Source organism: Myotis nattereri (assembly GCF_964212035.1).
Source record: "Myotis nattereri genome assembly, chromosome: 18".
Taxonomy (NCBI): Eukaryota; Metazoa; Chordata; class Mammalia; order Chiroptera; family Vespertilionidae; genus Myotis; species Myotis nattereri.
In genome coordinates, this window is record NC_138093.1 from 42,682,807 (window position 1) to 42,820,174 (window position 137,368).

The following is a 137,368-nucleotide window of genomic DNA, read 5'->3' on the forward strand; positions in this document are numbered from 1 at the left end:
TTGAGAGTCTGAGAGCTGGAGACAACAGAGAGAATGTTTTAGATGAATATCAAAGGCAATGCCTGCTGCCATTTGCTAACTAGAGATGGACTTTCCATGTTAACCAGGATGTGGGTCCACAGGCATCATCTGGCTGAGGCTGGGGAAGAAACAGCTCCTGGTAAACCTGATAGACTCGATTCAGTGCTGACTGCGTCTGCAGAGTGAGAGGACAAAGCAGAAACACACTCCCCTCCCTCTCCCCCATCCTGCCTTGTAGGGCTGGGCCCTCAGCCCAAGCCCCCTCCTTTTCTGAGTGACCACTAGAATGCCGGTATTGACCTAACTCCCCCAACCACCACCTGAGTGGACCAATGAAGCTCCAGGAATGCAGCTAAGGTCCTGATAAGGCTACAGTGGGGGACGGCCCACGCCTCAGAATGTGCTGGTCACTTCCTGACCTTTGTGCTGTAAGACCCTGATGAAAAACCCTGACCTAAATGACCAATCTCTGTAACCCACGTCACCCCCTAAGCCCACCCAAGTAACTAGCCCAAGGCCAAAAGTATGCTAGCCACCCGCCCTGTCTTTGTGTAACCAGACCCTAGCTGCACCCTGCCCCCCCACCCCCACCCCAAGCCCTATAAATTCTTTGTTCTCTTGGGACTCGGGGCTCTCTCTTGCATCCAGTAATGGAGGGGGGGGCGGGGGCCGGGGCAAGCGAGCTTGTATTAAAGACTCTGCTTTGGCATCGGACTGGCTGGCTCCCTGGTGTGGTCTTTTGGGGATCTTGAAATCTGGGCATAACACAGAGCAACGCTCTCCGACTGGAATGCAATATGAGCCACACACAAAGACTCCAATTCCCTAGTAGCCACATTTTAGAAAGTAGAAATAAATAAATAAAAGCAGCAAATCATCCCATACCTAAAGGGGTGGTTTCTCTGGCATTTATGAAATTACAAGTGTATCATGTTTACATTAATGCTTGTTATACATCCAGACACACTCGCCACATTATAAGGAGACAGTCGCCCCGCCGGCTTGGGCTGTCAATCCTGGCAGCACCGCCCGCTGAGGGCTGGAGCCCCCTCATCACAGGCCCCACCGCCCGCCCGGGCCCCGCGCGGCCCCGGAGGAGGGTTCGAGTGACAAAGGGAATCAGGTGCAGGCTTTTGTTAGACGGTCACAGCATCAGACCTCGTGAGGGCCGCGGGAGAGGGCCGGCAGAGGGGAGGCGCGGAGGGAAAGCAGGGGGGGCGGATGCCTGAAACCGGAGAGGAGCGCGGAGAAAAGCAGCCTGCCTCCGGCTGCGGCCCCCAAACCGCTGTGGGTTTCACTTCCGGCCCCCAGCTGCTGCCTGCCTGTGGCTGTCTGCGTGTCCCCCATGCTGAAGTCTGCTGTCTGCACTCAGTCTGGTTTGAGTGGGTTTTGTTTTCCTGCAGTCAACGTTTCCTCTTGGTGGGGAGTCGTTACCAGGCCAGGAACCAGCTCCTCCCGCCGGCGTGGCGTCAGCGGCAGCCGGCTGTCGAAGGCAATGCCTGCTGCCATTTGCTAACTCGAGATGGACTTTCCATGTTAACCTCAGCGGAGGGATGGGAGGCCAAAGGCATCTGACCTACAGTCTCACCGAGGGCTCGTCTCCTCGGTGCTTATCGCCCGGACAAAGCAGGACTGCATAAGCCATTCTTCAAACAAGAACACTCCAGAGACAAAGTCCAATAAGTGATGCGCTCTCCCAGATCCCGCCATTGTCCACCTCCACTGTAACTCTTTTTTTTAAATATATTTTATTGATTTTTCACAGAGAGGGAGAGCGATAGAGAGAGTTAGAAACATCGATGAGAGAGAAACATCGATCAGCTGCCTCTTGCACATCCTGTGCCCGTAACCCAGGTACATGCCCTTGACCGGAATCGAACCCGGGACCTCTCAGTCCGCAGGCTGACGCTCTATCCACTGAGCCAAACCGGTTTCGGCTGTAACTCTTTTTAAAAAAAATATATATATATATATATTTTATCGATATCAGAGAGGAAGGGAGAGGGAGAGATAGATAAAAACATCAATGATAAGAATCATTGATAGCTGCCACCTGCACGCCCCCTACTGGGGATAGAGCACACAGCCTGGGACCCTTTAGTCCAAGCATGTCAAACTCAAAGGCTAACACAGGCCAAATAAAGAAGGTTTAGGTGTATGTGGCCACAAAAAAACAAGCTTCCATTTTCATAGAAACGTAGGTTTATTTCAATAGAGACATGCTAAACACAAAGGGCTGAAATAAATGAGTGATTGTTAACATAAAATAATAGAACATTTTAATTAAAATTATTATTTTTTCTTGAACATTAACTTACCAGACACTGAATAACTACAGATTAATAAGCATAACGCAAATAAACCTATTTTTCTTGTTCTCCGAAAGAGAAATATTTCCTGTTGTGCACACCAAACAAGTCGGTACAACACTAATGACATGGCCATCGGCTGCTAAATTATTCGCCACTAGTATTAGTGGAGAGAAATGGTGCGCTGTGCACAAGGGGTGTAAGAGAAATGAATACAACACGACTGTAGTAATCAGTCTATAGCGAACGTTGTAGTTTGTTATTAATAACTAGAGGCCCGGTGCACGAAATTCATGCAAGGGGCTTGGCCCTCACAGCCCCGGCTTCGTCGGGAAGGTCATCTGAAAGGATGTCCGGAAGATCATTTGGCTGTCTTGTCTAATTAGCATATTACGCTTTTATTATTGCAGATTATGTATAACGGCAGGAGGATCCTGTAGGTCCACACCTTACCCCCCACATTGTGTGGTAAAAAATGGGCTTGTTGTGTTTAAAATGGGTTTGCACAATTTTTTGGAAACCCATGCGCCTGTCTATAGGGCATTGAAGAGGGGAGAGTCAGGGCCTCTTCAAGAGGGGATATTAAAAAAAGGATAAAATTAATTTAATAATATATTTAACTCAGCATACAGGGTGTTCCAAAAAATGTAGCCACACTTGAACAGCTGAGAGCTCAGTTGTGAAAATGAAATGTATTTTAATAAACATGCCTTTATCATTATTCAAAGTGCGTGCACACATTCTGGGGACAGCCTGTAGAGGTGTTCTAGGTCTGCCCTCACAAAGTACCACAAACTCCGGGGCTGAAACAACAGAAGTGTATTGTTTCAGTTTCAGAGGCCAGACCTCAGACCAAAGCATCAGCTCACTTCTTCACAGACCCCCTCCCTGCAGACCATCTGGTCACTTTAGGGGGGGGTGGGATGGGAGGGGGACAGTCAGAAGGGCCTGGGGCAGAGGTTCTGAGAAGAACCCTCCCTTGCCTTGGGGCAGCTTGGGGCCGCCCTTGATCCCTTGGCTTGTCGCAAAGTAACTTCAGGCTCTGCCTCCATCTCCGCCTTACATGGCCTCCCTGGGTGTCTATGTGTCTGACCCTCTTTTTACAGGGAGACCAGTTATTAGATTTAGGGGCCACCCTAAGTCCAGAATGATTTTATCTTGAGGTCCTCAGCTAATTACACCTGCGAAGACCCTATTCCAAACAAGGTCACATTCTGGGTTCAGAGGAGATTGGAATCTTAGGGACACTGCGAAGCCACTGCCAGGACTGGGAGTAAAATCCGTTCACTTTTGCTCTCAGTGTGGAAGTGCTCCTGTTAGAGAGGAAGGTAGCGCGTTCGTCAGCCCGCCGCTACCGCCCGGAGGGCACAGGCTTGTCTGTCTGAACTCCACCTGTGAACGCCCGCATGGACGCTACATATTTGTCAGCCGTCCTGGTCCCCTTTCTTACTGATTTCTGAGAAAACATGATGGAGAATGTAACTGACTTCCCTTGTCCAAATATTGCAAATGTTTTTGTTGTTCTATTTTTGCCATTTAACCCTGCATATGGGGATTTTGAGCAGTTGAATGTTTTTCATTAAAAAAACACGTGACTTGCCTGGCTGGTGTGGCTCAGTGGTTGAACCAGGAGGTCATGGTTCCATTCCCTGTCAGGGCGCATGCCCAGATTGCGGGCTCCACCACCAATGTGGGGCCTGCAGGAGGCAGCTGATCAATGATTCTCTCTCATCACTGAGGTTTATTTTTCTTTTTAAAAAATCTTTACTAGTATTGTTGAAAGTATTACATAGGTCCTCCTTTCCCCCCATTACCCTCTTCCAGCCACTCCCATCCCCCACCAGGCCCTCACCACCCCATTGTCTGTGTCCACAGGTTATGCATATGTGCATACAAGTTCATTGGTTGATCTCTTCCCACCCACCCTCCCTCCCCTGCCTTCCCTCTGAGGTTCAACAGTCTGTTCATGCTTCTATATGTCTCTGTGTCTATTTTTGATCATCAGTTTATTTGGTTCATTAGATTCCACATGAGTGAGATCATGTGGTACTTATCTTTCTCCAACCGGCTTATCTCGCTCAGCATAATGCTCTCCAGGTCCCTCCATGCTGTTGCAAATGGTAAGAGTGCTTTCATTTATATTGCCCCGTAGTATTCCATTGTGTAAACACACCACAGCTTTTTTATCCAGTCGCCTGCTAATGGGCACTTAGCCTGTTTCCAAGTCTTAGTTATTGTAAATTGCACTGCTATGAACATACGGGTGCATATAACCATTGATGTTTCTCTCTCCCTCTCCCTTCCTGTCTCTAAAAATCATTAAAAAACAAAAAACATGTGACTTTGTCATACAAAGAAATAATCTACCCACACCAATATTATAATTGCTCTGGTACCATGGTTTGAAATATGTAAGTTTGAATATTTGACCCATCACAACTGTATCGAGATGTACAGAGGCACTAAAGAAACAGTGAGCCTAAGACTCCCATAAGCCACATCCCAGGGACCCAAACCATTTTCCCACAATGTGTCAGAAAGAAGCATGCCAGCAACAAACATCAGAACCATACATAGCTAACATGACACCAGCTGCTCCAAAAGACAGATCTATGAAACCAGGAAATAGACTATAACTATGATTATTTTGATACTAGAGACCCAGTACATGATATTGTGCACTGGAGGCGGGGGGATCCTTCAGCCCAGCCTATGCCCTCTCCCAGTCCAGGACCCCCTTGAGGGATATCTGGGACCCCTCGCTCCTTACCGCCTGCTCGCTGCTCCTTACAGCTAGGCTCACTGCTCTTTAGCTGAGGTGGGAGAGGCTCCCGCCACCGCCGCTGTGCTCACCAGCTGTGAGCCTGGCTTCTGGCTGAGCAGCGCTCCCCTTGTGGGAGCACACTGACCACCAGGGGACAGCTTGAGTTGAGCATCTGCCCCCTGGTGTCAGTGCATATCATAGCGACCGGTTGTTCTGGTTGTTCCACCGTAAGGGTCCCTTAGGCTTTTATTATATAGACTAGAGGCCCAGTGCACAAAATTCATGCACAGAGGGGAGGGTCCCCTCAGCCCAGCCTGCATCCTCTCCAATACGGGACCCTTCGGGAGATGTCTGACTGCCCCCTCACAATCTGGACTGCTGGCTCCTAATCGCTCACCTGCCTGCCTGCCTGGTTGCCCCTAACTCCCCCCCCCCCACCCCCTGGCATGCCTGATTGCCCCTAACTGCCTCCTGCTGCTGGCCAGGTCGCCCCCAACTGCCTCCTCCCTGCTGGCCTGGCCACCTCTTACTGCCCCCCTGCCAGCCTGGTCGCCCCATGCTAGCCTGCTGTTCAGTCATTTGGTTGCCCCTCACTAACCCCCCTGCCGGCCTGGTTGTAGGCAGCCATCTTGTGAGAGTGTGAGGGTTAATTTGCTTATTACCTCTTTATTATATAGGACTAGTGGCCCAGTGCACGAAATTCGTGCACGGGGGAGAAGGTGTTCCTCAGCCTGGCCAGTACGCTCTCCAATCTGGGACCCCTTGAAGGATGTCCTACTGCCAGTTTACAGGGATCTGGCCTAAACTGGCAGTCAGACATCCCTCTCTCAATCTGGGACTGCTGGCTCCTAACTGCTCACCTGCCTGCCTCCCTGCCTGATTGCCCCTAACCACTCTGCCTGCCAGCCTGCTCACCCCCAAATGGCGCCCCCACCAGCCTGATCACCCCCAACTGCCCCCTGTGCCAGTGTGCTCGCTCCCAACTGCCTCCCCTGCCATCCTGCTCACCCCAACTGCCCCCCCTGCTGGCCTGCTTGCCCCCACTTTCCCTCCCCACTGGTCTGCTTGCCCCCAACTCCCCCCCCCCCGCCCCCCCCAGCCTGATCACCTCCAACTAACCCCCACTGACAGCCTGCTTGCCCCCAACTGGCCCTCCTGCTCGTCTGCTTACCCCAATAGCCCCGCCCCCCACCAGCCTGATCACCCACAACTGCCCTCCCCTCTTGGCCTCTAACCGCCTCTACGTGGGCCCCACCACCATGGCTTTGTCCAAAAGAACAATCCAGAAGGTCTCCCAGTCTAATTAGCATATTACCCTGGTGCATGGGTGGGGGCCGGCTGGTTTGCCCTGAAAGGTGTCCTGGATCAGGGTGGGGGTTTCCTCGGGGCATGGGGCGGCCTGGGAGAGAGGTCTGTGGTGGTTTGCAGGTCAGCCACGCCCCCATGGAGTGAGGGTCCCTGCTGGGGGAGGTATGGCCAGTCTGGGTGAGGGGCTGATGGCTGTTTGCAGGCTGGCCAAGCCCCTGGTGACCCAAGCTCCCAGCCCCTCCTGGCAGTGACAGGCGCTGGCGAGCAGGGTGTGGTCAGCAGCAGGATGGAGCGGGACCCCAGGGGGCACTGCCAGTTCTGTTCAAATAAACGGTCCTGTGAAGAGAAGCCCCTGTGACGGGCAAGAACTCCAGGTCCGGAGACCAGAGGCCCAACTAAAAGATTTGTCAAAATGCAGGGACACGAATGCCTATTCCTGGACGTATCTCTGAGGTTCCAATCCCACTGGCTGAGAAGACCCCCCATGACTGACTGTTAGAAGGGCTGGAGAGCGCAGCCTTGTGTAAAACAGCAGTGGTGTGAGGTAGCTCACTGCACCACCATACACCCGCCGGAGAAAATACAGAAAAGCAATCAACTCGGAAAGCACGCCGCCGGCGGGGTGACCCACGGGAAGGTACAGATGCCGTTTCTACCGGGAACCCTGCCCCGGACCCCTCTGGGGCGGCGGGGGCTGTCGATGGCGAGGTTTGTCCCTGATGCTGGGGAGTCCGAGTCCTGCAGCGGCCGGCTACCTGCTCGGGGCCACGGCTGGCGGACGGGCCGCCCTGGGCCCGCCTCGGGAACCAGGCGCGCTACCCCGCTGGAGGGGCAACACCGCAGGCCTCCAGCAGGCGAGGCGGGCAGAGGGCTGGGATGGGAGGCGTGGCCGGGAAGGTTGGGCCCAGAGGTGCAGGGAGCAGGTGGCCAGGAGGAGGAGGAGGAGGACGGCCTGCGTCGGCTAAAAGGTGGGTGGGATGCGGTCTCGAGGACTAAGAAGAAAAGCTTCCCTGACCGGGAATCGAACCCGGGCCGCGGCGGTGAGAGCGCCGAATCCTAACCACTAGACCACCAGGGAGCGGCGGACTGGTCCGCGGGCCGGCGCCTCCTGCTCCCGCGCCGCCGTACCCCGCGGGCGCCAGCGCCGCCGCCTTGCCCGTGCAGCTGCCCGGCGCCCTGCCCATCGTGCCCGCGCTCTCCCCGCCGGCCGCGCCCTGCACCAGGCCCACGACCCAGGGGCAGCCCCGGGCCCCGCACTCAGCAGCGGGGCCGGGAACGGCGCCGGGTCACGACCGGCCGCGGTGCTCACCCCTGCCCACCGACCTCCCTGTGGGTAACGGCTCGCGCCTCGCCCTGCCCTCGACGCCCTCCCTGCCGCAGCCGCTCCGCGGCGAATCCCAGCCTTTTCCGAGAGCGGGGCCCGATGCTCAGCCACGGAGTCGCCCCGCCGCCTCCGCGCAGCGCTCCCCTTGCAGGCCCCGCCGCCTCCGGGGCCTCTCGCTGCCCGGCTGCTCCTGGCCTCGGGTTCCTCGCCGCAGCGTCTCCAGCGCCCTGGTCCCCAAAGCCCTTCTCCACCGGGTGACACTGCCCGCACCGACGGGGCTCCCCCGACCACCTGCGGCCCAGCTGTGCTCCGTCGCCAGTCCTTCCCCCGCACTGCTGGCGGCCGTGGGCAGGAGCGGCGGCGGCGGGAGGCCTGGCTGGGGTTCGGCCACCGAGCGCCTGTCGGAGTGACCGGGAGCGGGGTGCTGGGGCCCAACCGGAAACAGTGGGGGTCTGGGCCCCCGAGCAGGGCAGAGGGCGAGAAGGGCCCACGTCTTCAACCTGCGCCAGTGACCAAAAAAGCTGCACGGCCTCCCCGTCGGGGAATCGAACCCCGGCCTCCCGAGTGACAGGCGGGGATACTCACCACTATACTAACCAGGACGGCGCGGGGCGGGTTCATAGACCGCCCTGTGCGCGGGGCTCCCGCCTACCTGCCCGGGACACCCTCCCGGTCCCTGCAGCTCCACCCTGAGTCCCCGCGGCCCCCGATGAAGCAGCCGGTGAGTGAGCCCGACCCCGACACGGAGTGCGCGCTGCCCGTGGCCTCCAACCGGGGCTGCGCGGGAGGAGGCCCCAGAGGGCGAATGAGGCCCCGAAGCGGAGCAGGTGGGCGCGCCTCGTGCCCGGCCCAGGAAGGGGAGAGGCCGGTCGGCTGTTCTTGCTCCCCGGCGCCCGCTAACGCCCGTCCATTGGGCACCTGGACCGGACACACGGGGTGGAGGCCACAGGAGTTCACAGCTGAGTCCCAGCCACGTGAGCGTCGGCACTCCAGAGCCTACCGTCAGGATGGCCGAGCGGTCTAAGGCGCTGCGTTCAGGTCGCAGTCTCCCCTGGAGGCGTGGGTTCGAATCCCACTCCTGACAGCTGTCTAAACTTTTGCACGAGCTTCCCCCGGCTGGATTTCGTCCATCGCAGCCTTTTCCCGCCTTACAGTCGGTCCCTGACTGGCACCCTTGGGGCCGCTGCAAACTCTGGCCTCCGCCTTACACCCTCGGTTCACCGCCACTCCCAACCCGACCACAAATAGGCGGAAAACCCAGACGCTGGAGGGACCGTGGGCGCTCAGCTGTTCCCTCCACACGTCACCTGCCGGGGTTGGGATCCCAGCGCGGGCCAGGCTTGGTCCAGCTCCTGGTCTCTTCTGGTGACACTGACAGTCTCGCGGCGGCCGTGGACCGCCACGAACACGCAGCATCGGCCGCAGAGTCTGCCTGGGTCTCTGGGTCCTTCGGTTGGCTCTGCGCCGCGCAAGGGTCATAGACGTGCCTGCAGCCTCGGTTTTGGGTCCCGCGCTGCCGCCTGCTCAAAAGAAATAGGTGTTGGTGTGCGACCTAGGGCTGCCCCTGTCGGAGCATGGGTGGTTCAGTGGTAGAATTCTCGCCTGCCACGCGGGAGGCCCGGGTTCGATTCCCGGCCCATGCAGTCAGTTTCCTTTTTTTTTTGGTCCCACCGCTCTGTTCGCGTGCACCTCGGACTCCTTCCGCCATACCCCTTACAACACGACTACGGAGCCAAGCCTCCACGCCCAACACCTCCCTGGTCCCTCTTCATCAACCAGATCCCGTTTGAGTCACGCCACTCACTACAAGGAACACCAATGGCGGCGCACATAGCTGGCACCTGCGCACTCCCCTGGGCTACCTTTCATCAGCTCTAGCTCTCTCCCACCCTACGCTCTCAAAATTACGCAACCAGGAGGTGGGATGGAGCTACTCAGGAGATGGAGACATCGTGTCTTCCTGTAAGATCACAAGTCAACATGGCGCACAAGTAGGTGGAAAATAATTCGTCTCATCTCACAGCATTCCCCACGTTCCCTTTTCAAACGCTGGGCCGCTGCTCCACCATTAACATCGACCGGCATCAACTGGCGAGGGGCGGGGGGGGGGGGGGGTCAGAGTGCTTTGCCTAAAATGTGAGCGTGGCCGTGCTGGAGAGACACAAGAAAACTTTCCCTGACCGGGAATCGAACCCGGGCCGCGGCGGTGAGAGCGCCGAATCCTAACCACTAGACCACCAGGGAACAGGCACGCCACAGGCTGAGCCCGTGTCTCATGTATAAGGCATTTCTGGGCCACCCACTTGGAGCTTCCACAGTTCGTTTTTCTTGCTTTTCCAAGTACAGCCGCCCTGTCTCCCCTACCCACACGTGCCTTGCCCCCTTCCTGCCTGCGCACCTTCAAAACACTACACGCCTCCTGCTGGCGCTAACATGGCCCAGGTCGCAAGTCCCAGAGTCCACAGTCCTCGCAGGCGCAAAACTACTATCTCGCTGCGTTGGCCGGGAATCGAACCCGGGTCAACTGCTTGGAAGGCAGCTATGCTCACCACTATACCACCAACGCGCACCGGACAGGCCCTTTAGACATTCTAGTCCTACCTGGCACCAGCGCGGGGAACTGCCGCTACCAACCGAGCCAGCCTCAGTAGCTGCGCTAGGTTGTCGATCCAACTGCCTCTCCGGGGCGCTGTCGCTGGCCGACTGCTCCTGGTCCCTCCGATTCCACGCCGCTGCCCCCAGGTCGTGTCTCCAGCCCCGGGGTCGCCAAACCCACCTCCACTGAGCGACACCGCCCGCACCGACGGGGCGCGCACCCTCCGCCCACCGGCTGCGCTTCCCCTCCACCAGCCGCTTTGGGAGGGCCGCTCACAGACGCTGTGCTGGCGGGAGGATGCCCTGCGTGCCTGCGGGAGGAAAGGTGGGGAGAGGGATTGCTGGGGAACACCCGGCACCACCAGTTGAGGCCCTGGGCCTCGACGCAGGGCGAAGGAGCGAAAAGGGGCTCTTATCGGCAAGCTACAGGACAGAGGTTGTACCAACGACCAAACGGGACATACCTCCCCGTCGGGATTCCCCCGGTCTCCCGCGTGGCCGGCGGGGATGCTCACCACTATACTGAGGAGGACAGGCACAGTAGTTCCTACCCTCCCGCCACCGCCCCCGTTACCTTCCCCAATGCGGCCCTGTGGGTCCCCGACCGGACACCCAACCAACAGCGCCCTCCCACAGAGCCCGACACGGCGGCACTGAAACCTCCGAGCGCGCCTCGTGCCCGGCCCAGGAAGGGGAGAGGCCGGTCGGCTGTTCTTGCTCCCCGGCGCCCGCTAACGCCCGTCCATTGGGCACCTGGACCGGACACACGGGGTGGAGGCCACAGGAGTTCACAGCTGAGTCCCAGCCACGTGAGCGTCGGCACTCCAGAGCCTGCCGTCAGGATGGCCGAGCGGTCTAAGGCGCTGCGTTCAGGTCGCAGTCTCCCCTGGAGGCGTGGGTTCGAATCCCACTCCTGACAGCTGTCTAAACTTTTGCACGAGCTTCCCCCGGCTGGATTTCGTCCATCGCAGCCTTTTCCCGCCTTACAGTCGGTCCCTGACTGGCACCCTTGGGGCCGCTGCAAACTCTGGCCTCCGCCTTACACCCTCGGTTCACCGCCACTCCCAACCCGACCACAAATAGGCGGAAAACCCAGACGCTGGAGGGACTTTGGGTTTCGCCTGGGGGGTTGCTAAAGGGACTGTGGGAACTTAGCTGCTCCCACCATACGTGGCCTGCCGGGCTTTTGATCCGGGAGCCAGCTAAGCTTGGTCCATGGCCTCCTCTGGTGGCACTGACAGTTTTTCTTTCTTTCTTTCTTTCTTTCTTTCTTTCTTTCTTTCTTTCTTTCTTTCTTTCTTTATTTTAATGCTTCACGAATTTGCGTGTCATCCTTGTCACAGGGGCCATGCTAATCTTCCCTGTGTCTCCAATTTTAGTATATGTGCTGCGGAAGCGAGCAAATACTGACAGTCCTGCAGCGGCCCTGGACGATGGAGGAAATGGAGGATGGGCTGGCGAGTTCGCCTGAGTCCTTCTGTCCCCATTGGCTCTGTGCTGTGCCCTAGAACCTTTGACTGCCTGGCATCTCTGTCTCAGGTCTTGCCTCTGTCTCCGCACAAATGGAACAGGTGCCACAGCGGGGGGTGAGCAGTGGCCGGCCCATCACAGTCTCTGTTAGTGCATGAGTGGCTCATTGGTAGGACTGGCCTGCCTGCCACACGGGAGGCCCAGATTCAGTTCCCGGCCCCTGCAACCCACGGGTCCATTTTGGTTCTGCAAGCCGAGACATCCAGGTTCCGAGCTCAGGCTTCCCCTTAAGACACCGGTCCTGCACCTGCACCACCCCCACACACCTCTCCTTTTGCTACAACATGGGACCCACTGGACTTGGGAGCTGAACCGCAGCCCCACATCTTGATTGCTCAGCCCCTCCCTTGTCCCTTTTCACAAGCACACGGCTTGAGTCACGCCCTTCACTGCAGAGAACACCTTCTGCTCCTCAAGTGACTGGCACCCGCACAACCGCCTTTCCCTTTCACCACCTTTCCTAGCGCTCTGGCTCCATCCAGCATCGCACTCCCCCCATTACATCGGGTTGGCACAACCAGGAGCAGGAATGCGGCCACTCTTAGGAGATGGAGACGGCATCTTCCTGGAGGGTCACAAGGTCAGCATGGCGCAGGAGCCGGTGCAAAATAATTCACGGTCTCATCTCAATGCACAGCCCACATGCCCTTCATCACGGCCAGGGCAACCGTTTTCAAACAGTGGCAGGCGGCGCCACCCCTAAAACCGACTCTCTGGGCCCAGCACGACCACCACCACCACAGCACGGGATCCGCCAGGACCCCCACCAGCGTCCCCTCACCACCCCCAGGAGCACTGCTAGCCGCCCCTCCCCGCCCCCACCTGTCACCCCCACAGCACCCCCGCCTCCTCTCACATCCCCAAATGCGCAGCCCAGCGCGCCGCCGTGTTCACGGAGTCGGTCGGCCCTGCCTTCACCCCCTCGCGGAAGGCCACCCACGGCACCAGCTCCTTCGTTCCTCACCCTCGCCCGCCCGCGCCGGGGCCAGCCCGGGAGGGCACTGCCTGCGGTGACCCGCAGCGCCCGCGGGCGACGCGGGGATCCTGTGCCTGCGACAGGGTCTGTGCAAACGGCGGGGGAGCAGCGCGGACAGAGGTCGGCTCTGCGCCGACAGCGAGGAGGGTTCTGGGGGGACAGAGCCCGCGCGGGGCGCCGGGGGCGCCGGCAGGAAAGACGGTGATGGGGACGAGACCTCGCTCGGCGAACCGGGCGTGGGCGGGAGTGGGACCGCGGTCGGAGTCAGGTCGCTGTGGGAGGCGCGGGGTGCGGGGGCGGGGGACCGGGAGGTGCTTTCCTGACGTTCCTGCCGCGTTAGGGGAGGACGGAGAGCGCTCGGGGTGCGAGTTGCACACGATGTGGCCAGGACTCCACTGTCCCCCCGGTGCCTCCACCTCCGCCCACAGCGCGGCGCTGGGAGCGCGGCCCGCCTCCCCATCTCCTTGCGTCGGAGTCGGCAGCGGCGGGCCAGCTCCCCGGACGCCGCGCCCACACCTCCCTGCCGAGCGCACACGGCGCCCCTGGGCCCATTGCCACCCACAATGGAAACAGCGGGTCCGAACGGCTCGCAGCGGGAAAGGCCCAGCGGCCGTGCTGGCCGGAGCCTCCGGGTGAGGCGCCGCGGGCTCTGGCAGGCGGTCCGACAACGCCTTGCCCTCCCGGGACTCCCTTCCGAAGGGGCGGCCTGTCCCTGCGAGGAGGGTCCCGCCGACGCCCGCGCAGCTGCAGAGCGGGAGCGCGCGGGCCCCTCGGGTTTAGGAGGGAGGCGAGCTCCAGAGACGGAGGAGGGGAAACGCCGGGCTCCGGGGGGAAGGAAGCCAGCGTTGGCTAAAAGTGGGTGCGCGGACGTGAAGAGAAGAAAAGCTTCCCGGACCGGGAATCGAACCCGGGCCGCGGAGGTGAGAGCACCGAATCCCGACCACTAGACCAGCAGGGAGGGCGGGGGAGCCGCGCCTGCGCCTCCAGCGCACCCTCCGCGCCAGCCCCTGGTCTCCAAGCTCAGCCTCCCGTCGTCCCGCACCCCCGGGTGCCCCGCTCTCTTCCTGCCTCAAAACACTACGAGCGTTCGTGTCCCGCACTCGCACGCAGCAGCGCCCCAGCGGCTAGAGCCCAGGATCCCCAGGCCTTTCCAGGCCCAGCCCTAGGATCCAGCCAGCCGTGGGCAAACTACGGCCCGTTTGAAATGAGTAAAACTATTGAAAAAAAAGACCGTGCCCTTTTATGTAATGATGTTTACTTTGAATTTATATTAGTTCACACAAACACTCCATCCATGCTTTGGTTCCGGCCCTCCGGTCCAGTTTAAGAACCCATTGTGGCCCTCGAGTCAAAAAGTTTGCCCACCCCTGACAGCCCCTCAGCGCACAGTGGGCAGCAGGTCCCTGGAGCCTCACAAAAGGTCCAGGCCCTGCCGCACCCCCCGAGAACTCGCACCGAGGACCGGGGCGGAGCCAGCGACCAAAATGCACGTGCTACCTCCCCGTCGGGGAATCGAACCCCGGTCTCCCGCGTGACAGGCGGGGATACTCACCACTATACTAACGAGGACGGCTGCAGGGGCCCCGGACACGGCCCTATCTGTGGCTGCCAGCCGGCGCCTGCACTGCCCTCCACGCCCTGCCCAGTGCAGGGGTCCGCCTGCGCCCCGCCTGATGTCAAACCAATGGCGTCCTCCAGCAAAGCAGCCGGCAACGCGACCTGGAGATGACTCGGAGCCTGTCCCCGACCCAACCACGACACGGGTGGCGCTGAAAACTTCGAGTGCGCGCTGCCAGTGACCTCCAAGGCGGGGGCTGCGCCGGGAAGAGGCCCGAAAAGGCAAGCGGGACCGCAAGGAGAAGCACGTGGGCGGGCGTCGCGCCCCGGCCCAGGATGGGCGGCGGCCGAGTTAGGCAGTCAGCTGTCCCTGCTCCCATCGGCCACGCGGCCCGTCCACAGGGCACCGCGACCGCCGCCTGACTCCAGCGACGCCGCGGAAGGCACAGGGGCTCGCGATGGGTCTCAGCCATGTGAGCTCTGATACAGTTAGACCTGTGGTCAGGATGGCCGAGCGGTCTAAGCCCCGGCGTTCAGGTTGCAATCTTTCCTGGAGATCTGGGTTCAAGTCCCACTCCTGGCAGCCGTTCTACTTTTTGGCTTGCCAAATAAAACCCCTGTCGCGCACGATCGACACCCATCGCAGCCCTCTCCGACCATGGAGCTGTTTCCGGCTGCCCCCCTGCGGCCCCTGCAGACTTGGCCTGCGCACCCCCAGCAGAGGCGCGGCAGGTGGAGTCCAGCTGCCAAAGGCTCGCGCTTCTGATTCCCAATGCGCCCCACAGAGCGCGTGCCCACCTCCCCCGTTCTATGATACTGCTCTTACCTTCTGTCTAGTGCAGGGGTGGGCAACCTCTGGCACGCGTGCCAAACATGGCACGCCAGTAACTTTTGCTGGCATGGGAAACCCTCTCTTATAATCTTCCATTTACAATTTTTATTTTATTTTATTTTTTTAGTTTAACAGACATTTATTCCTTTAGTTGAACAAGCTCTACACACAGAACAGATGGTTTGAGATTTGAGTGGAAAGGAATTTAGGTCTTAAGAGGTTTTATGAGTTTGCTACATGTTTCTGGAAATCATTTAACCAAGCCTTCTAAGACCCATGAAGAAAATAAGAAAAACTGGTTAAAAAAGGAAACCAGCAATTAGGATTTTAGAACCAAACTACCTATTAAGTCAGCAAACCCAGAATTGGAAATTGGAGCCAATTCCTCTTCTATATTGCCTACACGCTCAGATTCACCCTGGGAAACAGAAGCCTAGTCTATTTTAAGACAAGAGGCAAATATAATGTGGTGGTATGCTTTAACATTAAGGTGAGCACAACTGAAGGCCTGGAAAGTTTGGGGAATGGTAAGGATTTTGAGGATAGTTTGAGCAGGGATGAGAAAAATAACTGTAGGCAATGCCCCAGGTTAGACTGGAAACCTTAAACGTGTACTGACACCAATACAGGACTATTCTCAGTAGCATTACAGGAATAATGGATAAATGTGTACTGACACCAATACAGGACTGCTCTCAGTAACATCACAGGAATAATGGATAAATGTGTACTGACACCAATACAGGACTACTCTCAGTAATATTACAGGAATACTGGATATAGTGGGTTGGCCCAAGATGACTTATAAGACTAAATGAACTAAGCACAAGTACCCTTAAATAAAGTCAACCGCATTTTCCCCCTTAACGTGGCTAACGGGTTCATAATAGTTATAACACAACACACCTTAAAGTTAATTCCCCTTCTCATTTGTTCAATTTCCATCAGTTTCAATACACACCAATGTAATTACTATTACTACTTTGCAGGAAATTCAGTCATGGGATTGAATCAGGGCTTCTAGCGTTTACGTGAAAGTGAATGGTACTACGGAGACCAAGCCAGTTTTGTGTAAGTAAACTAGAATGTTTAATTTTAAGAGAACCCTCTTTCAACAGAATCATTCAATTCTCCTTAAAAAAAAAATGGTGGCATCCTTTTAAACTTTTCTTTTTTCAGAAGCAGCAGTTATATTGGGTTAATCTAAAAAATGTGAACCCCCTACTTAACTTTCATTTTTCTGCACAGGACCATGAGAATAGATTAGGTTACCTTTCACATTTCCAAGCAAAATTCAAACTCCAAAAAACAGCCCCTTGAGAGTAAACAAGCAGAGAGCATTGCATTACCCCAATAAAGCTGTAGCTTTCATCACATGCACCAACAAATCTACTGGCTAGTTTTGCACTCCTTCACAGAATGTTACACCTATACCAAACACTGACATAGGAAACTCCCTAATAAGATAAACCAGCGATTTTCAATCCGTATACTGTGGCACACTGGCGGGACACAATTTTTAAAACATGCAATACCTGACTAGTCAGGGGCACTAACCTCTACCCCCTTAGATTGTCAAGTTAAAAAAGAATGGATCAAAATACCTATTTTTGGTCAGATTGGCAAAACATTACTTTTTGGTGTGCTGCAGAATTTTAATAATTAGTTTACGTGTGCCATGAGATGAAAACGGTTGAAAATCGCTGACATAAAGCCAAGACAAAAGCGTCTATCTTATGAGTAATGAGACACGCCATCACTGATAGTCTTCAAACATTATTGCACTTTAACTTTTATAATGTGACAATGCATTCATGAGACAATCTGCAGACTGGTTTTAACAAATCAAAGAACACTTGTAAGCAGACACGACTGTCCTAAATTGTTTATTAGGTAAGGGTTTTACAAATATGTATTAGCGGTAACGGTGGGGCTGGAGAGCATTGCGCCTTCTCCAGGCTGCCCGGCGGGAACCACCAGTAGTGCGGTGGGACTTGTGGCCCTTCCCGCGGCCACGGCTCTTGCGCCCGCAGATGTCAGCCCTCGCATCTCCCTGTGCTTGTGGGCTGCTTTGGTGATCCACTGGGTGTCAGGATTTCTTCTGATCGCTTTATGGAATGGATCAATGAGAATAACCTCAAAGAATTTGTACGTGGAGTCTTCACCAACCCAGGAAGAATTCAGGACTCTCAGAGCCCACAGTGGCGTCCAGCTCGCTCCTCGGCAACAGACTGAAGACTTCGCGCAAACTTCAGCTGGTTGACGCCGTGATGGCCAGGCTGGCCGTAGGTCGCACCCTTAGGAACAGGGCGCTGGCGGCCACCACGGCGCACGCGATCCGATATAAGACGTAACCTTGCGGGGCCGTGCAGCCCAGCTGCGCGCTTTGTCGGCCGGGTGGGGCGGGGCCTGGAGCGCCAAGCGCGGGCGGTACTGCCCCCAGCGCACCCGCACCCGGAGAAGGAAGCGCATTGCATCCAACCGCTTCTTCCTCATGGCTCCTGGATGGACTTGTACGCGCCCATCTTGGTTTACCTGATGGCTGCGGCCAGACGGAAAGGAAGCTACAATTTTTTTCTTAATAAATTTTTTATTTTTTTATTTTTCAGATAAATTCAGTGTAGGTGCATCTTAGATAAAGAAATAATTTTACATGACAAGTTATCTTAAAGACCATAGACATGGATTGACGAGAGAGTGGAAGAGCAATATCTATGCCTCGGCCTTAACTCTCCCTGCCTTCCTAGATCCGACCAGTGTTTTGGTTTTACCCACATACGCTTGTGAATCTTTGTTCTCAGTGATGAATTTTGTTAAGTCTCGTAATAGGAGTAGCCTGACGGATGAAAGTAGTAGCGCGTGCGTATCTCTGAAGCTCATGGAATATAAACCTGATGTAAAATCTCTGTCATCAGTGATGCAGCAGCAAAAGTCCCACTGATAATATCAAACGGAGCCATAAAGTTTTCTGTCGGACTATCAGTGTACATGTATACATTAAAAAATAAGTGTATTTTTCATCATCATATACTGTGTTTTTGTCGCTCGAATGAATTTTATTATTTCTTCAAGGTTCTTCACATACGTACACCTTACGAGATATCAAGTAGGCGTAACATGTTCTCAAAAAATTAGGGTTGGCACGCAGAAGAATTTTGAGTCAGAGATTTTGCTGGTTTTGGCACACACTCACAGAAAGGTTGCCCACCCCTGGTCTAGTGCGTTTGAAGGTACCACCTCAGCATTTCTACCTCCTTCTTTCTTTTTAGAGATGCTCAGAATTTGTCAGCCATAGGTTTTGAGCGGGATTAATCCCACCGCTGACTTCAGGAGTGGCCTGAATTGGTAAACTAAGCAGCAGGGCCCCCCTTCTCTCTTCAGTAAGCGTTCTGGGAGGAAGAAGCCCTTGTTCCTGCAGGAGACGCATCAGAGCCTGTGGGCCAAGCCGCTGGTGGTGTTTTGAGAACAGGAGTGAACAGCCTGCTTAGGAATGGGGTCCACATTGAGGAAGGACCAAGAGAAGCAAAATAATTTGGGGGCCTGTATCAAACCCAGGTTTACCTGGGAATGTGAGGTAGTTTCCCTCATTATTAAAGCTGACTTATGGATTGTCTGTTAGAGCAGCTCAGCCTGATATACTCTCTACCCACTGAGCGCTCAGGCCACTGGTGTTTCTGATGTCCCTCGAGTTCTACAGGGGCTCAGCCAGGTCACCTACCATCCTGGGGTTCTCACCCCCCCCCAACTCCCTCTCCTTTGCTTATTCAGCCCACAACCACATTCTCCTCCAGGCTCCTGCCAGACCCCAGCTGTGGGAGCAGCCAGTCAGCAGGGGCCACTGCAGTGCACTGGGCATTTGCACCAGCCAACAGCAGGTTAGTGGTCACTGCTGTCTTAGTAATTCTCTCATCCTCTTCTTCATTTTCTAATGTCTTTCTCACCTGTTTCATCCCCAAACTGTCTCCATTCCCTGCCTCCCCAGATAATTTCACTCCACACCATTGAGAAGATGAGGTCATTTAACCTCGGCTGTCATTTTCAACAAGGTGTTTGGGGTCCTAAACGCCATCCACAGAGGTTTCTTGCACCCCTGCAGGCCCACTCTCTCACTCGGGCCTCCGGGGTGGGTGGGTCTGTGTGGAGGCCCGCTCCCAAGGGTCCCACAGGGTAGAGGTGACGTGGGATAAAAGCACCAGAGACCGGGGTTAGGAGGACTGGCACAAGGCACCAGCAACTTTATTTTTTACACACACTGTTTTATAGCTAAGCTGTGGCTGGTCATGCTTCATAGATCACTGCTAGGACTTGGCCTATCATAGGGAAGTACCAGATCATTGCAGGCTGGGCAAGACTGGGCAAGCTTTGTCTAGTTCCATCTATGTTTGACAGTTACTATGACAATCAGTTGCTATGACAAATGTCTGCTTGCCTAGATCACAAGAACTGGGGTGTAAGCCAGGTTCATGTCCTTTACGTGACTTGGAGTGGGGTGAGGCCTTTCCTGGACCCTCACTGTCTCTTACAGGTCTGCACTCTCTCCGGCTTCCTCAGATGAGAGGGTGCAGTGCCTGTAAGACCAGGTATAACCCGACGTTAACGGCTGTCGGATTTACTTAGCTCAGTCTCTTTGTCTTTACACATTTTAAAACACCTTTAACACTTCCTTCATTGCAGAGTTAGAAACTAAATGTGGTCCTGAACCGGTGTGGCTCAGTGGATAGAGCATCAGCCTGTGGACTCAAGGGTCCCAGGTTCGATTCCGGTCAAGGGCATGTACCTTGGTTGCGGGCACATCCCCAGTGGGGGGTGTGCAGGAGGCAGCTGATCAATGTTTCTCTCTCATCGATGTTTCTAACTCTCTATCCCTCTCCCTTCCTCTCTGTAAAAAATCAATAAAATATATTTTAGAAAAGAAAGAAACTAAATATGAAAGTGCGGAAAGGGGAAACCTCCACAGGACCCCTCCGCCCGTGCATTTCCTGTCCTGAGAGGCCCCTTCACCGCACACAGCGGCCACTCCTTCACCCGTGCGGGGCTCCCCGCGCCCAGCAATTCTCTGTGACCCGCTGGTGTCCCATGGTCAACTGTGGGGGGTGTTTGTGCGGTTAGTGACGAGACTCCCAGGAAAGAAAGACATAGGAAGGAGCAAACTGAGTTTTTCCTCGACAAGTGCCTCCTGAATTAAGTGCTGGCAAATGTAAGGTGTGTTTTTATTTTTTCAGATATGAACTGGTGTCCCTGTGTTGGCCAAGTCCCCATGTCTCCTGCTGCCTGTCGTTGGCACCATTTCCCGGCCGGGGCGCCAGGGAACCACGCTCCCTGCCCGGCTGCTCCGGGGGCACCGCTGGCCAGCACCGCGGGCCCAGAGCCCAGCGGGCAGAGCGAGGATTGCGGTTGCATCCGGGCAGCGGGACGCGGGTTGCTGGGGGTGGCACCTGTCAGGGACGCGCCCTCGAGGACTGTTAAGGGCTTTGCAAACACTTCTGCTGTTGGTGGTTTCCGTAGTGTAGTGGTTATCACGTTCGCCTCACACGCGAAAGGTCCCCAGTTTGAAACCAGGCGGAAACAGCCACATGGTCCCCTTTTGCCAGCCTCTTCCCCATGCCCATCAGTCCCTGTTGGTCAAAGCATTTCAGGGCTTCATGGAGAGTACAGAGCAATACTGGGGTGACAGGCCAGGCGCTTCCGAAGTCTGGTCTGCCCTGAACACCGTCCTCCTGGCCCCGCCCCGCCCCGGGTGGTGGACCCCATGTGGCCTCCCCGCCTGGCCCTGCCTCCAAGGCCAGCAGCCTTCCCCTAAGTCTGGCCAAATTGGGGAATGGCTGATCACATTCCGGACACTGAGCGGTCACAGTGACGCGGTCCTGGCCACACACGGTGGGAGGGAGCGGGGAAGGGGCGCTGGAGGGGGCGCCCGTTTCCCTCCCCCCTACTCCGTGACATGTGACGTGCGCCGAGCCTGCGTGACCCTGCCCGGGCACCTGCTCCCCGGTGGCCACCTCCCCCGTGTCCCACTCCTGCCCTGTGTCCACCTCCTCCCTGAGCTGTTCTTTTAAAAGGCGACTGAGGATCAGCCGCCAGGGCAGCTCTGGGCCAGGGGAAGGAGCCAGCAGCTGTCTTAACTGAGCACTAATTCAAAAGAGATCTGCATCCCAGCATTATTTACAACTGGAGGACCCGAGCTCGAAATTCGTGCATGGCGGTCCTCAGCCCGGCCTGAGTCCTCTGGCAATCCCAACCCCTCTGATAGGGTCCCTAGGCCTGGCGGGTGATCAGGGCCTATCAGGGCTTTCCTTCTCCCTTCCCACCCTCGCAGCTGCCACTGCTTGCCATCTATGCACGCTTTCCCCCCTCTGCTCCTCCCCCCCTCACTGGTTGCCTCCCTCTGCGGGGGACAGGCTTGGGGTGCAATCACTTGGCTGGCCTGGGCCTCCCTCTGCGGGGCAATCGTGGGGTGATGGCAGGCCCCCAATTGCATCGCACCCGCCTTGGCTGGCCTGGTGCCAGTGGGTGTCATAGTGTGGTCATCCGGACAGTTGTTCTGCTGTTCGGCCATTTGGTCGATTTGCATATTACACTTTTATTATTACAGATAGCCAAGACATAGAAACAACCTAAGTGTCCATTGACGGATGAATGGATAACAAAAATGTGCACGCACGCACACACAAAATGGAATACCATCCAGCCAGCATCCTATATAATAAAAGGCTAATATGCAAATTGTCCCTTTGGGAGTTCGACCAGAAGACTTGGAGCTCGATTGCCCGCTATGACATGCACTGACCACAAGGGGGCTGCACAGAACATGGTGGGTGACCAGCATTGAGGGAGCGAGGGAAGGAGGAGGCGGGGAGGCCAGGAGGCAGAGAACCTGATCAGCCCTGATTGCCAGCCAGGCCTAGGGACCCTACCTGTGCACAAATTTCATGCACTGGTCCTCTAGTAAAGAATAAAATCTTGCCTAACTGGTTTGGCTCAGTGGATGGAGCGTCGGCCTGCGGACTGGGGGGTCCCAGGTTCAGTTCCAGTCAGGGGCGTGTGCCTGGGTTGCGGGCACATCCCCAGTGGGGGGTGTGCGGAGGGCGGCTGATCGATGTTTCTCTCTCATCGATGTTTCTGGCTCTCTGTCCCTCTCCCTTCCTCTCTGTAAAAAAGTCAATAAAATATATTAAAAAAAAAAAGAATAAAATCTTGCCATTTGTGACAGCATGGATGGACCTTGAAGGCATTATGCTTAGTGAAAAAAAGTCAGAGAAAGACAAATACCATATGATCTCACTATATAAGGAGTTAGATTTTATAGGACCAGAAAAATGAACTTAGGAACCTAGAATTTTTAGTGTTCATTACTTTTTGTGTTATTGAAAACTGTAAAGGAAATTAGAGATACATGCTGAGGTGGTAGCCCTCAAATGTTCTCTATAGAAGGCGAGACCACAGTGTGACAAAATGGTCCATACTTTTAGGGGAAGTTCAGCACTAAGCAACCCCCCGCCCCCTGCCCCCGCCCCCGGGGAGTTCACTGCTTAGGCCATGAGATGTAGGGTGGTCCACACACAGGACTTTCTCCTCATCCCCTGGAGGCCACGTTCAGGGTGGGTAGTCTCTTCCAGGAACTGAAGAGGATGTGACAGCTCCCCCTCCCCCATGCCACCTGACATCAGTGGTCAGGGGACATGCCTGCCCCCGCCCCCATCAGCCTGGCCTGGCTCAGGAGACTCACTCTGCATCACTACCCAGCACTATTTCTCACCAGGGTTTCTCCCAGGCAATGCCTTGTGGGGTATTTCCCTGGGTACACAGAGACATGGCTGTGTGTGACCTCTTTCTGGCCAGAGGTCATGGCAATCCTCCACCAAGAAGCTGAAGTTTCTTCCTGATTCTCAGCTGAAAAACGCAAATCTTGGCTCTTAGAGCCTCTCACGCCTCTTCCCCTACTTCCTCTAAAACTTGACTGCTGCTGACTCTCTGCTAATTCTGTGGCTCATCATCTGCCCCACACCCCGTGACTCTAATACCTGAGCAATTGAAGGGTGCGGCCGAAGCAGACAGGGGCAAGATTTCTTCCTTTGTGGTGCAGGGTGTGGGGCTAGTTCTGAAACTGCTCTCCCATGGGGGAGACTTGGGCTAAAGAAAATGAGCCCTGCTCCAGTGGCTGAGCAGTAGCCCAGGATCCAGGAGGTCACTGGTTTGACTTCCGATCCTGAAACTGTTCTAATTTCCTAGGGGCAGAAGGGTCTTTGTTCTAATGAGGTGACTCTGGTGGCCCCTGGATGGGACTGGTCACCTGAGAGGCTATGATGAGAAGCTTGGATTTTTCAGTCCCAACACAATCCTCCAGAGAGGGGGGAAGCTGGAAATGGAGTTAATAACCCATTAGGCTCCATAAAAGTCCAGAGACCTTCCAGGTGGGTGAGCACATGGAGGTGTGGGGAGAGTGAAGCCCGAGCCCTTCCCACAGCCCTTGCCTCAGTCCACTTCCGCCTTGATGCTCACCTGTACCCTCTATCACATTGTTTTTTAAAAATACGTATTTCAGAGGAAACCAAGATGGCGGCATAGGTAAACACTGGAAATTGCTACCTCCCACAACAAATTCAAAAATACAACTAAATGACAAAACGGACATCACCCAGAACCACAAGAAGGCTGGCTGAGTGGAAATTCTACAACTAGAAGGAAAGAGAAAAGCACACTGAGACTCAGAGGAGGTGCGGAAGTGAAGTGCAGAGGAATGGAGGCACACGCGGCAAGGGCTGGCAAGAGCTGGCAACTGAGGACGCGGCTGTCTTTTTGAATCGGGAGGGAGTCACAAGCCGCCGACTGCTCTGAACTCCAGTTCCAGGTGAGTCTCTGGGGACCCAGGACTCATACAGGGAGAAACTGGACTGTCTGGCAGCAGGCAGAACTCGAAACTCGAGGGTGGCTTTCTCTCAGAGGTGCTTGAAGCGATTACCGGGACTCTGAGATGCGGGGCCCCTTAGGGCAGGGCTGAGGATCAGCCATAGCTGCTTGCTCCACCCTGTTGATTCCCTGAGACCCCGCCCCACCCAGGCTGCGGCACAGGCTTTTGCATATGAATGCCCTGGCCCTTTGCAATCTGAAAATTACCTAACAAAACTGCAGCTGGGCCAGACAGACCCAGAACTTCCAAGAGAAGGCCCAAGGCCCCACAGCAGCTTGCATTGCTTCACAGCTGGGCCTCATCTGGGCACCTCCAAACCCCAAACAAGGAAGGGGAATCTGCAGATCTCTTCATAGCTCCTGCTGGGTAGCCTCAGGCAGAGGCTAAATTAGCACCTCCTTAGATCCAAGAGCCAGTGTGCCTGGTGGTCAGAGTGGGACCATCCAGATTGCAGCTCCTCGGACCCATAAAGGACACACTCAGGGGGCAGACTCAGTGACCACCAAAGCCCCACTGAAGCAAGTCTTGCCCCAGAAAGGTGTCTCTAGCACAGAAGTTCTCCCACTGTAGATACAGCTGATTCTCACAGCCAATTGGCCTGGAGGTCAATTCCTCCCAGTGATACCTACAACAATCAAGGCTTAACTACAACAAGACTGTGCACAAAGCCCACTAGGGGGTGCACCAAGAGTGTCCACCTCAGGTAATTGGGGAGGCTGAGCCACTGGGCCCTATAGGACACCTAGCACACAAAGCCACTCTACCAACACAGGGAAGAATAAAAAATACGGAGACAAAGAAACAGGTCACAAATGACAGAAATGGAGGAAAGCAAACGACTGGATATAGAGTTCAAAACCACACTTTTAAGGTTTTTCAAGAACTTTCTAGAAATCGCCGATAAATTTAGTAAGACCCTTAAAAAGTCTGGTGAGACCGCCGATAAATGTAGTGAGATCCTCAAGCAATCTAGTGAGACCCTTGAGGTTATGAAAAAGGACCAACTAGAAATTAAGCATACACTGACTGAAATAAAGGATATTATGCAGAGTTCCAACAGGAGACTAGAGGATTGCAAGAATCAAGTCAAAGATTTGAAATACCAAGAAGCAAAAAACACCCGACCGGAAAAGCAAAATAAAAAAGAATCCAAAAAACGAAGATAGTGTAAGGAGCCTCTGGGACAGCTTCAAGCGTACCAACATCAGAATTATAGGGGTGCCAGAAGAAGAGAGAGAGCAAGATATTGAAAACCTATTTGAAGAAATAATGACAGAAAACTTCTCCTACCTGGTGAAAGAAATAGACTTACAAGTCCAAGAAGCGCAGAGAACCCCAAACAAAAGGAATCCAAAGAGGACCACACCAAGACACATCATCATTAAAATGCCAAGAGCAAAAGACAAAGAGAGAATCTTAAAAGCAGCAAGAGAAAGAAACTCAGTTACCTACAGGGGAGTACCCATACGACTGTCAGCTGATTTCTCCACAGAAACTTTGCAGGCCAGAAGGGAGTGGCAAGAAATATTCAAAGTGATGAATACCAAGAACCTACAACCAAGATTACTTTACCCAGCAAAGCTATCATTCAGAATTGAAGGTCAGATAAAGAGCTTCACAGATAAGGAAAAGCTAAAGGAGTTCATCACCACCAAACCAGTATTATATGAAATTCTGAAAGGTATTCTTTAAGAAGAGGAAGAAGAAAAAGGTAAAGATACCAAATATGAACAACAAATACACATCTATCAACAAGTGAATCTAAAAATCAAGTGAATAAATAATCTGATAAACAGAATAAACTGGTGATTATAATAGAATCAGGGGCATAGAAAAGGAGTGGACTGACTATTCTTAGGGGGGGAAAGGGAGTGGGGGATGCGGGAGGAGACTGGACAAAAATCGTGCACCTTTGGATGAGGACAGTGGGGGTGAGGGCAGAGGGTGGGGGGTGGGGAACTGGGTGGAGGAGAGCTATGGGGGGATAAAAGAGGAACAACTGTAATAATATGAACAATAAAGATTTAATTTTAAAAAATACGTATTTCAGCCCTATCCAGTTTGGCTCAGTGTCGGCCTGTGGACTGAAGAGTACCAGGTTCAATTCCGGTCAAGGGCATGTACCTTGGTTGTGGGCACATCCACAGTAGGGGGTATGCAGGAGGCAGCTGATCGATGTTTTTAACTCTCTCTTCCTCTCCCTTCCTCTCTGTAAAAAATCAATAAAGTGTGTGTATATATATATATACACACACACACACACATTGATCTTTCACAGAGAGGAAGGGAGAGGGATAGAGAGCTAGAAACATCGACTAGAGAGAAATATCAATCAGCTGCCTCCTGCACACGCCCCACTGGGGATGTGCCCGCAACCAAGGCACATGGCCTTGACCGGAATCTAACCTGGGACCCTTCAGTGTGCAGGCTGACGCTCCATCCACTGAGCAAAACCAGTCAGGGCAATAAAGTATATTTTTAAAAAAATACATATTTCAGAGAGGAAGGGAGAGGGAGAAACATCAATGAGAGAGAATCATTGATCCGCTGCCTCCTGCACGCTCCACACTAGGGATCGAGTTCACATTCTGGGCATTTGCCTTGTCCAGAATCAAACCCAGGACCTGTGAGTCCACTGGCCAACGTCTATCCACTGAGCCAAACCGGGTAGGGCTATCATACCCTTTTACAATGAGCTGGTAAACAGTAAGTGGAGTGTTTGCCTAAACCTTGTGAGCTGCCCGAGCAAATGAGCTGGACCTGAGGAGGGTCATGGGAACCTCTGACGTACAGCGGATGGGTCAGAAGCACAAGTGACAACCTGGACTTGAATGACCTCTGAAGTGGGGGCGGACTTATTGGCTGAGCCCTTCACCTGTGGGCCTGAGCTCGCTCCAGGTGAATGGTGTCAGAACTGAGTGAAACGGTGGAACACCAACCAGCTGGTGTCACAGGATGGCCTGGTGTCAGGAGCGCTGTGTGTCAGTGTGACAGGAGAAACCCAGGAGGACTGGGTTCCCCACACAGAACAACACCGAAACTCTCGGGTACTCTTAACCCCTTCCTGTAGCTCTACCCTCACGCCTAAGTTTTACTCCTAGTTAATACCTGTGGATGGCAATCAGGGCCTATTCTACTTCTCACATACTCTCCCTAACCTCTCCTCATTGATAGCTGTACTATGTGTACAAGGTTGCCAAGAAATCTGGAAATATAAATGAATACATATGAATGGTTTGTTGATACATTTCAGTACATTATAAATAACTAGAGGCCTGGTGCACTCAGGAGGCGGTCCCTCAGCCCGGCCTGTGCCCTCTTGCAATCTGGGAGCCTTTGGAGGATTCCAACTGATAGCTTAGGCCCGCAGGGAGCGGGCCTAAGCTGGCAGTCGGACATCCTTAGCATTGCCATGGAGACAGGAGAGGCTCCCGCCACTGCCACTGGACTCACCAGCTGTGAGCCTGGCTCAGGGCTTCTGGCTGAGAGGCACTCTTCCTGTGGGAGTGCACTGACCACCAGGGGGCAGCTCCTGCATTGAGCGTCTGCCCCTTGGTGGTCAGTGCACGTCACAGAAACCGGTCATTCTGCTGTTCAGTCGATTTGCGTATTAGCCTTTAATTATATAGGACAGTATCTATTTCCAGACGTTATGGCCACCCTGTATACTGTGGAAGCACATAGCTACCACATACTACACTGCTTCCATTATAACCACCATTTACTCTTAGCCATGCAGGTAAACAAGTTAACCGTCGCTGCTAGGGAGAGACACTGATGTCTCTTCAGTTGCTCTGATTGCCTGCAGCTTGTCCTCTGACTCCTCAGGAAGTGCTGTTCCTGAATAGCAGAATAGTTTCTTTGCCCGGCCCGCATGACTCAATGGTTGAGTGGCGACCTATGATCCAGGAGGTCACAGTTCGATTCCCAGTCAGGGCACATGCCTGGGTTTTGGGCTTGATCCTCAGTGCAGGGTGTGCAGGAGGCAGCAGATCAATGATTCTCTCTCATCACTGATGTTTCTATCTTTCTCTCCCTCTCCCTTCCTCTCTGAAATCAATAAAAATGTTAAAAAAAATAATAGTTGTGTTTTATGGTGTATGGGGGAGACAAACAGCAATTTCCAATAGAGGGAGGCTTAGATCCTCCCAGGAAACAAGGCAGGCCAGTGTGCTGTACAGGATTGCCTGCACGAGGTTCTGTCATCGTCCTGTTCCATGTCCAGCACCAGCTCCTCACCTGCCTCAGCCAGCCCACAGCACACCTGGGGCTCCAGGGAATGGAGGAGGACAAGGAGTCACGTGAGGACCACGGCCAAGATATGCTTTTCTTTCCAGGGACAAATCTGAGTCAGCTGCTTTTTAAAATATTATTCCTTTGTTATCGTGTCTGGGAAGATAAAGCAGTGGCCCCTACAAACAGGCCTCAGCAGTGCTGCCTACCGACTGTGCCATGGCGTTATCTGGGTCTGTACTCACTTTGCCTTTCACCCTGGGAAGCAAGGCGCTGCCATCCCCACGCGAGTCTAGTGGCCAGTGCACCCAGCTCCTATGTCCCCATGTAAGTAAGGTCTCGACCCCAGGTCTGGCTCTCAAGTCCATGCTACCCTGCGCCACACTGCCCAAGAACACACCCCTGGGGGACCCCGGCTTGTTACTCCAGTCAAAGACCACCTGGAAGCTGATAAAAGCGGGGTCAGTTATGCTAGAAGAAAAGGGTTGCTGCCCATCTGGCATGGCTCAGCAGTTGAGCATTGACCTAGTAACCAGGAGGTCATGGTTCGATCTCAGGGTGGGGTGTGCAGGAGGCAGCCAATCAATGATTCTCTCATCATTGATGTTTCTATCTCTCTTCCTCTCTCTTCCTCTCTGAAATCAATAAAAATATTTAAAAAGAAAAAAAGGGTTGCTATTCAGCTAATTTTCTCACATTTACATACTCTTAGCCTCTAGGAAAAAAAGGTCAGGGTAGTGTCATCCAAGGAAGTGAGTAAGGAGCCCAAGGTGCCTGCCTGCTAACTGAGAGGTTGTCTCCAAGGCCAGTGTTCTGCAGTTGCCAGGCAACCAATGTAAACAGCAGGAAGTCGCAGGATCATGGCCACTAACTACAGTGCCAACCAGGTAAGTTCTCTTTTTCCATCTCTTTAACGTTTTTAATTTTGCCTTCAAAATTCTACCTTTGGACTGACACCTCCCCTAGGATTCTGGTCACTGAACGGAGGGCTGGCTGAGAGGGGGTGAGGGAGAATTTCCCAGCTCCTCAGGGTAGGGAGGGCCCATGGACCAGCAAAGGGCATCTCTGGGTTACTTGTAAGGTCTAAACCAGCGGTCAGCAAATTTTCTGTAAAGGGCCAGAAACTAAACATTTTAGGCTTTGTGGGCCAAGTGGCAAAATGAGAAAGTACAATTACATAACAACAGAAAACACAAAATTCAGAGTGTAACAACTGAGTGCCATTGTTTATAACGCTAATGAAAAGAATAGATTCTTTTGGGAGAAACATTTTGCTTGATTGGGATACAAACTTAGTGTTCCCTTTTCTCAAATCAACTACAAATGTTCATCCATAAAAACCGTTCTCCGCTCTCTCAAGCAGTCCGGGCGGACCTGGCTCACGGCGTTTGCTGACCGCTGGTCTAGACAAGCGTGGTCTAACAAAAAGATAGTGCGAATCACAAACGCAAGTTTAACTTCCTAGCAACTACATAAAAGTTTTAAAATGGTTAATTTTAATAATCTCATTTAGCCCAATAAATCCAAAATATTATTTCAACATTTAATCATCAATATTTTAGAAGTTACAGTGAAATGTTTTACGTTCCCTTTTTTGTACCAAGGCCTTCAAATCCCGCGTATTTTTTGTTTACAAGCACCTGTGTGGACTGTCACATTTCAAGTGCTCAGTAGCTGCCACGTGTGGCTAGAGCAGCGGTTCTCAACCTGTGGGTCGCGACCCCTTTGGGGGTCGAATGATCCTTTCACAGGGGTCGCTTAAGCCCATCGGAAACACATATATAATTACATATTGCTTTTGTGATTAATCACTATGCTTTAATTATGTTCAATTTATAACAATGAAGACATCCTGCATATCAGATATTTACATGACGATTCATAACAGTAGCAAAATTACAGTTATGAAGTAGCAACGAAAATAATTTTATGGTTGGGGGTCACCACAACATAAGGAACTGCATTAAAGGGTCACGGCATTAGGAAGGTTGAGAACCACTGGGCTAGAGGCTCCATTAGGACAACACACATTTAGTCCAAACTACACGGCCTTACTGCCCCCCAGGCAGTGCAGGCCTTTGATCCTCGAATCCAACGAACTCTGTGGCTGTCATCTCCAGGCGGGGCTTGGAGCTCAGAGGGCTTCCCCCCTTTCTCTCCACAGTACGAAAAAGCATTCTCACCCAAGTATCTGCAGAACTGGTGTCTCGCCAAGCCAACGAAAGAGGTATCCACGTGTTTCTACATCGCTCACTGCCACCAGCCTTCTCCCCACATCCTCCACTCCCTCAGCCCTCACTCGAGCCCTGATACTCCCTCCACTCTCCCAGCGCTTCTCTTCCACTTTCCCCAGAGCATTCCTTCCCATGAAGGCTACACTCAGATTATCGCCAACGACCGTGGCCATCTGCTGCCTTCAGTGCCCCGTTCCAAGGTGAGACACTCGCCTCCATTCTTACCAACAACTGGAGCACTGGGGAAGGTGCGGTCCCCTGCTGCCTGGGAAGCTAAGTCCGGTCTCATTCACACTGGAACACGAGTGCCCCCAAACTGCCAGCCAGCCTACCCACAGGGCAGGGTATTAGCACCAGGTCCCTGCACTATAGGCGACCTGTGTAAAACGGATGCCCACGGCGGTGATGCTTCTGCGGTGGGCACACTGCCAAACAGCCCGAGGACGCAGAAGTGAAGCCAGCAGAGGTCAGGCCACAGAACAGGGTCACTGAGTGGGGGGAGGGGCTCACTTCCAGTCGTTTCATTGCCACCCAGTCCCCAAGGAAAAGGATGGAAACCAGATGGATACAGGGTCTGCCAGGGTCTGCCACTGCCAGGAGTGAGAAGTCCTGCTTCTTCCTTTTAGGCAAGTCCTTGGGGTACCTTCATGGGCACCTGGGAGATGCCTCTGAAGATACCCCCTGCTCGGGTGACCCTGACGTCCCGTACAGCTGCTGGTGCTGCCTCCCTCACCAAATGGATCCAGAAAAATCCTGACTTACTCAAGGCCTCCAATGGGCTTCGTCCAGAAATCTTGGGCAAGGTACCTACTCATCCCACCTAACCTCCAATCCCAGCGTCTCAATTTCAACCCAATGTTATGCCTCTGCTACTCCAGCAGAGGGACCTCTAACCATCTGTCTCGCGGTGTAGTCCCTCAGCACCTGGGTGCTTCAGGGCTGAGCTAAGGACATCTGCCCCCAAGCACAAGGCCATCTGACCTCACCAGGGTCAGTGCATCAGCTCTAGCTCTTCTTGTTTGAACACGACCTTTGGCCCATGGTGTGGGGAGAGACACTTAGAGTGCTCTGGATCGGGAATGACTAGGCCTGACCAGGCTCTCTTCTGTTCCACCCGACAGCCCCAGGACCCAGCCAGTCAGAAGAAACCCCAGAACTCTGTCCAGCAAGCACCAAGTCCAGCCATCATCCCAAGGTCCCCAGCCACAGACCTCAGTTCTCCAGATCAACCCCCAAGTGCACACCCCTCGGCAGGTCACACTCCAGGTCCCCTCAGCCCAGCCAGCACTCCCAAGTGCCCACCCGGAAGCCCATGCACGTAGGACCAGGGTGGGTCCTACTCGAGCCGGGCCAGGAACGCAAACCCGGGACTCCGCGGGCCCCACTGAAGAAGCCTGTCTAGAGATGAGTGAAGTAAGAGCCCGTCAGGGAAATGACAGGAATAAAGGTGAATTTGGAAAATAATCACCACTCTTGACTCTTGTACTGATTTTGATTTTTCCCTCCTGCCTCTTATCACCAAGAACCAGAAGGGTTGGGGGAAGGGGTGCTGGGGTCAAACCCCAGCAGGTCCAGGGGTCCCCAAAGGTGTGGATGGAGTCGGCAAAGAAGGAATGACACGGAGACAGCGTTCAGTTGCTCAGCAGCCTAGCCAGGATCTCTAGCCAGGATCTCCAGCCAAGTTCTGGTCTGGATCTCCAGCGAAGTTCTGGTGTTTATTGTCTTGTTACATCCGTATTTATACTAGTTGATTTTAATCCTGTCAATTTCTATTGCAAAGGTTAGGGCGTTTCTTATCTCCATTCCAGGGCGTAAAGATTATGTAGCTTAAGCGTGATTGTTTGTAGTTTAAGTGATTAACTACCTGCCTGGCACTTAGTTAAGGGGTTTTATCCCCTCCCTAACTTCAGGGAAAAATCCCTACCTGGGGAAACATCCTTTCTCGGAGAGGTGACCTTGGTTAAAACACACAGCGCTAAGGGGAGCAAACATATTAAGAACAGTATGCTATATACATCAGGTCCCTTGAGACATATGCTGTGCAGATGTTTCTTTCCTGCAGCGACTGTGTCAAGCAGCAAGGATGGACCGGCTCCCGGCAAAGGGGAAACATGACAAAGGCTTGGGGGACACATGTGTACAAGGACCAAGTTGGTTACACTCCAGAAATGGCCAGAAGTCGGTGGGAATCACAGCACCCACTCCCACACCCGGATTTCCCTCCTGAGCACCCCAAGGACACTCCCACTGTGCACTGCGCAGCGTGCTCATCTAGAATCTGAGGCCACGATTTGGAGCAGCCTCTTTGGTCTAAGTTGCTATAAGCCATGTTACTGACCAGCAGGTGGCTGGCTCTAATGGCTGCTTGCAGAACAGGGGTGCTGTGAGCCCCAGGCGCTGGCTCAGACACTAGCTCCTACGCAGGAGGCTGCTTTGTGGGAAGGATGCATTGTTCACCAGCCGGGTGCGGCTGCCTGCTTCTGGGACTGCTTTGAAGAACTGTTTTGTCAGATGGCTCCTTGTTAGCCATAGCTACTTGGGCTACAATAAAGACTCTCTTCTATGCCCACGACTTCTCATGTCTTCTCCGTCCAATACCCAGCGTCCCAGCAGGTCCCATCCCTGGCAGAGGAGCTTCGGACCCAAGCTGGCGTCATCGAGCAGGAGGGAGTGAGTCCTCCCAACACTCCTTCCTTCTCGGAGGCGCCTGCGTGGCAGGACATCTCTGCTGCTTGTACTGAGTCCCTGAAAACCTTCCCAGCTGCAAAACAGACCGTTTCTCTCCTGAGAGAGGTCAGACTGGGGGACGGAAATGCCTGCGGCCAGAGGGAAGGGGGGAACTGGCTCCTCCTCACCGCCATTCTCTTGGTTTCTCTAGATTTCAAGGAAGAGTCAAAGACAAAATTAGTATTTTAATTAATTTCAGAAAAAGATGTCACATGAATGTCGATTAGAAAAGATGACAATTAGAGGCTTGTTTTTCTGGAATTGCAAGGAAAAGAAATAACCCTTAACAGGTTCAGCAATACTTTTCTGGATTTTTCTCTTGTATCAAAATCTATGTATCTTCTCCCCAAAGCACCTGCTTCAAAAGCCAACTCACCCTCTCTCTCTCCCTCTGGCCAGTACAGGCTAACCCCCCACCATGTGGGTGCTAAGGACCCTGGGTCTGACCAGTGAACAGAACTATCCTTTAAGCCACAACCCACAGGCAGTGGCACCCAGAGCCCCACTCCCAGTCGGCATGGGCGAGGCCACAGAGCTGGCTTTGTTTCCACCGTCTCAGGAAGAGGAGCCAAGAGCTGACCCTCAGCACAAATCAAGGCCCAATATGAAGAGAATAAGGGCTCCTAGGCCCCGAGCAGGCCGCAAGCGGGGGCAGGAAGAGGGAGCTGCTGCAACACCCCATCTTTTGAAACAAGGGGGCCCTGGGACCCTTCTCACAGCTGAGCTCCAGGGACAGTGCAAGCACACAGGTCTGAACAGGCGAGAGCTGAGGAAATCAGGGAACTAATCATCTGGGGGAGGAGGAGCTGGGGCGCAGCTCTTCACATGGCGGCCAGCCCCACCGAGGACAGCACGCTGAGGAGCAGGACAGCCACCCCGGACTGGTACAGCTGCGGGACCTTCAGGCCTTTTCCCAGGTCCCACATCTGCAGAAAAAGGAAAAAGAAAGCATTTCAGCAATCAGGACCCTGGTCAAGGCCACAGCTCCCTTCTCAGAGGGAAACTGCACCTGGCGGGCAGCAGCCTCAGCTGGCTTCCAGGGAAAGCCCTTCCCTCTCCACACCACCGCCACGGGTGCCCACCCATGCAGCCCAGCCCAGCAAAGGCACCTGCGCCTTGTGGGCAAAAGTTTCCAGACGGAATCAACAAAGCTTTCCCGTGAGGACAGGACAAAAGCAACATTCCCCAAAGTGCGTTCTTACAAAAACTCTCCTCAGAATGGTGAAAGGGTTACGGGACACACACACACACACACACACACACACACACACCCCGACTCTCCTCAGAATGGTGAAAGGGCTGGGGCGAGGGGTGTGGTCAGATAAACTTGGTAAACACTTAACTGCAAGACTTCCCAACAATTCATGGATGTGCGCTGTGAGTCTCCAAAAGGGGGATTTCATAGGCATGACCTCCCAGATACAGTCACACAGAGCCCTCTGGAGAAGGGCTATCGGCCCTGAGGCCTAACTAGCATCTAGAAAAGACTCTTTGGAATCTAGAACACTATTTCTCAATTTTGTCTTGACTGTGACCCCCCACTAAGACAAAATATTTATATGTATTTTAAATATTTGTACTGATTTTTAGAGAGAAAGGGAGAGGGAGGGACAGAAACAGCAATGAGCGTGTAACATCCACACTGACCAGCTGGCTCCTGCCCATCACTACCGGGGACTGAACCTGAAACCTGAGCATGTGGCCTGACCCAGAATCAAACTGGCAACCTTCTTGTGCTGGGACAATGCCCAACCCACTGAGCGACACTGGCCAGGCCAGAAATGTATTTTGAATTAGTACCCACTTATGTTAAAGGAGAAGCCACAGACTCCCAGACACACCCTCTCAGCCAACCACCTGGAACTCGCTGGTCAGCACCAGGAAGGCACCTGGCACCTGGGCCTCTCCATCCCCCACAGAAGAGAGACAATCTGCAGGATAAAACCTCCTCCTCTCCCCAGGGAAGGCCTGCCCCGACCCAAAAACAACCCTTTCTTTTCTTTTGTCAACACCTCCCTTGCCGGACCGTTCTTCCTCTAAAAACCTTGCCCTTGACACAACCCCTGGAGACTCCTCCCAGCTGCTGGAGGGGATGCTGCCCGCTCAGGAAGGCCTTAATAGAGCCAACCAGGTCTCTGAATGTACTCAACTGAATTTTATTAACATCTGCACAGAAGAAGCTCATGAAATAAAAACAACACTTATAATCACCACGGGCTGCCTTCTATGTGCAATAATCCACCCAACTTTCCTTTCTTGTTGGTAGCAGCCCACTCATTGGTTTTCTACCCTTTGGGTCAAAACCACAATTTAAAACACTGACTCAGACTCTCTCGTGCCCTGGGAATGGACACATTGTGCTCGGAGCTGCTGAAGGATGGATCCCTTATGGTGAAAGGAAGGTCTTCAGATTCCACACTTTCCCACATGACTGCCCCACACACACCCGCCCACACTCTGAATGTACAAGTAGAAGTGACTAAATTAGCAGCACTTCAGAGAAAATCAAAAGGATGCCCCCCTCAGCCCCAAACAGCTTCCCCCAGATCAGATTCAGCAGGCCCAGCCTCACAGTGTGAGCCCTGCTGGGCGGGCGGGAAGGTGCTCTCTGGAGCACCAGGCATCAGCTCGGGTACAAGAGTCCCGGCTGCGCAGAACAGACGCCGGCTCCACACTCAGAGCCGCACTTGCTGAGAGGAACGTGACGGCAGATGTGCGGGCGAAGGAGAGCCGCATCTGGCTGGGCGGCTGGGCGGCGTCCTGCCACCAAGAAAAGGCCGCGGGTTCTCTCTCACATCAATGTTTCTCTCTCCTTCTCTCTCCTCCCTCCCTCCCTCTAAAAGAAAACCAGAATCAGCCAGGATTTAAAAACAAAACAAAAAACCACACCTTAGTTCTGAGATTCTCTACCCCCCCCCCGCCCCCCGCCCCCCCAGACTGAGAGGAAAGCCCACAGATGCAAGGCCCGCCTGGCGGCCGTGCTCCTGAGGGCTCTGCTCCGGGGAGGGCCAGGGAGGTGCAGCCATCACTGATGATGCTGAGCGCTGTCCCAGAACAGCTGCCAGACGCACTGACGCTTACAGTCATTTGTCTCCCCCTTCTCTATTCTTCTAACCTGTCTATTGGGCACGACTGAAACACACCAAGTGCTTGTCTCTAGGCTCTGACATGGAAGCTATAAAAGGTCAATTCAGGCGAAAGCATCCATGTGACAGATGGCGCCGGCTGGGAAATAACAGGAAACCAGACTGGACTGCATCTGTCTTCCTGGGAAAAGAAGCCAGACTAGGGGAGGGGAGACACACAATTTGAAATCTCAAAGGTGCTGGAGGGAGTGATCTTCTTTATAAAGAAGACACATGAGTCTAAACTGACCCCAAGGTTCTCAGGCCATCAAAACATTCCTAAACCCAATATTGAAATCTGGGACCCACCCTAGCCAGCTGGGCTCAGTGGACAGCACGTCGGCCTGCAGACCACAGGGTCCCAGGTGTGATTCCGGTCAAGAGCACGTATCTTGGTGGCAGGTTCCTTCCAACCTGAGTCCCCCCGCCCTTCCCCACCCTCCCATGCAAGAGGCAACCAATCGATGTGCTTCTCTCACATGGATGTTTCTGTCTTTTCCTCTCTCTTCTACTCTCCCTAAAAAGCAATGGAAAAATATCCTTGGGTGAGAATTAACCAAAAAATAAATAAAATAAAAAAACCCCTGGCATCCTAGGCACCCAGTTTCTGTTAACAATGGCCTTGTTTTCTCCAGTAGTTAAAAATAAACAAAGACCAAAAACAGGTAATAAAATTCAATGTCAAGATAGCAAAAGTCAGCCCTGGCCATTTTGGCTCAGTGGATAGAGCGTCGGCCCGTGGACTGAAGGTCCCAGATTTGATTCTGGTCAAGGGCACGTACTTCAGTTGCAGGCTCAATTCCTGGCCGTGGTTAGGGTCGAGTGCAGGAGGCAACCAATCGGTGTCTCTCTCACATCAATGTATCTCTCTCTGTCTTTCCACCTCCCTTCCACTGTCTCTAAGAATCAATAGAAAATATCCTCGGGTGAGGATGAACAACGACAAAAAGATACATAAGTCAGTGTATTTTGACACCAGCCACACCTCACTCTGGGCTGACAGGAATGTCAGACTGAAAGCAGCAACCACGTTCCTCTGGCTCACAATGGAATCCCCGGGCCTGCAACAGTGCCTGAGCCAGGAGGCACCACGCCTTTGTCTAGACCAGCGGTTCTCAACCTGTGGGTCGCGACCCCTTTGGCAGTCGATCAACCCTTTCACAGGGGGTCGCCTAAGACCATCCTGCATATCAGATATTTACATGACAATTCATAACAGTAGCAACATTACAGTTATGAAGCAGCAACGAAAATAATTTTATGGTTGGGTCACAACATGAGGAACTGTATTTAAAGGGCCAGAAGGTTGAGAACCACTGGTCTAGGAAATACATCGTCCAAGCCAGATGGATGCCTGGCTTCAGGGGTCTCTTGCAGTAACAACCCTCTGAAAACTGTCAGGCCTAACACTGCTCAGCTCTGTCCCCAGCCGAGCTGCCCAGGAACCCCCTGAGCAAAGGCCCAGCACAAGTAACTCTCAGAGCAGCACTGAACCCAGACAACGAAGGAGAGAGCCCTCCCAGCCTCTCCACTCCCTGCACCCCAGAAACGCCCGGATCTCAATGAACTTACCAAGTGTCGGATCCCGTTCCAGGTGTGATACATGAGAGGGAAGGCGAGAGCAAACTTGGCTGAATGGATCAGCACCGGCCCCAGACTCAAGGACTTCACCAGTTCCAGATGAGACTCAAAGTTCCCAGGGAGCAACAGGGCCGACAAGCCAAAAAGAGAGACCCCTGAGGAGACAACCATGAAAGCCCATCACAGCTGCCCACCAGCCACCACCGAGGTAACGTCCGAGCTGGCTCTGAAGCTCCCAACATGCTGGAGCACCTGCGTCCAGAGCACAGTTCACTCACAGCTCCATTCCCTGCACACCTATTGCTTGGCACCCGTGTCTGCTTTTCCTGATCACTCCTTTCATTGCTATCGGTTCGTCATGCTAATTTACCCTTTCCCAGTCTCCCTCGGTTCTCACCTGCCGTTCTCAAGGAATTTACCTAGTCTCATCCAGATTTCCACACCATCTTCACTACGAAAAATTGTGAGTATATCAATCCCCACAGAAACTAAGCAATGGAAGGGTGTTACTAGCCACCTCTTTCTATCTTTTAAAGAATTGTTTGTAAAGTTCTTTTTCAATAAATTCTATTTTAAAGTCAAACTAGTGTCACCATTCTTTTCAAGTTCAACATGCTTTCTGGAATTCTACATGGGCCACCAAGTCTCTACAGTCTGAACAAATACCTCCTGTCTCGGCCAGCTGCTCTCCTACCCCCACGGCCACAGGACCAAGTCCCAGCGTGCGGACCAAGGCCACTCCGCGCTCTCTCCCCCACAGGCCCTGCTCTCCAGCAGCAGCCCTAGTCATCACTCCAGCGACTGGCACGGCCTGTGGCTAAGGTCACTTCTCTACTGGAATGCCCTCCTCGACCTCCTTGTCATGACCTTTCAACTCATCCTTCCCTCGAGCTCCCCCACGCCTTCAGCTGGCCTCTCCCCTGGGGTCTCCTCTCTATTAAAGTTATCACAGCGCATAGTAACACTTGTCTTACTCCTTAGACCCCTCCACCCTTGAGGGGAGAGGCTATTAATAGCATTCCCCAATTTCCAATGTGTAACCGGAGATTAATTAGAAGGTAGGAGGAATGAACAGTTCTTTCTGAAAGGACACTGCATGCAAACATCCATTTATTTACTCATTTAGTAAATAAAGATTTCCTAAGTGCCAGAGCATATGAGTGTAAATAAGACAGACGCAGTCCCCACTCTCTACAGTCTAATAAGAGACAAATTTATAAGAATTAAGCAAACAAAATAGTTACAAATCCTATATAATAAAAGCCTAGATGGTGCTGCATGACATCATCACAAGATGGCCACCCTCACGTTGTCACAAGATGGCGGCAGGGAAAGGCAGTTGGGGGTGAACAGGCCAACAGGGGAGGGCAGTTGGGGGCGACCAGGCCAGCAGGGGAGGGCAGCTGGGGGCAACCAGGCCAGCAGGGGAGGGCAGCTGGGGGCAACCAGGCCAGCAGGGGAGGGCAGTTGGGGGCGATCGGGATGGTAGGGGAGCAGTTAGGCGTCAATCAGGCTGGTAGAGGAGAGTAGTTAGGGGGTGATCAGGCCGGCAGGCAGAAGCAATTAGGGGCAATCAGGCAGGCGAGCGGTTAGGAGCCAGCAGTCCCAGATTGTGAGAGGGATGTCCAACTGCAGGTTCAGGCCCGATTCTACTGGGATCGGGCCTAAACTGGCAGTTGGACATCCCCTAAGGGGTCCCAGATTGGAGAGGACGCAGGTTGGACTGAGGGACACTCTCCCCCCCCCCCCCCCGCACCCATGCACAAATTTCATGCACTGGGCCTCTAGTAATATAATAAAAACTATGAAAGAAACAACCAGTATGATAAGAACTATGAAGGACAGTGCTGTGAAACTAAAAATTAGCAATAGATCTAGAAATAGAAGCTACTGCAGATATGGCAGTAAGCAAAGCACATCAAGATGACACTTTTGTGAGGAAACTACACACATGGCACAGGCTGGGATGAAACCCGCAGCGGCTGTGCCCGGGGCCTGAGGGCCTGTGAGGAGGGAGCAGAGAGCAAGGGGGGCTCAGGCAGAGGCGTCAGGGGGGCAGATTAGACGGGGCATTTAGGCAGCGGTGGAGGCCTGAATTTCAATCTAAGAGGAAAGGCAAATAATAGTAATAGAACAGTAAAAATAGAAGATTCTAAGCCTGACATGATTCAAAAACATTTTTTAGAAATTTTTTTCTTGCTGATGTGTGAAAAATAAATTGGAGGTGAGCCACAACATGCAAATATCACGTTGCTGGGACTGATTCATTTCAGGCCAAATAAGCCTTGCCTCACTGCCATCTGGCCAATGCACATCGCTCTCCGAGAGGCTGTTGCTATTAAATTGATCGTGTTTCTCATCCCTGTTCCTGTAAGTCAACATCCAGAGTCTAGTTTCTTGAAATCCCATCAATTCTGGGAGAGGCATTATTATTACTATTTTTTTTATTGCTTAAAGTATTACAAAGAGTATTACATATGTCTCCTTTTTTTTCCCCCCGCCCTTGACAATCCCCTGGCCTCCCCTACCCCCCAGTGTCTTATGTCCATTGGTTATGCTTATATGCATGCATACAAGTCCTTCGGTTGATCTCTTACCCTCCCCCTCCTGCTCCCCCCCCCCCACCCTCCCCGGCCTTCCTGCTGTAGTTTGACAGTCTGTTCGAGGCAGCTCTGCCTCTGTATCTATTGTTGTTCAAAAGTTTATAATGGTCTCTATTATCCATGAATGAGTGAGATCATGTGGTATTTTTCCTTCATTGACTGGCTTATTTCACTTAGCATAATGCTCTCCAGTTCCATCCATGCTGTTGCAAATGGTAAGAGTTCCTTCTTTTTCACAGCAGCATAGTATTCCATCATGTAGATGTACCAGTTTTCTTTTTCTTTTTTGTATTTTATTGATTTTTTTTTTTTTTTTACAGAGAAGAAGGGAGAGGGATAGAGAGTTAGAAACATCAATGAGAGAGAAACATCGATCAGCTGCCTCCTGCACACCTCCTACTGGGGATGTGCCCGCAACAAAGGTACATGCCCTTGACCAGAATTGAACCTGGGACTCTTGAGTCCGCAGGTCGACACTCGATCCACTGAGCCAAACCGGATAGGGCTGTACCAGTTTTCTAATCCATTCATCTACAGATGGGCATTTAGGCTGTTTCCAGATCTTAGCTATGGTGAATTGTGCTGCTATGAACATATGGGTGCATATATCCTTTCTGATTGGTGTTTCTGGTTTCTTGGGATATATTCCTAGAAGTGGGATCACTGGGTCAAATGGGAGTTCCATTTTCAGTTTTTTGAGGAAGCTCCATACTGTCTTCCATAGTGGCTGCACCAGTCTGCATTCCCACCAGCAGTGCACGAGTGTTCCTTTTTCACCACATCCTCTCCAGCACTTGTCGTTTGTGGATTTGTTGATGATAGCCAGTCTGACAGGTGTGAGATGGTACCTCATTGTTGTTTTGATTTGCATCTCTCGGATGATTAGCAACTTTGAGCATGATTTCATATGTCTCTTGGCTTTCTGAATGTCCTCTTTTAAAAGGTGTCTATTTAGGTCCTTTGCCCATTTTTTGATTGGATTGTTTATCTTCCTTTTGTTGAGTTGTATGAGTTCCCTATAAATGTTGGAGGTTAAACCCTTATCAGTGATAGCATTGGCAAATATGTTCTCCCATGTAGTGGGCTTTCTTGTTTTGTTGATGGTTTCTTTTGCTGTGCAGAAACTTTTTATTTTGATGTAGTCCCATTTATTTATTTTCTCTTTAGTTTCCAATGCCCTAGGATCTGTATCGGTGAAGAAATTGCTCCAGCATATGTCTGAGATTTTGTTGCCTTTGGATTCTTCTAGTATTTTTATGGTTTCCCGCCGTATATTTAAGTCCTTTATCCACTTTGAGTTTATTTCTGTGTATGGTGTAAGTTGGTGGTCTAGTTCCATTTTCTTGCATGTATCTGTCCAATTTTCCCAACACCATTTATTGAAGAGACTATCTTGGCTCCATTGTATGTTCTTGCCTCCTTTGTCAAATATTAATTGAGCGTATTGGTTGGGGCTGATTTCTGGGCTCTCTAGTCTATTCCATTGATCTATATGCCTGTTCTTGTGCCAGTACCAGGCAGTTTTGAGAACAGTGGCTTTGTAATACAGCTTGATATCTGGTATTGAGATCCCACCTACTTTGTTCTTTCTCAGGATCGCTGCAGCTATTCGGGGTCTTTTTTTATTCCAGGTGAATTTTTGGAGAGTTAGTTCTAGATCTGTGAAATATGCCGTTGGTATTTTAATGGGAAGTGTGTTGAATTTATAGATTGCTTTGGGTAGTATGGACATTTTAATGATGTTGATTCTACCAATCCAAGAACATGGTATGTTCTTCCATCTGTTTATGTCTTCCTCCATCTCTTTTTTCAACGTCCTGTAGTTTTCTGAGTAGGGGTCTTTTACCTCTTTAGTTAAGTTTATTCCTAGGTATCTTAATTTTTTTTGGTGCGATGGTAAATGGGATTGCTTTTTTAGTCTCTCTTTCTGTAAGTTCACTATTGGTGTATAGAAATGCCATAGATTTCTTGGCGTTAATTTTGTATCCTGCTACATTGCCGAATTCATTTATTAAGTCTAGTAGTGTTTTGATCTTCTGCCACTGTCTCAGCTGCAGCTCCCTAAATGCAGGACTCCTACACTGAAGCCACCAGCCTTGCTGATGACCACAACCACTTCAGTAAAATAGTCCTCCGAAGCCTAGGAGCCCTGGCCGGTTTGGCTCAGTGGATAGAGTGTCAGCCTGCAGGAGTGAAGGGTCCCGGGTTCAATTCCAGTGAAGGGCACATACCTCGGTTGCAGGGTCCTCCCTGTGCAGGAGGCAACCAATAGATGTGTCTCTCTCACATCAACATTTCTCTCTGTCTTGCCCTCTCTCTTTCACTCACTAAAAATCAATGGAAAAACATCCTCGGTGAGGATTAAAAATAAATAAATACAAAAGAAGCCTAGGAAGAACCCTGAGCATATTATGAAAAACAAAAATATTATGAGCATATCTCCAGCAGAGAACGTTTAAAACACAGCCGGTCCTCTTACAAACTATCTCCCTCCTGTGGAAAGATGCACCCAGTCCCAGAACCTGTAACAAACCTCGCTACCGGAAAAGGATGAACTAAGGCCAGTGTACAATCACCTGGGGCTATATTCACATCACACAAACAGACAGACATTGTGGTCTGTGACTGAGACAGTGAGACCGGAGAGTGAGTCAGTCCTTGGTCCTGATCAATTCTGGGTGACAAGGAATGGGGCTAAAACTGATTCTCCGTAAGAATAAGGCTGATGATGCCAAGGCCGGTTTGGCTCAGTGGATAGAGCGTCGCCCTGCGGACTGGAGGGTCCCGGGTTCGATTCCGGTCAGGGGCATGTACCTGGGTTGCGGGCATATCCCCGGTGGGAGATGTGCAGGAGGTGGCTGATCGATGTTTCTAGTTCTCTGTCTCTCTCCCTTCCTCTCTGTAGAAAATCAATAAAAAAATATTAAAAAAATAAAAATAAAAAGAATAAGGCTGATGGCTGACCTCAGATTATGTTGGGTCAACTTTCAGTCAGCCAGCCCGTCTCTATTACATTTCTATCTCTGCACTGTGATTTCAGTAAATATACCAGCAGGATGTGCTAAGGATGATTTTAAAATCCCTAAGCAAAGACCCTGAGCATAATGGAAACTCATCATTAATTGTTAAAGCAATGAATGAACAATAAGCTTAAAATAGACTTATCGTTTTCTCTAAATCAAGTTGCTGAGTTGCAAGGAAGGCAGTGCCTGGAGCTAAAGAAAGAGCAAAGTTATTCACAGAAGTGTGCGTGCGTGCGTGTCTGTGTGTGTGTGGTGTGTGCGTGCACAAAAACAGACATACGTACCTGCACTCAAGGCAACACCAGTGCCGCGGTGGATAATGGACATCGCCATGGGAAGAGACCAACTGCAAAGAAACATAAAAGCAACTGAAAAAAGGAAAAGATGAGCCCTAGCCTGGCCAGTGTGGCTCAGTGGTTGAGTGTTGACCCATGAACCAGGAGATAACAGTTCAATTACCAGTCAAGACACATCCCCCAGTTGTAGGTTCATAGGCTCGATTTCCGGTAGGGATTGTGCAGGATGCAGCCCATCAATGATTCTCTCTCATCATTGATGCTTCTATCTCTCTCTTCCTCTTACTCCCTCTCTCTGAAACCAATAAAAAACGTACTTTAGCCCTAACCGGTTTGGCTCAGTGGATAGACTGTTGGCCTGCAGACTGAAAAGTCCCAGGTTCGATGCCAGTCAAGGACATGTACCTTGGCTGTGGGCACATCCCCAGTAGGAGGTGTGCAGGAGGCAGCTGATCGATGTTTCTCTCTCATTGATGTTTCTAATTTTTTTTTTTAGTAGTTTTTTTTAAAATACATTTTATTGATTTTTTACAGAGAGGAAGGGAGAGATAGAGAGCCAGAAACATCAAAGAGAGAGAAACATCGATCAGCTGCCTCCTGCACACCTCCCACTGGGGATGTGCCCGCAACCCAGGTACATGCCCCTGGCTGGAATCGAACCCGGGACCCTTCAATCCACAGGCTGACTCTCTATCCACTGAGCCAAACCGGTCAGGGTGATGTTTCTAATTCTCTATCTCTCTCCATTCCTCTCGGCAAAAAAAAAATAAAAAAAAAATAAAATAAAAAAAAAGATGAGCCCTAGGCAGTTTTCTCAGTGGTTAGAGCATCAGCCCATGGACTGAAGGGTAGTGGGTTAGATTCTGGTTAAGTGTACAGACCTTGGTTGCAGGCTCTATCCCGGCCCCGGTCAGGGTGCATGTCGCAGGCAACCATTGGTATGTCTCACATCGATGTTTCTCTCTCTCTGTGTCTCTACCCCTCTCTTCTACTCTCTATAAAAAAAAAAAAGCCAATAGGATATCCTCTGGGGAGGATTAACAAAAAAAATAAAAGGAGAAGATGACACCACACTAGAGTCCACTCTTACTAAGAGAACAGAAACCACTGTGGAAACAGGCAGTATTTAAACAGAAACAATCAGCTTTCACATTCCTGTGTGTCCACATTCTCGTTTTTAAATAAGAGCACTGATCTCTTTAAGCAGCAGCCTTCCCTCTGACCAGACTGTACCACTGACGGAGCTGAAGAGAGACATGAATGGCAACACAAGCACCTCCTTTCATGAAGAGAAGCAACATGGTCAAAGACACCAATAAACCTGCACAGTTAGGAAACAGTCACTAGAATACAACCCCGGGGCCTTCCGTTTCTCCAGGCATAAAACTGAAGTAGAAGACAACCTAAAGTGAGATTTATTTATCCACTGTTTCATATAATATACAACCATCCTTGAACTCCTGTTTTTTTAAATTTTATTTTCAATTACAGTTGACATACAACGTTATGTTTTCATTAATGCTTAGTGAGAGAGGGAGAGGGAGAAAGAAACAGAAATTGGCTGCCTCCTGCACGCAACCTGGGCATGTGCCCTGACCGGGAATCGAACCGGTGACCTCTTGGTGCATGGGAAGATACCCAACTGAGCCACACCTGCCGGGCTAAAATTTTTTTCTAACATCCTTTTGAAGAACTCATTTTCTGTTGTGGACGGAAGGGGCCAGATGCTGACCTGACAGCTCAGGGAGGCCTGCGTGGCGGTCTTGCAAACTCAGAGACCTAAACTCACCACAAAGGATGGCCTGAAATTAAACTTCAACTAAAGCAGTGATGGTGGGCAGTTACGTCCTGGGCCGGTATCTTCCCTGACAGGGTCAACCTTTACCTTAACTGAGCCTAGCTGTCTTTTTGCATCTATGATAACATATCCTTGGAATGCCTGGGTAACTTGTGACTTCCCTGTATCTGGAGCCCCTGGGGCACAACCGAATGTGCTGGGCCCAGGACAGATACCACAAATTCCTTCATCATCATGTTAATTGTTCCTGCACCCACCTAAGCATGTGTCCATCATTTTACTTTTTATCCAATCCTAGGGGTTTCCCCTGCTTTGCTTTGTCCCTCCTCCTTAATCTATCACCAATGAATTTCATGTAACCCACCTACGTCCCTCTTTTGATTGCAAATGTATAAATACAAATGTAACCCCGCCATTCTCCGGAGCACTATCTCAATTCGTTGAGGTTCTGCTTCCCGGAATATGTCGACAGTTTGGCTCAAATAAACTCACAAAAATTCTTTACAGGTTTCAATGGTTTATTTACGTTAACACTCTTGATAGCTTAATCCCTATATACACTTTTGCTTTGATAAACTGACTCAATATATTGAACTAAAGAGTGCTTCAGAAACTGCTAACTCAACCATTTACTTCAATGCCTCCTCCAAAAAAACTCCAGAACTTAGAAATAGGAACTATGATTCCAGACATCTTGGGCGTCTTTCCCAGACATGTCACCTTGGAGACAACCCCCTGTTCACTGCTATTTCTTTTTTCCACAAGTGTGCCTAGAATTTCAAAACAGGACAAACGGGCAAGACTCACCTCACCAGCCCACTACATTTGTTGTATGACCCATGAAGAAAGGCCAGGGCTGCCGAAACCGGTCTGGCTCAGTGGATAGAGCGTTGGCTTGCGGACTGAAAGGTCCCAGGTTCGATTCCGGTCAAGGGCATGTACCTGGGTTGCGGGCACATCCCCAGTAGGAGATGTGCAGGAGGCAGCTGATCGATGTTTCTCTCTTATCGATGTTTCTGGCTCTCTAACTCTCTCCCTTCCTCTCTGTAAAAAATCAATAAAATATATTAAAAAAAAAAAAAAAAAAAAAAAAAGCCGAAACCGGTTTGGCTCAGTGGATAGAGCATCGGCTTGCGGACTGAAAGGTCCCAGGTTCGATTCCGGTCAAGGGCATGTGCCTGGGTTGCGGGCACATCCCCAGTAGGGAGTGTGCAGGAGGCAGCTGATCGATGTTTCTCTCTCATCGATGTTTCTAACTCTCTATCTCTCTCCCTTCCTCTCTGTAAAAAATCAATAAAATATATTTAAAAAAAAAAAAAAAAAAAAAAAAGAAAGGCCAGGGCTTTAAATATAGATTCAGAATAATTTGAAGAGTTCTTTATCATTATTATCCTCCCCCAAATCTTTTATGTCTTAAAAAAAAGTTTCACCATAAAGTAGTAAGGATTGAGATCACTTATCAGTATCCTTCTGTTTTAATATTGGACATTCGTCCAATTTCTGCAATCAGAACTATTTCTGGAATCTGGCTTGGGACAGTCTGAAGGGCTGTGGTATGTGTGGAGGTGGCTGAAGAATGGCCAGGCTCCCTGGCAAGAACACAAGGAAAGAGGGCAGCAGTGCTCAGGGCGCTGCACTGGGTTAGCCAGAAAGGAGATCTTCGGGAAGACACTGGCATTACAGCTATCGGTGCTACTTCTGAGGACACGGATAACAGACACACATGTACGTGCATGCTGTGTGTGCACACACATACCCTAGCTCTATCTACTGACAGGGTCTAGAAGCAAGGACAGCTGGTAGCAATGAGCACATCTAGCACCAGGTCATGATTTCACAGGACCACCCTGAAGAACGCCCACTGGCCAAGTCTGGAACAACCTGAACATCAAAAGAGATGAGCGCAAAGTGTAACCTATGGGCATCTCCTACCTCTACCTCTCCTCTCTGCTCTGGTTCTTGAAACAGCGCGCCTAAACCCTTACCATCTTCCGGGGAGCAGGGCGCCAGGAGCATCTTTTGTCCTAACATTTGGTTTTGACCCTGGCTCCTGACCCACAGTCCCTAAATCCATTGGAATTTCCTGGGTGGTAAGAGCATCCTTTGTTCTAATGAAGTGACTCTGGATGTGGGTTGGTCACCAGAAAGACCAAACCATGATTAGAAGCTTGGAACTTTCAGCCCTGCCCCACCTTCTTCCAGGAAGGGGGAGGGGCTTGAGGTTGCATTACTAAATGATCATGCCCATATGATGAAGCCTCCATGGAGAAGGGTTTTTTTTTTTGCTGTTGTAGTTAATCCTCACCCAAGGATATATTTCCATTGACTTTTAGAGAGAATGGAAGGGAGGAAGAGAGAGAAAGGAACATCGATGTGAGAGAGACACATCAATTGGTTGCCTCCCGCAAGTGCCCCGACCTGGGGCTGGGGATTGAGCCTGCAACTGAGATACATGCCTTTGACCAAAATCGAACCTGGGACCCTTAGGTCTGCAGGCCAACGCTCTACCCACTGAGCCAAACCGGCTAGGGCTGGAGAGTTTTTAGGTTTAAATATATCTTCAGGTCGACTATGGCTGTTGGAGGGACGGCGGTGATCACACGTCCGCTGCTGGGAAGAAGTGGATTCCCATTTCAGGCCATTATCAGAAAAGCTAAGTTTGCTGCACAGTAAGGATCAGAAGGCCTGATCCTGATTACAGAATCTTGGATTGTCTCCCACTTCATCCTTCTATACCATCCCAGAAGATCTATAAGATTCAATCTGGAAAAGCATTAGAAGTTCTTAAAAGACCAAGAAGAAAGAGGATTATTGGTTGAAATAAAAACAGGGTTGAATGAGTTCCAGAAAGCAGGGTTCTCAAACTCGTGGACAACAACCTGCAGAAGAAGACAACTTCAAAAAACCAACTAGAAGCAATATGCAGAGAAGTAAGATGAGTGGAGCCTCATCAGGAAAGAAGACAGCTGGTCCACAGCAGAAGAATCTGGAACCAGCCCTCCCGGGTAGATGGGGGGGGGGTCGCTCTTCAGAGAATCCCCCTTCTGGATCCATGAGGAAGACCAGAAAAAACAAGCAGAAGACTCCTGGAAATGGGGATGGTGGCAGTACCAGCGAAACCCCTCAGCCACCTCAGAAGAAAAGAGCCCGGGCTGACCCCACTGTTGAAAGCGAGGATGCATTTAAGAATAGAATGGAAGTTAAAGTGAAGATTCCTGAAGAATTAAAACCATGGCTTGTTGAGGACTGGGACTTAGTTACCAGGCAGAAGCAGCTGTTTCAACTTCCTGCTAAGAAAAATGTAGATGCCATTCTAGAAGAGTATGCAAGCTGCAAGAAATCGCAGGGAAATGTCGACAATAAGGAATACGCAGTGAATGAAGTTGTTGCGGGAATAAAAGAATACTTCAACGTGATGTTGGGCACTCAGCTGCTCTACAAATTTGAGAGGCCCCAGTATGCTGAAATCCTCTTAGCTCACCCTGATGCACCCATGTCCCAGGTTTATGGAGCACCACACCTACGGAGATTATTTGTAAGAATCGGAGCAATGCTGGCGTATACACCCCTTGATGAGAAGAGCCTTGCATTATTGTTGGGCTATTTGCATGATTTCCTAAAATATCTGGCAAAGAATGCTGCATCTCTGTTTACTACCAGTGATTACAAAGTAGCTTCGGCTGAGTACCACTGCAAAGCCCTGTGAGGGTCTACTGACCACTCACTGTTATGTCTGGTATCTGTAAACACTCTTTTTGTTCTTAGTCTTTTTCTTGTATAATTGATGTCCTTTAAAATTGTTACTGTATAACAGGGCTTATATTTCAGTTTTTCTGTTTTGTTTTAAACAGAAAATAAAAGGAGTACAAGCTCCTTTTCTCATTTCAACATTGCTACCAGTGTACGCAGTAATTAGACAAAAAAAGAAACATTCAGTAGAACATTTTCTTGCATAGTTGACAACATTGCTTGAATGCTGGTGGTTCTATCCCTTTGACACTACACAATTTTCTAATTATGTGTTAATGCTACGTGATAAAAATGCCCTGATTCCTAGTGCCAAAGGTTCAACTTAATGTATATACCTGAAAACCCATGCATTTGTGCTCTTTTTTTTAATGGTGCTTGAAGTAAAACAGCCCATCCTCTGCAAGTCCATCTATGTTGTTCCTTAGGCATTCTATCTTTGCTCAAATTGTTGAAGGATGGTGGTTTGTCTCATGGTTTTTGTATTTGAGTCTAATGCACGTTCTAACATGATAGAGGCAATGCATTATTGTGCAGCCACGGTTTTCTAGAGAAGTTGATATTTTAGGAACTGTATTTCAGATCTTAAATAAAATTTGTTTCTAAATTTCAAAAATAAATAAATAAATATATCTTCAGGTCAGGAACTATATACACACAGGAACCGATATCATTTGTAATCCTATCTAATAAAAGAGAAACATGGTAATTAGCGTACATCCGCTACCCTTCCCATTGGCTAATCAGGGTGATATGCAAATTAACTGCCGGCCAAGATGGCGGCCGGCAGCCAGGCAGCTTAAAGTGAACATGAGGCTCGCTTGCTTCAGTGACGGAGGACTCCAACGTTCCCCGCCTGCCGCTGCCGGCCTCTGAGCTGCAACTCTAAGCAACTATGTTACAAATATAGAAGCTAAACAAAACCCCAGAAACCTGCTTTAGTCTCCTGGCTTCAGCCAGCAGGATCGCAGCATTGTTTCAAATACAGAAGGTAAACAAAGGCCAGAAACCTGCTTTCAGCAGCGGAGGCCTGAGAGCTGGAGCCAAGCCTCAGAGCTAAAGGTGGCCCAGAATAAAAAAAAAAAGATAAAAAGGAGCAGTTGGGAGCTTCAGTCACCCGCCAGCCTGAAAACAGCCCTCAGCCCCTCACCCAGACTGGCCAGGCACCCCAGTGGAGACTCCCACCCTGAAGGGTGTGTGACCAGCTGCAAACAGCCATCATCCCCTCATCCAGGCTGGCCAGGCACCCCAGTGGGGACCCCCACCCTGATCCAGGACACCCTTCAGGGCAAACCAGCCAGCCCCGACCCATGCACCAGGCCTCTATCCTATATAGTAAAAGGGTAATATGCATCCCAGCACCGGATCAGCGGAGCCACGAGGCCTCCCAGCACCGGGATCAGCGTGACAGGGGGCAGCGCCCAAACCCCCTGATCGCCCTGTGTGTGACAGGGGGCGGGGCCACAACCTCCCTATCGGCCCTGCTCTGTTCGTGACAGGGGAAGGCGCCCCAACCCCCTGATCAGCCCTGCTCTGTGCCTGATAGGGGGGAGCTCCCCAACCCCCTGATTGCCCTATGGCTCTGTGTGTGACAGGCTGCGGTGCCCCAACCCCCTGATCGGCCCTGCTCTGTGTGTGACAGGGTGCGGCGCCCCAAGCCACCCCCCCCACGGGCCCTGCTCTGTGTGTGACGGGGTACAGCCATAACTTCCCCATTGGCCCTGCCCTGAGTGTGACAGTGGCGGCGCCCCAACCCTCTGATCGGCCCTGCTGTGTGGGTGATAGACGGAGATGCCCCAACCGCCCCCCACGGGCCCTGCTCTGTATGTGACGGGGTAGAGCCATAACCTCCCCATCGGCCCTGCCCTGAGTGTGACAGGGTGCGGTGCCCCAACCCCCTGATCCGCCCTGCTGTGTGTATGACAAGGGGCGGTGTCCCAACTCCCCTACCGGCCCTACTCTGTGAGTGACAGGGGGGAGCTCCTAAACCCCCTGATCGGCCCTGCTCTGTGCGTGACAGGGTACGGAGCCCCAACCCCCCTGATTGGCCCTGCTCTGTGAGTGACAGGGGGCAGCGCCCCAACCCCGATTGGCCCTGCTCTGTGCGTGACAGGGGGTGGCGCCGCAACCTGCCCATCGACCCTGCCTTGAGTGTGACAGGGGGCGGTGCCCCACCCCCCAATCGGCCCTGCTCTGAGCCTGACCAGGGGCTGCACCTAGAGATTGGGCCTGCCCTCTGCCACCCGGGAGCAGGCCTAAGCCAGCAGGTCGTTATCTCCCGAGGGGTCCCAGACTGCGAGAGGGCACAGGCCGGGCTGAGGAACCGCCCCCTCTCCCCCCGAGTGCACAAATTTTTGTGCATCGGGCCTCTAGTATCCTTTATAATAAATGAGTTCATGTAAGTAGACGTTTCCAAGTTCTGTGAGCCCAAATCACTGAACCCAAGGCAGGGATCCTGGGAAGCCGACTGATCCTGGCCAGTAGAATACAGGTTTCAACCTATGTGAAGTGGGGCAGTCATGTGGGACTGAGCCCTAACCTTGGGGCCTTCGCTAACTTCAGACAGTTAGTGTCATACTGTCAGGTAGGTAGTGTTCAGATCACAGGTGGTCCTACTGGTGCCCAGAAGTGGAACACTGGGTGGTGTGGGGGAAAACCCTAAACACTGGTGACATTGAGAAGAAACTGTGGTGTTTTCTTTTAGTTGGTTTCACAAAAGTGGAGGAGCTACGAATGAGTTTTTCCTTTTAGGAATCCTTGAGTCTGTACCAATGAAGAAAGCAAGCCTCACCCTAGTAATAAATGAATCGAGAAGGTATGATGGAATTAGAAAAACCACTGCTTGGCAACCATCATAGTAATAACCATTCAGGTGGGTAAAAGTCTGGTGAGAAATAGAGTATTTATAGCCTCAGGGTATCTCCCCACAAACTCAGTATTAATAACACAAACCTAGCAGACACATCTTAATCTATGATGCAAGTCTGCATCAGCAGGAATGGGCTAAACCACCAGGTGCCACCCCAGAAACAGACTGAGAGCACATCCTCTCTCAGAGGTAGTCCTGCCCATAATGTGTAAATCACAAGAATGCGTCAGACAAACCTAACATAAGCAACATTCTAAAAATGTCATGGTCATAAAAGATAAGGAAAACTAAAAACTGTTCCATCATGAAGGAGGTTAAAAAGACCACTGAGCAATACACAGCCTGGTGGGGTCGTGGACCTACATATAGGACATTACTGTTAACTTTCTTTTTTTAAAATGATTTTATTGATTTTTAGAGAGAGAGGAAGGAGAGGGATAGAGATAGAAACATCAATGATGAGAGAGAATCATTGATCGGCTGCCTCCTGCACGTCCCCTTCTAGGGTTTGAGCCCAAAATCAGGCGTATGTTCTGACTGGGAATCAAACAGTGTTCTCTTGGTTTTGGGGTCGACCCTCAATCACTGAACCATGCCAGTCGGGCGTTAACTGTCTGGCTGGGATGACAGCACAATGAAGAGTCCTTGATTTCAGGAAGCACATACGCAAGTATTAAGGGACGGTGGGAGGCAGATAACAACCTCCCTAGTATTGTAGGACTGCAGACCAAGCTCACCTTCAGATAAGGAGGCCGCCCTGGATGATCTGGATGGGCCCAATGTAATTGCAAGGGTGGCAGAAGAGGACAGTCAGGGAAGAATGTGAAATGGAAGCAGGTCAAAGTGCTGATGGAAGACAAACTTGACCCATCATTGCTGGTTAGGAAGATGGAGGAAGGGGCCACAAGCCAAGGAATTCACAGCAGCTTCTAGTAGCTGGAAAAGACCAGGAAGTGATTCTGCCCTGGAACCTCCAGAAGGGACCAGCACTGCCCACACCTTGACTTTAGCCCAGGGAGACGCTGTCAGACTCTGACCTCAGAACCGCTGGATAACAAATGTTTGTTGTAAGCCACAATTGTGCTAACTTGTTACAGATGTAATAGAAATTGCATCATCCTCTCTGCACTTGTTCATTTTTTTTTAAGTAACACATTTTTAATGTTTTTTTAAAATATATTTTTATTAATTTCAGAGAGGAAGGGAGAAAGGGAAATAGAAACATCAATGATGAGAGAGAATCATTGATCAGCTGCCTCCTGCACACCCCCTACTGGGGATCAAGCCTGCAAACAGGCATGTGCCCTGACTGAGACTGAACCAGCAACCTCTTGGTACATGGGACAATACTCAACCACTGAGCCACACCAACCAGGGTTGCTTTAAAGCCCTCAGAAATATTGACACCTTGTGAATCCCATTTAAGGTATACTTGAACTCTGTGTACTATTTCAACATTTAGGCAAATTTGAAATTGCTTCAAAATAGTTTGAGGGGTTTTTTTTGATGGATAACATTTTGACTTACCAGGATTTTCCAAATGGAAGCTCTGTAGGATAGATTACCCTTATAAGCCCAAAAGATAAAATTTAGCCATCTACATATATAAAAGGCTAATATGCAAAGTGTCTCCTTGAGAGCTCAACCCAGAGTTCGATGATCGCTTGCTATGAAAAGCATTGACCACCAGGGGGTGGCGCGGAACGAAGGAAGGCCCTGGCCAGCAGCTGGAAGGCCCCACTCAGCCCCTATCTCAGGCCAGGCCTAGGGACCCTACCCATGCATGAATTTTGTGCACCCGGCCTCTAGTCTTTTTATAAAAGGCCTGAAGGAAATAACCAGGGAGACCATGGGCCAGTCCAGCACTTTCGCCCCCACCTGCTAGGTTCCCTGGTCCCAGAGCCCTTACCTGTAGATAGTGATATGAGGAGACAGAGGGCGGTTTGAACCAGCATTCTTACTCCAGAATCTCTCCATCTCTTCCTTGGCTGAGGTTCCCAAAGGAACAGCACTAAAATGAAACCAGAAGGTTTTTAAATATATTTCTTTATTAATTTCAGAGAGGAAGGGAGAAGGAGAGAGATAGAAACATCAATGATGAGAGATAATCATTGATTGGCTGCCTCCTGCACACCCCACACTGGGGATGGAGCCCACAACCCAGTCATGTGCCCTTGGCCGGAATCGAACCTGGGACCCTTCAGTCCGCAGGCCAATGCTCTATCCACTGAGCCAAGCCGGCTAGGGCAAACCAGAAGGTTTTTAAATGATTAAAAGTAAAGTTGGTTTAAAAAACAAAAAAGCAAAGTTGGTTTAAATTTTTTTATATAATAAAAAGTTAAAAATCAAAAAAGGTAAGTTGGGCTGGATGAAACACTGTATAAGGAAAACATGTTCAACCACTCACCTTATCTTTATGCCAAGTTTGACTCAGTTATTAATACCCTCAACCACCCAATGAGGTTATATCAAAGGATAAGCTTCTTCTCATCCCCCCACGCCCAGGTCCACCAACAGAAGCTCCACTGCTTTGTGTTTGGGCATCAGGGCAAACAAAATATTTCAAAACCATTTACATAAATGGATTGCCCTTTTCCCAGGCCACACATGCTGCCTCACACATCTCACCTGCTCAACTGGCTCAAGATTCCCTATCAGGTTCACAAAAATCAAGAGCTGCATTCAGCTCAGTGCCTCTAACAGTTTCTTGGTTTCCCTTGTCACTGGGCTGAAACTAACTGTTAAACAGCTATGTCAACAGCGTAACTGATTATGTGCCTACACTTAGCATGACTCCATCCCCCTGAGAGAAGGATCTTCCTAGAGATTAAGAACTAATTACAAAAGAAAAAAACAGTACCTGCAGATTGGAAAAAAGCCTAGTAGACATTTCCTTATTCAAATGATCAAATCACTGATTATAAAACAAATGGCCTCATGTGCCCCTCTTCCAATTCAAGGAGGACACATCACTCACATAGTCCTCCTGCCAGGAATGGGGAACCTGACCACTCACAGGGCAGTCAGACAAGCCCAACCTGGCAGACACTCCTCAAAGCAAATGGCCCTTATCCTTCAAATTGTCGATGTCATAAAAGACAACAGAGGCTAAGAAACAGTCCCAGATTAAAGACACTAAAGAAACATGACAACCAAATACAATGCGTGCGATCCTGGATGGGAACAGGCGAACTAAATTTCTATAAAGAGCAGTATTTGGAACAAATAGAAAATCTGAAAATGGACTGTAGAGTCAATAAACGTACATCAATGTTAAATTTCCTGAACTGATAGTTGCACTTGTATAATTATACCGTGTTATATAAGATCATGTTCTTGTTCTTATGAGTAGTTACAAGCGTCACAATCCCTGCAACTCAATTGCAAAGAACTCAGAGAAAATGATAACGAAAATTAAGTATATAATGAACCACATTAAATTACCAATATTAGACCAGGTTAGACCTATGGAAATACCAATTTCACATGGCACAACCTAAAATATATGGTATATAGACCTTCACTGTATTAGTCTTCAAACTTTTCTGAATGTACATTTCCAACATTAAAAGCTTTAAAAAAAATAACACAGAGGCAACTGTTGAAGTCTATAGACTAGAAATGAATATAGCAGAGAAAAATATAAAAATTAATTCCTGCCCTAAATTAAAGTTTACAAGGAAAAAAAAGCATTAAAGAAAGACTACTCCAGCTCCGGGAAAGCAGCCACGAGGTTATCGCGAGAACCGCCTCCAGACCAAGCGCCTGTGTCTGGCAGAGCCGGTGTGAGACGAAGAGACCAGCCTTGCCTGCCGCCGGGGTCATCAAGAGTTTCAGCCGGCCGAAACCGGTTTGGCTCAGTGGATAGCGCGTCAGCCTGCGGACTGAAAGATCCCGGGTTCGATTCCGGTCAAGGGCATGTACCTGGGTTGTGGGCACTTCCCCAGTGGGGGATGTGCAGGAGGCAGCTGATCGATGTTTCTCTCTCATCGATGTTTCTAACTATCTCTCTCCCTTCCTCTCTGTAAAAAATCAGTAAAATATATTTTTTAAAAAAAAGAGTTTCAGCCGGACCTCCGAGCACACACCGAGACAGTGAGGAGCCAGATGCAAAGCACAGACTATGGCGCTGAAACGGATTAATAAGGAACTTAGTGATTTGGCCCGTGACCCTCCAGCACAGTGTTCTGCAGGTCCAGTTGGGGACGATGTTTCATTGCCAAGCCACAATTATGGGACCTAATGACAGCCCATATCAAAGTGGTGTATTCTTTTTGACAATTCATTTTCCTACAGACTACCCCTTCAAACCACCTAAGGTTGCATTTACAACAAGAATTTACCATCCAAATATTAACAGTAATGGCAGCATTTGTCTCGATATTCTAAGATCACAGTGGTCTCCTGCATTAACTATTTCTAAAGTTCTTTTATCCATTTGTTCACTGCTATGTGATCCAAACCCAGATGACCCTCTAGTGCCAGAGATTGCACGGATCTATAAAACAGACAGAGATAAGTACAACAGAATATCTCGGGAATGGACTCAGAAGTATGCCATGTGATGCTACCTTAAAGTCAGAATGACCTGCATTATAGTTGGAATAAACTTTAAATTACTGTTCCTTTTTTGATTTTCTTATCCGGCTGCTCCCCTATCAGACCTCATCTTTTTTAATTTTATTTTTTGTTTACCTCCCTCCATTCATTCACATGCTCATCTGAGACTTAAGTTCCTCCAGCTTTGGACAATAACTGCTTTTAGAAACTGTAAAGTAGTTACAAGAGAACAGTTGCCCAAGATTCAGAATTTTTTTAAAAAATGGAGCATGTGTATTATGTGGCCAATGTCTTCACTCTAATTTGGTTAGGAGACTAAAACCATTCCTCACTGCTCTAACATGCTGAAGAAATCATCTGAGGGGGAGGGAAATGGAGGCTCAGTTGTCGCATCAAAGGAAACAGCATTATTCTAGCAGCATCCATTCTTGTTTAAGCCTTCCACTGTTAGAGATCTGAGGTTACATGATATACTTTATGCTCATAACTGATGTGGCTGGAGAATTGGTATTGAATTCATAGCATCAGCAGAACAGAAAATGTGATGTATTTTATGCATGTCAATAAAGGAATGACCTGTTCTTGTTCTACAGAGAATTTAGTAAATTTTTCTTTAAAAAAAAAAAAATTTTAAAGAAAGACTAATCAGAAAGTAATTAGTTATCAAGGAAGGAATCAAGAATTGGATTAAATCAATGGAGTTAAATACAACAGAAAAGCTGAAAGTGAGGAAAATTTTTAAAAGACCAAAGAAATACTCTTTAAAAAAAATTTGATTTTACAGAGAGGAAGGGAGGGAAAGAGAGAAACATTGATCGGTTGCCTCCTGCATGTGCCCCAACCTGGGACTGAACCCACAATGTGGGCATGTGCCCTGATGGAAATCAAACCCACCACCTTTTGGTGTACAGGATAACACTCCAACCAACGAAGCCACATCGGCCAGAATCCAAAGAAGTATTTTTTTCTTTCCTTCCACTACAAGATGAGAAAAATAGTGACCTCAGTCACTGTATTTTCAGCCAACCATGTACAACGTCTTGCTTTCATATGTATCCCCAAAATCTAAGCCAAAAATCTATTGCTTTTCCCTGAGATAGAAAAATTAATAATATATCCACAGCCCTGGCTGGTTTGGCTCAATGGGTGGAGTGTCGACCTGTGGACTGAAGGGTCCCAGGTTTGATCCCAGTCAGGGGCACATGCCCGGGTTGGGGGCCCAACCCCAAGTGGGGGGCATGCAGGAGGCAAGTCGACCAATGGTTCTTTCTCATCACTGATGTTTCTATCTCTTTCCCTCTCCCTTCTTCTCTGAAATCAATAAAAATATATTTTTTAAAAATAATAATATCCACAAATTTAGAAACTTACTTTCTGATACAGAGCCGAGGACTGAGGTGGCCATGGAGGCAATAACGGCCAACAGGTCTGCAAGACAAGAGAGCCAGAGTCAATGCACACGCAGGCCCCTCCCAGAGCCTTCTCTGCTTTGGCCGCTGTATAGACTTTGGGGTTGAGGGGAAACTTAAACATAACATGGAAGCAATGACAGTATCAGTGTCCTTGAGATTATGTTCACAAATCTTACTTACAAATGCAAAATAAAGTTTTGGCTAAACACAACACAAAGTAGAAAATGATCAGTGTATAAAGAAAGTGATTTTTTAAGTTAAGTCTTAAAGGAGGTGATGGTTAAGACATGAGTTTTTTAAAAGACCAGGGTAAGCCCCTGGCAACTCCCAGCACACAGCGGAGCTACCAGGGACCCCTCTGCAAGAAGAGGGTTAAGAGGTGGAGACAGGGGTCTATGCAGGGAGGGCCCTACATACTAAGTTCTCATTAGGAAGCACATCAAGTTCCTGACAACCTGGATGAACTCCAAGTCAAACGTCTCCTATGACACTGCAAAAATATGGGAACACAAAGCCTTCTCTGACACACAAGTTTTCTACTAAAAAAGCTGCTACATTTCAAGTCTGAGACTAAAATGCGCCCAGACATGCTACCTGAAGAGGAGCTGCACTGACCCAGGGTTTACACAGTATGATGACTACACCTTTCACTCACCTTGTGTCAAATCTTTCCAAAAGCACTTAAGAAAGTTATCAGAATGAAGCTCTGGGACTAAAATGTAAATACACTGGCTCTGCAGAGGTTCACTGTGTCTCCACTATGTCAAGGCACCAAAGGGATATGGATTTTTCAAGACCCCGTGGTCTAAACAAGCTCACGATCATCCGCCCTTTACTGACAGGAGATGTATCAACATTTCAAGAACCTCATTCTTACACTAGGAAACGAGAAGGACCCATAACGTGAAGGACAAATAATCCAACCAACACTTCCTTCAGCTCTTCTCTCTTTCCAGCTTTGGAGGCAAAAGGTGAATACGGACATTGTGTATCCAAGGCTCCCAGAAAGAAAGAAGTGGGAACAAATCTCTTTCAATTGAAGTGATTGTGACTCTGAAGCTGCAGGGCTCGCATTCCTCACACCAGGCGAGTCCAGTCCCTCGGCCCCAGCAAGAGCCTGCAGATGTGGGCTGGAATCTACAGCCTCTGTCTAGTGCTATTGTTTCCCAGACAAATACCAAAGTCAACTTTCCACAGGCTCCACCAGAAACCAGCTGCACAAACGCCGTAACTTTATTTGATATGTGACAAAAGTATTTATCATCCTTGCCTTTCATGTGAAACCAGAAATTTTGAAAAGATCTTTTCCCACCCAGAAATAGTACTTTACATGTGATAGCTAGAAAGTAATAGTAGTCCTTTCTTTTATTGTTTAATTAACAAGCCTAGGGCCTATCATCTCTATTTAGAGTTGTCCCCTTCTAAATGCATTACCCCCAAATGTGATCATTGCTCAAATCATTTTTGCAACTTCTCTGGTTTGGGCAACAACAGCAATGTAGAAAGAACAACAGCCGAAACCGGTTTGGCTCAGTGGATAGAGCGTCGGCCTGCGGACTGAAGGGTCCCGGGTTCGATTCCGGTCAAGGGCATGTACCGGGGTTGCGGGCATATCCCCAGTGGGAGATGTGCAGGAGGCGGCTGATCGATGTTTCTCTCCCATCGTTGTTTCTAACTCTCTCTCTCCCTTCCTCTCTGTGAAAAATCAATAAAATATATTTAAAAAAAAAAAAAAAAGAACATCAGACAAAGTGAAGAGCCAGATGGAATTCTAGATCTGTAAGTTGTGTCACTTCAGTGCGGCACTGAGCTTCCGTTTCTTCATTTATAAAATGCTGTTGCTATTACTTGCCTTACTGGTGCTGAGAGGGCTCTATGAGAAAATACACGGGAAAGCGTTCTCTAAACCGTAATGTGCCACATCTATGGAGGGTACTAATATTTCATTGGTCTCCCCAAGGTCTAGAGTTTGCATCACATTCTATTTAAAACCCTCAGTGGTGATAAAAATATTTGTCTGCTGAAAATGAATTTGAATTTTTGGAAGAAAAAAGCCCCACAAATTATTCAAAGCCAAGTCCATATGATCAAATTGAAAAAAGCTATTTTTTCCCCCAAAATAAGATGTGACTATAATATAATGAGTTTCTCTTATATGATCTCTACACTTAATCTGATGTTATGCCAAAAAGTTTCATAAATGTCTGGGAAAGCAGCAACACTAGGTACATGTGTAGCTTTCACATGCAGCCTCAGTGAAAAGCAATCACTGATGCACAAAAGTTCTGATTTCTGGTTATCAGCCCACAACTAACTCCCAAGCCACAATGCAAGTCATCCTTGATTTCTTCTTTCCTCGCACCCCCCGCCCCCACATATATGCAAGGCATACCCAAGCCTACCAACACCATCTAGAAACTTCAGTCCACTGCTTCAGTCCGCATCCTCTTCATTTCTCACTAGGAGCTCCGTCACAGAAGCTCCTGCACTATCTCCCTAGCACCATCTCTTCCCTATCGTTCAGAATTACCAGAGCTCACTTACTAAAAAACAAAGCTGATTCCACTGCTTTTTTGCCTAAAAGTCTTTAACCATTTCCGACTGCTTATAGTTTAAGGTTCCTACTGTGGCCAAACAAGGCCCTTCTCAGCACTGCCCAATCCAATCTCTGGACCTATTTTTCAACAAATTCCCTTTAGCCCTATACTCTCTCCACACTGGATGCTACATCACACCCTCATGGCGCAACCCCTCTTATGACCACAAGCCTTTGCTCTGACTGGAACCTCCCTTATAGCCTGATCAACTCATCCTTCAAAACCCAGTAATCCCTAGGTGGCAACTTCACCATTTCTTTCTTATAAAATACTAGAGGCCCAGTGCATGGATTCATGCAAAGGGGAGGGGGTCCCTCAGTCTGGCCTGCGCCCTCTTGCAATTCAGGACCCCTTGGGGGATGTAGCAGTGCACCAAGCGGCAGGCAGCCAGGGAGGAGCCCAAGCTAGGCGCCACGCCGCTCGCTGTGCCTGCCACCGCCACTTGGGAGCACTGCCAAGGAGTCGAGAGAGTCTCCCGCTGCCGCAGCTGCACTCACCAGCCGTGAGCCTGGCTTCTGGCTGAGTGGTGCTCTGGGAGCACACTGACCACCAGGGGGAAGCTCCTGCATTTGAGTGTCTGCCCCCTGGTGGTCAGTGCGTGCCATAGCGACTGGTCAACAGGTCGAAACAACCGCTTAGGCTTTTACATATAGAGATGTTTTTATTGATTTTTTGAGAGGAAGGGAGAGGGATAGAGAGAAACATTGATGAGAAAGAAACATCATTTGGATGCCTCCTGCACACCCCCCACTGGGAATTGAGCCCACACCTGGGCATGTGCCCTGACTGGGAATCGAACCAATGACCTCTTGGTTCATGAGTCAACACTCAACCACTGAGCCACACCAGCTGAGCGTCTTCACCATTTCTTTAGCCTTACCTGCTATACTTGTCAAGAGCCCACACCACTTGTTCATATCTCTATATCTATTATGACGCTTAATAATTAACCTATTTTTTTAAATATATTTTATTGATTTTTTACAGAGAGGAAGGGAGAGAGATAGAGAGTTAGAAACATCGATGAGAGAGAAATATCGGTCAGCTGCCTCCCGCACATCTCCTACTGGGGATATGCCTGCAACCCAGGTACATGCCCCTGACCGGAATCGAACCTGGGACCCTTCAGTCCACAGGCCGACGCTCTATCCACTGAGCCAAACCGGTTCCGGCAATAATTAACCTATTTTTTATCTCCTCTCTAGACTTTGAGCTCAAGGATAGGACTGGAATACTTTGCATCTATACCTCTAAACGTCTGACACATAGAAGAGGCTCAAGAAAATGGTCTGTGAATGAGCATGCTTATTTTAAAAATAATGTTACATATATAGTTAAAACTTATTTTTGGAGATGTTTCACGTGTAGAATCTAATATGATGAGCAATGCCCAGAAGGTAAGTGATTCTTGGTAACTTTGGGCTTAAGTAGCATGACATGGCCACATAGCAGCCCAGCTGTTCTCCATCTGCCTTGGCTGAGGCAAGTCATTCCTTAACTGAGCGCCAATGCAGTTTGGGTAACTCTGCTGGCTATCAGTCACTGGCTGATCCACGAACCGTTTAGGAAGTATCTGTATATATAAAAGCCTAATATGCAAAGTGTCCCCTCAGGAGTTCAACTGACCAGGAGGTCAACCGCTCGCTATGACATGTGCAGACCACCAGAGGGCAGTGTGGAATGAAGGAAGCCCAGCAGCCAGCAGCCGCTAGGGACCCCAACCATGCATGAATTTTGTGTAGTGGGTCTATATACATAAAAGCCTAATATGCTAAGTGTCCAACCGTTTGTTCGCTATGACGTGCACTGACCACCAGGGGGCAGACACTCCCACTGATAAGTTAGCTTGCTGCTGGGGTCCAGACAATCAGGGCTTGGTGAGAGGGGCTAGACATGCCCTGGAGCCCTCCGCATCCAGGCTGAAGGACCCCACTGGTGCACAAATCCGTGCACCAGGCCTCTAGTACAAAATATAGACTATTCAAAAGTTATCCTGGTCTGATAACTAATAATATTTAACCAAGTATTAAAAATGTTTAACCAATATTCCTCTTCAGTGTGCCCAAGTTATTACTATTTTCATTCACAAATGAGGAGTCGATAATCATGGAACCAATGACCTTGACTGGTTCCAAATAAAGTAGTGACACTAGAAACCAGTTCTAATTTCTTAGAAGGTATTTTCCTTTGGGTTAAATCAGCACATTATAAACAGTTCCAAGTCCCTCTAGTGAAGTGAGTTAGAACTAGAAATTCATCAGGAATTTTTTTTAATTTAAACAAAACCTTCTATAAAACCCCTGTGAGACATTATGCTAAGTGAAGTAAGCCAGTTAGAGAGAGACAAATATCCCATGATCTCACTCATTTATGGAATACAATGAACAACATAAACTAATTAACAAAAAACAGATCCAGAAACAGAGAAGCATGGATCAGACTGTCAAACCCCAGAGGGAAGGTAGGGGAGGGTGGGGGTACGGGGGAAAGATCAGCCAAAGGACTTGTATGCATGCATAGAAGCCTAACTAATGGACACAGACACCAGGGGGGTGAGGGCATGAGTTGGGGGGGTCAGAGGGTTATGATGGGATATGTAATACCTTAATCAATAAAGAAATTTAAAAAAACAACCACCCTGTGAGAAAGGAACAGAGAAGTGCCCCTCCTGTGAAAGCCTCGGATTGCCACCAATGAAAAGGTCGATTTCTGGGCATGGAATCCTGGTGGTGACCGTCCTACAGAACTGCAGATGTGATGTCTAAACACAGTTCATGAGGATCATGACCCTCAGCTTCTAAACCTGATCTTGAAACTCCTAAAATGGACTGTTTAGAAATGATCATTTTAAGCTAAATGTTAATTCCACCACTACCAAAGTATGATATATCAAAGAATCCAAAAGCATTCAATTATGGAGGCCATTCTGAAAAGAATGGGCAAGGCACAGCTTAGGGAAAAGGGGCTCAACTATATGTAAGAGCCAAGCAACCAGAACTATCCCAGGACCTGGGCTATGACGCACATGGACGAGGCCAACTCCGCATGGGGCCCCAACTGGCCCCCCAACCTCCCGCCCCCCTCAGCCTCTGCAGCACCCCCCCCACACACACACACACACTGCCCTATGGGCAGGACCCCACCCCTGCAAGAATTGGTGCACCAGGCCTCTCGTTTGGAAATAAGAGGCAGGGAGTCCTTTATTTAAAGGACTAAGATGACTCATTCCTGATCTCAGCTCCAAAAGGAATCATTTTGTCAACAGAGAGAAACTAAATAAAGTCTATTTTTATAGTGGGTGACTTAAGTGGAAAGAGAAATGAAGAGACATTTGGGTAAATCGGGAATTAAATCTCAACAGCATTAAAGCTAACTTTCCGTAACAAATAGTGTCCAGCAATAGGGCTGGCACAAAGCCACTGGGGATGGACCCAGGAGAGTGCAGCGGCCGGGAGCACCGTCCAGGCAGCTGGGGGGGGGGGGGGGGAGCACCGTCCAGACAGATGGGGGGGGAGCACCGTCCAGACAGATGGGGGGGGGAGCACCGTCCAGACAGATGGGGGGGGGAGCACCGTCCAGACAGATGGGGGGGGAGCACCGTCCAGGCAGATGGGGGGGGAGCACCGTCCAGGCAGCTGGGGGGGGAGCACCGTCCAGGCAGCTGGGGGGGGAGCACCGTCCAGGCAGCTGGGGGGGGGCACCGTCCAGGCAGCTGGGGGGGGGGGGGGGAGCACCGTCCAGGCAGATGGGCGGGGGGGGGGGGGCGGCCGTGGTGATTCTTCGGAAGGAACGGGCATTACAGAGAAGAGCGGGCACCTGCTCCTCCCCACGCGGAGCTGAAACGGAGCTCCGGTTCCTCACCGGCCGGAGGGCCCGGCCTCCTGCTCTCGGCGGCGCAGCCGGGGAGCTCGACGCTGCCCGCCCGGCCGACAGGAGGCGTCGGGAGCCACAGCGCGTCGCGACCTCCGCCCGGGCCGTCCCAGGTGAGACCGCGACGGGGCAGAACCCCCGGGCGCGGACCTGGGCCCCCGCAGGTCGCTCCCCGGCGCCGCTCTTCTCTCTCTAAGGCAAGGCCGCCCCACGAGCCAAAGCGGCGGCTTCCCGCGCCCCCACCCGCTTCTCTGCGTGGCCCGAACCGCAGCGCCTCCGAGGTCCGCCGGCTTCAGCCCTCGGGCGGCTCCCGGCGGCGGGGAGACCCGGGATCCGGCGGGGAGCGCCGGCGGGGAGAGACGGCGGCGATGACCCCCAGCCGCGAAGGGCAGGAGCGGCGGCCGCTGGGGCCCCGGCGGGGCCGCCCCACGGGCTCCCGCCGCCCGGACACGGGGCGGACGGCCGTCACCGCGAAGCCAGCGGCCTGACGGGTCTCCGCGGGACGCCGGCACCGATCCCGCCCCACGCGAAAGTCACCTCCACAGGAGCGCAGCCATCTTGGTTTCCGGCCCGGGCGGAAGTGACGCGCGGCCCGGCCGGGGCGCGGGGCGGGGCCTCCGGCACGTGGCCGCCTGGGGGCGCGCCTCCCCGCGGAGTCCTGCCGGGCCTCCCGGGCCTCCGAGCACCGCCGGGAGCTGCTCCGAGGCCGGGCCAGGCCCTCCGGGACCTGCGGGCCCCCGGCCCCGCGGAGCAGAAACGCCCGGGGCCCCTGCGAGGTCCCCTCCGGGTCTGCGCAGCTCCCCGCCCGGAGACGCACGGGAGGCCCAGCGGCAGCAGCGGGTCTCCGCGCCCCGCTGGACGCCCGCTGACGTCGGGCCGCGCGCCCTGCCCCTGGGCTCGGGTTTGGGGTGACGCCCTCAGCCAGAAGCCCTGGGTGGGCGCGAGGACTCGCTCTGCTCTGATGCGGAGGAGCAGTTCCGAGAACCCAGCCCCGCCGGCACCTCCAGAGCCGCTGAGAGCCCCAGGGAGAGGGCGAGCAGGGCCCGGCGGGGGCGAGTTCTGGAGTCTCTGCGGGCGGAGGGCGGGGGCGGAGTGAAGGGAAGAGCCCAGACTCCACCATAAAACATTATTACATTAATATTCAGACCTGACTCATAGCTAACACTGCTGCACCCTTCCTTTCAGGATTTAAATAGCATAAATGCGGTTATTTCTGTATCAAATGAAAATGCTATTTTGCATTTCCATAACGCAAATTTAACACTAATCATGGAACCCACCAGGACTGCCAGGAGGGAGATGCCGCCTGAGGCTTTACGGGAGAGCCTGCCTGTCCCAGAGCAGGAGCAGCGGACCTCTGCCCTCAAGCTAACTCCAGAGCCCAGAATCGATGGAAATGATTCACATTGAAATGCAAACCAAACATTCAGTGAATCCTCTTAACACCAGGACTCATCTTAAAAATAAGCAGGATGCTGTAACCGGTGTGGCTCAATGGATGGAGCGTCGGCCTGCGGACTGAGGGGTCCCAGGTTCGATTCCAGTCAAGGGCATGTACCTTGGTTGTGGGCACATCCCCAGTAGGGGGTGTGCAAGTGGCAGCTGGTCGATGTTTCTAACTCTCTATCCCTCTCGATTCCTCTCTGTAAAAAATCAATAAAATATATATTAAAAATTTTTTTCTAAAAATCAGTAGAATATATTTAAAGAAAAATAAGCAGGAGAAGAAGCAGAGCCTACCCAGGGCTTAGGGTGTGAGAAAGGCAGGGGCAGAGAGAGGGAAACATTTCCGATGGGCGTGTGAGAGGTTCCATGGAAAGCAAAATCCTTTCAGAGGGTTCCAGGAGGGGAGGAGAGGAGGCAGCAATCAGGAGAGCTCTGACCCGAATGAATTTCCTGGCCAGGTTTGCCTTAAAACTCAGCTCTGAGCATATAGACACTCCCATTATTAACTTTAAACACTACCCCAACTCTTCAGAAAATTCTTAGAATGTAAATTAAATCCACCCTCGTTAGCCTGTATGTTAAGGCCCATCAACACCACCTTCAACTTTCCTACAGACTCGTTTCCTGTGATGCCTCTTCAGGTTCCCCCAAGTCAAAGTGGATGGCCCCAGATCTGCCTTGAATATGCCCAATACTTCACAGACCTTCTCAACACACACACGCACACGCGCACACACACACTCACGCACACACGCACGTTGCGTTTGTCTCTGCTTTCGCTGTTCTACCTGCCTAGATACTCTCACTACCTGGGTACATTTCTCTTTTTCAAAATGGCACGGATCCTTCATGGTTGGCCCACAGCTAATATGGCCTCCCAGACGTGACTCCCCCGTCCCCTGAACTTCACTCGTTAAGGAACCCTTCTTTTTTGAATCTCCATCACGTAACAGTCTCCCGCCCGTGCAGCTGAGCGTGCCTCCGGGTGCCCAGCGCATGGCTCCGCACTCTCCCGTGGCAGGAGTCACAGTCCATACGGTCCGTTGTTGATGGCTTGTCCTCTGCCCCTCCTCTCCGCCCTCCCGAACTAGATCCTGAACTCCTTGAAGGGGACTTCAGTTTTATTCTTCTCTCTGTTGCCTGCACACCGCGTTTCACATTAGGTAGCACAGTATGGTTTTGCTGACTTGTTCTAAATTGAAATACGCTACGACTGCAGCATACGGCATTGAAGGGCTTCCCGACAAAGACGAAGAAGTTAGGAGATTCTTCCCTGGATATTTCCCAGGGAGAACAGCTTCCATCTGGGAAGAATCACCCAGGACGAAGGGAGTTGGGTCAAATAAGGCTCCCAAAGGACCTGGTCATCTCAAGAAGCCTGTCCTGCCACCTAAGACTGTCGGGAAGACAGTGACCGTTGCTTCCCAGGTTCTCTTGGGAAACCTGCCTGTAGCTCCCAGGGCCCCAGGGGGTCATCTCAGGCCAGGCATCTGGGGAGGAATCCCCTTCTCGTGGCCTTAGGATTCAGGTCCCCCTGCCCATCCATCCCTCAGAGAAGTGTGTTTGTGTCCCTTTTTCTGTCCCTCTCCCTCACCACCACCCTCGACATTCCAGCCTAGGGCAGGGGGAGGCCAGCAGACACAAAGCCCTCTGTGTATGGGGTGGTATGTGTACCCCACCCTCCACCCAGAGGACACAATGCTCCTTCTGCTCCCTGCAGTCAGCCCCCTACCACCACCTCTCAACTGCACATGCCAGGCTGCAATTGGTTACTGGCTCAGGACAGCCCCCTCATACTGGGGCCCTGGGGGATTTTAAGCGGGTTCCAGGAACCCCCCGCTCAGTTCCTGGTCCCCCACTCTCCCAACCCTGCAGACCCTGCCCCAGCTATGGCTCCTGGGGCTCCCTCGTCCAGCCCCAGTTCTATCCTGGCCGCACTGCTCTTCTCCTCATTGGGTAAGTGGAACCACCCCAGCCTGGGGCCCTGGGACTCAGGTTCTCTCTGCAAACTTCCCACTGCCTTCCCTGTACTGCCCACTGCAATTAAAGGAAGAGTGAGAAGGATCAGGAAGGGGATATTCTATTCAGAGAAAAAATATATAGTTTGGAGGGAGGCATAAAGGTATTCTATGAAGGGAGAAGGTAAAAGAGAATGTAGAGAGCTTCCCTGAGGTGGACCATACTAGACCCAGGTTGGGAATTGGTAACATGGCCCAGAGCCATGCTGAGGGCCTGGGGGAAGCAATGTTAGAGCAAGATTAGGACCAGGGTCAGACACCTGAGTCTGGTTCCTACTCATGGTCTAGTACAGAGGTACCAACCCTTCGTTTCCATGAAGGGAAAATCCAGGGGTTGTGATCTAAGGAAAGGTCCCAGGTTTGTGGTCCCAGCTCCTTGGGTCCTTTGCCTCTGGGTGCCTCAGTTTCTCTCTGTGGATCAATTGTCTATTATGTGGGCGAAAGGAGTGGGAGGAAGGGTTTATGAGATTCTAGGATTTTGTTCATTGAAAGCTGTCTTCCTTCATAAGTTGATCGACCCCTTCCTTGCCCCATGGTAGATGTTGGGTGAGCAAGAGAAGGTCAAAGCAGGGTGATTGAACGGGTCCTTCTTCTCTGAACTGTTCTGGAGCAGCAGGCAAATGGGTGGGGCTGCTCGGGATGGCCAACGTTCTCTGCTGTCAACTTCTTGGTCCTCAACCCAAACCCAGACTCTTCTGGGCTGTACTGGACTATTCAGGGCCCCTGAGGAAATGCTGGGGAAAGGCGTGGAGAGGGGGAGTGTTCTGTCCCAGCACCGGCCCCACTCACTGAGCAGAGCTGAAGGGCAGTGGGGGACATTAGAACAGGAAGAAGAGGGGGTGCACCCAGTGAATAACTTTCCTTGTTGCTCTTGGGAATCCCAAGAAGGCTCTAAGGCGGGGGTCCTAGGTGGCGGGTCAGTGTCTTACATGCTGAGGTGGGAGATTCGGGACCATGTGGGGGCGGCATCAGCCCCCGGCATTGCTCAGACAGTGGATCTCTGTTTGGCTGCTTGCTCCCCATCTTCTAGAACAAAAGAGTCTACAATTGCCCCCACTCGGCCAGCCCACGCTCGCAATTCCCTGGAATGGCCTTTCTTGTGTGGGCAAGTCTTGGGCGTGGCACTGACCCAGAACGGCCAAGAGGAGGGTGAGCAGGTGGAACCACAGAGCGCTCACACGCAGTCATCTGAGCTCTGGACTTGGGGTTTGGGGCTGTACCCAGCTTCCCCTGGGTATTTCCTTCCTGATCTCCCAGTCAAGGGTCAGCAGTATGGCAACCAGAGATTCAGCAGTGAGGACAATTGAGCCAGGGAAGAAGACTTAACACTTTCTAGTTACCTTCTTTTTTTTTTTTTTTCCTGTAGAAAAACTTGATTTTGCTCTACTGAGAAATACTGTGCAGCTTTTAAAAAGAAGATTGTCTCTATGAATCAACATGGAAACCCCTACATATATTATTTTATATACATATATTCTTAAGCATAAGTACCTGTATATCTTGAGTGTATTAAGTTTATATTGAATTTGATTCAGAGAAAAAGGCTACACATTAAACTGATAACAGCCTGGCTGGTGTTGCTCAGTGGTTGAGTGTCCCTGGTTCAATTCCCAGCAGGGCACAAGCCTGGGGTGCAGGATTAGCCCCCAGTAGAGGCGTGCAGGAGGCAGCCAATCAATGATTCTCGCTCATCATTGACAGTTCTGTCTCCTTCTCCCTTCATCTCTGAAATCAATAAAAATATATTTTAAAAAAATGATAACAGACAGGGAAGGAATTGGTTGAGGGGGGCCTCAAGAGAGACTTTAGCTTTATCTCTATTGCTTGAATAGTTTATAAGAAGAATGTAATATGTGTTACCTGTATAATTTGTAATAAATTTAAAAAATTGTAAAGCCCGTATCATAGGGATGGCTTGGGGAAACTGAGCCTCAGGGAAAGGAAGACGTGCAGACAAAGCAAGCCCCTGGCTGTCCCCCAGGGAACAGCCACTGCCCATGTCCCCCCTCAGGCCGCTGACAAGCTGGGACCAACACAGCATTTCAATCTGCTGTTCAGTGAGTCGGGAGACTTGGGCCTCAGACTGTATCACTCCTGCCCCAGTCTCTCCTCCGCCCACTTGGCCTGAGCAGGACCTGCCCTCGCCCTCGGTGTCCGTGTGGGGCCCCCAGCACCCCTCCCCTCTGTTTGCAGTGCTGTCCCTGGCCCAGGCCATTGTCGTGTACACGGACAGGGAGGTCCATGGCGCTGTCGGCTCCCGAGTGACCCTGCACTGCTCCTTCTGGTCCAGCGAGTGGGTCTCGGATGACATCTCCTTCACCTGGCGCTACCAGCCCGAGGGGGGCCGCGATGCCATCTCAGTGAGTGCCGGGGGGCCCTGGGGCTGCACCGGAGAGGGCGCTTCCGAGGCCACAGGCAGGAGAACTCGGGCGGGGCGGGGGGTCCTTTATGAGCCACGAGCCCCCGTGGCCGGGGCAGGCCCACCTTGGCCCGCCCCAGCCCAGGCCCCGCGCCTGTGGCTGGAACCGCCCCGCCCTGGCTCCGCAGATCTTCCACTTCGCCAAGGGGCAGCCCTACATCGACGAGGTGGGCACCTTCAAGGAGCGCATCCAGTGGGTAGGGGACCCGCGCTGGAAGGACGGCTCCATCGTCATCCACAACCTGGACTACAGCGACAACGGCACGTTCACCTGTGACGTCAAGAACCCCCCCGACATCGTGGGCAAGACCTCGAAGGTCACGCTCTACGTCTTCGAAAAAGGTGCGCGAGGAGACGGAGGACGGGTCTGGGGCCCTGGGAGGCGGGCGGAGGCAGCTGGGGTCACCCGCCCGCAGGGGAGGGGGCAGGTCCGGCGGGTCTCTCACTGTCCCTCCCTCCCAGTGCCCACGCGCTACGGGGTGGTGCTGGGCGCGGTCGTCGGGGGCGTGCTGGGCGCGGTGCTGCTGCTGCTGCTGCTCTTCTACCTGGTGCGGTACTGCTGGCTGCGCAGGCAGGCGGCCCTGCGGCGGCGGCTCAGGTAGGGGCGCCCGGGGAGGGGGAGAGGGAGGGGAGGGAGGGGCAGGGGAGGGGGGCGCCCCGCCCACACCCCGTCTCCCCGCAGCGCCATGGAGAAGGGGAAGCTGCACAAGTCTGGGAAGGACTCCAAGCGCGGCCGGCAGGTTAGCGGGGCTCGGGGCCGGGACCGGGGGCGGGCGGGGCGGGCCGGTGACTGACTGCGCCCCTCCCCAGACGCCCGTGCTGTACGCCATGCTGGACCACAGCAGGAGCACCAAGGCGGCCAGTGAGAAGAAGTCCAAGGGGCTGGGGGAGTCTCGCAAGGATAAGAAATAGCGGTTAGCGGGCGGGGCGGGGGCTCGGGGCGCAGGGGCGGAGGCCCCCCAGGGCGCGCAGGTGGTGGTCATCGAGATGGAGCTTCGCAAGGACGAGCAGAGCTCGGAGCTCAGGCCCGCAGTCAAGTCCCCCAGCAGAACCAGCCTCAAGAACGCCCTCAAGAACATGATGGGCCGGGACTCGGACCCGTGACCAGCCCAGGCCCTGCCAGAGCCGGGGCCCGGGCTCCCTTTGCCCCTCTAGGTGCCCTGCCCTGCCCTCACTTCCCTCTGAGATGTAAGTTTCACTCCAAAATTCATTCCCCAGGCACGTCATACTCTCCCCCACCTGCACCCCCTGGCTTTCTGGGAGTCCAGGGCGTGATCCTACCCTGCACCGCCCCAAGGACTGTGTGTTTGGTGCCTGTCCCTCCGGCACCGAGAAGAAAGGGACCTTGCTACCCCGCGCCTCGACTCCAGGCCACCTGCACCCGTGCCCCTGCACCCAACCTGTCCGCTGCCTCTTCCCTCCCTGACCCTCCCCCCACTCCGTCAGGGGCCCTGCCCTACTGTGTGCTCTCAGCTAACACCGGGTCATGCCGATCAGCCTCCCTGCAGGGTTTATTCCGGTTCTTTTATTTTTTTAATCCAAGCTTGTTGGTTGGTTTGCCGGTGCCCTTGCTCTGACCCCCATGACTGAGTACCAATGACGTCATGTGGATGTTTCGATTCCCCGCCCCCATTACGTCCTTCAGGGAGTCCGCAGGGCGCTGGGCGCAGGGCCCCCGACGCCCGCCCTCGGCGGCCGCTCCGAGCACTGTCCTGGGGCTCGAGGTCCTGGAGGAGGAGGGACAGCGATCCTCAGGTCAGGAGTTGAGGAAAGGGGCAGATGAGCCTTAAGAAATGGCTTTTAAACAACCAAACACAAAGGAGGAAAACAAATGGGAACTAGGGTGAAAGGGAAGAGGCTACACTCCCAGCCACAGGGGATTCTTAGAATTTTTCTACATTCTGTATGTTTCTTCTCAACCCCCAAATGTCCTCATATGTTTAATAAACACTGACATTTCCAGAAGCTGCTGCCTCCATCTCCGTTGCTTCTTCTGGGCAGAGCCCCCCCCCCCCCCCAGCTGGTTTCCGTGAAGAGCTTGGTTGCGGGCGGCTCCCAGCGCGGGGAGGGCAGTCTGACGTGGCTCCCGAGGCACCTGCCAGCCTTCACCGACACCCAGTCGGCGCTTGGAGAGAAGGTGGGGAAGGGCGGCAGCAGCTCACTGGAGTGACCCCAGGGAGGACCGGGGCTGCGGAGGCCACCGCACTGCAAACAGCTCCCGAAATGATGGAAACGCAGCCAGGGGAGGGGCCAGAGAGAGGCAGAGGCGCCGAAGGGAGCGCCCTGCAAGGACTGAAGGCAGGAAGGAGAGATGGGAGAGACCCGTGGGAAAGCTGACTGTGCTGGGGCCGAGGGAGGAGAGGGCAACGACCCCAGGCCCTGGCAGCAGGCTGTCAGGGAAGCAGGACCCTTGTCCCTTCAGGGGCCTGACTTCCTGCCAAGATCCTCTCCGAGTTTGGGCTTGAGAACGTACCCCAGCACCCCTGCTCCTCAGGGCTGCACACCCAGCTCCGCCACCCGCGCCAGCGGGAAACCGCAGGAGATCAGAGCGACAGGGCGGTACCGCCCGTGCTTTCGCCGGGACTTTCCAGCACCGCCTCTTCTGCTGACCCGTAGGAGCAGGTTACACTCACAGAATAAGGCGCTCGAGCAAGTCCTGGCGATTGGTATTCAGGATCGTGTGTCTCCAGCGGTAGGAACTGGGGGGACAGGAGAGAAAAGGGGTTCCAGGGCCCAGGAGGAGTTGCGGGCGCAGAGGTGGCAGAAATGAGCAGCGGCGGAGAGGCGGGTTTCAGGACCTGCTGAGCGGGGCGCGGGCTCTGCAAAGGAGGCCCAGCCCTCTCTCAGGTCAGAAGGCTGTCCCCACACTGAGCCTGTTTGCGGCCACACCCTGGCCCTAGCGCGGGTATGGGGGCAAGGGTAACGCGAAAGGGAAACATTTCCGCACCAGACGGCCCTGAGCAGTGGCGCCTGCGGAGGGGCTGGTGACAGACCCCCTCTGCCTTCCCCAGCCCCGAGCCCACGGAGCCTCGTCCGCAGGAGCCCTGCTCTCCCCGCCCCTCCAGGGACCGGGGGGACAGGAGCAGGCGCAGTGACAGGGGCTCCCTGTGCCCAGCTCCATCCTCCCAGCCCGGCGGAGGCACAGCCTGCCTGGCCCCTGCTCACAGCTGTTAAGTGGTTTCACTTCCTGCATGCGGCTCTGGTTTCCGGGTACGAAGCTCAAGTCTCAACAATGTAAACTCATTTGAAAGCCATCATTTTATTTAATTCATGGTTTAAAGTCTTCAGTGCGGCCCAGTCATCTTCTTCCACTACATTTGCTTAACAGTTGGGGGGGGGGGGGGGCAAAGCAGCAGGGACAGCTAGGACAGGTCACGTGGGACAGGGAGCAAGATGAAGGGGTGTGCCCTCACCCTCGGCTGAGGGGAAGGGAAGGGGAGCAGCAGGCCGGGGTGGGAGGCAGCAGTGTGGGCGTGAAGCAGGGTGTGGGCAGGTAGGCGGCAGGGAGGTGGGCTTCAGTGAGAAAGCGCTCAGGCACCTGCCCTCCCTGGGGCCAGCATTCACACTCCTCCCAAGAAAAATCGGAAGCAGAGGCTAAATGCTCCACTGGAGGGCTGTTGTTTTTTCTATAATTGTGAAACAGCTAAAACCTCACCCAGTGGCTATTCCCTTCTGCCCCGACTCCACGGCGGGCAGGCGGGCGCTCCAGGGGTCACCCGGTCTGCGTGGCCTCTGGGGAGGCTAGACGTGGGGCTAGGGGCAGGCACTCTCCCTGGCCGCAGCCTGTGTCCTCAGAGCTCCCTCTCACTGTCCTTCCTCCCCAGTCTCCCCCAGCTCCCACGCCCCTGCCTCTGCCCCGCCCCAGCCCCCTGCGTTCCGGGGACTCATCTACTCAGCAGGCACTGATGTGAAAGCTGCTGTCCGGGTCTCCAGGGGCTCCTGTGCTTGGGCAGCAGGAAGTGGAGGTGGCAGCGCAGAGCGTGTGAGGCAATGTTACCTGAAGTGGGACTGTTGTAACGACAGGCAGACAGTGCGTATCCCCCCAGGCACCCGACTCTGAAGATTTCCCCTCCCCCCACATTGTAGGGGGGGGGGGCGCCCTCAGCCTCAAAGCCTCTTCTACTTCAACCTCACGGGCAGAGGAACTGGTTAAGGAGGCGTAGCCCAAGGAGAAGCTGGCCCACCCTCAGGCAAGTGGCTGCCGGCTGAGTTCTCCCCCGTCCTCTGTTCCTCATGCTCTGCTGCTCTGATGCCTGAGGAGCCACAGAAAATAGCAGGTCAGGGTCAGACTGGCCTGAATGAGCGGCTGGCAGGGTGAGGAGCCTTCTCTCTGCCGTGGGCCATTTGGATATTAAAGCATCATTCACAAGCCACACAAAACTATCAATTTAAAGATTAGCCTGCTATATTTGATCAAACATTTAATTAACTCACCCATAATGCCTTGGCAGGGCCAGACCAAATAAATGATTTTGTGGACCTCATACGGCCCGAGGACCAGATGGTCCCCACCCGGGATAGACGGACAGAGACAAGACGCGTGGAAGCCAGAGCTGCGGAGTGTGGAGTGGGGAGGGCGAGGCTGGCACTCAGGAGCTGGGGTCCTTTTTCCTCTTCTGGAATCGCCGGAACTTGCCCTGAATGGCCAGGGCAGCCTTCTCTGTCTCCGGCGCTGTCAGGTCGATGTCCACTTCCTCCTCCCCCCCCTCGGCCTTCTTGGCATTGCCAGCTTCCCCTGCAGGTGGTGAGATTCCCGCGTGAGTAACCCTGCACCGCCCAGCCCTCCTCCAGGCCCACTCCCTGTGGCCTCCGCGAGCCCTCAGAAAGCCCAGTGTCGCCTGGAGCCAGAGGCAGGGACCCAGGCTCCGGGGAGCTCCGCTGTGCCTGCACCAGGACCACAGGTGCCTCTCACCACTTGTTCCCGAACCTACAGTCCAACCCCAGAGCTCATCGTGTTCCCCAGCTGTCCCTCAGCTTCCAATGAAGACCGTGGCTGGATTATTGATTAGTTCCTTCCTGTCTGGGGCCTGTCTCCAACCACTCCAGAGCCAGTTTCTAAAACCAGAGAGTAAACATTGGGAGGTGTGCTTCCTGGGGAAACGTGGCAGGAAGCCTACAGAGACAGTAGCTCCAACCCAGTGCTCTCTTCCCTTATCCGCGTTCAGGGCTCCAGACTTACAGCCCTGCCCGTCTTCATGTCCAGGTGTCACTCACCTGCTCTGTGACCTGCCCAGCCCAAGCCCACTCACCCTTTTCCTCTGGGCCAGGTGCCTGGTTGGCTGCTGGGGATGTTTTGGTGTTAAGCTGGGAAAGAAAAATCAGAATATTAGTCATTCATGACAGTATTATGGTGCCAACCCCTTCAGACTCACCCTCATCACGTCCCAGCCCTCCTATTACGAGGCGCATTCCCTAGTCTTTTGAAAAAGTGGGTATGAGATCAGAGGGGTAGCAAGTCATCAGAATCCATTCAACAGGTGTTTATCGGTGTCAGGGAAATTGCACAGGACAAAGCAAAAACCTCGCCCTCGTGACGTTTACATTCTAGTCCCGTGATGGCGGACCTGTGACACGCGAACTCATTTTTTTGGTTGATTTTTCTTTGTTAAATGGCATTTAAATACATAAAATAAAAATCAAAAATATAAGTCTTTGTTTTACTATGGTTGCAAATATTAAAAAATTTCTATATGGGACACGGCACCAGTGTTAAGTTAGGGTTTTTCAAAATGCTGACACGCCGAGCTCAAAAGGTTCGCCATCACTGTCCTAGTGTGAAGATTAATAAATAAAATGGGCCGAAACTGGTTTGGCTCGGTGGATAGAGTGTCGGCCTGTAGACTGAAGGGTCCCAGGTTCGATTCCGGTCAAGGGCATGTACCTGGGTTGTGGGCACATCCCCAGTAGGAGGTGTGCAGGAGGCAGCTGGTCAATGTTTCTCTCTCATCGATGTTTCTAACTCTCTAGCCCTCTCCCTTCCTCTCTGTAAAAAATCAATAAAATAGATTTAAAAATAAATAAGTAGCCAAAACCGGTTTGGCTCAGTGGATAGAGCGTCAGCCTGTGGACTGAAGGGTCCCAGGTTCGATTCTGGTCAAGGGCATGTGCCTGGGTTGTGGGCACATCCCCAGTGGGAGATGTGCAGGAGGCAGCTGATCGATGTTTCTCTCTCATCGATGTTTCTGACTCTCTATCTCTCTCCTTTCCTCTCTGTAAAAAATCAATAAAATATATTTTTTAAAAAAAATAATAAATAAATAAATAAATAAAACAGCCCCTGGCCGGGCGGCTCGGCTGGTTGGAGGTCACCCTGCGCACCGAAAGGTCACAGGGTTGATTCCTGGTCAGGGCTCATGCCCAGGTTACGGTGATCCCCAGTTGGGGTGCAATTGGGAGGCACTGATTGATGGGATGTTTCTCACATCAATGTTTCTCTCTCCCTAAAATTAATAAAAACAAACAACACGGGTATTATGTCAGTGGTGCTAAGTGCTACAGAGAAAGGCAAGGAAGGGAGGTAGGGGTGCGGGTGGACGTGGGGAACTACGGCTCCACACCAAGTGCTCAGGCAGCGCCTGAGAGCCGGCGGCCAGCAAGGGCTGAAGGAGAGAAGGGTCAGGGTGTGGTGTCCAGGCAAGAGCTCTCAGGGGCCTGGGGGTCCGGGCGGGGGAGGGGGTGGCTAGCCTGTGTGAGGGGACATTACGAGTCTTTCTAAGGAGTTTACTTTCACTACAAGTGAGAGGGGATGACGTGCAGTTGGCATAAAAGGGGCCCAGGAGAGGAAGCAGAACACTAGCAGGGTGATCAGCCTGGGTCAGCGCGGTGGCACTGGAGATGAGCAGTGGTTTGATTCTGGGTATATTTTCAAGCTATGAGTAATGTAATTGGTTGATTAATTGATTGGATAAGAGACATTGCAAGAGAGGAGTCAAGGATGACATCCAAAGAATGTCATTTGGCCTGAGGAACTTTAAAAAATGGAGTTGCCATTTCCCAAGATGGAGGAGCCCCAGGAGGAGACTGAGGGTCAGGAGCTTCTCTTGGGCAATCTGAGATGCCCACTAACTCTCCGAGAGGAGAGGCTGTTATAAGCAGCTGGTGTTGGAGGCGAGGTAGAGAGAAGCGTCTGCCCTGCAGAGAGAAATGAGCAGCCATTCACACGTGGATGGCGTTTAAAGCCAGGAGGTTGGGTGAACCACCCGGGGTGAGTTCAAATAGAGCAGACAGAGAAGAGAAAAGGGTCAAGTCCTGGAGTATTTAGTGATTAGAGGTTACACCAGGGGTCCTCAAACTTTTTAAACAGGGGGCCAGTTCACTGTCCCTCAGACCGTTGGGGGGCCGGACTATAGTTTTTAAAAAAACTATGAACAAATTCCTATGCACACTGCACATATCTTATTTTGAAGTAAAAAAAAACAAAACAGGAACAAATACAATATTTGTATTTGCACGTGGCCCCCGGGCCATAGTTTGAGGACCCCTGGGTTACAGAAATGAGGAAAAATCAATAAAGAAAATGGAAAAGACGTCAGGTGGGAGGAAAGCCAGGAGACTGCAGGAGCTCAGAAACCACGAGAAGCAGACACGTCCAGGAAAGGAGGGCTGCCCCACCTGCAGGCCTGTGCTGCAAGGAGTGCTGAGCACTGACCACTGGGCTTGCTGCGGAGATCATGGAACACTGACAAGAGAAGGTGCGGGGTAGGTGGGAGCAAACCCTGGGTGTGGTGGGTTCATGGGGGACAGAGAGGCACATTCCATAGTCCCATGATCTCTGACTTCAATCCAACACTCTATTGCCAGCACATCCCTGACTCTAGTCCTTGCTTTAACCGTTTTCTTCTGTTGGACTCTGAGCCTGTTCCCTTAATCCATCCGTTCTTTTCTCTCACCACAGCCCCTCTAGACACCTCCCCTCTCTTCAGCTCTACTTCCCTTCCCACGTCAGCTAACCGTGAGACCCCGCTAAGCAGGAAAGTGTGTCCGACTGAACCCCACAGGCCAGCCTTCTTCCTCTGCCCACCCAGCCAGGCCCCTTCCTGAGTCTCTCCTGAGATCACTGACCCTGCATGGAGCCATGACACAGCTACTCTCTGGCCCCCAAGGGTTCACAGCTCCATCAGGCTTACATGTTAGAGGTCACCGGGAGGTCAGAAAAGAGTGCTTTAAAGAGAAGAAACCCCAGTTACCCACAATGCCCTCCGAGCACTTAAACCATCTCTCCTGACCAAGTTGTGCCATTCACCTTTGTATGATAAAGATGGTCTGTCCACCCCTGCCTCAGGATAGTTTGTCAGTATTGTCTTGGCAAAGCACCTGCACAGTCAGAGCAGAGGTTTTAGGTCAGGGGTGGGCAAACTTTTTGACTCGAGGGCCACAATGGGCTCTTAAACTGGACCGGAGGGCCGGAACAAAAGCATGGATGGAGTGTTTGTGTGAACTAATATAAATTCAAAGTAAACATCATTACATAAAAGGGTACGGTCTTTTTTTTTTTTTTTTTTTTTTAGTTTTATTCATTTCAAACGGCCGGCCGGAGGGCCGTAGTTTGCCCACGGCTGATTTAGGTGTTGTTTCCCTGTTGCCACTGCTGGTGAACAGGCGCCCGTCACTCTAGCCCACTGGTCCTGCCGCTCCTCCAGCTGTGCCTCCGACTCTCTTGGTCTCCGTTATTTTTAAAATATATGTATATATATTTTATTGATTTTTTACAGAGAGGAAGGGAGAGGGATAGAGAGTTAGAAACATCGATGAGAGAGAAACATCAATCAGCTGCCTCCTGCACACTCTCCACTGTGGATGTGCCTGCAACCAAGGTACATGCCCTTGACGAGAATCGAACCTGGGACCCTGGAGTCCGCAGGCTGACGCTCTATCCACTGAGCCACACCGGCTACGGGCTGGCTCCGATATTTTTAATGGTGTTGCCTCAGCAACCACTGTCGGCAGGAGAGGCAAGATAGTGTCACCCCCTCTGCTCCAAGCAGCAAGTCAGAACTAACCTGGGGAAAGGTGACCCACCCAGCTTCCCCCTCCTGAGCCAGTGGTACTCTTTAAGGGGGGTCAGCGGGCGTTGGCAGCAGCAGCAGACAGGACGAGGCAGCACGTCGCCCCACCGTACAGCAGGGCCCTGCTCTGCACGGAACAGCTCGATGGCCGTGCCATGAAAACGCGTCACACACACAGTCCAGCAGCGCTGCCAGAATCGCTCTGTCCAGATGAACAGATGCTCAGAATCCCGTCCCACAGCCCAGGGCAGGGCAACGTAAAAAGAGCCTGAATTCTAAAAATCCTAAACACGAGCCCACAGACCCCTTTTTGCCTTTGTAAGCTCCCTGCTTGCTTAGAGGCAGAAGGTGAAGGGAGACAGAAGTTATTGCTTCCAAGTGGAGACGAGGAGACTTTGCCTCCCTGCCCCCAGCAGGGGCCCTCTGTCCTGCTGACATATTCTCCCCCATGTCAAGTGAAGGTCACAGCCAAAGGACCCAGAGAGGCCTGGGCGCTGGCTCCCGGAGCCCTGCTGCTGGTTCCGGAGCACTGCTGGGGCCAGGCCCGCCTCCGCCTGCACAGCCTGCGTCCGCCACCTCCAGAGGCTCGCTCAAGGTCACCCTCAGGTCAGAACAGAAACAGAATGAGTGCACATTCTTCTCCCAATACATGGAATAAAACCCAAATACCTGTCTCAGATGCCTCCTATGAGGACTGCAGACCCAGCCCCCGGTCTGTCCCTCTGTCCCTCTGCCCTCAGCCACCGCACCCTGTGCCCTGGCGTCAGAGGCAGGTCCCTCAGCCTTGCTGGCCCAGGGAGGCAGTGAGTCAACAGCCCTTGCGTCCCCAGCAGGGCCTGGGGCAGGGTAATGAGCGGTTATTTGCGGTGCTCTGCGCACAGCGTGGCGCGGTGGGGGGGGGGGGGGGGGGGGTGGGCGGGGAGTGGAGCCAAAGCCGCTCCCCGACTGTAATCTTCAGGCGCATCCCACCCGCCCTGACGTCCCACACAGACGCACGGATCCCCCGCCCCCTGAAAGCACTCAGCTGGAGGGCTCAGCGCGGGAGGGAGGCAGCACCAAGGACCACAGCCAGCGGTGGGGGTGGGGAACCTCGGGGGCCAGCACCCCCCCCCCCAGGCCCACTGAAGCAACAGTCAGGCTTCAGGGAGAGATGTGAGAAGGGCGAGGTTTGGGGCCTTGTCTAGAGGCGCCTGCAGCGATCCAGGTCTCTGAAGAAGTGGTTTTGGATCCGCCTCTGACTTGGCTCAGTCATTCCGGGGAAAGGGAGCCCCTTGCGCGGCCGTCTGTCCGGAGGGGGATGTAGATCATGCGCTTAGCGGAACCCCCGCAGGCTTTTGCTGCTGCTCGGCCAGCCTAGGGCATTCTTCTTCCCCTCCCAGGCTTCTCTCCCCAAAGCCTGTGGTCTCCCTGGAAGTCAAGTGGCCAAATGCCGGAGGACCCCACGCCCAGCCTTTGGTCACCGGGTACACTAGCTTTACGCAGACACCTGCAAGTCAAATGCTTCCTGCTGTTCAGAAAAAGCCTGTCTTCTGGTCCCCGCGGCTCTGCTCCTCTGGGAACAATGATGCACAGAAACGAAGCACCGGGGAAGGAGGGCCCCACTGGCCCTTCGCTCACTCCTATCGCTTATTCCACATTGGCACGCTCACCACACCGTTTCACAGGAGCCAGGCAGCCAGTGAGGAAGGACAGCAGGTGCCCTGCCTCGCATCCTACCAAATGTGCCCACCGATGGACACCATTCTGTGTGGCTTGCTCTCCTTCTCTACCTCTTGCTCAGCATTTATTAAATCATGCTGCTTAGATTTCCTATAGGAAGTATTTATAATATATTCCTTAAAAGTTGTATGTTAATGAAGTTATTCTATATTCACTGGAGATAAAGAAATCTATAGAAAATTCTTTTGGGATGGGAGGTCAGCAGTCTGCCCTAGTCTTGGTTCAGGTACTGTGTAAATTTAGATAATGTTTGGGTTGGTTTCCTTATATGTAAAATGAGAAGTTTGGACCAGATGATTTCAGGGCTCCTTAACAAATCTAAAATATCACTAAAGTATTTTGATATATTATTTGAGATTTTCTTGGTAAAAGACATACCTGTATTTCTACCCTGAAGAATGATTGCAAAGTTAAATTTATTTTTGTCAAAGATAAAATAGACTAATGAAAGACAAATTGAAACTACAGATAAATAGAAAGAAAACGGGGAGACTTTCATAGAATAACTCCCTAGAGAAGATTACTGCCCTGACCCTCCTCCCTCCTCTCCCCCTGCACCCTCCCCCCATCAGCTAGGACCCTCCACAGACAGACATGGAGTTGCAACAGGTTTGTGCGTTTGGACCCCAGCCACATTCCTCAGGGCCCTGCCCTGTAGAGAACTGATCACAGCTGCAGCTGGGAAAGAGTTGTCCGTATTCCCAGGTCACAGGGTGGCAAAGTCACCCACTTGTACTAGCCAGAGGCTCCTGCTCAAGCAGCTAAAGCTGACACCAGGATGGGGACTGAGCTCTGGTTTCTCTTACTTCAGAAGACAGATGTTTCCAGCAGTGAAAGGCATCCCAATCGGTGGTGTCACCCTGAGCAAACTCCCATCATGCAGCCTCAGACAGAGAAGCACAGGAAAGAGAGTGTGATCCCCTAAGTGTGAGATCCCATTCTGATTATTTAAACGGACATCAGCAGAACAATAAAGGAGGGAATACCAGTTCTAAGCTCTCCCTTTTCTGCAGCCCCTGGCTGTCAAAACAGGCGGGACCAACAGATTCCTCCAGCTGAGCTCCTCACAGCTGAGGAACCAACAGGATCACAGGACTTGCCATTGTGCCTTAAGCAGCTGAGCTACATCACACCACAAGGGATGACAGGGAAGAGCCCCCAGGGACTGAATGCATCTCCCTTTCTCATCCTTCGCTGAAACCAGAGAAAAGTTATTCAACTGTAAAAGCAGATTGCGATTCACAGCAATCAAGTCCTGCCGGCAACTGTGAATGCAGACAAGCTGGAGGAGTCCCCGCAGCCCTTCTGCGCATGAGCGCGGCACACACACACACACACACACACACACACACACGCACGCACACACGCGCGCACACGCACACAAGCACATGAACGCACACACACGCACGGGGGGGGGGGAAGGGGGTGGTTCTACTGCAGTGCTGAGGGACAGCAAAGAGCCACCAAGGCAAAGTAGAGCTGAGACCCTCCCCAGCAGCCCCAACAGAATCCCTACACTCTTAGTTGTTTTGAGTCTGGAGACCACTTCTTCAGTTGAAATGGGAATCTTTAGAGAACCTAAGACCTCTCGTTTCATGCAGTTTCTCTGAAGCAAGAAGAAGGTGGGGAGGTGAAGCTTATACCAGAGTCCGAGTGCACTGGGCCTTCCTGGGCTGCACACTCCAGCCTGAGAGAGGAGAGCCCTGCAGCTGGGCAGAGGGGAATGAGGTGGTTTAGAGTCTCCCTGGAGGCCAGGGCTCTGGATAGCACTTCTGCTGTTCATCACACTTCACAAGAGGAGGAAGGCAGGCTGGGTTCTGGCCCCTAAGGAAGCAGGGCCCTTTGGGGATCTGGGTCAGTGACAGCTGGGCTCTGTGTGCACCCAGGTGGCTGCTTCTGGATTTTATAAATACTCATCCCTGAAGCCAGGCTCAGCTCTGGAGTAGGAGGCAGCTTTATGGTAAACTGCTAGTTAGAGCCAGTTACTCTGGCAGCCTGGGAGGCTGGGCAGCCCTGCACACACTGCCAGCTAGTCCCCATCCGAGGCTTCCACTCTCATCATTTGACTGAGCTCCTGACCGGGCTACTGAGTGTGGCCGCTGAGCGAGACCACTCTCCCGTCAACACCGCCACGCTGTTTTCCTCGCCACGTGGCAGCTCTGTCACGCTGCCAAACACCACCCTAATGCCAGCCTCTGCAGTGCGTCCTACAGGGAGGCTGTGCGCGTCCCCAGAAGAGCACAGGCCAACCACCAGCTCCGGTGACATGGCCTTCAGATCACAGACTCCCAGGGGGTGGCTTAAATTGCAACCCACAGATTTAGAAACACTAGAAGGGGCGTTGAGCTCCAGACCTCAGTGAAAAGAGGACAAAGAAAACCTCTTCTCATATTAGGGCTGAAAGAATCAAGAGAAAAGAAAATTTGAACCACTGTTTTTCTTTTCTTTTTATTTATTGATTGATTGATTTTTAATTTTTTATTGATTTCAGAGAGGAAGGGAGACGGAGAGAGAGATAGAAATATCCGTGATGGGAGAGCAACATTGATCGGCTACCTCCTGCACCCCCCAATTACTGGGCATCAAGCCTGCAACCCAACCCGGGCACGTGCCCTTGAGCAGAATTGAACCCGGGATCTTTCAGTCCGCAGGCCGATGCTCTATCCACTGAGCCAAACCAGCCAGGGCTCTTTTCTTTTTAAAAGGTGCATGAGCGAGCGCGGGCGCACACACACACACACACACACGCACGCACGCACGCACAGCCACAACCAGCTGAAGGACTGGAGTCTTCCTTAGTCCATCTACAGCCCGCAGAGTAGCTGCATTTTCCAGGAGAAGCTCAGTGGACATGGCAACCAGGACAACAGAGCAGTTGGCACTAACTGGCTCCCTGGACACCGGCTTTCTCAGGAGACAGCAGAGCTCCCCCTGCAGGTGGGTCTGCACTGAGCCCAGGCTCCAGGCGGCTGGCCCTTCACGAACCGCATCCTGGAGAATCCTTGTGCTAGCTTCCTGTCACACTCTAAAAGATTGTTTTTAATGGAGAAAATGACAATAGCTAGCTAGCCTGAGTGCCTGCTCTGTGCCAGGTGCTGTCTAGTACTTTGTAGTAGGAGCTCAGTTAATCATCAGAACAGCCAGCACTGTCCTCATTTGACAGATCAAAGGCAGGAAGCGCAGAAAGGTGCGTGACCTGCCTACGGCCACAGCTGGGAAGGGTGCGGGCTCAGAGCGGGCTGGAGGAGACCCCGTGCTGGGAAGGGCTGCAGACCCCAGCTGGGTGCTCCCGCCAGCCCAGATCCGGGAAGGGAGGCCCTGGGCTCGGGACGGAGAGGTTCCCGCGGCCGCATGGCCCCACCGACGAGCAGTGCTCCGCGGGAGAGGACACCTGCTGGGGGCAGGTCTGGCTGGCTGGGCGCCGAGGAGCCTCACAAAGGACCCAAGATGTCAGCAGCGCTGCAGGCAGCTCTGCGGAGGGGCCTCTCCCGCAGCCGGCCAGGCCCCAGGGGCTGCGGACGCCAGCGGGCTCGGGGCTGAGCCGGGCCGAGGCGGGAGTCAGGGCCGTGACGGGGCGCCCGGCAGCATCTGGGCAGATGCGGGGGCGGCCCCGCGCGGGGACTCAGAGCCTCCCCCCCCTCCAGTCCCTTCGCAGAGCCGGGAGGGGGAGGGTCTCCGCGGCCGGGCGGCGTGCCCTTCCCCACCCCCCAGACCGGAGCACCTCCCGTCTCCCCCCGGGAGCCCCCGGCGCTGGGCCGCTCACCTCGCTCATCTCGGCGGATGGACAAACTGGCGGACTGACGGAGCGGGCGGCACGTGCAGCGCGGCGTGGGCCTGGGGCGACGGCGGGGGCTGCGGGCTGGGCACGGCTGCCCAGGAGGCGAGGAGCGTCCGTGCGGGGCCTCCGCTCCTCGCCCGCGCCCGCCCGCTCCCGCCGGACCCGCCGCCTGGGTCAGCGGCCAGGTCGCAGCCCGCCTGTACCCTCCCGCTTCGCGCCGCTCGGCCCCGCCTTTTGTAGGCAGCTCCGGCCCCGCCTCCAGCCCGACCAATAGATGCGCCCCTGCTGCAGAGTGACAGCCCCTTGCAGCCAATGGAGGCAGGCTCAGAGGTCTCTGAGCTCCGACTGGGGCCGGCAGTCGGAGCGCGGGAAGGAGGGGCACCGCCGCGGCAGAGCCGGGAAGGTGCGGCCGAGCCGAGGAGGAGGGAGCGGGGGACAGACCGGGCAGCGGCGGGGGCAGCCGCGTGTGGGTCTGAGGAAGCGCAGCAGGAAACGCTGGGAGGAAGGCAAGAGGATAGCGGGAAACGACAACGGCAGCGGGTGAAGGCAAGAGACACTGCCGATTCCGATTGAGGGATAGGATAGCAATCTGCATGAGAGAAGGCGCCCGGGGGGACTAAGGAAAGGGACGGACCAACCGAGAGGCGGAGGGAGGCGGGCAAGTGGACAGTACTCTGGCAAGGAACAGGGCAATGGCCAAGTGCCTGTTTGAGTTGGAAGATCGTAGATCCTGGGAGTTGAAAGACATTTAGGGCTCATCAATGCTACATCCCACACAATGAAAAACAGACAAACCTCTCCAACAAGGTTAATGAGCTCCTCCCAAAAGCTTATTCGTTCGATTCCAACATGACAAGGTGCCCTCCATTGTGCCAGGCATGCTGGTGAAGAGAGAGAGAGAGAGAGAGAGAGAGAGAGAGAGAGAGAGAGACCATGGCCTTGCACCTATTGTTGCCATTAAAATAGCTTTCAAGCCCTGGCTGGTTTGGCTCAGTGAATAGAGCCTCAGCCTGCGGACTGAAGGGTCCTGGGTTTGAGATAGCACAGAAGGAAACGCAGGAAAGAAAGCAAAAGGATGCTTGGGATGCGGGAAACAATAAAGGATTGTTCGATTCCGGGTCAGGGCACATGCCTGGGTTGCGGGCTCCATCGCCAGTGGGGGGCGTGCAGGAGGCAGCCAATCAATGGTTCTCTCTCATCATTGATGTTTCTCCCTCTCCCTCTCCCTTCCTCTCTGAAATCAATAAAAAAAAAAAATTTAAGTTTTCAATATGCAAGTTCCATGCCCTAGAGCATTGATGGCGAACCTATGACACGTATGTCAGAGGTGACACGCGAACTCATCTTGGGTGACACGCAACGACAGAGACAAAAAATTGCATAATTCAAATATTTTTCTCTCGCAACGGCCAGAGTTGGGCATCACTCGAGTAATATTATTACTCACGTTACTCATGATCAATAATGCAATTCTAAAACAGGATGTAAACATGTACATCCGTGTTGCGTAGCAAAGATACATAGTGAAAACATCCAAGATACATTGTTCCAATATTGACATTAATATAAAAAGGTTAAGAATTGCACTATAAAGAGATTATTCTTTACTTATGACATTTTATTTTTACTCAAGTGACAAAATGCCCAATTCTGGAAACGGCCTCGTTATTGTCAACATGTGCCTCGGGTAAGCTTCCCGTGCGTTCAGGTGCATTCGGCAAACGGACGCACTTGATCGCCATGTTAGGAGACAGGAGTGGGAGGGTTAGAAGAAGAAAAAGATATACAGTGCAACAGTGCTCGACAAGACATTCTGCGTGTGGGATAATTGATTACAGCACCATATACTTGTTGGTTATACATACTATCTTTGAATTGTTTTGCACCAGGAGTCAGTGCAATAACGCTGCAAAAAGTTAATAGGTAAGAAACCTATCAACCTTTTATAAAAAACGCCGTGATTTATATTTATTTATTTTTGCAGCCTTGTGATGGAGAATCAAAAAATTAAAAAGCAAGATTGAATGATAAAGGAAGTGGAAGTAGCAGTCGCCGACCCTTTCAAGACATATGGACTGAGATGTACGGGATTGTCGACAGAAACAACAGATCATTAAGCATACTGTGTAATGAAACGGTAGTAAGCAGAACGTGGAATGTAAAGAGACATTTTGAAACTAATCATTATCAGCTCTTGAAAAAAAGTATCGATGAAAGGAAGGAATACACTTCTAGGCAGCTACACCTCTATAAAAGTCAATCAAATTCCATCATTATATTTGTAAGATGCTCTACAAATTTAACATCAGCAAGTTACTGTATTGCTCACTCCATAGCTCAGCATGGAAAAGCCCTCAGTGACAGAATTTATTAAGGAAACATTTTTAAGATGTGCACCAGCTCTATTTCACGATATGAAAAATAAAGATGATATTATTAAAAGAATTTCTCAGTTACCACTCAGTAAAAATACTATCAAAGACAGAATACCAGATCTTAACAAAAACGTACAACATCAATTAAAAAAAGACTTAAATAGTTGTAAATATTTTTCGGTTTCTCTTGATGAAACTACTGATGTCACATCAAATGCTCGGTTGGCCATTATTGCTAGATATTCTGATGGTCTCACAAGGAGAGAAGAGTTGATAAAGTTAGAATCAGTGCCAATAAGTACATCAGGAAACGAAATATGTAAGGTTGTTATAAAAACATTCAGTAACCAAACATTAATATCTCTAAAATTGTGTCAGTCACGACAGATGGGGCACCATATATGGTGGGGGAAATGTGGGATTCCTGAAATTGTTTATGGAAGCTATTAGACATCCACTTGTACCTTTTCATTGCATTATCCATCAGGAGGTGTTGTGTGCCAAATCAGGATTCTCAGAATTGAATGATTTAATGTCAGTTGTAACAAAATTTGTGAATTTTATAGCTTCTCGGCCCCTTCACAAGCGAGAATTTTCTGCACTTTTACAGGAAGTTGATTCAACCTACAGTGGACTGCTGATGTTCAATAATGTGAGATGGCTGAGTCGAGGTAAAGTACTTGAGCGATTTGTGCAGTGCTTTGAAGAAATTACGGTATTTATTGAGAAGAAGGACCTGGAAAACTTTCCTCGGATCAATGACCATAAGTGGGTCAGCAATCTGATGATTTTTACAGATCTCTCTGTTCATATGCATGAACTGAACTGAAAATTACAAGGTTTTGGAAAAAGTACTGACGTTATGTTTGGATACATCAAATCTTTGAAAGTAAACTTAAAATTTTCAAGCGAGACATTGAAACTAAAACTTCTAAGTATTTTCCTCGGATAAAAAGTATTTCGAGAAGGCCACTACCACGAGTGTAATGGGGTCCGTACTTATGTACCAGGATATAGTAAACTGTTATTTCAACAGTTCAGGAAAGATTCGACCAATTTAGAAGCCTAGAACAGACCATTAAAATAATTAAGTATCCGGGTGTAGTTGTTTACAGTACTTTGGAATTAAAGCATTTCCAATGGATGCAAATTGATTTAGAGATGCAACTTGCAGATTTTCTTTTTTTTTCCTTAAACATATTTGATTTTTTTTCCAGAGGTGAAGGGAGAGGGATAGAGAGCCCGAAACATCGATGAGAGAGAAACATCGATCAGCTGCCTCCTACACAGCTCCTACCGGGGATGTGCCCGCAACCCAGGTACATGCCCTTGACCGGAATTGAACCTGGGACCCTTCAGCAGGCCAACGCTCTATCCACTGAGCCAAACCAGTCAGGGCGCAACTTGCATATTTTCAAGGTAGCATTTGGACTCATGCGTTTGTCGACTTAAGGTCGAAACTTGAAAATCTGGAATGAAATCGTTTGAATAATGAAGAAGAGTGCAACTACAAACAAGAAATTTTGAGAGCTTGGAACAGAGTACCTGACACTTTTAGGGACATAAAAAAAATCTAGCGATGGCTTTGCTAACAATTTTTTCATCAACATATTTTTGTGAGACTTTGTTCTCAGCATTAAATAATATTAAAACGAGCAAAAGAAACCGCTAACAGATGAAGTTAGTGGCGCTTGCTTGGCCTTGAAGTGCGCCAAGTATGAACCTGCAATCGAAGGATTAGCAGACAAACCTAAGCACCAAAAAAGCCACTAATTTCTAGTTTCCGTACCATTTGATTATCATTGTTTTTATTATTATTTTTTCCTAAGTGTACATTGTTTTTCTGTTTTTGTTCACTTTATACATATGTTTTGGTTGATTTTTCTTTGTTAAATGGCATTTAAATATATAAAATAAATATCAAAAATATAAATCTTTTTTTTACTATGGTTGCAAATATTAAAAAAAAATTATGAAATTTCTATATGTGACATGGCACCAGAGTTAAGTTAGGGTTTTTCAAAATTTTGACACGCCGAGCTCAAAAGGTTCGCCATCGCTGCCCTAGAGTCTTGCTTGTTTCTTTCAGCAGTTCAGGTAGCAGCCCATTTCGTGGTCCATGTTTGAGGACCAACACTAGCCACGTGGACTCTGCCCAGGTGTAGGGACCAGGTGTGAAAGATGAATCCCACAGTCCAACCTATGGAGATCATTTTTTTAATAAGATGGAGCTTTAGGGAGGAGGAGGGAGCCGAGTGGAGGGGATGGGGAACATCTGTAATACTTTCAACAATAAAGATAAATTAAAAACAAGATGGGGCTTTACTAAATAATTACTGTGTTGTATAAGTTTTAAGAAAATATGACTAGAGCAAGATTAAAAGAAATAGAATGCCTAGGCAAACGTCATGGTCTTTCTAATAACTTTAACGGCTGTTCCTGTTTATCTGAATATCTAGCTGTCCTTCCAGCTCTAAGGAAGTCCTGCCAATTCTCTGGCCTGTGCCACTCCCAGGCATTGTTGAGCCTCTTCGCCAGCCAAAGCCGCACACTTTCACCCGACACCCTCTTGGCAGATTCTTTCCTGAGTCCTTTACCGCCGAGCCTCTTTCAGCCACAACCACTGATCTCTCCACAGCAGCATCAGTAAGATCTCAAGTACCTTCTCTAGCTCCACCCTCTGTGTGTGCACATTTTCTCTGCCAGGCCAGAAACCGAGAAGATGGAAAAAAGACCTCGTCCTTCCCCATCCACCTGCGACCCGGCCTCACTTTCCCATGGGAATCCAGGTGCCCAAGTGACTAAGTTTCTAAGCTGGGGTCTCTTCTAGAAGCCGGTCCATCCTTGCTGCTTGACACAGTCGCTGCAGGGAAGAAACATCTGCACAGCATGTGTTTCAAGGGACCTGGCATATATGGCATACTGTTCTTAATATGTTTGCTCCCCTTCTTAGCGCTATGTGTTTTAACCAAGGTCACCTCTCTGAGAAAGGTTGTTTCCCCAGGTGGGGATTTTTTCCCTGGAGTTAGGGATTAACGGGACCAAGGAAGAGAATAAATCAGTGAAACCCCCTAGTGTTACAGAAATACCATGCACTAATGAAGAACTTGGACTAAGACTGTTGGCAATAAATTTGGGACGTGTTGGGCCCACATCCCCAGGGGTCTGCCCACCAGGGAAAGCACCAAAGCCTATACCCCTGGAGACTCACCGATACAGGGCAGTCCCAGGGAAGGCAAGCAGAGGCTGGGAGGACATAACCTTTACTGGGCAGGATAAACTCCTTCTGTCACTTCCTTGTAGCTTAGCAGTAGAGCAGTGACCTTGGAATAGCCCTTATAATGGAACACAGAGATTAACCTATACAGGATTAAATTCAACAGAACTAGATTAACAAACGCCCTAACCTTTGGAATAGAATGGATAGGATTAAAATCAACTGGTATAAATACAGATGTAACAGAACAATAAATATAGAGCCTGGCTAAAGAACCTTGCTATGCTGATCAACTGAACGCTGTCTCCGTGTGATTCCTTCTTCGCCGACTCCGTCCACACCTTTGGGAACCCCTGGACCTGCTGGGGCTGGACCCCAACAGGTCTCCTACAAAGCCTCTGCAGCCTACCCTTCTGGTATCCCCCACCTTCCTAAGGAATGGCTAAGTGGCATGGGAAAGACTGTGAAACAGACCTCTCCACCGTTCTTAACCAGCTGTGCAAGATGATAAAGGGAGTTTGAGATCCTAGACCAGAGGTCTGCAAGCTTTTTCTGTAGCAGCCAGAGAGTGAATGGCTGATGGTCTCTGTTGAAACTCCAAGTCTCTCTTTATAGTTTGAAAGCATAGGCAATATGTAAACCCATAGGTGGGGCTATATTTTAATAATACTTTATCTGTGGACACTAAAGCATGAATTTCATATAATTGTCATATACTATGAAATATTCTTTTTCTTCTTTTAAAATTTTAATTTAAAAAACATTATTAGCCCTAACCGGTTTGGCTCAATGGATGGAGCGTTGGCCTGTGGACTCAAGGGTCCCAGGTTCAATTCCAGTCAAGGGCATGTACCTTGGTTGCGGGCACATACTCAGTAGGGACTGTGCAGGAGGCAGCTGATCGATGTTTCTAACTCTCTATCCCTCTCCCTTCCTCTCTGTAAAAAATCAATAAAATATATTTTTTAAAAAAACCAAAAAAACATTATTAGCTCAAAGGCCACAGACCAGATTTGGCTCACAGGCATAAACTTCCCACCTCTGGCACAGGTAATTAAGTGCCCAAGGACAGCCTTAGCTGGTTTGACTCAGTGGATAGAGAATTAGTCTGCCGACTGAAGGGTCCTGGGTTTGATTCTGGTCAAGAGCATGTACCTCAATTACAGGTTCCTTCCCAGCACGAGCGTGGGCAGGAGTCAACCAATTGATGTGTTTCTCTCACATTGATATTTCTCTCTGTCTTTCCCTTTTTCTTCCACTCTCCCTAAAAATCAATGGAAAAATATCCTCGGGTGAGGATTAAAACACACACACACACCAAAAAATGCCCAAGTACACTACAACAGTAACTTATCCTATACTAGAGGCCCGGTGCACAAAATTTGTGCAAGGGGGGGGGGGTTCTCTCAGCCCAGCCTGCACCCACTATAATCGGGGACCCCTCGGGGGATGTTCAACACCCCTCTCACAATCTGGGACTGCTGCTCCTAACCTGCCTGCCTGCCTGATTGCTCTTAACCCCTCTGCCTGCCTGCCTGATCACCCCTAACCTCTCTGCCTGCCCGCCTGATTGCCCCTAACTGCCCTCCCCTGCTGGCCTGATCTCACCCCCAACTGCCCTCCCCTGCCGGCCTGATCTTGCCCCCCAACGGTCCTCCTCTGCCAGCCAGATCTCGCCCCTAACTGCTCTCCCCTGCCTGCCTGATCTCCTTCCCAACTGCCCTCTTCTGCCAGCCAATTTGGTTCTGATTGGTCAGTTTCTATGCCAGTCAGCATCAAAAGCTCCACCTCATAGGCAGCCATTGGCTCCTCACAGTTGACCCAGATTTGGTTCTGATTGGTCCGTTTCTACGCCAGTCAGAATCTCTGGGCCTATCAATGGGGCCTGATCAGAAAGGCGGGGCTGATCAGCAGCCCTGGTGGCAGCCTGGAGAGAAATGGAGGCGGCTGTTGTCCAAACCGGGAGAGAAAGAGAGGCAAGCTCTGATCAATGGTCAGACCCTGACTTTCTCTCTGCAGTCCTCTCTCTCCCGGCCTGATCCACAGCCCCCAGGCAGTCAGTGCTGGGTCAGATGCCTGCAGCGGCCCCAGTCAGTGCTGGGTTGAGACAACCCACCACTGACTTCCAATCTGGTCAAGCCTTCGGTTGTTAGGACCTTAGCTCTTTATTATTTACACTAATAAAAGACAAAGATGCTAATTGACCAAACCTTCTCTACGCCCTAAGCCAAGCCCACCAGCCAATCAGAGTGACTATATGCAAATTAACCCAACCAAGATGGCGGCTGGAAGCCACGGAGCTGGAGCAAGCAGGAGGCTTGGTTGCCCAGGCAATGGAGAAAGCCAAGTTTGCCACCTTCCCTGAGCTGGCTGTGGCCTCCGCTCATGGCAACAAAGTTTCAATTATAGAAGACAAATAAATCCCAGATACCTGCTTTCAGCCAGCCTCCACTGGGAGCTTGAGTGGCTGGGGGCCGTGGCTGGCCTGCAAACAGCCATCAGCCCCTCACCCAGGCTGGCTACACCCTCATGGGGTGAGGGTCCCTGCTGGGGGGCTTGGCCAGCCTGCAAACGGCCATCAGCCACTCACCCAGACTGGCCAGGCACCCCAGCAGGACCCCCCACCCTGAAGGGGCTGTGGCCAGCCTGCAAACAGCCATCAGTCCCTCACCCAGGCTGGCCAGGCACTCCTATATAATAAAAGGGTAATATGTAAATTGACCCTAACAGCAGAACGACTGGGAATGACTGGTCACTATGACACACACTGACCACCAGGGGGCAGATGCTCAATGCAGGAGCTGCCCCCTGGTGGTCAGTGCACTCCCACAGGGGAGCTCTGCTCAGCCAGAAGCCAGGCTGATGGCTGCCAGTACAGCGGTGGTGATGGGATCCTCTCCCGCCTCCTCAGCAGCGCTAAGGATGTCCGACTGCAGCTTAGGCCTGCTCCCGCTGGCAAGTGGACATCCCCCAAGGGCTGCCGGGCTGCCAGAGGGATGTCTGACTGCCAGCTTAGGCCCAATCCCCCAGGGAGCGGGCCCAAGCCAGCAGGTGGTCGTCCCCCGAGGGGTCCCAGACTGCAAGAGGGCACAGGCCGGGCTGAGGGACTGACCCCCCCGAGTGCACAAATATTTGTGCACCGGGCCTCTAGTATAGATAATAAAAGCCTAATATGCTAAGTATCTGACCATTTGTTCGACCATTTAACCAGTTGCTATGACCCACACTGACCACCAGGGGGCAGATACTCTGACCAGTAGGTTAGCTTGCTGCTTGGGACTGGGCCCCAATCAGGACTGGGCCAGATGGGCTGGACATACCCTGGAGCTTTCCCGTGGTCCCTCTCCGTCCCCGATAGGCCTGGCCTGCCCCCTCTCAGAATCCAGGACCCCTTGAGGGATGTCAGAGAGCCGGTTTGGGGCCAATTCCCTCAGGCCAGGCCAAGGGACCCCACCGGTGCACGAATTGGTGTACGAATCTGTGTACCAGGCTCTAGTATAATAATAAACAGTAACAGGTCAAAGAAGAAAGACCTTGTTCAGGACCAAAGCTTCCTGGGGAAAATGGGATCTGGGACGGATCTTAAAAGAAGAGTAAATCTCAGGTTGCAAGTTTGGTCCCTGGTCAGGGTATGGATGGGAGGCAAGCGCTTGATGTTTCTATTTCCCCCTCTCCCTTCCCCTCTCTATAAAAAGTCAGTAATGGTGGCTAGTGGTTGAGTGTTGACCTGTGAACCAGGAGGCCACGGTTCAATTCCCAGTTGGCACATGCCCAGGTTGTGGGCTCAGTCCCCATTGTGGGATGTGTAGGAGGCAGCCGATCAATGATTTTCTCTCATTGATGCTTCTGTCTCTCTCTTCCTCTCCCTGCCTCTCTGAAATCAATGAAAATATATTTAGAAAAAAATCAATAAGAACATATTTTTTAAAAAGGGTAAAAGTTAGACAAATGGTGGAAGGAAAGGAGGAGGGAAAGATGGGTCTATCTGGCATCTGGTGATAAGAGAACAATGTTGAAAGAATGCTGTTTTATGATGAGGAAGTTGCAAGAGATGTATCAGAATAAGGAATTTAAACCTGATCCTCATAGAAATAACATTTTTAGATTATTCTTACTGGGGAAACATAGGACTTATCTGACAAGAGAGAGTCAGACAGGGGGACCAAGAAGGGGATATTGTAGAAAGTGCGAGAGGGTGGTTCCGGAAGAAGCAGGAGTGCAGCGTGAACATGGGAAGCAAAAGAAGACAAGGAAGATGCGACCATGAAGCGGAGCTTAGTCTCAGAGATCAGAGGCTTCAAGAAAAGGCTAGATTAAACCCTGAAAAGAAAGAAAAGAAAGATCCCAGTGCACTCAGAGAAAGAGAAGTCCCCCAACACCCCTCCTGCGAATTCTTCCGAATAACACACAGCTGGGCCCACCTTACCACATCCAGGTGGATACCAACTTTATCAATGTTTCCATTAAGGCCAAACTGGACTCAGTGCAGTCAATGATGGATGCCTCTATGCCAAGTGTATCCCTTGTATAACTGATTGTGTAATGGTTGAAACTGAGAAACTGGGGCAGAAGTATCGAGTGGCTCTAAGGATCGCCAAGGATCCAAGCTCTGAACGATTACCGTGCACACACACAGGAACCTATGCAGATGACTGCTCGGTACAGAGAGTAACTCAGCACGAATGTTATATTGTGGCCACAGTTGACTGGGACCTTAAACGAAGAATCAGGAAGATCCCTGGAGTTCCCATCATGTACATGTCTAACCATAGGTGCAACACTGAGCGGATGCAGATGATTATGGAGCCCCTCGGTTCTAATACTTAAAAGACAGTTTCTCTGCTTTCCTTAAACCAACTTTCTCTGTTGCAGGTTTAGTAAACATGCTACAACATGCGTTATTGCTCCACTCACACATTTGCTGTTATGAGCTGAGAACAGTTAAACACTCACTTTTTGGTGGTGTTTTGAAAATGATGTTGATGTTGTTTTGAAAATGATATTTTGTATCATTTAAAATTTTGTTACATCTTTTTATAAATCAGGTGACTGCTCACAACTTAAAAAAAAAAGAAAAGAAAGAAAGTGCAAGAGTCTGAGTGAGTGTAGTGACAGCAACAGAAAAGAAGGGACACTGAGAGCCATAACATAAAGAGCCAATACGACTGGGTGACAAACAGGGTTTATTTTTAAAATCTTTATTGTTGGAAGTATTCCATAGGTCCTCCTTTCCCCCCATTAACCTCTTCCAGCTGCTCTCGTCTCCCCTGCTCCCCCACCCCCAGGCCCTCATCACCCCATTGTCCATGTCCACGGGTTATGCATATGTGCATACAAGTTCATTGGTTGCTCTCTTCCCACCCACCCTTCCCTGCCTTCCCTCTGAGGACTAACAAGCTTTACAAGAGAATTCAAAGTGACTTAGAATTCAGGATCAGAAAATCGGGAAAGCTCTTCAATTACTCACAGGCGACTCAGCACACATCATGGCCAGACCTGTGCGGGCACTGGGAGAAGACCCACGACCCAGAGCTCACAGCCGTGGAGAGAGACGGCCATGTGAATGCGCAGTGCAGTGCTGTCCCAGGTTCCGTGGGGAAAGGCTGGGATGTGCCTGGGCTTCCAGAAAAAGGAACAGAATGAGATTCAACCTGAACAGGCATCAGAAGAAACTACTAAGGATAGCAAGAGCCGCTGGAACTGGGGTTGTAGATTTTGGAGACACTCATGGACTAGAGCGAGGAAGAGAACTGAAACTAGGGATGTAAAGGTGGGCTGTAAGCCGTGATGTTAAAATGCTGGCTGTGTCTACACTTTACTAGAGCCTTGAGAATGGGTGAACTGTTAGAAACACAGAAGGCAGGTAGGGAGGTTGAAACTAAGTCTTAGAGAAAAGCCTACAGTTTTTTGTAACCCATAGGCTTAGGAAGAAAGGGGAATCCGATCAAAGGAAAAGAGAAAAGAGCTGTTAGAAATGAAGGTGGAAAACCAGGAATGCGTAGCATCATGGAAACTGGTGAGAAAGAACTGGCATGGGGGAAGCCCATTGACTCAACAGGCCACCGGAGCCCTGGTGAGCTCAGAGAAAGAAGATTGGAACCAGGTTGCAAGGGGCAAAGGGAAGGAGCTAGTGTAGCTGGGGCACTTCAAACAAGTGTCTGTGCCAGGACTGGGGGCCAAACAGGACCGAGCAGCCCGACTGGAAATCTGGCTCCGTGGACACCTGAGTGAGGTCACCACATGTCAAATGCAAACAAGGCAGGTGGCAATGGTTCAGAAGACAGAAAGAATCAGAATCAGCCCAGAAGACTAATGAGTATCTGCTCAGAGAACCGGGACAGCAAGGCTCACCAGCCAGGAAGGAGAGCCGCTAGAGAGGAACAATGTATCCAGATGACAGCTGGAACCCACACAGCAGACACCTGTCAGACATTTGCCCAATGAATAAAGGCAGCACAGATACTAGCACATGCCACAGGGAAAGAGTGTGGATTTTGGGACCAGACCTTAATTCATATCATAACCCATCTTACCTAACAATAGACAAACATTCAAATTGACCATACCTTTGCTACACCCAAGCCACGCCCACCAGCCATGCCCACAAGCCACGCCCACCAACCCATCCAGAGATATGCACATTAACTCAACAAAGATGGCGGAGGCCAGAGCCGGGATACTTGCGTTGCAGCCACAGCTACCATGCAAGCATCCCGGCTCTGGCCGCTCCAGGCCTATTGGAGATGCAGAAGTCAGGGGAGACAGAGAAGTCCAGCTCCAGCACCTGAGGCTGGCTGGCCTGGGAGACGAAGAAGCAACCTGCCCCGTGATCCCAATCTGCAACTGGCCAGAGAAGCCACCTGCCTGTGGTCCCAGTCTGCAGCCGGCTGGAGAAGCTGCCTGCCCCTGATCCCAGGCCACAGCCGGCTGGAGAAGCTGCCTGCCCCTGATCCCAGGCCACAGCCGGCTGGAGAAGCCACCTGCCCCACAGCCGCCCGCCCCCTGTCCTCGGGAAGACTGAGAAGCTGGGCCCCAGCGCCTGAGGCTGGCTGCGGCCTGGGAGATGGAGAAGCCCCCTGCCCATGATCCCAGGCCGCAGCCAGCCGGAGAAGCCGCCCGCACTGCATCACAGGGGACACAGAGAAGCCACCCGTCTGCGGTCCAGGCACTAGCGCCTGCAGCAGGCTGCGGCCCAGGAGACGGACAAGTTACCTGCCCCGAGGACCCAGGCTGCAGCCACCCGGAGAAGCTGCCAGCCCTGTGGTCCAGGGCGCCAGCGCCTGTGGCCAGGGAAATAGGTTCCCTCTTCTCCTACTGCAGTCGTTACTTCAACATTCCCCTTCTGAATTTCTCTCCTGTGCTGCAACCCAGCTCCACTTTTCATTGAAAGGATATGGAACAGAGAGAGCAGTGCTAAAAGCTTACATTTTTAAGCTGGTAAGGTTGGTACTTAAACATATAAATGGAAAACTAGAGTCCTTCAGGTAACAAAGGCTACAAAGGGAGGGGGACAGCGCATGACCTATTATATCCAGCAATCCATATGGGGACTGAAAACTTTGCAATGATGACAATTACTGAAGATATGAATCAACTAAAATAGTTGACAGGGACAATTCTTCCATCTTTGAAAATATCTACATCAAATCTGTTTAAGTAGATTTTCATCTGCATAATCTAACACATTCTGACAAGACCACCACCATCAATGTGGTCAGTGTTGTGCTGATAAATGTTTAACAACTGGCTCTCAATCAAAGAAAACAAAACTCCGATTTATACTGTTGGCCAATTTCTGTGGCATAAATTCTCCACCCAAGGCTAATGTGATGCCACTAAATGCAGAGCTGAGGAGAAACATCCAGTAATGCACTATTATATTCCACCAGAAAGACCCAAAAGATATAAATAATGTCAAGAGTCAGAACAGCCAGGACCGGTTTGGCTCAGTGGATAGAGCGTCGGCCTGCAGACTGAAGGGTCCCAGGTTCGATTCCGGTCAGGGACATGTACCTTGGTTGCGGGCACATCCCCAGCGGGGAGTGTGCAGGAGGTGGCTGATCGATGTTTCTAACTCTCTATCTCTCTCCCTTCCTCTCTGTAAAAAATTAATAAAATATATTTTTTTAAAAAAAGAGTCAGAACAGTAAAGTGTAGTAAATAATTGGGGAGTGATGAATTTAGAGAATGTATTTCCTTTGGTTTTAATGTAATTTATTCACTTTTAAGATTATATAATTGAATTTTTAATAATGAACATGTTTAACAACCAGCTTACAAAATTCCTGAAAATTTGTGAGCCAGTAAGAGCAGGCTGTAGCACAATACTGAGTGGAGTGTAATGGTTAAATGCCAAGACTCATGGATTTGAAATGAGACTCAGCCACTTTCGGGTTTTACTGGTCAAGTTACCTGATCTCTCTGTACCTCAGTGTCCTCATCTGTGTCATTATAGTACCTACTGTATGGAGTTGTTGCAAAGATACAATGAAATCTGTGTATGACACAGCACAGTACCTGAAACAATAATTCACTCAATTTGTTATAAACTGTTACTGCCTCAAAACGTTGTTGACAAAATTACTCATGCTGAAAGAATGAAATTTTATTGATGAAAAAAATGCCTTATTTTGTGATCTACATGGAGACAGTCAATTTTACTTCCTAAGCAGTAGGTGGTAATCTACTACCAGAAACTGCAAGGGGAAAATGACCTCAATCAACATGATTGAGGCAAGGTATTATTAGCTGGATCATAAAGCAGAGAGGATGCCATACATTCTGGGATACATCTGCAGTAAGAGGCTTCACCTCAGGTATTAATTCTGATCAACTAAGCATCAGACTTAAGATGAATGGTGAGAAGGATTCTGAGGCTGCTTCTAGACTTAGCAGGAATAGAACTTTAATACATAAGCAACAGTTACTATGGTAATGATGGCAAGAAAAAACACACCATGATCTAATCTAATAACAGAGAAACATGCAAATCCCCCGAGGGCTCCCGGGCTGTCAGAGGGATGTCAGCTCAGCCCATCTCCTCCGCCTCCGCCCGCCCTGCAGGAGACCTGTCTGTGGTGAGCTTCTCATGGTGCACCCTCTGCCTGAGCTCTCAGGCCACTCCTCCTTCCCTTAGGAAGATCGCTCGGCAGTCACTCCTCCGGCCGTCCTCCCTGCCCCTCCTCACACCCCTGCCGGCGGGCCTCAGGCCCCTGAGTTCCTTACGTCTCCTGAAGCCGCCCCGCCCAGCATGTTTAAACTCCTTGAGGACCCAGAGCATCTCACTTTCTTTTCTTTCTTTTTTGACGGCCACACATCTGCCTGTACTGTGAGCAGCAGGCGGGACGTTCCAGCAACAGCACAAACACGAACCTGCAGCCGCCTGGCTGGAGCCCGTGGGAGCCCACGCACATCAGCAGGAGACACGAGCTCCGCGCAGCTCACCGGCTGGTGGAACCCGTTCTCCCCAGACCCTCCGCGTCCCCTCGCGCTGCTCTGGGGGCCCGCGCTCCCCGCGATCCTCCCGCCGCGCGGGGAGGCGGCCACAGCTCGGCGGCGGGTCCGAGGCGCAGCCGCGGCGGGGCGCAGCCTGGGAGCCCGCGGACGCCCTGGGCTCCAACCAGAGCGAGTCCGGCCCACCTCCCAGGGCACGTCCGGCTGCGACCTGGGCCCGACGGGCGCCTCCTGCGCGCTTCTGGGCGGTTCGCCGCCCTGAACGCGGCCTGCGCCCGGGACCCCGCGGACCAGGTGGCCCAGATCAGCCGGCGCCGCCGGGCACACCCGGAGCGGGAGCGCGTGGTGGCTTCGCAGGTGCCTGGAGAAGGGGAAGGAGACGCTGCAGGGCAGATCCCCCCAGACACACGTGACACCTCCCCCCTACACACACCGGGAAGTCACCCTGAGGTGCTGGGGCCTGGGCTTCTACCCTGCGGACATCACCCTGGCCTGGCAGCGTGATGGGGAGGCCCAGAACCAGGACCTGGAGCTGGCGGAGACCAGGCCTGCGGGGTGGGGACGTTCCAGAAGTGGGGGGCCGAAGGGGTGCCCCTGGAGAGGAGCAGAGATACACCTGCCACTGCAGCAGGAGGGGCGGCCCAGCCCCTGGCCCTGAGATGGGGTTTCCTGGTCCTGCCCTGGGTCTGTGGTCAGTTCTGGAAACTCTCTGGGGCCCGGGACTAGGGCTTCCTTAGGACCTCACGGCCGCGCCTCCTCCCTGGCCGCTCACACTGCTCTGATGTGTCCCTCAGGCTTCTGAGCGTGAGACGGCTGCTGGATGTGCAACTGAGTGATACAAGATGTGCTGGCGCCCGGCTCCCTTTCTGCAAAGGGCGTGGCAAATCCTCTCCGCACGTGAGGATTTGGGAGGCTGGCCCAGCCCTGCCCACATTCAATACATGCAGTTTTCTGTATATCATTGAAACCTCAATAAAGTTGTTTAAAACATGAAAAAAAAGCTTTTTGTAAATGTCACGAGTGTACTTAGTGGAGGCAATCTCATAAAGGCGAGGAGTGTGCTCATGGCCGAGAGCACCCCGGTCTCAGAGGGGCGTCTGCTCATGGCCGAGAGCACCCTGGTCTCGGGAGGGGCGTCTGCTCATGGCCCAGAGCTCCACTGTTCCGGGCTCTCGGTGATCGGCCACTCCGCCACCAGAAAAGCACACGGCCAGGAGCCCCCTCTGCATCTTTATTTTTTTTAGATATATTTTTTATTGATTTCAGAGAGGGAGTGAGAGGGAGAGAAACATCAATGATGAGAGAGTCTCACACAGCAGGTCCTCAGCCAGTATTTGTTGGCTGAGTGAATTAGCGTGAATTCTAATAGAATCACATTCAAGCAAAGATACCAACAAACGCATCTGCATAAATACACTCACCTCTCCCAGGACCAGATCTGGGTGCCTGCGGGCCTATTGTAAATACAGTGAGTTAGGCGTGGCTCATTGGATGTTGTACTTGAGAAAGGGTTCCACCCATTCATCCTCAGGACCTCAGCAAGGCCTTTAACCTTAGTCTTTAACCTCAGTCTCTCCCTCTCTCTGTGTGTTATGACGTGAGCCTGCACTGGCTTCAACTTGCCTGCGGAGCAGCATTACTTATAATGTGAGTCTTAACTGAAGAGCAGCAGGCACAGAGCTTGTTTCTACTGGGAGGAACTGTCGGTGCAGACACGGCCGGCGCCGGGGCAGGGGCAGTGCCGAGGCCTTCACACTCAAATACCAGGACTTGGACTCTATCCAGCGCGGGCGGAATCACTTAACTGACACAGACATACCCTGCCTGGTGCCCATGCCGACACACCCAAACAGCTTCCATTACTTTTTCTAGCCCTGGCTGGTGTGGCTCAGTTGGTTGGAATATCAATCAGTGCACCAGAAGGTTATGGGTTTGATTCCTGGTCAGGGCACATATCTAGGTTGTGGGTTTGATCCAGCTTAGGGCGTGTATGAGAGGCAACGTTTCCCTCTCACATCGACGTTTCTCTCTTTCCCGTCCTCCCTTTCTAAAATCAATATATATAAATAAATTACTTTGCTCATAGAGGTTGGGAGAGTAGATACTTCTTACACTTGAAGTATTCTTCAGTGTCAGTGAAACACAGGACAACCCGGGTGATGACTCCTACTTCTGAGTCTTAAGCGTATTAGTTGGGCAGGACCAGGTGTTTTGCGGGGCCCCATAAAAACGAAAATGCAGAGCTCCTTAAAAAATCACTAAGAATTTCAAGACAGCAGCATCAGAGCACCAAACCGAGCCCAAGAAGAGCCTTCTCGGTGCAGGAGCGTGGCAGGCTCACTGCCCACAAAGCCTGCTCAGAGCACAAGAGCCCACGGGTTAATGCCACCACCTCCAGGTCTGAGCGGCCTCCCTGCTGAGGAAGCAGGGCCTCTAGCTGAGTGGGCTCTGAACTAGACCGCAGCCTCTAGGAGCTTCCCTGGGGCCCCCAACGCTGGCTCTGCTCTCCCTCTCTGCGCTGTTCCCAGGACCCACAGACTGGCGGCCGGAAGCTCCGCAGCGGGGAGCTTAGGAGCAGCTTCCAGTGACTTCCACGGTCCCCACCCCCCAGGGTCCCTCCCCACGTGCCAGCAACCAGAGCCATGGGCATGCTGGGAAAACCTCCCCCAGGCCTTTGCCCAGGTCCAGAGACTCTTGAGAACCGGAAGCCACACACAACAGAAGACCCTGAGGACATGACCCCTGACCTGGGCAGCTCCGGGGATCAAGGGGAAAGAGGTGGGGGTTTGGGGAGATGCATCCCACCGGATCCTGTGACCTGCAAGCGACAAGCTGCCTGAGACGGGCAGGCAGGCCACCTTCTGGTGCCAGAAACGAAAAACAGCACAATCAGGCACTGCAGGGGCTGGGCCCAGAGGCGTCCAAAGGCTCTGCAGGAAGGGGCAGGGCCAAGGTCGGCCCAGAGCTCCCCCACCCCCACCCCCGGACTGTGACAGCCACCCCAACACCAGGAGCCACGGCCAGGGGGGAGATGGGCTGCAGAACGGTGTGGCCTGTGGGGACTGGGCCACGGCTATCACTCCCCTGCCCTGACTGGTGAGGCTGGCAGGGTTTCTTCAGGGAAGAGCCTCCTCCCAATAGAAACAGCCCCAACTGTGCCCGAGCTGTGCAGCCTCTCGCTCCGTGGCCAGCTGGCTCCATGGCACCGAGCTCCACACCACAGACGGCATCACCACGGAGGAAGGGCAACGTTTGTCCCAGGAGCACAACCCCTTAGTGAAAAGCACTTATGGTGCTCATTTCCCGTAAAGCACCAGGCCACAGGGGTGACCCTGTGCCTCCATGCGGATGGAGAGGTGTGCCCAGCCACCCTCAGACCTGTGGGCACAGAGCGGAGTAGCCGGTGTCATCTCAGCCCGTCACCCCCAACGCTCACGTCTGTCTCCCAGACGAACAGCTGGCACTGGTCTCCCCTGCCTGTTCGCGGGGACCAGTGAGGTCAGCAGGCCCAGGGCCCAGCCTGCAGGTGGGGGAGTGCTGGGTGCTGGCAGGAAGGACAGTGAGCGGCCCTCCCATCCCAGGAGCCCACAGACCACGCTCTGCTTCTCCTTGTTCCCACCGAGCATTCGCTACAGCAGGCAACGCTCTTTAAGACAAGGCGATGATGTCACTATGCTGCTCACCTTCCAGGCCATGATCTCATGGCCTCACTCCCCAGGCCACCTTCGTGGCTCTGTCCCCCCTGCTCAGTGCACCCCAGGCACACGGCGGTGGCACCATCCTCAGACACGCCCGGCACCCCTTGGACCTCTGCGCGTGCCTGGCCACCCCTCTCCCAGAAGCTCATGGTGCCTCGGCTGGCTTTCTCTTCTCTCAGGTGCAGTGCCTGCCACACAGCAGGTAGTTGGTAATTGTTGAGTTAATCACATGATGCTCTTTCTGTGTCCAGGTTATGAGGCTACGCTCCCAACGTAATGTAACAGGGGCTCACGCAGTCAGCATGCCCAAGGTCACTCAGCTAAAAAGCTGTAGAGCCAGTGTTCAGACTTGCCTGTCTGATTTCCAAACTCTTGCTGTTTCCATGACGTCACACTATTTTTCCATGTGAGCAGTGGGAACTGGAGAAGTCAAACAACCTTGATTTGAATTCAATCTACATCACTTAACTATTTTGTGACCTTGAATCTCAGCCTGTTTACACTTCTGAAAAGTATGGATACAACACCTGTGGATAACAAATCCTGCATCTACCCGTAGGGATGCTTCATCCCATCAGGTGTGGCCGCAGAGCCTGAGATCATAATGCTGCACAGATATAAGGCGATGCTTTAGGTATCAAGAGCCAACTCTTCAACTCCCCTGCCCTGAGTTGAGTTTGGCTTCCACTCAGGAGCCAAACGTAGCCTGTCCCCACCACAGTGCCCTGCTCTCCGCCAGTGCCCACAGGCTGGAGAAGGTGGACAGGACACCCCCAGCCACAGCCTCCGGACTCCCTCCGCGCCCTTTGCTGTGAGGGTGGCCGGGCCCAGACCACAGCCGGCAGGGAAGTGCTCTCTGCTGGTGTGGAGCTGTGTGGCGTCTCTGGAAGGCACAGTGATCCTGCCTGCAGGCTGGCACAGAGAGCACCCGGGCAGCTGAGTGAGGGCGGAGTCGTCCAGATGCACCTGGGGCCCACCCGCCACGTGGGCACCTATTGGACCAATCTGTGCAGGTCAGGGTGAGCACTCACAGGACTGGGGCTGGAATGGGACCAAAAGGGTAACCAGGAGGACAGCCTGAGGGCGGGGCTGCGTGTCACTACAACTCCGAGGCCAGGACTTCTCCTGGACCCCGAAGAGGCCAGCTCCTCAGCCAGGAAGCCTTCCAAGGCTGGAGGGACCAGAGAGCGCTGGGCCGGGGCCTCCCTCAGCTCTGATCTCTGCGGCCCCCAGCTCCTCTGTTCGCCCACCCCGTGCTCGCCGGCCCACTCCCTGCGCTGCCTCTGCGCACGCACTTTGCCGACATCAACACGTTCACGGCACAGCCAGTCATCAAGGTCACCAGGCCCTGCCCGCTCCCGTGTGTGGCCTCCCTCCCCTCTCAGGAAGAAAGCACTGCAGTCAATGACACTGCCCCACCACCGCCGAGAGAAAGGGAACAGCACGAAAAGCCACTGGCAACCGACCGCCCGCCTTCGCGAGCGCCACGTCTGGAATCACCACCCCTGGTCTGTGCCTGTCGGAGCGGGAGCTCTCCGCAGTTCAGACTCGAGTGTGAAGTGCCCTGTGTCCCGAGCCCCACAGGCCCAGCCCGTGGAGGGCCCGGACTCCCTCCTCAAGGGGCAGCTTCGAGATCTGTCATCTCCAAACAGATTCCTCGGGGGCCTCTGCTACCCGAGAAGACGGAGCTCCTGGTGAGGGGCTGGTAGCACAGCACGGGCACGTGTCCTCGTCCTCGTGGCATGGCCGAGCCAGAGGACCAAAGGCTCCGAAGGCTGGTCTGGGCTCCAGAAAGAGCTTTTGGAGCTGCTCTTTCACGCCCATAGGACACTGTGGCAGCCGCAGCTCCAGGAGCCTGAGTGTGCTCGCGGCTGCCCGGCCCACTTCTCGCCTGGTGAGCTCCCCCAAAACCCAGAAGCTTCCTCCCAACACCTCTGTCAAACTCCCAGCTCCTCCAATCCGTCCCTCCCGGGCCTGTCGGTCCTCCAATCTGCAGAATGCATCTCCTCCAGCCTGGGGCTCCTGGGCCCTGTACAGCCCCCCTACCCCCGCATCCTTCCTGCTCCCTCTTACAGACCGGCCCAGGTCTCCAGAGGGAGACTGGCCAGCTGCAGGAGAGGGTGGGCTCTGTAGCTACATCACAGGCCAGCGGCCAGGGCCCCGTCGGCACAGGGACAGGCATGGCGGCCACACCAGGGAGGGAGGGAGGAAGGGAGCTTAGCTCAGCGCAGATGCTTCTGTCTCTCCTGGGGGCGCCTGCACTCCTTCCTCTCACGCAGTGCGGTGCCCACTGCTCCTGCCGCTGCCTCAGTTCACTCGCCCCAGCTTTTTGGTTCAGTAGAGACGCAAAGCGGTTGCTCACAGGCTCTGCACCAGCATTCCTGAGCCCGAGGACATCCACACCACACCCGTCAACCTCTCCAGACAGCAGCAGCCTCACGGGAGTGGCACCCCCTTTTTCCCGGGCCTCTCCCCTCCTCCTCACTGGCCCATCCTTCCATTTCCATTCCAAGTTTTGCTCGCACACAGCTTCCTGGCAAAGCCCTGGCTCCACAGCTCGTCCCCAGCTGAGGTGCCTCCCCTTCTGTTCTGTTCGCTCCACCAGCCGACCTGGGATGCTCCCAGCCACAGAACACTCCTGCCTTTTAGAAGCTGCTGAGAAGGCCGGACCCTCAGATTCCTCATAGTTGAAGTTCTAGCCAGTTCTGGGGCTTTCTTCACTCAGGGCCTCAGAGCTTGGGGTTCAAGAGAAACGGCGGGAGGAGACTGCCAGGCGGAGGCGCCAGGGACCCTGGGACCTTGGCGAGGTCTGTCACCCCGGGGCCCGGCGAGCCTCATGCCGGCGGGCTGCTCGGACAGGGCTCGGGGCCTCAGACGCTCAGCTGCCACATCTCCCTCCTTTCCCCGGGGCCCCGCTCCCTCCTCCTCCAAAGGCTTCTGTATGCGAAGCTGCTGGGCTCCAGGCTGATCTGGAGCATTAACAAGGTGCACAGACAAACCCAGCACCTGTGGGCTGCCCTGCGCCTCTGGTCCAGGGTCTGCAGCTGCCAGCACCACCTGGCCCGACACACTGGCCTTGAGGGCCAGCGCTGGGCCCAGAGGTGGGGCTGGAGGAAAGGGAGCTTGGTCCCCAGAGCCTGCAGCACTCGCCGCCCCTTGTGCGGTCACGGCGTGGCGTGGGCAGTGTTCTCTGGAAGCAGGAAACGGGAGAGGAGCTCCTCTGGGAACAGGTGGCCCCACTTTCTGAGGTAAAAGTTCTCTCCCAGCCTGAGGCTCTGGGGTGGCAAACAGGATGGCGCTATCCCATGCAGACATTCCTGCTCTGAAGAGGAAGAGGTGAGGAGCTTTAATCCACTGGGAAATGCAGAAGGGGGAGCATGAGGACAGCTCAGCCAGACAGGCCACTGCCCCTTCTCCCTCAGGCCAGAGCCACAGCAGGACAGACGCAGCAGGACAGATGGCGTGCGTGGCGGGAGGGGGCGGGGGGGGGGGGGGCAGAGGTGGTCCTCAGACCACCGTCTCATCAGCGCGGGCACGGCCCCATCCCCCACTCTGCTCCTGGGACCACGAGGTCACCCAGCCAGGTGGGCTCCAGAGAAGGCCCAGTCTCTGGCCCCGGGCACCTAACTCAGAGGCTGCAGCTGCCGTGGGGGCTCGGGCGCCTCAGCCCACAGTGATGCTGAAGCCACAGTGGAACCTGTTGCGCCAGTGGTTGAGGAAGGCCCCCAGGGCGAGGGTGACGGGCAGCGGGGGCATCTTCTTCTCCAGCACAGCGCCCACACACCAGTTACTGTCCACCACGCCTGCAGCAGGAGATGCAGGCCAGGTTAGGTACCCGGCTCCCCGCCCCCTACCTGCCCCCATCCCACAACACCTCCGCGTGTGGTCTCAATCATCCTCACCTCTAAACACCATGTTGGCCTGCGGCAGAGTCAGGTGGTAACCAAAGGAGAAGGTTGTGTCTTGTAGCCTGGTGTTTGCCTCAAACTCCACACCAACCTGAACCTGAGGATGGGAGAGGGTCTGTCTCTGTAGAGACTGCGGGGTCCGACGGGCCAGCAGGAGGAGGCACGCGGGAAATGTATCGGAAGCGCAGGCAGGAAGACAGCCGGTCAGCAGGGCTTGTGGAGGCCCAGGGTGGGCAAAAGTTCACGAGTGACATGCGGGTGGGGGTGGGATCAGTCGTCTCACCTGCTCGTTTGCCCTGTGGTAATAACTGGCATGGGCCCCACCTGATCCCACATTCAACGTAGCCACCCAGTGCACAGCTGTGAACGCAGAGGCGGAGGACAGGAGCCTTACTGCTTGGACACAGGCCAGGGACCCAGCCAAGCCCAGAATTCCCCGCCCTCTCGCCCGCTCATCATACCGGAGTACTTCCCCGCCAGCGTCAGGATGGCCCCCTCCTCGCCTGGCCGCCGGTGATACACTAGCTCTCCTCCCAACACCAGCCGGCGTGTGAGGCTCTGCAGGAAGTGAGCGACCAGGATCACTGGGAGTGGGAGACACAGAGTGAGGCCTAGAGACAGCACCCAGCCTGCCTCCCCGCAAGGACCCCCGGGCCTGCCCAGAGGTTCTTCTCTGATCCCTGAACTGGACAGATGATGCAGAGGATTGCCAACAGCAGCAGGCGGGCAGCCAATAAAAAGACCCTGTCCCGCTCCTCACCCGATTCCCCAATCAAGTCAGGGTTCCCGAGGGTCAGAGTCGCTGTGCAGTCATCTCCCCGGTACTCGCCGTCAAACTGCCAGGTCAGGAACTTGGACTGCTGCGTCTGGGATGGAGCGAGACGTAAGATCTCCCTCCCTCTCTGCCATCACTGTTGCCTCTGCTCCTCCCCCTGGGGCCCTGGAGCAGGACATTCATGGAGGAAAGAAACCCTCAGATGGAGGCCGGAGCCATGAGTCACCTGGAAGACAGCCTTGGCGCGGAGCCGCTCTGCCAAGAGGAGCAGGACCTGGGCGTTGAGGCTGCCGCTGCTGTCCCAGTCACCTACCACAGTGGGGAAAACCTGTTGAAGAGCTGGACAGTCAGGCGAAGCTGGGCTAGGGTTCCACTCAGCCGCAAGCCACAGACGAGGGGCTTTCTTTAACTGCACCCAGCGCCCCCTAGTGGGGCCACACAGGAAAACTCCCACTCCGTCACACAGCGTCCCATTCAGAAGAAACCCAGGGAAACAAGCAGGCGCCCTCCCCGTAACACACACATCTCCTCCTGCCATAGGCGGCTTTGAGAGAGATGGCCCGGTGTGTGGAGCCCTCACCTCAGTGGGGCTAAGTTGCCAGTCCCCCGCATAGGCCGCGTGGAGGTGGTAGCCAGGCAGGCCCAGCGCGCTCAGGTGCACAGTGTGAGCCACCTGCGGGAGAGAAGCCAGTGGAGGAGCGCCTTCCTGCTGCATCAGTCCCCATCTCACCTCCATCCCGCCCGCCCAGGCCTCCAAGAATCCCAACTACCAACACACACTGAGGGCCACCTGCCTAAAAGCAACAAGTCCCCCAGCAAGGGCGGTAGAGCCGGCTCCTCCCTCTATCCCGCAGCCCGGCCGGCAGGAGCAGAGGAAGGAGAGGGTGGGGCCGGGCAGGAGGCGCAGTGAGGGGGGGCCAGAGAAGTGGGAGCACCTGGAAATGGCTGCTCAGAACCTTGTTGACCACGAGCTTCACGCCCTCCATCTGTCCTGGGAAGACATCTGAAGGTGGGAGGGAGGGAGGGAGGGAGGGAGGAGTGAGCACAGAGGGGAGCCCGACCCCAAGAAGCCGTCCCCGCGCGCGCCACAGCCAGCGCTTTGGAGGAACTGACCTCCTTTCCGGTTCTGCAACAAAATGCTCCATCCATTGCGGCACCTGGGCCTCCCTGAGGCAGGAAGCCCGGCGCGATCGCCCTTTCCTGCTCCCATTTCTGCGTGACCGCAGGCAAGACCGCCCGCCCCCTCGGCCCCTTCCGCCCGAGACACGCGAGTCCCAGCCTCACCTTTGCACAGGCGGTGCAGCTCATCGAAGCTCCCGGGGTTGGGCAGGGGTTCCTCTCGACGGGGGCTCCGGCGGGGCAAAGCCGCCAGCGGAGCCAGGCCCAACGTGTTCCCCATTTCAGGCCACAGGACGGGGAGGGCCGGGGTGAGCTGGGAAGGATGCTCTTCCTCCCTCTACCCCCCGCGGGCCCCACCCCCCCTCCTCCGGCTCCCCAGCCCCCGAAACTTCCACATGGTCCGACGCTAGGCCTGGAACGAGAAGAGCGGGGGCGAGGGCACCGGGCGGGCGCTGCATCGCGGGCACAGTCCCGTCGCACCTTTGACCCCACAGCCCACCCGTCACCCGTCTCTAACCCCAGCCCCCCACGCCTCCCCCGCTTCCTAGTCTTTCTACTCTCCCTCCCGAGGCCCCGGGGAGAGGTCCGCCATATAGTGGTCGCCTTACCGCCTCAGACCTCCGTGCTGCCCCCTTCCCCCCGGCACACCCCGGTCATCTTGATGGGGGCAGCCATCTTGAGTGATGGCAGGACTGCGGCTTCACGCTGCTGTCTCCGCGTGGTCATGAGCACCATCTTGGAACCGGGCAAAAAGAAGCTTTTAAAGATCCGAACCTCCCTGGACTGGGCCCCGCCCAATCTATTAAAAATAAGCGGCCTTGATCTCCCTGGGGCCAATGGGAGAGGAGGAAGCAGAGGAGTGGCAGGCGCCGCGTCCAGAGAGCTCCAGCCTTGGCGCTGCGGAGGCGGGGCTTGCGGGCAGCTCCCGAGACCGACTCGGAGCTGATTGGCTCGGTCCGCGGCCTCCAGGTCGGGGCGTGGGAGCGCGCGGGACGCTGGAGGGAGCACCGTGGGGCCTGGGCCGTCGAAGCTCCCTCCGCCAGACAGCGTGGGGGCCGGCCTTGGAGAAGAGGGCGGAGGGAACGACGGGGAAGACTTATTTTCCACCCGGTTCAGTCGCCCTCGGCGCCTCCCACGCCGCCAGGATCGCCCGGGCTCTTCCTCCCAGGCCTCCGCGACGCTCTGCAAATGCGAGCTGCTCGCCGCACAGCTGCCCTAGGACGCGCTCCTGCCTCCCTCTCGGAATGGGACCGCGTGTGAGCGCCTGGGGTGTGGAGGAGCAGGGGCTGCAGCCTCCATTCGAGCAGATCCGGCCCCTGAAACAGCTGCCCCTGTAATTAATCAATCCTTCCTTCCCTGATTCCCCCGGCAAAGCTGGACAATAAAATCCCGGAATATGGGCCCCGCCCACAAGTGCGCTCCACTCCAGGGCCAGGCGGGAGTCAGTGGGGTGCCTTCCAGCCCTGGGGTCTCCACAGGGAAATGAGGGGGGCCCTCGCTGGGCCTCGCATCTTCACCCCCAACTCCCGGGAATGTCCTGCCTGCACTTTGATGGCAAAAAGGTGAAAGATGCAAATGCTGCTGATACCTAGTCAGCTGACTTCACTCAAATGCCCTGGGAATTCCCTCCCTCCCTGCTATCTGGGCAGAGGGGTGCTGTGGCCCCTGCTGACTCACTTTTGCTGGCTACCACCTCTACCTAATAAGGTGATCCAATGACCAGGGACCTTCAACTTTTACTCTTTAACCTGAACCTCTTTTCCTACCAGAGGCTGCTTTCTGACTTTGGGGGTAGGGTGTGATCATTGGTCAACATGTTTTCAACCTTGTCTCATCACACATTAACTGAGGAAGGGACAAGCGAATCACCTGCCCTCTGACCCTCATCCCTACCCCTAATTTCAACTCCTTTCTCCTTTCTTCTGTTCCCCAAAATCTCTTGCAAGTTGCAGTGAAGGGCGGGGGGTAGAGTTGGGGAGACGAAATCCACTCCTAATGGGACAGAGTTATTGAGGGCTGAGGGTTGATGTGTCAGAGCTTCCAGAGAAACATAGCACTCTGACTTCCTGCAGCGCGGACCTAGGGACTGCTGCCCCAGACCCCAACAGGGCGAACCTCTAGGAGGCCTACAGGACACCCTGCCTCCATGAAGGCCTGCACCAGGCGTCCTCCATGCACTTGTCCCCTCCTCCCCACCTCTCCAACGTGTTTACTCCAACATGGTCCACCCCAATGTCCCTCCACAGTCCTTGTCACCTGACAGGGGTGGGGAAGCAGGCAGATACATGGGCCCTGCCTCCCAGCCAGCCCAGGCATAGGCGCAAGGACAGAGGCACTGACCGGGTAGGAAGCAGCAGTTGTGGGGAGGGGAGGGACCCGGTTGGAGTGGACACCTAGGAAGGGACCCCGGGAAGGGGCTGAAGCCCACCCAGCTTCAGTGTCGCCCCACCTCCATCTGCTCCCAGGCCACCTCCCCACATCACCACCATGAAGCTGCTTGTAGTGCGGTGCTGCTCCTCACCATCTCTGGCCTCGAAGGTGGGTGTGGAGTGGAGGGGGGTCCCAAGAAGGCGGTAGGGGTCCTGGCTGCCCATCTGTCAGTTCTGTGCCCAGATCTGGCAACCCCAAGGCTCAAAAGGAAGACCATTCCCCCTCTCAAGCCCAGAAAGCCCATCCAAAGACCTGGAGTGGGAGGCCTGTTTGGGCTGGGCACTGGCAGTGGTGTCACCAGAGGCCAGGACAGTGGTTCTCAACCTGCTGGCCCTTTAAATACAGTTCCTCGTGTTGTGACCCAACCATAACATTATTTTCGTTGCTACTTCATAACTGTAATGTTGCTACTGTTCTGAATCATCATGTAAATATCTGATATGCAGGATGGTCTTGGGCGACTCCTGTGAAAGGGTCATTAGACCGCCAAATGGGTCGTGACCCACAGGTTGAGAACCGCTAGTCAGGACTCAGTGTTGGGGACCAGCTAAAAAGGGGGGTGATTCTGTGGGCCCAGTAGCCTTGGTCCGGAGGCAGGCAGAGGAGACGAGCCTGCAAAGCCTGTTCTCAGTACCTGCAAACCGTGACCGACTATGGCAAGGACCTGGTGGAGAAGGTCAAGGGCCCAGAGGTCCAGGCCCAGGCCAAGTAAGTCTCAGCAAGGGGGGTTCAGGGCCCACAGAAGACTGAGCTCGGGGTGGAGATTGCGGAAATGAGCTTTGATGGAGAAAACAACTGCCTCATCCCTCCAGGCCCATGGGCCCAGCAGCTGGGTTGTGGGTTTCTGTCTCCGGGCTGTGTTCCCTCCCAGCGGAGGGAGGGCTGCCTCTCCTCCTGGAGCTGTGCCATGCCAGCAGGACCAGCACTGAGCTGGGGGGCTTGGGTCCCACCTCCCACCACCACCAAGGCCTCTGCCAGTGCCTTGGTTCCTTACACTGACCTCTAACCCTCATATATCCAGGGCTTCCTTGGAGAACACACGTGAGCAGTGACACCCCTGGTCAAGAAGGCTGGGAATGAGCTGATGAGCTTCCTCAATTACTTCATGGTATCCCAATCACCGTCGGACGCCCAGCCACCCCAAGCTGGCCCCCAGTGCCCTCTGTCCCCACCCCTGCTTCTACAATAAATAGTAAAGGAGTCCGTGGTGAGTTTTTTGAGGATGGGAGAGGAAGACAGAAGCCCAGGAGGAGGAGGCAGCTTGGGTGTGAAGGGCGGAGAAAGGGTCCAAGAAACAAATGTGGGAAATGGCAGAGTGGGCACTGCGGATTCTCCTCCAGGCCCGGAACGGCTCTGAGGAGATGAAGAGCCATTCCATGGCCCTGGCTGGTTTGGCTCAGTGGATAGAGCGTCGGCCTGAGGACTGAAAGGTCCCAGGTTCAATTCCTGGTCAAAGGCACATGCCTGGGTTGCGGGCTCCATCCCCAGTGTGGGGAGTGCAGGAGGCAGCTAATCCATGATTCTCTCTCATCATTAACATTTCTATCTCTCCCTCTCCCTTCCACTCTGAAATCAATAAAAATATATTTTAAAAAGAACCTTTGCATGGACGAGGGCCTGAGAAAGGCATGGGACTCAGAGACTCATGCTGGATTCCTGGCCTCGGGCAGGCACAGGAAACGAGGCCTCCCTCAGAAGCTCCTCACCACCATCCTGTGACAGTGATGGCGAACCTATGACACACGTGTCAAAGGTGACACGCAAACTCATTTTTTTGGTTGATTTTTCTTTGTTAAATGGCATTTAAATATATAAATATCAAAAATATACGTCTTTGTTTTACTATGGTTGCAAATATCAAAAAATTTCTATATGTGACACGGCACCAGAGTGAAGTTAGGGTTTTTCAAAATGCTGACACGCCGAGCTCAAAAGGTTCGCCATCACTGGCCTATGAATAGGGGAAAGCTTCCAAAAAGCGAACCCAGAGATGTCCCCCAAGGCCCTCCCTCCCCTTCCGAGCCGGGGAACACTGCTGCTTCCCCTCCCCGCCCCCCAGCCTACAGTAAAGGTGCAGCTCACTCTCCCCACACTGCTCTCAGCTGGACCCCTATCGGGGGACACCTTTCCACACCCTCCCCTCTTATCTGGGTGCTGTCACAGCCCTGGCCCAGCGGCCATTGGAGAGCCTGGAACCAGCAGACACCACAGCCGGTTCAAGGCCTGGCAAGCTCCCGTTGGGTGGACATGTGGGACTAGAGATGCTGGGAGCCATTATGCCTGGATTAAATCCCAGCAGAACAGAAGCGGGCTGGGTGGGTGTGCAAGGTGAGGGAAGCAGAGGCATTGTCCGAAACGTATGCCCACCCGACCGCTCAGGTCAGACAGTGCTTCCCCTCCCCAGGCATTTCCCACGTCTCATCTGAAATTGCCTTCAGATGAGGCTCCAGTTTCTTCTGCATACCGCTGACCTCAGCCTCATGGCCGCCTTCCTCCCCTTCTTTCCCAGGACCTTGGGTGTCTCATGTGCTAAAGTGTACAGGACAGACGGCAGTCTGTCACTTGTAGGACAACCTAGTTTAACTTGACAGGTTAAACTACAAAGAGCTGGATACTCACAGGGTTAGTGAGCAGAGCAAGTGGTACAAGGAGTTGGAAAAATGCGTTGACAAGTGTGAGTCACTGTGAGAGTAAAGAACTGCCCAGCCTGGGTGGCCTGGGCACAGAGCAGAGACCCATCTGAGAGGGCTGCTGGGTCTGGGGCAGGACGGGCCGCAGCAGATGGGATGCGAAGACTTCCAGTCCTGGCTGGTGTGGCCCTGTCGGTTGGAGCATCATCCCATGCGCTGGAAGGTGGAGGGTTTCTTGGGGCACATACCCAGGGGCAACCGATCAACGTTTCTCTTTCTCTCTCTCTCAAAGAAAGAAAAGAACCCCTGATCAGTGTTCTCAGTTGTTAGAGCGCCAGCCCACGCACTAAAGGGTCACGGGCTCAATTCCCAGTCAAGGGCATGTGCCTGGGTTGCAGATTCGATCCCTGGGGTCAGGGCACATACAGAAGGCGACTGATGCTTCTCTCTCTCCCTTTCTGCAAACAACAACATACTTCCCGGGAATCCGGCCTCCTGCTGGAAACAGCACAGGCCTGAGGGGGTTCCTTCACCGCCCACCTATGCATTCAAGGAGCTCCCCCCCATCAGGACCCAACTTGTCTTGTCCCCTTTGTCTTGCCCACATCCAGTCCCTCCCTGTTCCACTAAGGCCCCTCTTGCCCCAGGACCTGCTGAGAACCCACTGTCCCTGCAACCTTCCCTGAGGAGCGGCAGAGCCTCCTCACATCGCCCTCCTGATGCTGGGCCGTGGCCAGGCTGCGCCATGCACCTGAGCCGTCCCACACTCTGACCCCACTGTGATCGGATTGGCCACTCTCCGAGGCTGGGCAGCCAGGCTTTGTCACAGCCCAGAAGTCATTCTTAGGCTCGAATGTCTCTGAATGTGCCCAGAATCCCACCGTGGAAGCCCTGCTCCTGCTCACACTAGAGGCCTGGGGCCAGGGGCTCCTTTGTCCCTCACAGCAGCATTTGCCCGTCAGTTGAGCAAAACAGCCTGGCGTTGGACACTGAGCTCTGGGAGTCAGGCATGGGCCTGCCTTGCTCCCACTGGCTCTGCAGTCCCAGCCAGAGCCTTGCAGAGGCTACGTGTCCGAGGAAGGAAGCAAGGAGTGGAGCCCAGTCTGAGGCAGCTTTATTGGTGCTGTTCCTGTCCCATTGCCTGGTGGGAACTGGGAGGAGGGAGGAGGGGGGCGGTTGGGGGAGCTGGGTGTAGGGAAGGAGGGGGAGGTCAGGGGAGACTAGAATATGCACATTAATGAGCAGGATCTGAGCACAGGCCTTGGGCAGGGAGGAGGAACAGGAACCAATGGGTCCATTCATGGGGGCATAGCGTCTTTACAGGGGAGGTCTGCGGGCATTAATGGCGGGAGGCACATGTGGTGTCAACCATGGGACTGGGCGGGCACTGGAGCAGGAGGAGGACGTGACCAAGGGCATCTGTCCTAGTTACTCTGTTGGTTTCTGATGCTTCAGGGTCTCATAAGTCTCCTGGTTCCGGGGGCTCAGGCCCTGGAGGTGAAGGTCAGAGGACAGTCAGGAGCTTGAGTCCCTCCACGGCTCCCACTAACCCCCACAGACCCTGCCCTTCCAAAGGTCACTCAAAATCCACCCTCCTCTGCTGACGTCCTGGGATTGGGGGTGGGCGAGGCCAACTCACTCACCGTGTAAATGCCATCTGACTTCTGTGGAGGCAAAGGAGCAACTTGTCAGAGACCCACACATCCTCCAGGGCCCCCCAGCATCTTCTTCCGCACCCAGGGACATATCAGCCAGGGGTGGGACTTGTCACCCGTGACTTGGCTGGGTGGCAGGGTGGGTAGGGTGAGGTGGGAAGTGGGTCTCTGAAGCTTATGCAGGTCAACACCTGAAATTCACCTCCCAGGGGCTGCTGAGCCCAAGGGCTGAGTCTGCAAAATTGTTGATACGCGGGTGTGGGGAGGGGGTTCCATACCTGATAGGCTACAGCTGCCTTTCGCACCTGGATCTGGAGCAGAGGAAGGTCATTAGTAAGAGCAATGTTAGTGGCCCATCCCCCTTCCCTCCAAACTTGGTGGGTTCCTCCTCAAAGCCATGCTGCCACCACTGCCCCACCCACCTGCCCAGCCTCACCTTGAGTCTACAGTAGAGCAGGGTTAGGACGATCCCGTACAGAAACAGGATTGCATCCAGGATGTAGCAGATCTGAGGCTCTCCCAGGGCCTCTGAGGGGAGAGAGGGTGCCCATGGGGAGGGCGTCAGGGAAGGGAGGGCCCTGGAAGGGAGGCCGGGCCTGAGGGTGCTCTGCAGGGAAGCTTGCTCTTTCTCTGGATTCCTCTCCTCAGCCCCAGACTTTCCTGCGAGCACTGGGGCTCCTCAGGCTCGGCTGAGCACTTCATAGCCCTCAAGGGACTCATCTGAGTTCACTGGGCAAAAACCAAAACCTCAGCCTGGAGGGCAGGGCGCGGGGAAGGCAGTGACAAATGTCAGTGAAGAAACCACAGCAGTGTCTCTGCTCAGTCCTGTGACCTGTGGCTGAGAGCTGGACAGGAAGGGTGTGAGCTGGGGAAGGGCGGGAAGGCCTTACTGTTGTTGGTCATCTGGCCTCAGCGCACGCTGCTCTGCCCACCGGACACTTGGGCATGTAAAAGCCAGGCAGCTGCTTCCCCGGCTCAGGGATGCCGCGCCCGGCACAGTCCCCCAGGGAAGGCCCCGCTGAGATTCCGTCTCGGGGACGGGGTGTCTCTGTGGGACTCTGCCCTGTTCCTCACACCCTGGCCACTGAGAGGAAGTTTGTGCAATTAAAGAAGTAAAATAGGGTCTGAGCGCCTATCTGCCCCATCACCCTGGCCGCTGTCACATGGGCTCCCGGGCTGTGACTTTTATTCTGCGACGACGTCTTTCACACTCCCTGTTGCACAAATCTCAAGGCTGCCGTTTGGGAAACGCCGTCGCCATCTCACCGTTGACGAAACCAAGGCCCAAGGAAGCGAAGCAGGTCCCTCAGGGCACAGTCAGCGACACTGGCAGCAAAGCCGAGCTTTCCGCCCTCACCGGTGCCCTCCCCAGCCTCCGCGGCGCTCCCATCGCCCGCTGCTCTCAGACCCTCCCACCTTCATAGCTGGGTTGGTGCAACCTTCCACCTTTCCATCTTTCCATTTCCCCAAATTCCCTTCCGTTTCACTAACCCTGTTCCCCCCAAACTGCAGCCACAACCATCCATCTTGAAACATTCACACAAGACAACCCCAGGGAGAGGCGAGAGCTCAGACACGGACCGCGGAGCCCTTCCCATTCCTGCCCGGCTCCCCGAGGAGGCGCATGTCTCCAGATGACCACACTGCCCACCCTCCGCTGCGGCTGCCGGGAGGTGCATGTCAGCCATGACACACGGAAGCAGCAATCACATCTGCTTGGCGAGCCTGGCCTCCCTCCCACAGGCACTTGGCAGATACCACTTAGGCAGCTGGAGGCCAGCTCCTCCTGGACAAGACCAAAGGCCCCACAGGAAACCAGCCCACTTTGTGTGTCACACCCTCCCTCCCTGCCAGTTGCAGCTCCGGGGTGCCTGTCCATCCTAAGATGGGGACAAGGAAGGAGGAAACTGACTTTTGTGCCCGGATGGAACCACACAGGCCCAGCCTGAGTCCCTGTGCCCAGCTGCCCACTACTGCCCCCCCCCCCCCCGGGTCCCTGCCTCGCCTGCCCATATGCCCTTGACTCCCACCTGGGAGTCCAGTTCCCTGTCCCTGCAAGCCCTCACCTGCCTGTCCAACCAAAAGGAGTGCGAGCAGGAGCGCCGTGGGAATCATCTTGGGCGGGCGGAGGGGCGGCAGGCGGAGCGCAGCTGAGGGCCGGCGCAGCTGTGCTGGTGAGCAGCTCCCTGACCACAGAGTTCCCCCCTTCCTGCCACGCCTCCCCCAGCTCTGGCCCCTTCCCCTTCCTGCGCTAGAAACCAGGCGGCTCCCGGAAGGGCCAACTAAGGGAGCAGAGCGGTCTGGGCCCTTCCGCCTCAGGCGTCCAGTGACTGGGGCTCTGCCTCCACAGGAGGGGACTCCCACGCTGGGCAAGACCAAGTCACCCCCTTCCCACACAGCCCTGCTCAGAGACACACCTGGGAGAACCGCCACCTGGCTCCCTAGGACCCATGCCAGCCCTTTCCTCTCCGCCGGGAACGTCCCCAGCCCTGATTCGAGGGGTACTGGTCTGTGTGGGCACCAAGGTCTGGGCAGGGGGGGCGCTGAGGGAAAAGAGGAAACGGGGAATGGAGAAGTGGAAAGGACAAGAGTCAGAGAAGGGGCGGAGAGGAACAGGAAAAACTGCTAAGAACAGAATCTAACAGAGAAGTACAAGGTTAACAAACACTCAAGTTTCCCATGAAAATGAAAGACAGTGAGATGCTAAGACATAAGAGGCTTTGGCAGAGGGGCCAGAGGCGGCTAATTTATTCCTTTCTTTTCTAGAACACGCACAGAAAGCCTAACAGCTGAGTGCCGTGCACACACACAGCCCACTTCCAGTGACGACAGGCTCCGCACGGAAGTCGAGAGGCAGGGAGATGAAGTGCTGCTGTCCTGCTCACCGGTCGACTTCGCCAAACACAATATCCTGGGTGCCTAGGAGGCCGGGAGGAGAAAGTGCCGTCACCCAGGACTCAGAGACTGAGGATGGGAGGCCACGCCCCGAGTCTCTGCGGAACAGGAAGTGTCCAGATTCTGTCCCCACACAGGGGCCCGGTGCCTCTGTCTACACAATAGCCTCGTACCTATGATGGCAACGACGTCTGCCAGCATGTGTCCTTTAGACATCTTGTCCAAACCAGCCTGCAAATGGAGGGAGCAACAGCGTTAGCAAGGCCATCAGGGTAGACGAGAGGGAAGTTCACAGAAATCTCAACCAAGGGCAACCATAGTGGCGTCAGAATCATCGGGACTGGTTCTTACCAGGTGGGCAAAACCAGGAGCCTTGATCTTGCATCGATAAGGGCGGCTGCTGCCATCAGACACCAGGTACACCCCAAACTCTCCCTGCCCGAGGAAGAAGGAGACGGCTGCCACCAGCAGAAAGGAGCTGCTCCTCGCCAGCTGACCCTCTCGTCACCCGCACCCTCACCAACGTGTCTCCAACCGCCCACTCCTCGCCAAGGTCTCCCTCCCCTCCTCTCACCTTAGGAGCCTCAATGGCTGTGTACGTGGCCCCCGGAGGAACCTGGTAGCCCTCAGTGTACAACTTAAAGTGATGGATCAGAGACTCCATAGACGTCTGGAGGGAGAGAGGAGCATCAATACCCCAGACCCACAGCCTCGCTCGCCACGCTGCACAGGAAGCAGCCTCTGCCCTCAGAGAAGACGGGACGGGACCACAGGGGCTGGAGGCTCATACAGTGAGCTCTCTGCACACGGACTGAATCCCAGGGTCCTCTCGCTTGCCCTGCGGGACCTCCCCTCCTCGCCCTGCAGCTACCTTCATCTCGGCTCGCTTGGGCGGAGACACTTTGGCATCATCAACCTTGATCTCCCCAGGAGGCATCTTGTTCAGACACTGAGAGATGATTCGAAGGGACTGGCGCATCTCCTCCACCCGGCACAGGTACCTGAAGGAGACGAGAGAGCCCTGAGCAGAGGCTCCGACCTGAAAAGCGCTGGGATTCCCTCATTCCTCTCCTAGCCGAGCACCTGGGCGTGGCCTGGCCACCACAGCAAGCCTGCAGTCTTCCGGTTCTGGTCCTGGGCCTGTCCCCAAGTCCCCTCCTAATTTTCTCCGACCCTGTCCAGTAGCATTTCCCTCTTTAATCACCATCTTAAACACTCCCTGGAGTACAGAATGGGTGAGAGTCAGACAGACTCAAAAGCAACAGGAAATCTCACTCAGGGTCAGTACACAGGAACGAGATGCGAGGCTGAGGACCTGGTGGAAAGAGCCTGGGTCAGGAGTCTAGTCTCAGCTCTAACGGAGTAATCCTGGGCTCTTTCTGCCCTCATGCCTCAGCTTCCTCAGCGGTCAGGTGCAGCCCACACCAGTTCTACGACAGAAGGACACCGCCAGGGCAAAACAAGGCGCCGCAGGAAAGTGCTCTGAAAAGCACTCACACACACAGGGAAGAAAGCAGCTGGACCGTGCGCTAGAGGAGGACCTGGGCCTCACCTGTCATAGCAGTCCCCTCGGGAGCCGATGGGAACATCGAAGTCCACCTGGTCATAGACATCATAGGGCTGGGTCTTCCGCAGGTCCCACTGGATGCCTGAGCCCCGCAGCATCACCCCGCTGCAGAGACGAGACAGCAACAAGGGCTGCTCTCCACACACCAAGAAAGGCACCCTCCCTCCCTTAAATTCCCCTCCCCCCACCCCCCTCGCCCCCCGGCTCTGGGCGGGAGACAAACTCAGAGTGTGGCCAGGAAGGTCCAGGAAGCCAGACTCTCAGTCCAGAAGCCCCACCCCCAGGGGAGAAGCCTAGTCCTCCACCTAAAGCCGTAGTTCAGCGCGTCTTCGGCAGTTACCACCCCAATGTCAACTGTCCGATTCCGCCAGATCCTGTTGTTGGTCAGCATCTGTTAGCCAAGAAAACACCTTTCAGACGCCCAACACCTCCGTGTCTTTCAGCACTGGGGACCAAAACCCCACAAATCGGGCTTGGGGAGAAAAGAGGGATTTTCCCCATGACTCCTATCTCACCTCCTCCACCTCATCAATCCGAAGAGAGAAGTTTTTAGAAAACTGGTAAATGTCATCCATAAGCCCAAGGGGTAAGTCCTAGGGGCCAGAGAGAGTGACAGTGAGCACAGCAGAGCCTCTGGCCAGGGCCACACGGCGGCTTTTCAGTCAGCCAGCGCTGTCCCCCAGTGGTCGCGAAGGACACGAGCAGGGACGGAACTGGGAGACTGCTCACCTGGTGCACACCTCCTGGGCGGATGTAAGCCGCATGCATCCGAGCCCCAGACACTCGCTCGTAGAACTCAAACATCTGGATGGGACACACAGGGAATTGGGGACAAAATCCTGGACTCTAAGTCTGACCACATGGTGGTACACTCCCCTGCCCCTCACCACAGAGTCCCTAAAGACTCTAACTGGCCCCTAAAAAAAGAACATAACCCTGGTTAAATAAGCCTCCTCCCCTAAGTGTTCCCCCTGCCTCCTCTCTCCTTTCAGTCTCATTTCTCCTTCACACCTTCTCCACTTCCTCATCTCCTTCGCCATTCCTCTTCTTCCCGCCTTCTCATACCTTCTCCCTTTCTTCAAACATCCAGAAGAAAGGGGTCATGGCCCCAATGTCCAAGGCATGTGTGGTCACAGCCATGATGTGGTTCAACAGCCGTGTGATTTCCCCAAACAGCACTGCAGAGAGGGGAGGACAAGAAAGGGGCCAAGGACCCAGGCTGACAGCCGGCCTCGGGAGAGCCGGGATCTGCACACTAAGCCGGGCCGGGTGAGGCTGGGCGTACCTCGGATCCACTGTGCTCGCGGAGGAGGCTGGATGTTCAGCAACTTCTCCACAGCCAGCGAGTAAGCCTGCTCATTGCACATCATGGACACGTAGTCCAGCCGGTCAAAGTACGGAAGGGCCTGGGAAGAGGGAGGAACCAGGTCCCCTCTCAGGGCCAGGAGCCCTCAAGGATACCTCATCCCCACAGGGTGCTGGGCAGGGAGCCTGCGTCAGGTTTGCCAGGATCCTCAGTGAAAACACTCTGACCAGGAACAATTCCCAGCTCCCATGTCACAGAACTGTACACAGGTCTGGGCAGCACAGACACGAGAGCTAGCATCCCAGAGCACGGCCCAGCAAAGCCTGGTGAGTTCTGAGCACTTCTTGCCTTGGTTTTTAAAACAACATATTAAATCTCAAACCAGTATCATTTAATTTTAACAATGGCTATTTTAACTACTGGTTCACAAAATTCCCCAAAATTTAACAATCTGCCCTGTGACTCAGGATGACCGGGGTCCAGCACCCCACTGCCAACTGTCCTCCAGGTCATCAGTCTTAGGGGACCCTGTCCCCGGAGTTCAGACATAAGGAAGGTGGGATTTGTTTCTGGTAGGAAGGACTCCTTCCCAGAACACCAGACTCTAAGCCCAGCTGTGAGCTTCCAGGAAGGAGGCGGAGCTGAGATGCCCCTCGAGGGGACAGCCAGTTCTTTTACGGATGTCACTGTGACTGGGCAGTGCTGCAGGGTCAACTCCATGGACTCTGAGACCAGAAGCCACCACTGCCTGCAATCTCCAGGGAAAGCGCAATCTGGCTGGCTGGCTCTTCATCCGAACCCATCACCCTCTCTCAAGACCTTTCTTCATGACAGTGAAAAAACTTCAGGTTCCTACCCCAGATCCAGTTCCTTTAACTCTGACCCTCACCACCTGGGTCACATAGTTCTCTTAAAAATGTCAAACTCTGTCACAGACTCCCTCCTGGTCACTCTGACTCACTGAGTATTTCGAAAGCAAGCAAACAGCTGGAAGATACAATATCCAGCTGTTAATCCTGGGGAGCTGATGTCTCTCTCCTCTGTCCCTGCCCACTAGGGACCCTGGCTTTGACATTTGAGTGCAATATAAGAGCAGGGAAACTGAGGCACTACAGGAAGGACACGGGGCAGCCAAAAGACAGCCCAAGAAAAGCTGGGAGCGCGGCTCTGGCTACAAAGCATTTCTACTGGGTAAACTGAGTCCAGATGATTCAAGTCCTGTATCCCCTGCCACAACCCTCCCTCCTCCCAACCAACACTGTCCTCACAACCTCCACAGGCGACTCCCTCACAACCCTCCACCCCTGGAGCTTTGGGGACAGCCAGCTGGCAATGCCCAGGTCCCGTGCACAGGCCTGTGTTCCCACACCTGCAGGTAGGTCTTGTATTCAATGAGCTTCTCGGTGCCTCGGTGCAGCAGCCCGATGTGAGGGTCACACTTCCGCACCATCTCCCCACTCAGCTCCATCACCAGGCGTAACACACCATGGGCTGCTGGGTGCTGGGGCCCAAAGTTCAGGGTCAGGTTTGACACCATTGTGTCCTTCGGAGGGTCCACATCTGAGAAGTGGGAAAGAGTTCAGAGCCAAACGGCAACTCCCTTGAGAGCCCCCAAGAGGCAGCAGGGTTAGCCTTTCCCTGCTCTCCGCAGTCAGTTTCCTAACCTCCAGGACCACTGGGTGGGAAAAGCTTTCTGAGGAGAGGGACGACAAACCCACTCTTCCCACATCACCCAGAATACCCTTGTAGTAGTAGTAGTAGTAGTAGTAGTAGTAATAATAATAATAGCTAACACCTATATAGCCCTATTATGTGCCCTGCACTACTCTAACCATTTTACTTATTTTAATTAATTCTCACAACAACCACATGAGTACTAGGTACTATTGTTATCCCCATTTTAATGGCAAAACTGAGGCCAGAAAGGATAAATGACTTTACACACTGGCAGAGCCTGGACTGGACTCAGCCTGTTCAGCTCCAAGATCCACACTCCTTCTTCTTTGTTTGTTTTTTATTTCAAAGTCCACACTCTTAACCACTAGGATGCACTGCTCTCCAAATGCATCTGATGACCCACCAGGAAAGGGGAGATAGAAACATCAGTGATGAGAGAGAATCATGGGTCGGCTGCCTCCTGCATGCCCCCTATCGGGGATCGAGCCCACAACCCAGGCATGTGCCCTGACCAGAAATCAACCTGGCAATTTTCGGTGCACAGGACGACACCAACCAACTGAGCCACACCAGCCAGGACTGGACATTTAACTCTTACTACTATTAAATGACTGGACTGACCCTCAAGAATGTCACAAGTGAGCCCTAGATGGTTTGGCTCAGTGGACAGTGTCGGCCTGTGGACTGAAGGGTCCTGGGTTTGATGCCCGGGTTGTGATATGGATCCCCAGGGGGGGGCATGCAGAAGGCAGCTGATCAATGGTTCTCTCTCATCATTGACGTTTCTATCTCTCTCTCCCTCTGCCTTCCTCTCTGAAATCAATTTAAAAAAATATATATTTTAAAAAAAAGAACGTTACAATTTAATTTAGGAAATAAGTACCTGTGAGAAACTAGTAACACAGGCCAAACTGACGAGTTACCGATTCAGTGGCTCAGCCATGAAGTATCTGAAGGGAGGGGAAAGCTCTGTGAAGACCTGAGCTGGCTCTTAAGTTCAAATGACTCGGAGGCAGAGAGAAGAGACTGCCCAGGTGTGGAATCCACATGGGTCAATCTTGCCGTAAACAGTGTTTCTGGGACTCTTACCTGCCCCGAAGCAGATGAGTATTGGCAGGCAGTGCTACTATTTTGTTTAAATATATTTTGATTGATTTCAGAGAGGAAGAGGGAAAGAGAGATGGAAACATCAATGATGAGAGAGAATCACTGATCGGCTGCCTCCTGCAATCCCCCCACTGGGGATCGAGCCCACAACCGGGCATGTGCCCTTGACTGGAATCGAGCCTGGGGCCTTTCAGATCACAGGCCGACGCTCCATCCACTGAGCCAAACGGGGTAGGGCAGTGCTACTATTAGTAACAGCACCATGGGAGATTTGCCATGTGCCAATCACTGCACTAAGAGGCTTGTTTTTATTACCTCATTTACTCCTAACAGTAGTGCTGTGAAGTAGGTATTTTATTCACTGGTAAATAGAGAATTGAGATTTAATAGCCCAACTTTTAAAGCAAAATTCTTCACTGTGGGCTTTGTGGAGTCAGACAGATCTGAGCACAATTCCACCTGTGTGTCCTTGGTCAAGTTTTAATCTCCCTGCACTATAATGTCCTCGAAGTTGGGATAATACTAGTATAACTCCCAGAGGATTGTTGTCTGGACTACGTGAGATAATGCATACAAAACACATAGGATATGTAAGCACCCAGCTATTTTTACTGTGAGATTTCTGAAAAGTAACTGGAGCCCTAGCTGGTTTGGCTCAGTAGATAGAGCATCAGCCTGTGGACTGAAGGGTCCGAGGATCGATTCTGGTCAAGGGCACATGCCCGAGTTGTGGGCTCAAGCCCCAGTAGGGGGCGTGCAGAAGGCAGCTGACCAATGATTCTCTCTCATCACTGATGTTTCTCTCTCTCTCTTTCCCTTCCTCCCTGAAATCAATAAAATATATTTAAAAAAAGAAAAGTAACTGTGCCTTTAAAGGTTTTAGAGCATGAGAATGATTGACATGGTAAACGGATCTTTGGGGACAATGAAGGCCATGACACTGGATTAGGATACAGCCATGGGCAAACTATAAAAAAAAAAAAAAAAAAAAGACCGTACCCTTTTATGTAATGATGTTTACTTTGAATTTATATTAGTTCACACAAACACTCCATCCATGCTTTTGTTCCGGCCTCCGGTCCAGTTTAAGAACCCAGTGTGGCCCTCCAGTCAAAAAGTTTGCCCGCCCCTGGGATAGCAGGTCAGGGCAGGAGCCCAGTGAAGAGACTCCTGAAACAACCAAGGTCTGACACAAAATACATCTGGATACAAAGGGAGAGGTGCCCTAAAGTACATGAGGAAAGAGCGGCAGGGCTGGGCGACTTACTGGGCACAGGCGGGAGGCAAGAGAAAACCGAGCCAAGGTGACTAAAAAGCGTCAATTCTGAGGTTAGGAGAAAGCAGTGCCACTGTACCAAATCAAAAAGTCACAGTGGAAGGACTGGTTTTCAGGGAGAACAAATGTTTGTGTTCAGGAAGGTTTCCTCTGTGTGACTGGGAAAGGCACCTCGCCCAGCCAGGCAGACGGAAACATACTGTCCACTGAACCTCTGGGAAAAGCTGAAGCTAAAGATATATATTTGGTGGAGTCCGGCCGCACGGCTCAGGGATTGAGCGTTGACCCATGAACCAGGAGGTCCCGGTTCGATTCCCGGTCAGGGCCCTTGCCCTGGTTGCGGGCTCCATCCCCAGCGTGGGGCGTGCAGGAGGCAGCCGGTCCATGATTGTCTCTCATCATCGATGTTCCTCTCTCTCCCTCTCCCTTCCTCTCTGAAATCAATTAATATATATATGTATATGTAGAAATTTAATGTCATCTTTACAAAAATCCTTGGTAGGGGCCTGTTTCCTTCTCCTGGAATGTTGTTCTGCTCCGTCTCTAGGTGGCAAGCACCCCCGATGGGCGCTGCTCCTGTTTGGTGAGCTGCGTGAGAAAGAAGCCGACGGGCGAGGCTACAGCCCGCGGAGGCCGAGCTCAGCAGCACAAGTCAGGTGGGCAGGGCCCTGGCACTCACCATTCCAGGGTGGAGGCTTCCAGTGGGCTGTCTCCTTGGTGGGGTACATGACCGCTCCCCCAAACTGCTCGGCCCACTCCACATCTGGCTGCCACTGCCGGGCACCTCTAGGGAGTTCAAGGCACAGGCTGAGCAGTGCTGGTTCCTGTTCCCACCCCCTCGGGGGCAGGCGGGAGGAGGCCTGGGTCCTTCCACGCCGAGCGCGGGCACGGGCCCCAGGCGTCCTGTCCCGACAGCTTATTCCAGAACCGCTTCACCCAGCCCCCGCTCCGCCCGCCCGGCCGGCCGCTCAAGGTCAGCGGGGAGACAGGGCGCCTGCGGCCTCCTGGCTCGGCTCGGGCGTGAGCGGAGCGATGCCCCGCAGCCCGGGGCGCCGCGGGCGCTCCTCCTTTCCTTTCCCCGCGTGTCACCGGTGGCGCCCACCCGTGACGGGGTTCAGGAGAGGCCGCAGAGATAAGGGGAGGGACACGATCTCAACGCTGCGGGGCAGGTCTCCCTCCACCTCCTTCCACCGCGGGCCGAACGAGCGCGAGACCTCTTTCCTCGGCCGGGCGGGCGCCGCGGCCCCCGGGTCCGAGACCGCGGGCCGGGGTCACAGGCCCAGGTCACCCTTCCCCGGGCCCAGCGGGGGGAGCTCCCGGCCATGGGGACAGCGCGGCGGGGGCTGCCGGGTCTCACCTGCCGGGCTGCACCTGCAGGCGGCCCCCAGCGCCGGGCCGCAGCAGCTGGGCCGCCGCGCCCCCGAGGCCGCGTACAGCCCTCAGCGCCGCCATGTCGCCGCTGCGGACGGCGTTGGAGGCCGAGCGGAAGTCCCGCCGCGCGCGCCCGGAAGTCCCGCCTGCGCACCTCGGAAGGGCCGCGCGCCCTCGGCACAACGCGGCCGCCATCTTGGAAGCTGGCGGGGTCGCCCACCCGAACTTGACGACTTCCGGGTCTGCGCCTCGGCCTCGCGGAGGCTTAAATGGGGACCGAGGCGGCTGTTCCCTCCGCTCCCGCTGGCCTTTCGGGCGGGAGCTCTGGGGCCTCGCGCTCTCCCCCCTGGTGGCCCTAGAGGCTCAGGGAGAGGTGGCCCCCGGCGGGGAACCCCGCGGTGATGGAAGGGCGGCCCCCAGCGTGGCAGACCCGAGGGGCGCCTCCCACCCGCCTGCACCTGCGTCATGGCTGCCCCGTTGGGTCTGGCGGACCCGAGGCTCCGTCCTGGCCGAGCCCCAGGAGCGCGGGCTCCCCGAGGCCCGCGGGGCCTGGTCACAGCCCCCGGAGCTCAGCTGCGCAGAATGGGGGTTCTCCGCCTGGGAGGGAGGAGGGGAGCCGACAGCCCCACGCGGGCGGAGGGCGCACCCCGCTCCGTCCCGGGAGCCGCCGGCGCGGACAGGCTGCGTGGGGACGGCCTGGCTGGGACGGTGCGGGCTCGGGCGCCGAGGACACTGCGGCTTTTGTGCGTCTCCCTGCCGCCTCCCCCCCGCCCCGCGGCGACTCTGAGGCCCTTTGTCTCGCCGCTTAGTCACCCCCTTTGTCCAAGTCTCGGAAGGGGGGCGGCGAGGGCCGTGCGGCCTCTGGTGCTGGCGCGTCCGGCCCCGGCCCCGGCCCCGCCGTCTCCCAGCCGCGGAGCCCCTCCGCTCAGGGTTGGCGGGGGCGGGGGGGGGGGGCCGGGCCGAGCGGAAGCCCAGGCCGCAGGGCAGGTAGTCGCCACCTGAACAGGAAGGAAGGGAGGATGTGCGGGCGGGAGGGGAGCGCCCTCTCCGGGGCGGGGCAGGGCAGGGCCGGGCTGCACCCCGCTTCCTGGGGAAATCCTGGGGAGACGGGCGCAGGAGGAGCGAGCCCGCCCCGCAGGAACCGGAAGGGAAGGAGCCGGGACGTTGCGGGCCGAGCTCAGGCTGAGCGTCAGCCGGGACCCAGGTCGCGTCGGGGTTGCAGGAGGCAGCCAGCCCACGGCGTAGATGATGCTCATCATGGCTGCTCCTCTCCCGCTCCCTTTCTCTCTGAAGTCAATAGAAACATATATATTTTAAAAACTTTAAAAAATAAAAGCCCTAGCCGGTTTGGCTCAGTGGACTGAAGGGCCCCGGGTTTGATTCCGTGTGGAAGGCCACAGTGGATCTGCCTCTCACATCATGTTTCTGTCTCCCCATCCCTTCCACTCGCTCTAAAGAGTCAATGGACTCCTCGCCGGTGTGGCTCCGTGGATAGAGCGTGGCCTGCGAACTGGAAGGTCCCAGGTTCGATTCTGGTCAAAGGCACATGCCCGGGTTGTGGGCTTGATCCATGATTCTCTCATCATGGATGTTTCTCTCCCTCTTTCTTCCTCTCTGAAATCAATAAAAATATATTAAAAATAAAATAAAAAATCAATGGAAAAATTCTCGGCGAGGATGAACAAACAAAATAAAAGATGACTGGATGTCCCAGGACCCACTGGGTGCTGGGCAAGGTGGGGCCAGGAGAGGGAGCCAGGCGATGGGCCGGCCAGTCTCTCCCACGCTGGGGGCTGGGGAGAGTTGAGGGCAGTTGGGAGTGGGTGGGAGTGCGGCCAAAAGCCTGGGGGAAGCTACTGGGAGCCAGGCCAGGGAGTGGGGAGTCAGGAAGTGGGGAGGGGGGCCTGAGGGGAATGGCCTTGGAGGGGTGGGAAGTGGTAACTCCGGAAGGGAGAGCCTGCAGGAGAGAAGGGACGTCAGAGAAGAGCGGGTGGCACCCTGGGTCCTCCTTCTGTAAAAGGAAAAGTGGTAGCCTTCCTGCCTTGCCCTCTCCCCCTCCATGTGCCCATGCTAAGCAGACTCATCCTACCTCTGGGCAGTGAACTCCCTGGTGGCTGTGTGCCTTCTGCACTCCAGCCGCCGGGTCCTGCCTCAGTGTCAGCCGCCTCCTCTCTTTGCTCACCTCTTGATGCTCCCTTCCCTGTTTCCCACCCTCTTTCTGGGCAGTTCACTCAGGCTGCTCAGCCCTGGAAACCGGCTCTAGGGGCAGAGGGCAGCTGGGGGACCCTGAGAAAAGGGAGCCAGACCCCCTGGGACCTAGGCCCTTTCTGTGCGTCAGTCAGGCCTTGCCCTGACTTCCTAGCCCCTTGGGGCTCTGTCCACCAAATAGGGAAGAGACAGCTGAGAGCTGGCTGTTGGGTTTGGGGAAAGACGATGTCATCAGCTGGCCCAGGGCCTGTGACCCATCCCCCATCCGGCTGCTAGGGGTCCCCCTCCCCTGGGCAAGTCCCATTTTTCTTTAAAGGAAAACAAAAACTAGGGTTTTTGGGAAAGAATGAGACACCATCTGAGTCCCACCATCAGAGCTGCTGGCTGAATGGCTTACAGCTCAGCCAATCACAGAGACTGGGGAGACTTAAAAGAGCTGGCGGGGAGAGTCTGCTAGGAACCTCAGGGAGACCCAGAGGCGCAGAGACCGCGAGAGAGGGCAGGAGAGAGACAGACCCAGGCACGCGGGAAGCAGGGTCTGGGCAGCCAGAGGCCTGGAGAGGCTGTTCCCAGGAGAGGGTTTGCAGGACTGGCCACGAGGCACCCTGCTCAAGCCAAGGGCCACGCTCTCTCCACCTCGCCTGAAGGTCCCCAGCCCCCTGAAACGCTGTCTGACCCTGGCGCTGGCCGAGCCAAGGCTGCCGAGGGAGCTTTCCACAGGCGGGCGTGAAGGGAGCGTGCCACCGGCGTCAGTCCTTACAGCTCCAGCACCCGCCATGTCCCCGACGGACCCGCACTCCAAGGGGGGCTGGGCCGGCTGCTGGCTGTGGGGAGCCCCCTCCCGTCTGCTCCCCACCCTGCTCCTGCTGCTGGCCTCCCTCCTGCCCTCAGCCAGGCCAGCCAGCCCCCTCCCCCGGGAGGAGGAGATCGTGTTTCCAGAGAAGCTCAACGGCAGCGTCCTGCCTGGCTTGGGCGCCCCGGCCAGGCTGTGGTACCGCTTGCCCGCCTTTGGGGAGATGCTGCTGTTAGAGCTGGAGCAGGACCCGGGCGTGCGGGTGGAGGGGCTGACGGTGCAGTACCTGGGCCGGGCGCCGGAGCTGCTGGGTGGGGCGGAGCCGGGCACGTTCCTCACCGGCACCATCAACGGAGATCCGGAGTCGGTGGCATCTCTGCACTGGGACGAGGGAGCTCTGTTAGGGGTGCTGCAGTATCGGGGGACCGAGCTCCACATCCAGCCCCTGGAGGGAGGCGTCCCTAATTCTGCTGGGGGGCCTGGGGCTCACGTCCTACGCCGGAAGAGCCCTGCCAGCGGCCAGGGCCCCATGTGCAGCGTCAAGGCGCCTCCCAAGAACCCCAAGCCCAGCCCCCGAAGAGCCAAGGTAGGCCACCCAGAGCCCTGCAGCCCCTCCCGCCTTACCTGCCCCCTGACCCGTGTCCCCTCGCCCCGCCCACTTCCACTTCTGGTCATTCTGCTTCTTCCCTCGTGTGGCCTGCTTTTCTCCTCCCATGAGCCTTCTCGGGCAGGTGCTGGCTGCTCCCTGCCCTTACCCTGATCCCAGCAGGGTCCCAGGAGGTGAGTGGGAGGCTCTGTGCTGGGAATGACCCCCCCTCTCCCCACCCAGCGCGGCCTGGCACCCTGCTGCTCGGGCCCAGGTGGAAGTCTCTGCTCACTCTCTTGGCCTTGACTCTTTCCTGTGCCCCAAACCCCCCCCCCCCCCACCACCACCACACAAGCTAAAGGAGTGAGAGTTGAGGCCCAAGCAGTTGGCTTCTGGCTTCCTATACTGCCTTCCAAATTGTCCTGGCAAACTGCAAACTAGGGCAGGAGTGGACGGAGGAGAGGCACTCCACACTGCATCCTGGCCTGCAAGGCTGCGAGGCTCCCTCCTCCCTCCTTCCCACTCCGGGCTCCCCTTCCTCCCGCCTCCTTCCCTCTCCAGCTTTAATCCAGTCCAGACGCTCCCTCCACACCCGCCACGCTGAGATCTGGCCCCAGCCCCGGCTGCTGACTGAATTGTTCCTCCAACCACACAGGGCAGACACGTTGCAGCCCAGAACTGCAGGCCTGGCCACAGTCAGGCCTGGGGGCGCCCAAAGCCCCTCCCAGAAGCAGTCCCAGCTGCTTTTCACCACTGGGGACCAGGCAGCCCTGGGAGCGGCGCCCCTCCTCTCTCTGAACCAACAGCTGATTTCTCAGAGTTCCCACAAAAGCTCTGGGATTTGGGGCTGGGGGAGGGACCAGCCAGCCGGGGCACCTGGTGGGTGTGGTGTGTGGGACCAGCCTGCTCTGCCCAGTTCCAGACCGGGAAGCGCTGGAAGGAAAGTGGTCGGGCCTGTGGCTGGGCAGCTATTTGAGGCCTCCTCTCCTCTCTCCCAGCGCTTTGCTTCCCTGAGTAGATTTGTGGAGACCCTGGTGGTGGCGGACGACACGATGGCAGCGTTTCATGGCGCAGGGCTGAAGCGCTACCTGCTCACGGTCATGGCCGCCGCAGCCAAGGCCTTCAAGCACCCAAGCATCCGCAACCCCGTCAGCCTGGTGGTGACGCGGCTGGTGGTTCTGGGGCCGGGCCAGGAAGGGCCCCCAGTGGGGCCCAGTGCTGCCCAGACCCTGCACCACTTCTGTGCTTGGCAGCGAGGGCTCAACACGCCCGAGGACTCGGACCCGGATCACTTTGACACAGCCATTCTGTTTACCCGTCAGGTAGGCCCGTCGGCACCATGGGAACGGCGCCTGCCCGAGCCCCGTAGTCTGGGTGGCAGCCCAGGGGACCCCGTGCCGAGTCCTCATGCATCTTCTGCGACCTCCACAGGACCTGTGTGGGGTCTCCACCTGTGACACTCTGGGCATGGCCGATGTGGGGACCGTGTGTGACCCGGCTCGGAGCTGCGCTATCGTGGAGGACGACGGGCTCCAGTCGGCCTTCACTGCCGCTCACGAACTGGGTACGGGGTGGGGGACTGTGGTGTCTGGGATGCGTGAGAGGCGGCAGGGGTGAGGCGCGGGGACAATGAGCTCACCAGCGTGCAGATGGGGTCAAGGTGTTTCTTCCTCCCTCCGTACCTCGGTCCAGGGCCATCCCCCTCTCTCTGGGTGTAGACACACACTTAGGTTTTCTATTAAGTGAGCTAGCATGTGGAAGCCACTGTAACTGTGTGAGTATGCATGTGTGTGCGAGTATGTATATGTATGCATGTGTGTGAGTGTGTAGTGTATGTGAAAACCTATTACTGTGTGGGTATGTGAATGTGTGTGTGTGGCATAAGACAGGCATGTGCGGGGGTGTGAGTGAGTGTGTGCATGTATATGGGAAGATAGCACAGTATTGAAAGAGGTATTATTCAGGAGAGCTGGGGAGGGAATGGTGGGTAAAGGGTTGGGAGTGTTGGTTACAAGGGAAAGTAGGTAAGGAAGGACCCTGAGCATATTTTGGGGGGAAGGGGAAGCAGAGCTCTGGGGGGGCTATATATTGAGCAGCCCTCAGAGCATCAGAGGGGATTGGGGACAGGCAGGACCATCCACAGCTGCAGCCACGTTTATGAGGCTGCCAGGGAGGGGACCCCTGACTGCAGCAGGCCCTCTGCTCTCACAGGCCATGTCTTCAACATGCTCCATGACAACTCAAAGCCATGTGTGGGCCTGAACGGGCCTGGGAGCACCTCCCGCCATGTCATGGCTCCCGTAATGGCTCACGTGGATCCTGAGGAGCCCTGGTCCCCCTGCAGTGCCCGCTTCATCACGGACTTCCTGGACAATGGCTACGGTAGGCAGCCCTCCCGCCTGTTCCCTGGCGCGATGCAGCCCTGCACCCACTGTGCTCTTCTGCCTCCTTCTGCGTGGGCTGAGTGGGCTCCCACTGCAGCATGGGACGGGGTGAGAGATGCTGCCAGGGGTGGCACATTTTCAATTGAATTAGACTGGCCTTCTAAGGGCCAGAGCTGTCCGACACTGGGATGAGCTGCAGTGAAGGCAGCTGCCTTGTCACTGAGCTGTGCAAGCCCAGCAGGGTGGGCGTCCGTGGGCAGGGCTGTTGGTGGGACCAGGCTCAGCGGCTCTGTGGCTGGTCGGGGAGGCAGGGGTGCGGCTGGGTCGTGTCCTGGTCTGTTCTCTGGATGTGGGGTGTGTGCTGAAAGGCACGTTGCCTCTGTGCTGACCTGTGAGACAGGCCTGGTGATGGCAACAGCTCGTAGGTGTTGTTGGCCGGGATGGAATGAGGTGGTTGGACAAGCAGTGAGCCGGCGCTCCTCACGCAGGAAGCAGCCAGCTCTTTACAGCTTCGTGCACGCCTGGGATGTGGGTCCCAGAGCCTTGGGCCCAGGAGCCCAAGCCCTCGGTGGCCATCTCGAGGGCCTGAGCCCACCTCTGAGCCCGGGTCCTGCCCTCCCAGGGCACTGTCTCTTAGACAAGCCGGAGGCTCCCCTGCACCTGCCTGTGACTTTCCCTGGCAAAGACTATGACGCCGACCGCCAGTGCCAGCTGACCTTCGGGCCTGACTCGCACCACTGTCCACAGCTGCCGCCGCCCTGTGCTGCCCTCTGGTGCTCTGGCCATCTCAACGGCCACGCCATGTGCCAGACCAAGCACTCGCCCTGGGCCGACGGCACCCCGTGTGGGCCCGCACAGGCCTGCATGGGGGGCCGCTGCCTCCATGTGGACCAACTCCAGGACTTCAAGGTGAGGCAGCAGGCAGGGGCAGAGGCCTGGGGCAGGGGTGGCCTGGTGCCCAGGAGGGAGCACAGTTACCACCTTCTCTTCTGTGCGGCTGCAGGTCCCACAGGCCGGCGGCTGGGGTCCCTGGGGGTCCTGGGGCGGCTGCTCTCGGAGCTGCGGGGGCGGCGTCCAGTTCTCCTCCCGGGACTGCACGCAGCCCGTCCCCCGGAACGGCGGCAAGTACTGCGAGGGCCGCCGCACCCGCTTCCGCTCCTGCAGCTCCCAGGCCTGCCCCGCGGGCTCAGGTGAGGCCCCGGAGGACCGGGTGCGGGCGGGAGCAGGACCGGGTGCGGGCGGGAGCAGGACCGGGTGCGGGCGGGAGCAGGACCGGTGCGGGCGGGAGCAGGACCGGGTGCGGGCGGGAGCAGGACCGGTGCGGGCGGGAGCAGGACCGGGTGCGGGCGGGAGCAGGACCGGGTGCGGGCGGAGCGCTTCGGGAACCCAGGAGGTGCTGATGTCCCTGCCGGGGCGGCAGCGTTTACCCCTCAGGACCTGCCCTCCCGGGCGGCGAGGTGCCGGCTGGGGGAGCGGAGGGGCCGGGTGCAGGGGCTGCCGGGGGGTGGGGGGCAAGGCCCTGACTGTGCCTGTCGCCCCGACAGCACTGACCTTCCGCGAAGAGCAGTGCGCGGCCTACAACCACCGCCCCGACCTCTTCAAGAGCTTCCCGGGGCCCATGGACTGGGTCCCCCGCTACGCGGGCGTGGCGGCCCGCGACCGGTGCAAGCTCACCTGCCAGGCGCGCGCCCTGGGCTACTACTACGTGCTGGAGCCGCGGGTGAGCCGCCGCCCTGCCTGCGCCCACACCCACCGCCCTCTGCCTGCGCCCACACCCACCGCCCTCTGCCTCTGCAGGCGCAGCCCCCCGCGGCTGTCCCACGGCCAGGCCGGCAGCCGGGCTCCCGGGCCTGTCTGTTCATGGTGTTTGGAAAACGAACCCCAGCTCCGGGCAAGGGGCCCATCGGCAGTGCGGCCTGCCCTCCCCCCTGGCTCCTCCCCTCCCCCGGTCCCCTGCTCCGGCAGAAAGGAGGCCGGTATGTGGCCTTCGGGGCAGGGCTCTGACCCTTTCCCATGGGCTCCTCCGCCAAACCCCAGGGGTGCTGCGTCAGCTCTCGGGCGGCCAGGCCTCCGGGGGGCAGTGGTGCCCGCACTCCTCCGTGACGGGGCCGCGCTGGAGCCAGGGCGGAAGGAAGCGACCCCCCGAGTGCGCGCCGCCCGCGCCGAGAATTCCTGCAGGCTGGCTGCCCTCTGGCGGCTGCCTGGGACGGTGCCCTCAAGGTTCAGGGCTTGGTGTTGGGACTCAGTCCTGCGTTTCCCATCGTGGTTCGCCACCGGCTGCCCGCACGCAGCCTTTGGGCAAGTTCCTAATCGTGAGCCTCAGTGCTGGAACACTAGAACCCCAGGAAGGCATGTTCATACAGCACGGAGCGCAGAGCCTGATGCAGAGAGGCCCTCGGCAGCGGCATTCTGGGCCCCTCCCCCCTCCATCCACAGCCCCTCTCTCATGGGATGTGGGTCTCGTTTGGTTACCAGCCCCTCTGGATGTGGGAAGGACCCTTTGCATCCCTCCTTTTCTTCTCCTCAGGTGGTAGACGGGACTCCCTGCTCCCCGGACAGCACCTCGGTCTGTGTTCAAGGCCGCTGCATCCATGCCGGCTGTGACCGCGTCATTGGCTCCAAAAAGAAATTCGACAAATGCATGGTGTGCGGCGGGGACGGTTCTGGCTGCAGCAAGCAGTCTGGCTCCTTCAGAAAGTTCAGGTTCATCCACTATTTATTTCCCCCTTCCTCCTTCCTGGACACTCCTCAGGGCCTGGGGGGAAGAGGGGAGCGCAGCACTGTCTCTCCTCTGAGGGTCTAGTGAGGGAGAGGGATGAGCAAGCAGGTAGCAGTGTCCCACCTGCTCAACAGGCTCCCCAGGAGGCGGCCTCCCTCCTGGGGGGACAGTAGGATCTGAACAGGCACCAAGGAGGTCAGGCTTTGAAGGGCCCCTCAGCGAGGGGACAGCCGGTGGACAGTCCGGAGGTCAGAGGGTGGAGGCACGTTGGCAGGTACTGGAATCCAGGCTGGATACCGCCCATATGTCTAAGAAGACAGCCCTCTACACACACACACATACACTCATGTACACCCACACTCAACACATGCACACACACACATGAACACACTCATATAGAGGCACACATCACACTTGCATGTACACACATGTGTGCATATAGATGCCAGTGTTAACACATGTGCTCTCACACATGCACACACACACGTATCAGGCACACAGAGATGCACACACACAAAGCTGAAAGGGCTGAGGGGTTCAGGAAGCTGCTGAGCTCACCTTTGCTCCTTCCACAGGTATGGCTACAACAGTGTGGTCACTATACCGGCGGGGGCCACCCACCTCCTGGTGCGGCAGCAGGAGCCCCCAGGTGTGCGGAGCCTCTACCTGGCCCTGAGACTCGCCAATGGCTCCTATGCCCTCAACGGTGAATACACGCTAACGCCCTCCTCCACCGACGTGGTGCTGCCGGGGGCCGTCAGCCTGCGCTACAGCGGGGCCACAGCAGCCGCCGAGACGCTGGCCGGCCACGGGCCCCTGGCCCAGCCCTTAATGCTGCAGGTCCTGGTGGCCGGTGACCCCCAGAATGCCCGCGTCCGGTACAGTTTCTTCGTGCCCCTGCCGGCCCCTCCGCCGCAGCCTGCTCCCCGGGACTGGCTGCACCGAAAGGCGCAGATCCTGGAGGTGCTGCGGAGGCGGCCCTGGACCGGCAAGAAATAGCCTCACCGTCCCGGCGCCTTTGCGCCGCCAGACTGA

The 137,368-nt window shown here is 53.7% G+C and overlaps 10 protein-coding genes and 3 pseudogenes across 17 annotated transcripts in view; 7 read left to right on the plus strand and 6 right to left on the minus strand.

Annotated features, from left to right (window-relative positions):
- Positions 1–17,131: 17,131 nt before the first annotated feature.
- On the minus strand, positions 17,132–17,741 carry LOC308534408 (large ribosomal subunit protein eL15-like; annotated as a pseudogene). Its single transcript has one exon. The product of its transcript is annotated as a large ribosomal subunit protein eL15-like (transcript).
- Positions 17,742–29,181: 11,440 nt separating this feature from the next.
- On the plus strand, positions 29,182–32,048 carry CFAP126 (cilia and flagella associated protein 126). The gene is made up of 4 exons (XM_081112599.1): positions 29,182–29,244; positions 30,522–30,791; positions 31,218–31,394; positions 31,713–32,048. Exons 1-4 carry the CDS (start codon positions 29,218–29,220, stop codon positions 31,911–31,913), a joined length of 675 nt encoding a protein of 224 aa, XP_080968725.1. The 5' UTR covers positions 29,182–29,217; the 3' UTR covers positions 31,914–32,048.
- A 1,435-nt stretch (positions 32,049–33,483) lies between these two features.
- On the minus strand, positions 33,484–65,372 carry SDHC (succinate dehydrogenase complex subunit C). 2 transcript variants are annotated; one of them, XM_081112638.1, is made up of 6 exons: positions 65,337–65,372; positions 58,292–58,348; positions 54,270–54,371; positions 43,935–43,996; positions 38,016–38,179; positions 33,484–34,244 (listed from the first exon to the last, which is right to left on the minus strand). In XM_081112638.1, the coding sequence occupies exons 1-6, from the start codon at positions 65,354–65,356 to the stop codon at positions 34,140–34,142; spliced, it is 510 nt and encodes a 169-aa protein (XP_080968764.1). In that variant the 5' UTR covers positions 65,357–65,372; the 3' UTR covers positions 33,484–34,139. The 2 variants fall into 2 exon arrangements, with proteins under 2 accessions (XP_080968764.1, XP_080968765.1); XM_081112639.1 differs by having other exon boundaries at positions 64,746–65,350.
- On the plus strand, positions 48,581–49,450 carry LOC308534235 (mortality factor 4-like protein 2; the record flags this gene model as incomplete). Its single annotated transcript, XM_081112634.1, has 1 exon — positions 48,581–49,450. The coding sequence occupies one exon, from the start codon at positions 48,581–48,583 to the stop codon at positions 49,448–49,450; it is 870 nt and encodes a 289-aa protein (XP_080968760.1).
- On the plus strand, positions 56,484–57,035 carry LOC308534240 (ubiquitin-conjugating enzyme E2 D3-like; annotated as a pseudogene). Its single transcript has one exon. The product of its transcript is annotated as a ubiquitin-conjugating enzyme E2 D3-like (transcript).
- A 2,762-nt stretch (positions 65,373–68,134) lies between the features above and the next one.
- MPZ (myelin protein zero) lies at positions 68,135–71,878 on the plus strand (the record flags this gene model as incomplete). The annotated part of the gene is given in 7 exon segments (XM_081112628.1): positions 68,135–68,201; positions 70,457–70,623; positions 70,811–71,024; positions 71,145–71,280; positions 71,365–71,422; positions 71,493–71,591; positions 71,595–71,878. Coding segments are annotated over 7 exon segments (933 nt in total). The 3' UTR covers positions 71,787–71,878.
- Positions 71,879–73,928: 2,050 nt separating this feature from the next.
- On the minus strand, positions 73,929–85,391 carry PCP4L1 (Purkinje cell protein 4 like 1). 2 transcript variants are annotated; one of them, XR_013997181.1, is made up of 4 exons: positions 85,170–85,391; positions 75,932–75,986; positions 75,117–75,417; positions 73,929–74,935 (listed from the first exon to the last, which is right to left on the minus strand). XR_013997181.1 is itself a non-coding variant. In XM_081112642.1 (3 exons), the coding sequence occupies exons 1-3, from the start codon at positions 85,176–85,178 to the stop codon at positions 75,272–75,274; spliced, it is 210 nt and encodes a 69-aa protein (XP_080968768.1). In that variant the 5' UTR covers positions 85,179–85,391; the 3' UTR covers positions 73,929–75,271. The 2 variants fall into 2 exon arrangements, 1 of the variants encoding a protein (XP_080968768.1); XM_081112642.1 differs by having other exon boundaries at positions 73,929–75,417.
- A 9,436-nt stretch (positions 85,392–94,827) lies between these two features.
- Positions 94,828–95,596, plus strand: LOC308534040 (rRNA-processing protein FCF1 homolog; annotated as a pseudogene). The gene has a single exon. The product of its transcript is annotated as an rRNA-processing protein FCF1 homolog (transcript).
- An 11,654-nt stretch (positions 95,597–107,250) lies between these two features.
- TOMM40L (translocase of outer mitochondrial membrane 40 like) lies at positions 107,251–110,411 on the minus strand. 3 transcript variants are annotated; one of them, XM_081112621.1, is made up of 10 exons: positions 110,338–110,411; positions 109,895–110,141; positions 109,546–109,613; positions 109,191–109,283; positions 108,837–108,938; positions 108,596–108,701; positions 108,297–108,419; positions 108,119–108,195; positions 107,830–107,932; positions 107,251–107,730 (listed from the first exon to the last, which is right to left on the minus strand). In XM_081112621.1, the coding sequence occupies exons 2-10, from the start codon at positions 110,007–110,009 to the stop codon at positions 107,591–107,593; spliced, it is 927 nt and encodes a 308-aa protein (XP_080968747.1). In that variant the 5' UTR covers positions 110,010–110,141; positions 110,338–110,411; the 3' UTR covers positions 107,251–107,590. The 3 variants fall into 3 exon arrangements, with proteins under 3 accessions (XP_080968747.1, XP_080968746.1, XP_080968748.1); XM_081112620.1 differs by having other exon boundaries at positions 107,830–107,965; XM_081112622.1 differs by having other exon boundaries at positions 109,895–110,343.
- Positions 110,412–112,216: 1,805 nt separating this feature from the next.
- On the plus strand, positions 112,217–112,982 carry APOA2 (apolipoprotein A2; the record flags this gene model as incomplete). Its single annotated transcript, XM_081112643.1, is given in 4 exon segments — positions 112,217–112,232; positions 112,235–112,267; positions 112,737–112,782; positions 112,784–112,982. Coding segments are annotated over 4 exon segments (183 nt in total). The 3' UTR covers positions 112,872–112,982.
- Positions 112,983–115,882: 2,900 nt separating this feature from the next.
- On the minus strand, positions 115,883–119,219 carry FCER1G (Fc epsilon receptor Ig). The gene is made up of 5 exons (XM_081112641.1): positions 118,511–119,219; positions 116,881–116,972; positions 116,723–116,755; positions 116,433–116,453; positions 115,883–116,280 (listed from the first exon to the last, which is right to left on the minus strand). Exons 1-5 carry the CDS (start codon positions 118,557–118,559, stop codon positions 116,218–116,220), a joined length of 258 nt encoding a protein of 85 aa, XP_080968767.1. The 5' UTR covers positions 118,560–119,219; the 3' UTR covers positions 115,883–116,217.
- Positions 119,161–128,411, minus strand: NDUFS2 (NADH:ubiquinone oxidoreductase core subunit S2). The gene is made up of 14 exons (XM_081112606.1): positions 127,630–128,411; positions 126,952–127,058; positions 123,582–123,772; positions 122,192–122,312; positions 121,972–122,084; positions 121,636–121,710; positions 121,422–121,499; positions 121,212–121,297; positions 120,892–121,011; positions 120,211–120,340; positions 119,914–120,009; positions 119,691–119,774; positions 119,513–119,570; positions 119,161–119,363 (listed from the first exon to the last, which is right to left on the minus strand). The coding sequence occupies exons 1-14, from the start codon at positions 127,836–127,838 to the stop codon at positions 119,326–119,328; spliced, it is 1,506 nt and encodes a 501-aa protein (XP_080968732.1). The 5' UTR covers positions 127,839–128,411; the 3' UTR covers positions 119,161–119,325.
- Positions 128,412–130,542: 2,131 nt separating this feature from the next.
- ADAMTS4 (ADAM metallopeptidase with thrombospondin type 1 motif 4) overlaps positions 130,543–137,368 on the plus strand; it is a 7,903-nt gene continuing 1,077 nt past the window's right edge. The window contains exons 1-9 of the mRNA XM_081112600.1: positions 130,543–131,230; positions 132,229–132,552; positions 132,662–132,794; positions 133,442–133,612; positions 134,237–134,523; positions 134,618–134,804; positions 135,159–135,334; positions 136,142–136,317; positions 136,909–137,368. The exon at positions 136,909–137,368 is cut by the window's right edge and continues 1,077 nt beyond it. Of these exons, the coding sequence (XP_080968726.1) occupies positions 130,628–131,230; positions 132,229–132,552; positions 132,662–132,794; positions 133,442–133,612; positions 134,237–134,523; positions 134,618–134,804; positions 135,159–135,334; positions 136,142–136,317; positions 136,909–137,332 (2,481 nt within the window). The 5' untranslated portion in view covers positions 130,543–130,627 and the 3' untranslated portion in view covers positions 137,333–137,368. The remainder of the gene's footprint in view (positions 131,231–132,228; positions 132,553–132,661; positions 132,795–133,441; positions 133,613–134,236; positions 134,524–134,617; positions 134,805–135,158; positions 135,335–136,141; positions 136,318–136,908) is intronic.

Bases quoted from the DNA above. Each gene is read 5' to 3' on its own strand.
- CFAP126 (XM_081112599.1), top strand. From the start codon at position 29,218: ATGGCCACTAACTACAGTGCCAACCAG. The intron at 29,245-30,521 runs GTAAGTTCTCTT...TTCTCTCCACAG, and splicing joins CTAACTACAGTGCCAACCAG to TACGAAAAAGCATTCTCACC. The intron at 31,395-31,712 runs GTACCTACTCAT...TCCACCCGACAG, and splicing joins GTCCAGAAATCTTGGGCAAG to CCCCAGGACCCAGCCAGTCA.
- SDHC (XM_081112638.1), bottom strand. From the start codon at position 65,356: ATGGCTGCGCTCCTGTGGAG. The intron at 43,997-54,269 runs GTAAGGGCTCTG...GTTTCTTTGCAG, and splicing joins CCTCATATCACTATCTACAG to TTGGTCTCTTCCCATGGCGA. The intron at 38,180-43,934 runs GTACGTATGTCT...TTGTCTCCTCAG, and splicing joins TGGTGTTGCCTTGAGTGCAG to GGGTCTCTCTTTTTGGCTTG.
- PCP4L1 (XM_081112642.1), bottom strand. The intron at 75,418-75,931 runs GTGAGTGGGCTT...CACCACCTGCAG, and splicing joins ACCTGGCCCAGAGGAAAAGG to GGGAAGCTGGCAATGCCAAG.
- TOMM40L (XM_081112620.1), bottom strand. From the start codon at position 110,009: ATGGGGAACACGTTGGGCCTGGCTCCGCTGGCGGCTTTGCCCCGCCGG. The intron at 109,614-109,894 runs GTGAGGCTGGGA...TCCCACCTTCAG, and splicing joins GCTGCACCGCCTGTGCAAAG to ATGTCTTCCCAGGACAGATG. The intron at 108,702-108,836 runs GTGACTCATGGC...GCTCCATCCCAG, and splicing joins GCGCCAAGGCTGTCTTCCAG to ACGCAGCAGTCCAAGTTCCT.
- FCER1G (XM_081112641.1), bottom strand. From the start codon at position 118,559: ATGATTCCCACGGCGCTCCTGCTCGCACTCCTTTTGGTTGGACAGGCA. The intron at 116,973-118,510 runs GTGAGGGCTTGC...CTCTCCCCTCAG, and splicing joins CCTTTTGGTTGGACAGGCAG to AGGCCCTGGGAGAGCCTCAG. The intron at 116,454-116,722 runs GTATGGAACCCC...TTGCCTCCACAG, and splicing joins AGGCAGCTGTAGCCTATCAG to AAGTCAGATGGCATTTACAC.
- NDUFS2 (XM_081112606.1), bottom strand. From the start codon at position 127,838: ATGGCGGCCGCGTTGTGCCGAGGGCGCGCGGCCCTTCCGAGGTGCGCA. The intron at 123,773-126,951 runs GTGAGTGCCAGG...CCCACTTCTCAG, and splicing joins GAAGCCTCCACCCTGGAATG to ATGTGGACCCTCCGAAGGAC. The intron at 121,711-121,971 runs GTATGAGAAGGC...TGTCCCATCCAG, and splicing joins TGTTTGAAGAAAGGGAGAAG to ATGTTTGAGTTCTACGAGCG.